Source organism: Peromyscus maniculatus, chromosome 8 (genome assembly GCF_049852395.1).
Source record: "Peromyscus maniculatus bairdii isolate BWxNUB_F1_BW_parent chromosome 8, HU_Pman_BW_mat_3.1, whole genome shotgun sequence".
In the NCBI taxonomy this organism is placed as follows: Eukaryota; Metazoa; Chordata; class Mammalia; order Rodentia; family Cricetidae; genus Peromyscus; species Peromyscus maniculatus.
This window is the reverse complement of record NC_134859.1, coordinates 59,288,807-59,431,958: the sequence shown is the minus strand read 5'-3', so window position 1 is coordinate 59,431,958 and position 143,152 is coordinate 59,288,807. Positions and strand designations below refer to the sequence as shown.

Below are 143,152 nucleotides of genomic sequence, written 5' to 3'. Positions count from 1 at the left end.
TGAATAAAGAAAACTTTGAAACTTTGTTTCAGTTTATGACCACCTGTTTATGTCAGGCGCCTGAGATAGAGAGACAGACACTTAAGAAGGCTTTTAAGACACATGAGAAGTTCCTCCCTTGAAGAAACACAACTGAACCCATTTGCTACATTTTAACCTTATAAAGAGTATTTACTCTAGCCATAATAACAGTTTTTACATTTAGACTTCACCTTCCAGTGTTGAGGTTGGAAAAGCATCAGTGAAATTTTATATTATAACACCTAACTCATAATGGAGTTTCCTGAGAAATGAACAGGATACTCCTCTGATATCAAGGCAGTTAGGAAGAACCACAAAGCACAAGGACATTGCTTGCATAAAGTCCCACTGATCAACACCTGAGTTCCAGGGGTTCAATAATGGTGTCTCGTTTTCCTCATATGGTACCTGTTCAGTCCTCAGTCTGAACTACACATAAGAGTGACAAAAGGTTTAGAGTTAGTCATGGAACTAAATTTAATTTAGATGGGAAATACCTCTCTATCCTCATGAATTCTGATTCTGATCAGTAAGTCTTGTATGGTCTCAAAACTCCACATTTTAAACATTCTAACTTTGTATTTGATGATGCTAATTCTGATGGTCTGTGGACCCCAACAACATAGCTCACTTTTTAAAATACATTTTTTAACACTGTCTCCCAATAATTGTGATTATAATCTCTTCAATGGGGTTATCTGATGCTTTTTAAATTCCTTGAATATTTCTACTCTGAGAACCAGCCTCCAGCAGCTCAGGGATTTGGGGTGGAATTCATGGAGTCAATGAGCTAATCAGTCAATTAACTTTTCTATCTGAGGAAGTAAAACTTAATTCTCTGGGGCCAGCAAAGGGGGACTAAACTTAACTCTCTGAGGCTGGTGAAAAAGGGAAACGCACACACACACACACACACACACACACACACACACACACACACACAACTCCAACATGTAAGGATCACACCTAGCATGCTGATGAATGACAAGCCTTCAGCAGGTCAGAGAAACTGAAGAGGAGATATATGGCAGATATAGAGCAGGCAAACTACAGGACAGACAGACAGACACATGAGGACTTTTCAGAGGGTCGAAACTGAGTTCTTCATTGTATTATTCTTGCTCCTGCTTGTTCTACTTTATTTTTTCCTCTTTTTCCACCTTGGTGTTTCCCTTCTGTCTCTCTTGATGTCTTCCTTCTAATTCTGTTTTTCTCTTAGAGCTTACATATCTCAGCAAAATCTTTCAAGCAGGATAAAAATTATAATGTGGTTACAATCTATTTTTCAAGCAAATCATTACAATGAATACAAGTAAAAAACAGCATGTTTTCCATATCACTTACTTGATTAAATATTTTATGTATTACCAATGAAAAATAAGTTGTTCCAAGAACCCATATACATACATTCATACCCAAGCAACTTGTTATATAAACAGAGAGTAAGCAAGCAAGATATTTTTCACAGTCCGTTCTTTTGCTGACAGACTGCATTTTGTCATTACAAAGAAAGGAGCAATCATTTTATTATTTACTTCAAAATGAAATCTTATAAGAAATCTTAAAAGAATTAAAAATCTAAACTTTTATATATGGAAAAGAACCAGTCATCTCTATTAAAATCCTCAGGATGCATACTTGTTCATCAATAGCTTTTTTTTATATCAGAAATTTGAGGGCAGAAATGGTAACAAGGAATTATTCATCACCCTTGATGACCAACCCATCTTATCAAGAAAGGTACATCAGCCAGCAATAGCCAGGCTGCCATTGTTCCTGCTCCCTGACCTCAACAAGTCATCTATAAGCTACTAAAACTATGTTCTTCTAAACTTTAAATTGTTTTCAAAGATTTTCTACTTCAAAAACACTAGCAAAAACATCTTAACCAAACCTTGAGTCATATTTAAAGCTTTGTTTTAGCTATGATTCACATGAAAAACCCATGAACACATCTTGAGCTAACTTAGCTTCTGGGACTCAATTGTTTTTCTGAATCATTAACCTAATCCACATCTTATAAAGCTCCTCAAGAGAAGCTAGCTGTGTGACATTTCCTTGTTCTTATTTTTTATCCTCTGCAGCCTCTGATTTATCAGGGCCAGGGGCAACAGCATATCTTGCTTTTATATGTATTAGTTTTCACACTGAGTAACCTCTATCATAATCCCTTAGTATATTTACTAAAGACCCTCAATCATCAAAATTCTATTTAACCTAACACTATAATTGTATAAAATTATTGCTTCAGGTAAACAGTACAGCTTAGAAGGAAATCATCTTCATAATAATACACAGGTAAAAATGTCAAGTAGGATGGGACATTTCCAGGAGATAATCACACAACATTAAAGGCAATGGGGATCTCCCCACACCCATTCATACCGTGCCAGATACAAGACACAAATGGCAACAGCTAACATGCAAAGACACAGCAGTGGTAAGTGACATACTGGGGCCAAGGGTCTCTGAGCCTTGCCTATCTGAGATTCACCCATCAGTGCCTGGCATGTTGGTGGGCCGATCCCCTGAAGTCAATTGCTGCTCCTCTGACATAGTCACCAACTCTTGAATAATCCAACATATAACAAGAACATCTGTACAAAATGCCGACCTCACAGAGATGTCACTATGTTAAAATGATATAATCTTGTGATAATATATTGCATACTAATACTAATGAATACTATACTAAAAATATATGTTGCAACATCTAATCAGAACAATTCTACAATGTGGAAAATGCCTGGGAGGTACAGAGATTAAAAATATATCTGGAAAAAAAAAGTCTTGCAGAATATAACAAGACCTGGGAGATTAAGACCTTTCAGTTAGGGACATGACGGCCCCAGCTAATTCACCTTCCTCACAACTTACCCAGAATGTCTCAGGGTGACTCCAGGGCTCTGGTCCAAGATCCCGTTCCCATTTATTCAGTATTGACAAAGGAAAAACAGCCTCTGTAGTCATCACCTGTCTCTCTACTGTCCCTGCTCACATGTCTCATTCTGCTCATCCCTGGGACTAAGGGGCTCTGCATCCCAGAGGAGTCTAGATCCTGGAGGAACTCATTAAATAAGACAAAATAATTATCCAAGACAAATAATAGGACAAATTATTAGGAAAAATTCTCTTGGAGTCCTGTAGCAGTGACTGATTAGTCACTGATCATGTGTTATTATACTTTGGGGGCCATGGGGATAGTGAGCACCTCAGAGAGATGCTTACTCTTTGTCTGTCTAGGAAATCAGCAGTGGTCCTTTATGCTGGATTCTGTATTTGGGGAGAATAGTTTGAGAGGCCTAAGAAGAAACATGGACATTATTGTGCAGAAGACTCTAAAATACCTTAGGAGCATTAAAGCTTGGACTCTTATCATGTGAACAAAAATCTATCCCTGGTCTTTGAATACCACTGTGAAAGAGACATATTTCAGAAATAATTCAAGGGTGGCAAAATATTTCACTACAACCAAATTACCCAAAAAACATATTCCAGCTAAGAGAGAAACCTTCAACTACAATGACCCATGCATACGAAGACACACAGGAAAGACAGGCATTAGAGAAAAGAGAGGACTCTACTACAACCTCTTCAATTTTTCCTCCAGCTAAAGAGAAAGGAAAACGGATTTGTATCTTATTCAGTTACTTCTAGCTTCTAACTTCTCCAGGAAAATCTTAATAGTGCCCTCCACCATCATCCTAACCAGTCTTCTTAGATCTTAGATACCTTCCCAGTGTCAGCTTTTTTCTTTGATCATGAGATTACAGTTGATATTTGTAATGTCCTATTCTATACTACCTGGGTCACCTTTTCATCATTTCAACTAGATTTGGCTTCAGTCTTCAAGAATATGAATCTTCAGTGGTATTGCCTTCATTGCTAGAATAGCTGCTATTAATTTGTTGACACAACAAAAGATTCTATGTTTGACTTTATTCTCTTAGTAATATACAACCATGTATTTACAATATTCAAGCCTTCATATAACAGTAGTTTTCAGGTGGAAATATTGTGAAGACTTTTGCTTATTTCTTTATATTTTGGAATATTATATATTATATATTTGGAATAATATATATTTTGGAATTTTCTACAAAGTGAAAAAAGCAACAACTTCCCTAAAAAGTTATTTAATATTTTGTGCTTTCAAAAGCCCTACTAAACAACTTATTTTAGCATTTATTTACCACATTAATCTAAATGACTTGTAAAGGCTAGTCAGTGTAGGATGTTAATAGGACCCAAACAAAAGATTTTCCAAAGCAGGCCAGTTAAGAGTTATATGGGAAGGAGAAACTTGTCCAACTCACAAATTCTTATTTGTGAATAATGCAAGCATTACAAGGTAATCAATACAAACCACTCTTTGTTTTAAAAAGGATGTGTAGAATCTAGTGATCAGCAAAATGTCTATGTTTTGTGGGGCATAAGGCTTACACAGTTTGAGAAATACTGTTAAAAAATTAAGTATAAATTCAAGAATAAATAGGATGAAAAAATAAATCACATACCGGGCGGTGGTGGCACATGCCTTTAGTCCCAGCACTCGAAAGGCAGAGCCAGGTAGAACTCTGTGATTTCAAGGCCAGCCTGATCTACAGAGCAAGTTCCAGGAATGGCACAAAGCAATATAGAGAAACCCTGTCTCAAAATACAAAAAACAAATAAACAAAAAAGATAGAGAGAAATCACAATTATGAATCTTTAGGTTATAAACAACATAAACATCATTAGTATACAGAAAAAAATACTAGAATTATTGCTATTCATTCAGGGTTTGGTACACTCTGTTGTGCAACTATTTCCTCTGAATTGAAACATTCCTTCCTAGATGGGAGAGGAGGCTCAAAAGATTCAGGCAGCTAATCAAATTCACAAGACTCAGAAAATCACATGATTCAGGCCCTTCCCACAGTTACACAAGCAGCAAAAAACTGTTGCAGAGCTGACACTCTTTGGCTAAGGTACCCAATAAATGTGCAGGGAACTCCAGAGATGAGCCTCTGTGAGTCATCAGCTATGCTGGGTAAGCTTTTCCATGATGCAGCTGCTCCTGACCCCTCCACACTCCTATATGTAACTTCACACACATGCTCTTTATATTATAAAAAATCACTAAGAATCATTATAAAACATGCTATCTTAGTCATATTTCCAGAAAACAAAAACAGAATCCATCCTGGTTCCTAAAAACAATGACTTTTAGATTTCTGAGTAAAATAAAACCAGAGCACTTCAGCACCCAATTAAAGAACTAGCAAATAAAAAAAGAAACAGCTCTATTAATTCAGCTACTCAATTCTCCTACAAGAAGGAAGATGGCCATGTGAGAGTGGATGGCTAGATACTAGGGGATCATGATATTTTCCACAGGTACTTTAGAAAATGGGATTTAAATGGTCACACAGTACTCACAAAACTGTACACTTAAACAAATTTAAAATAATAACTTGATGCAATGCAACCAAGCAAGGAAATAATCAAAATAAAAACTCAAACACTAGAAAGTCATGTGAAAAGATTGATGTAAAAACTTATTTTGATGTAAGAAATACTAATATAAAAATGTTATACTAGCAAATGAAAATAAGTAATAAATACAGGCAGAATGCCTTATGTAAAAACAAAGTTGAATTTAAGGACACTAGCAAAAACTCCCAATATGTATTACAGTAAAGGAGATAAAAGGTGGCCTCATAGGAGTAGATTAGCATCATGGTTGCCAGATGTCAGGAAGGATGAGGGGAAGGGAGGATGGGAGGAGATGATAAATAGGTACAGATGTGCTTCTGGGTAAGAGGACACTTTTCAGACACTGTATTAGCACAGTTGGAGGACTACCATTGGAGGCAATTCATTGCTTATTTTAAAATATCCAGAACAGAGGCATTTGAATGTTACCTATACAAAGATGCTTAACACCTGTGATAAAGGATGCAACAGCTATACTGACTTGATCATTACACAGTGTATGCTTGTACTGAAACCTCATACTCTGCCCCAACACTGTGAGGTTATTCTGTGGATCTTCAAAAAAGATGCTTTTAAGTAAGGACAGGTTAGAAGATTATGTTGATATGCTAATACATTTAGAAAAAGAATGTGAATTATGGGAACATTTGATGTAAGAGGCATAGGTCAATGTAATAACATCTTCTCAGAAAGACTTGTAAAATGGAAATGTTAAGACACTGAAAAAAGAAATTGACAGTACCAAAAGACAGAAAGACCTCCAATGCTCATGGATTGGTAGGGTTAATATGAACATGGCTGTATTATCAAAAGCAATATGTAGACTCAATGCAACAACCACAAAATTATAACACAATTCTCCACAGAAACTGAAAAAAAATATTAAATTTTATATAGAAACGCAAAAGCTAAGATGATCCCAAACAACAAAGAAATGGATGAAGGTATCCATTTCTGGATTTCAAGTTATGCTATAAAGCTATAGTAGTAAAAATAGTATAGTACTTGCATAAGAACACATACATTGATTAACGAAATAGAATTGAGGACATAAACTCCTACAGACACCTGCTTTTTAATGAAGAGGCCAATAGTACACATTGGAGAAAAGACAGCATCTTAAACAAATGATGCTGATCAAAATGGATAGCTACATGTAGAAGAATGAAACTAGACCCTTATCTCTCAAACTGCATAAATTCTACTCCAAATGGATCAAAGACCTCAAGGTAAGAGCAAAATATGAAACAGATGAGTAGTGTGTTTAAAAATAGAACTTGTGTCAGCCACTAGCTTATTTCCATGGTCCTAGAGAAATCAAATCTGGGATCTCTGTCTATTAATTAATTCTAGGCAAAGGCAGAACTTTACAAATAACACTGTTATTAAAAAAATTTCAGGAAGGTTCACAAATCCACTTGGAAGGGGAGGAATTATAAGAGTTAAGGAGACCCATCCCCCAAGACGGCAGAATCATTCCCTGAGACACAGACTCCTCTAGCTCCGATTGGACAAAAGGTGAGTGTTGGTTCTCCTAGCCGATCACCCCAGGCTCTAGGCTTTAGGCCCAGGGGCATAACACCTGCCCATACCCCACCCACTACAGCCCCAGTTGTGGGCCAGCAGGCAGGACTCCTGCAGCCAGGCCTGACTACCACCACCCACCGCCAGACGCTATAACCAACAAGCCCCACTCCACTGCCCAAACCTACCCATCCTCTGAGACCTGAGCTGCTCCCTGAGACACAGACTCTGCCAGCTCCAATTGGACCAAGAGTGGCTCCCTGAGACATAGACACCATTTGCACTGATTGGAGGGAGAGATGGGTAGATGGCGGTGCAAGAATACATTCAACAACATAAAGAGCAATATGGCACCACTAGAACCTTGTGGTTCTACATCAGCAAGACCTGAACATTCCAACATAGAAGAAACAGAAGTAAACAACCTTAAAAATGACTTCCTGCCTGGACTGAATCTACCAAGTTGAACTCAATCCCCAGGGGAGTCTTTGCCCTGGAGGAGATGGGAATGTGGGGTGGCTGGGGGGGAGGCAGAGGGGGGGAGGCAGAGGGGGGGAGGGGGGAGAACAAGGGAATCCATGACTGATATGTAAAATTAAATTAAATTATAAAATTAAAATAAAGAAAAAAATTTTAAAAAAGAAGATGATAGAGGCTTTTACAGAGAAAATGAAAATTTCCCTTAAAGAAATCAAGGGAAAGACAAACAAAAAATTGGAAGAAATCAATAAATCCCTTAAAGAGAGCCAAGAAAACCAAGAAAAAGCAATCAAATAAGTGAAGGAAACAGTTCAAGACTTGAAAACTGAGGGAATGCTGGAAATGGAAAATCTAAGTAAATGAACAGGAACTACAGATGCAAGCATAAACAACAGAATACAAGAGATAGAAGAGAGAATCTCTGGCGTTGAGGATACGATAGAGGAAATAGATTCATCAGTCAAAGAAAACATTAAAGCCAACAAAGTCATAACACAAAACATCCAGGAAATCTGGGACACCATGAAAAGATGAAATCTAAGATAATGGGGATAGAAGAAGGAGAAGAATATCAGCTCAAAGGCACAGAGAATATCTTCAACAAAATCACAGAAGAAAATTTTCCCAACCTAAAGAAGGAAATGCCTATAAAAAAATACAAGAAGCTTACAGAACACCAAATAGACTGAACCCAAAAAGTCCCCTAAACACATAATAATAAAGCCACTAAACATACATAATAAAGAAAAAATATTAAGAGCTGCAAAGGAAAAGGCCAAGTAAAGGCAGATATAAGGGCAGACCCATAAGAATAACATTTGACTTCTCAACGGAGACTCTGAAAGCCAGGAGGTCCTGAACAGACATTATGCAGACACTAAGACCATGGATGTCAGCCCAGACAATTATATCCAGCAAAACTCTCAATCACCATAGACAGAGTAAACAAGATATTCCATGATAAAATCAGATTTAGACATACCTATCTACAAATCCAGCCCTACAGAAAGCACTAGAAGGAAAAATCGAACCTAAGGAAGGTAGATGCACCCATGAAAACACAGGCAATAGATAATCCCACACCAACAAACCCCAAAGAAGGGAAGCACACAATACTGCCACCAAAAAAATAACAGGAATTAGCAATCACTGGTTGTTAATATCCCTTAATATCAATGGACTCAATTCACCTATAAAAAGACACAAGCTAACATATTGGATATGAAAACAAAATCCATCCTTCTGCTACATACAAGAAACACACCTCAACCTCAAAGACAGACACTACCTCAGAGTAAGGGCTGGGAAAAATCTTCCCAGTCAAATGGACTTAAGAAGCAAGCTGGTATAGTTATCCTAATGTCTAACAAAATAGACTTCAAACTAAAATTAATCAAAAGAGATCGAGAAGGACATTACATATCCATCACAGGAAAAGTCCATCAAGATGAAGTCTCAATTCTGAACATTTATGCCCCAAATACAAGGGCACCCACATAGGTAAAAGAAACATTACTGAAGCTTAAATAGCAAATGAAACTCCACATATTAATAGTGGGAGGCTTCAACACCCCACTCTCACCAATGGACAGGTCTGCCAGATAGAAACTTAACAGAGAAATAAGAGAACTAACAGATGTTATAACTCAAATGGACTTAATAGACATCTATGGAACATTCCACTCAAACACAAAAGAATACACCTTCTTCTCAGCACCCCATGGAACTTTCTCTAAAACTGACCACATACTTGGTCACAAAGCAAATATCAACAGATACAAAATAAGTTGGAATAAACCGCTTGTATATTATCAGACTACCATGGCTGAAAGTTAGAATTCAACAACAACACAAATAACACAAAGCTTACAAACTCATGGAAACTGAATAATGCTCAATTGAATCACCAAAGGGTCAAGGGAAAAATAAAAAAAAAAAGAAATTAAAGACTTCCTAGAATTCAATGAAATGAATGTACAACATACCCAAACTTATGGGACACTATGAAAGCAGTACTAAGAGGAAAGTTCATAGCTCTAAATGCCTACACAAAGAAGTTGGAGAAGTTTCACACTAGCAACTTAACAGCACACCTGAAAACTCACCCAGCAGGAGTAGATGCCAGGAAATAGTGAAATTGAGGACTGAAATCAATAAAATAGAAACAAAGAGACCAGTACAAAGAATCAACAAAGCAAAGAGTTGGTTCTTTGAGAAAATCAACAAGATAGAAAAACCCTTATTCAAACTAATCAAAAGGCAGAGAGAGAATACCCAAATTAACAAAATCAGAAATGAAAAGGGAGACATAACAGCTGACAACAAGGAAATCCAGGGAATCATCAGGTCATACTCAAAAACCCATACTCCACAAAATTGGAAAATCTAAAAGAAATGGACAATTTTCTGGATAGGTACCACATACCCAAATTAAATCAAGACCAGATAAACAATTTAAATAAATCTATAACTCCTATGGAAATAGAAGCAGTCATTAAAAGTCTTCCATCCGGTGCCTGTGGTATGACACCATGTGCAGCCTTGGTGGAGTGGGAAGGAGCTTGGACCTGCCTAGGCTCAGTGTGCCGGGCTCTGCTAACTCTCCTTGGGAAACCTTGATTTGGGGGATGTGGAGGTGTGGGGTGGCTTGGGAGAGAGGGCTGGGGGGTGGGAGGAGGAAAGAGGTGGGATCTGTGGGTGGTATGTAGAGTGAGTAGAAAATTTCTTAATAAAAAAAATGAAAAAAAAAATGTCTCCCAACCAAAAAAAAAAGCCCAGGGTTAGATGGTTTCAGTGTAGAATTCTACCAGAATTTCAAAGAAGAGCTAATACCAATACTCCTCAAACTGTTCCACTGTGGGAGCCCGTTCTCGGGTTCCTCGTGGCTTTACCCAGTAGGTCCGAATAGAGGATGATCAGGACCACAGGCCTGAGTGCAGGTGTCTGAGATGGTCTGCACTTGGCTGTGCTGGGGGAGGAGGTCTTTTGCTCCACCCCTTGGTGTCTCTATAAAAACCCTGGGCCAGAGACAGTCGGGGCCCATTGGAATAGGTTCCAGGCCCTCTCGAGGCTATCCTTTATTTTCTATCTGTGTATCTCCGCAAGATGCTCTGCTATAAATCCTTCTATCTAATATTTCCTGCTGATCGCACTCAAGAAAACTCTGGGAAGCTGTGGGGGTGGTGGGTAAACGTCCCATATTCCACACAATAGAAAAAGAAGGAATATTGCCAAATTCTTTCTATGAGTTTACAGTTACCCTGATATCCAAACTACACAAAGATGCAACAAAGAAAGAGAATACATACAGACCAATCTCCCTCATAAACTTTGATGCAAAAATACACAATAAAATACTGGCAAACAGAATCCAAGAACACATCAAAAAAAATCATCCATCATGATCAAATAGGCTTCATCCCAGAGATGCAGGGATGGTTCAACATATGAAAATCTATCAATGAAATTCATCATATAAACAAACTAAAAGAAAAAACGCATGATCATCTCATTAGATGCTAAAAAAAAGCCTTTGACAGAATCCAAAATCCCTTCATAATAAAGGTCTTGGAGAGATCAGGAATACAAGGAACATACCTAAACATAATAAAGGCAATACACAGCAAGCCAATAGCCAACATCAAACTAAATGGTGAGAAACAAAGTGATTCCACTAAAATCAGGAACAAGACAAGGCTGTCCACTCTCCCCATACTTATTCAATATAATACTCAAAGTTCTGGCTAGAGTAATAAGACAATAAAAGGAGATCAGCAGAATACAAACTGGAAAGGAAGAAAGCAAACTTCCATTATTTGCAGACAATATGATAGTCTACGCAAGCAACCCAAAAAAAAAAAATCTATCAGGGAACTCCTACAACTGATAAACACCTTCAATAATGTAGCAGGATACAAGATAAACTCAAAAAAATCAGTAGCCCTCCTATACACAAATGAACATACCAAGAACGAAATCAGAGGAACATCACCCTTTACAATAGCCACAAATGATATAAAATACCTTGGGGTAATTCTAACCAAACAAATGAAAGACCTGTATGACAAGAACTTTAAGTCCTTGAAGAAATTAAAGAAGATATCAGAAAATGGAAAGATCTCCCATGCTCATGGATAGGTAGAACCAACATAATAAAAATGGCAATCTTACCAAAAGCAATCTACAGATTCAATGCAATCCCCATCAAAATCCCAACACAATTCTTCACAGACCTGGAAAGAAAAATACTCAACTTTGTATGGAAAAGCAGAAAACCTAGGACATCTAAAAAAATCTTTTACAATAAAACAATTTCTAGAGGCATCAATATTCCTGACTTCAAGCTCTACAATAGAGCTATAATAATAAAAATACCTTGGTATTGGGCCGGGCGGTGGTGGCGCACGCCTTTAATCCCAGCACTCGGGAGGCAGAGCCAGGCGGATCTCTGTGAGTTCGAGGCCAGCCTGGGCTACCAAGTGAGTTCCAGGAAAGGCGCAAAACTACACAGAGAAACCCTGTCTCGAAAAAACCAAAAAAAAAAAAAAAATACCTTGGTATTGACATGAAAAACGACATGTGGACCAATGAAATCAAATTGAAGATCCTGACATTAATCCACACACCTATGAATACATAATTTTTTACAAAGAAGCCAAAACTGTACCATGGAAAAAAGAAAGCATCTTCAACAAATGTTCCTGGCATAACTGGATGTCTACATGTAGAGACTGCAAATAGATCTATATCTATTGCCATACACAAAACTCAAATCCAAGTGGATCAAAGACTTCAACATAAATCCAGAGGAGGAAGTAGAAAGTAGTCTTGAAAGCATTGGTACAGGAGATCACTTCCTAAATATAACACCAGTAGCACAGACACTGAGAGCAACAATTAATAAAAGGGACCTCCTGAAACTGAGAAGCTTCTGTAAGGCAAAGGACACGGTAAATAAAACAAAAATGATAGCTTACTGAATGGGAAAAGATCTTCACCAACCCCATACGTGACAGAGAGCTGATCTCCAAAATATATAAAGAACTCAAGAAACTAGACATCAAAATACCGAACAATCCAATTTAAAAAAAAATGGGCTACAGATCTAAATAGAGAATTCTCAACAGAAGAATCCCAAATGGCCAAAAGACATTTAAGGAATTGCTCAACATCCTTAGTTATCAGAAAAATGCAAATCAAAACAACTCTGAGATACATCTTATACCTGTCAGAATGGCTAAGATCAATAACACTGATGGTAGCTTATGTTGTTGGAGAGGATATGGAACAGGGGAACACTCCTCCACTGTTGGTGGGAGTGCAAACTTGTACAGCCACTCTGGAAATCAGTATGACAACTCAGAAAATTAGGAATCATTCTACCTCAAGATCCAGTGAATACCACTCTTGGGTATATACCCAAGGGATGCTCAATCATACCACAAGGATAGATGCTCAACTATGTTCACAGAACCATTATTCATAATAGCCAGAACCTGGAAGCAACCTAGATGCCCCTCAACCAAAGAATGGATAAAGAAAATGTGTTACATATACATAATGGAGTATTATTCAGCTGTAGAAAACAATGATATCATGAAATTTGCAGTCAAATGAGTGGAACTAGAAAATATCATCCTGAGTGAGGTAACCCAGAGTCAGAAGACTAACATGGTATGTACTCACTCATAATTGGATACTAGATTTAAAGCAAAGGATAATCAGACTACAACCCACAGCTCCAGAGAAGCTAGGAAACAAGAAGGACACTAAGAGTGATGTAAGGATCACCTTGGGAAGGGGAAACAGAGGAGATCTCTATGAGTAAACTGGGGGTTGGGGGAAATAAAGGGGAGGGCATGAGGAATGATAACATGAGGGAGTTGAATGGTCAAGCTGGGGGAGGGATGGAGTAGGAGAGCAATGAAAGAGACATCTTGATAGAGGGAGACATTATGGGTTAAGGGAGAAAACTGGTGCTGGGAAAATTCCAGGAACCCACAAGGAGGATCCCAGCTTAGACTACTAGCAATAGTGGAGAGGGTGCCTCAACTGGCCTACCCTGGCAATAAGATTGGTGAACACCCTGTCATTATAGAGCCTTCATCTAATAACTGATAGAAGCAGGTAAGAAGATTCACAACCAAGCACCAGGCTGAGGTCCAAGAGTCCAGTAAAAGAGAGAGAAGGGAGATTATATGAGCAAGGGGGTCAAGATTATGATGGGGAAATCTATAGAGACAACTGAACCAAGCTCATAGGAACACATGAACAGCTGTGGAACCTGCATAGGATCAGACTAGACCCTCTGCATATGGGAGACAGTTGTGTAGCTGGGTCTGTTTGAGGGGGGGGGCCTGGCAGTGTGATCAAGATCTATCCTTGGTACATGAGCTGGTTTTCTGGATCCCATTACCTATGTTCAGACACCTTGCTCACACTTGAGGCAGGGGGAGGGGCTTGGTCCTGCCTCAAATGAATGTATCATGCATGCTTTGCTTCCCACCCCCATGGGAGAACTTACCCTTTTGGAGAAGGTAGTGGGTTGGGGGAGGGCTAGGCAAGGGGGGAAGTGGGAAGAGGGATGAGAGGGGGATCGTTGGTTGGTATGTAAAATGAATAAAACCATTTTTTAAATAAAAAAGTATTAGAGGATGTGGATGATTCCAAGGACACAGCATCTTCTGTAGCTGAAGGTTTTTCTGTGACCCACCTGGTCCCACAGCTGCTCGGACCCAAGTAAACAAACAGCAGCTTATATTAATTACCAACTGTATGTCCTATTGGCTCAGGCTTCTCACTACCTAGAACTTACACCTTAAATTAACCCATGTTTATACATCTATACTTTGCCACGTGTTCCAGGGCTTTACCTGTGTACTGTTACATGCTGCTCCCTGGACAGCAGGCTGGTGTCTCCTGACTCAGCCTTCCACTTCCCAGAATTCTCCTTTCTGCTTATCCCACCCTATACTTCCTGCCTGGCTATTGGCCAATCAGCGTTTTAATTATCAACCAAATCAGAGCAACATGCATTCACAGCATACAGAATGACATTCCCATCATTTCCCCTTTCTTTCTATTTAAAAGGAAGATTTTAACTTCAACATAGTAAAATTATATATAACAAAACAGTTATCAAGAAAGAATTACAGTTATAAAATCTAGTCTATTTGTATTTGGCAAAATTAAAGAAAATATTCTAGCTATCCTATATTCGTGAGTCTAAAGTTTTATGTCTAATTTATTTTTTATCATAACCATGGAAAATTATATCTAGTCTTCAACTACATCAAAGACCTCAGAAGGATATACTATTACCTAAGTAAATAGGAAGTACATTGTAAGCAACTTCCAAAAATCTAGAATGACACAGACAGCTGGCTACCTAGACAGTTACCCAAAATTCTTCTGCAATGTTGGGGCATCCATCTTCAGCCCATAGGTCTAGTCTCTCCGTCACTTCTCTCTGTAACCTATAGAATGTCTGGCAGTTTCTTCTCTGAAACAGGAACCTGAAGGACCATTTCATCTTGCAAAGTTCAGTGGTCACCTTCCTATGGTCCTGTATGCCCATTTTATATAGCGTTTAGAACTTACATCTTAAATTAACCCATGTTTATAAATCTATACTTAGCCACGTGTTCCAGGGCTTTACCTGTGTACTGTTACATGCTGCTCCCTGGACGGCAGGCTGGTGTCTCCTGACTCAGCCTTCCACTTCCCAGAATTCTCCTTTCTGCTTATCCCACCTATACTTCCTGCCTGGCTACTTGCCAATAAGCATTTTATTTATCAACCAAATCAGAGCAACACACATTCATAGTGCACAGAATGACATTCCCATCATCTTCCAGACAAAACAGGACTGATACACACATGAACTCACAGAGACTGTGACAGCATGCACAATACTAGCACAAGTTCAAACCACACAAACTTCCAGTACTGAGAAGGGGCAGTGCACAATCATGTGTAACTACAGTTTCAGGGGATCAGACGCCCTCTTCTGTCCTCCACTGGACTGCATGCACAGTGCACAGACAAAACATCCATATACACAAAATAATAGTAAAGGTTAAAAAAAATTAAGCATGAATAAAAGGCAAGATTTGTTCAGAAACAGCACATAGAAGACATTAGGAGATAGAACTAGAGAGTTCTCAGGCTCTATAACAGTGATCAGGTAGATGTTTGACTCTAGAGGCTAATAATCACTCAACAGTCACAGGCTCAGAGCTCTCGCACACAAGGTTTATCCTCAAGTGCTGAGATCTGCTCCCACCACAGAAAGTAGGGCCCTTTTTCCTGTGTGCACTTGCCTGCCTGAGCTTAGCCCATACACCTGATCCCTTCAGCTTGCCCATTTCTGGCTCTCTGGCTCTCCGTGATTGACTTACTGGCCTTCTTCTCATCCTAGAGCCACAGAAGGTGGACGAGATCCCCTAACCTGTGGTTATTACCTGATCCCAAGCCCTGGAAGACCCCCAAATTCTTTTAAAAACAACAGACTCTCAATATAGTGTCCAATCACATGTCTCTGCGTCTACAAGGGGAATAACTGTCTCCTCACAGCACACGGTTGTGTTTGAGACTTGAGAGGACTGTGGACTTGTCCTAAGGACAGATCTTCCAGCGTCTCTCCTGGCTTACTATTGGGCTCCATTTCTGATTTGCCTGACTCCTCTATCAGGGGGCTATATGGCTGAAGATGTATTTGGCCAACTTCTCTGCATTATCCATCTCTTTCTCTGTACTTTTCAGGCATCTTTTCACTTTTGTGGATTTCCAAACCTTTTCACTCTCTTTCTCTTTGGAATAGGGTCTGTTTACTTTCCTATTCTGCAGCATTTAGCCCACCATCTGATACTCTTAATGAGTTCTTGAATTGGTTTGCAAGTGTTGTATTAAGATTTTGGAAGGATTCTCTATGCCTCCCACCTCTTGTTCCCTCTCCTCACTGCTGACTCCTGCCATGAATTCCAAGTGTTTGTAGTTCCCAGGGGGGATTTCCTTGCAGCTCTCCAATCATAAACCACATGTCAAAACTTTCATTTCCTCTTCCCTTTTACCTAAAAGCCCTGCTGGCTCAGGAGGCTAACAAAGAAGACACTACTTGGAGCATTGGCTGGCTTAAGGGCAAGTGAACTCACAGAAGAAGTTGCCCTCAGCATCCATCCTAAAATGGCATTTTATAGATGCCTCGGTTTATGAAATGTCCAGCAGAGGGCAGAAGCAAACAAAACCTAGAGAGAAACCACATGCTGGGGTCCACTCTCTTGTTCTCATCAGAAATTGTGGTGGTCTAAGGAAACAGCCAGGCTGTGGGAAGGGTGGTCTGGCACACAGCCCCAGGGCAATGATCAACTAAGAGGTAACTGAAGAGTGGCGTTTATCTTATTAGAAGGCAGGGACCATTCTCCTGCCTGGCTATTTCACATTCAGACCACCACAGTCTCTTCATTTGAGATTTTATTTCCTTGCTTATTTCTCTTCCTTCCATCAGCCTACCTAACAGACTTGATTTTTGTTTTTTAAAACCAATCACTTAGTTGTCAGTTTCACTGATATTTCCCACTTTTTCTAGTCTCTCACTAATTTTAATCTCATCTGTATTGTTCTTTCCTTCTGCTACCATGGCCTGATTGTTCTTTTTCTATTTCCTTGAAGAATAACATTAAGTTGTTGCTGATCTTACTTCTTGGCTGAAGGTGTCTCTTGGTAGAAATTTTGCTATTAGAAGATGTAGTCTCACTAAGTCCCACTATTTTGAATGGTGTGCTTCTGTTTTTATTTGCCTTTAGATACATCACTGTTTCCCTTTTAATTTATTTGTCAATCCATTGGCTGTCCAGAAACATGCTTAATTTCACATATTTGGGGATTTTCTGAAGTCCCTTCTGTTACTGAATCCTAGTTGTACGTCCTTGGGTTCAGAAAATGCATTTGATATTATTTAAACCTTCTTAAAGGACTGGCCCAGCATATCACCCAAACCAGAGAATGTCCTGTGTACACTTAAATACATACTCTGTTGCTGTTAGACTCAGATTCCCCACATGTCTGTTAGCTCCTGATGTATTAAGTCCATTTTCCTCATTTCTTTTCTGTCTAATAATCTGTCTGACATGGGAAATGCTATGCTAAGGCATTTCATTCTCATCGTCTCACAGTCCATTGCTTATTTTCAGGACCTTTACTATTTGCTTTAGATGATTAGATGCCCCACAATTAAAAAGAATTAACCCTCTTCTTGTTATGTAATGCTCTTGTCTTTTGTAGTTCTCATTTAATGTCTGCTGTGACAGATACATGCTGATACCACTCTCTTTTATTTTTTAGTTACCATTTATGTGGAAGATGTTTCCCATCACTTCACACTCAGTCTCTGTATGGGGGTTTGTTAGTCTGTGTTGTCCATTGGTTGGTTGGTTGCTCAGTCATCGAGTTTTTGTATGGAAATATTTTTTTCATTTTTAAGATTATAATAAAATTGTATCATTTCCCCCTTCCCTTCCCTCCCTCTCAACCCTTCCATATTTACCCCTCCTTGCTCTCTTGCAAAATCATGGCCCCTTTTTTTCTTGTTATTACATGAATGTGTGTGTGTTCTAAAATGTATATTTACATTTGTGGTGGTATTGTGCTCCCCAAAACATCGTGCACCCTAGTAAACTTATCTGGGGTCAGAGAACAGAACAGCCACTAGACAGACATAGAGGCCAGAAATCCATGGCACTCACACCTTTAATCCTAGCATTCCAGAGGCAGAAATCCATCTGGATCTCTGTGAGTTCAAGGCCACACTGGAAACAGCCAGGCATAGTGACACATGCCTTTAATCCCAGGAAGTGATGGCAGAAGGCAGAAAGACATATAAGGCGTGAAAACCAGGAACTAGCTGGTTAAACTTTTAGGCTTTGGAGCAGCACATTTCAGCTAAGAGGCATCCAGTCTGAGGAAACAGGATCAGCTGAGGAATTGTCGAGGTGAGGAAGCTGTGGCTTATTCTGCTTCTCTGATCTTCCAGCATTCACCCCAATACTTGGCTCCAGGTTTGATCTTATTAATAAGACTCTTTAAGATTCATGCTACATACATTTTGTATATACATCTCTATACACATGTATATTCCTAAATATAACCTACTCAGCCTATGTTATGTTACTATGTATATTTTCAGGGCTGACCATTTGGTATTGGTGTGCTCCTCCCTGGGGAAGACTCTTTCTCCCACTCATGATTCTTCAGTTAACAGTAGTTCTTTGCATACAATTAAGGCCTTGTGCATTTTCTCCTGTCCACATTGGCATGTTTATTGTTGCTGTCTTTCTTCAGCTCATGTTTAGGCAGTCATGTTGATTAGACTTGATGTAGCTTCTAAGATTTGCTGGGAGACACAATCTCACAGCAATCTCCCTAATCCTCTGACTCTTAGAATACACACACACACACACACACACACACACACACACACACACACACACACAAAAAAATGTTCCCTGAGCCTTAAGTGTGGAAATTGTTTTGTAGATGTATCCATTGGTACTAGGCTCCACAACTCTATATTTTGTTTGGTTGCAATAGTCTCTGTCTATTGCAAAGAGACGTTTTCCTTGATGAAGGGTGAAGACTGTGCTTATCTGCAGGTATAAGGACAAACATTTTGAGGGTAGTTGGGTTTTGTGCTAGTTTAGTAATGTGGTGGTTTTAGGTTGGAATATAACAATGGGGCCTACCCTCCCCTAAGTGCTGGGATCACTGTTGTGCACCACCATGCTCAGCTTGAGGCTTAGGCTTGGTTTTTCTGCATTACTCACTCTATTAGTTTCTTTTCTATTGCTGTGATAAAACACCATGACTAGCAGCAGTTTATAAAAGGAAGATTGCATTTGAGCTAACAGTTCCAAAGAGCTAAGAGTCCATTCTGGCAGGAAGGCAACAGGGGCAGGAAACTGAGAGCTCTTATCCTCAAACACATGCAAGAGGGGTTAGATGGAAGTGCTGTGTGGCTTTACATCTCAAAGGTTATCTCTAGTGACATATTCCTCCAGCAAGGGCACACCAACCTCCCCAAACAGCATCACTAACTGAGGAACAAGTGGTTAAATATATAAGCCTATGAGGGATATTTTTTCATTCAAACCACCACATTCCACTCTCTGGCATCTGGAGGCTCATCACCTTATGATAATGCAAACTTAATTTAATCCAATTTCAAAAGTCCCCATAGTCTTTCACAGTCTCAACATTATGTAAAAGTCTAAAGTCTCTATTGATAGTCAAGGTAATCTCTTAATTGTAACCCTCTGTAAAATCAAAATTACGTATTTCTAACATACAACAGAACAGATATATATATTATCATTCCAAACAGGGGGAAATTGGGCATAGTAGGGAAATATTGGACCAAAGCAAGATTGCAGCTCAGTGGGGCAAACTCCAAATCCTGTAACTCCATGTCTGGTGTCAAAAGCTTATATGGCACCATCCCTCCAACTTTGCTGCCTGATATATCTCAATATCAATATCTATCTTTCCCTCTATCTCCCTCAATATCTGTCTCTCTCCCTCTTCTCCCCCTCCCTCCTCCCCTCCCTTCTCTCTTTCCTGTCTTCCTCCCTCCCTCCCCTATCTCTCCCTCCTTCCCCACTCTCTTCATGACTGATTCTACTCCCAGTATGCCCCTCTCCTTCAAAGATGTCTCAGGGCTCTGACATATCCAACTTCTTGTTGTATCCACTACAACCCACTTGTCATTTTCACAGCTTCATGCAATGGACTCTCACAGTCCTCACACAGAGACTCCTCTGCCACATGCTGCCTGACCTCATCAACTCTGAAACTGTTACTGTCTAGTGGTCTTGAATGGGTTTGTCTTCTCTGCCAACTGAAAACTAAAAGACGGGGGAGGGGAGGAAAACTTCAAGCTCTATGGGTAACAGCAGAGAACTCTCAAACCCCAGAGACACAGCAGACAGAATCAGCAGTTGAAGAAAGGCTTTTATTGGAGGTGAGGAAACATAAATATACAGCAGACACATAGAGAAAAAGACCCTCAACAAAGGAGAAGGGATACTCTGGAAGCCAAAATCCAGTTATTTCTCTAGGGCTGGGTTTTTTTAAGTATCTGAAGGGTCTTCCTCCCCTAACTTGGGGTAGGTCAGTTTGAAGAAAGGCAGGATGGCCCATTGGTCCACAACTGTTGTGCAAACATGCCCTGATTCTGCCTTGAACTTGTTAAGCCAATCCATCAGCAGGAGGCCTACTCACAAGAGAAATATACCACAAGGCCTTTGTTTTAAGTTGTCAGGATTTGTCCCAGGTCAGGAGAGTGAGGAAGAAGCCAGCAGTCTTGGAAGTTCACAATCTTTATTACCTAGGCATGACCCTTTCCTGTCTGCCTATCAGGGAACGTGTCTAATCTTATCCCTAGACCCTCATGGCCATCTGCATAATATAACATACACCAAAACATCACATTGTAGTCTACAAATATGTAAAATTATTTGTTGGTAGAGGCCAGAGGGGGTAGGAGGAAGGAGAAATGGGGAAAAGTTGATTGATGACCTCTATATTGTAATTAAATGGATATAATGCCAGTTTGAAGTTGCATCATCAGGTGCCCATACCAGAATGTATTATATATTTCTGTCTTAATTAGGGTTTCCATGTCTGTGAAGGTACACCATGACCACAGCAACTCTTATAAAGAAAACATTTCATTGGGGTGGCTTGCTTACACTTTCAGAGGTTCAGTCTATTATCATCATGGTGGGAAGCATGGCAGCGTGCAGGCAGACATGGTACTGGAGAGGTAACTGTGAGTCCTACATCTTGCAGGCAAGAGGAAGTCAACTGAGACACTGGGTGGTATCCTGAGCATGGGAAACCTCAAAGCCTGCTTCCACAGTGACTCATTTACTCCAACAAGGCCATTCTGGGATCTCACCCAACTTGTCAAACAGTTCTGAATAGGGGAGTGAGGATTGAGAAATAATAGATAGGAAAAATAGAGATGTAGATGTAAAAGAAAAAGACAGAGACACAGGATAGGTTTGGGAGGGCTCTGAGTCAGTACTGCAGTAACCTTGAGTTTATTTCTCACAGCCTTTTTATAACCAAAGCATGGGAGGCAAAAGACCCCCCCACTCTCAAGGACACCATGGTTCAAGGTACAAACAAGTGTAAACACCTCCTTAATTCTCAAGACATCTAGTGGTTGGGGATTTAGCTCAGTGGTAGAGTGCTTGCCTAGCAAGCACAAGGCCCTGGGTTCGGTCCTCAGCTCCAGAAAAAAAAAAAAAAAAGATATCTGGTAACCACGTCTTTGGTCAAACATCCTGTTATCCAGCCTAAGAGAGCAAAGACAAGCTTGAACTCTCTGACCTTGAGTCAAGACGGAATCAAGGAACAAACTGGAGTCACTATGGGCTCCCACAGGCCATACCTACTCCAACAAAGCCACACCTCCTGGTAGTACCACTCCCTGTGAGATTATGGGGACCAATTACATTCAACTACCACAAATTCCAAAAGCACACGGTTTTGAATGTTTCACCATAAAGAAATGATAAATGTAGAATTGGAAATATGGCTCAGTGGGTAGGAGTTTTTGGTGCATGAAAATTAGACCTGAATTTAGATCCCCAACACTCAAATAAAAAAAGGCATAGTCATGTGCCTGTAACTCCAGCACCATGTGGAGTAGAAACAGAAGGATCACTTGTTTCCCGTCTTAACCAACTGCACACTTCTACTTCTACTATTTTAATTACTGGGCAATTATATAATATTTCATTTTAACAAAAATTTCCCTAGTGAAAAAAGAGATCAATAATAATATTGATATTACCTACTACATAAATAATCTCAATCATTACCAACATGTACAATTATACCATCATTTTCCTCTTACAAAATACTCTGCCTAGAGCCCCCTTCATGTCTCTGTTCCTCAGGCTGTAGATGAAGGGATTCAGCATGGGAGTCACCACTGTGTACATCATAGCCATGACAGTATCCTTCACAGTAGAATTATTAGCTGATGGACATAAGTACAGACCAATGAGTGTCCCATAGAACAGTGACACCACAGAGAGGTGGGAACCACAGGTGGAGAAGGCTTTTCGGATACCTCGAGCAGAAGGAACCTTGAGAATGGAGGAGACAATTCGTGCATAGGACACAATGATGAGCACAAATGGAATGACAAGAATGATGCCTCCAGTGATAAATATCACTAACTCATTAACATGGGTGTCAGAGCAGGACAGCTTCAGCAGAGCAGACATGTCACAGAAAAAGTGAGGAATCACATTGTCCTCACAGAATGACAATCTGGCCATGAGTAGGGTGTGCAGCATGGCATGGAATGTGGTCAGCACCCAGGACAGTAACACCAGACTCACACAGAGCTTAGGACTCATGATGCTGGTGTAATGAAGGGGGAAGCAGATGGCCACATAGCGGTCATAGGCCATGGCCACTAGGAGGAAGCTCTCAAGATCTCCAAAAAGCAAGAAAAAGTACATTTGTGTCAGACAACCTGCATAAGGGATGGAAGGGACTTGACTCTGCATGTTCTGCAGCAATTTGGGCATTGTGACAGAGGAGAAGCAGAGGTCAGAGAAGGACAAGTTGCTGAGTAAAGAATACATAGGTGTATGGAGATGGGAGTCCAGTTGAATGAGGATGATGATGAGGCAGTTCCCGAGGACAGTGGTGAGGTACATGGCCAGGAACAGGGCATAGCACAGGTACTGGTGCTCTGGGGGGATGGGCAGGCCCAGGAGGAGGAACTGGGAGGTGAAGGTTTGGTTCCCTTCTGTCATGCTGTGCCACCAGAATCTTTAAGAGAAAATTTACAAAGTCCCTTAAATCCAGATAAAACTAAATTCATTTCTATGATATGCAGTCTGCTAAGTGTTCTTCAATAATTGATTGCATCTTCATAAACTGAAAGAAAGTAAGTAAATTTCTTTTGTTTGTGTCTTCTTGACACACAGAGTCTCTACTTAGCCTTGGCTGGCCTGGAACTCACTGTATAGACTAGGTGGGCCTGGAACTTGGAGATCTACCTACCTCTGATTCCTAAGTGCTGGGACTTCAGGCATGCACCACCACACCTGCATTAAATTTCTTAAACTTAGCCCTATGACTAAGTCTAAGCCATTTGTCAGATATTTTCACTGGTAATTAGATACAGTGAGATTGCCTGTTATTTCCTATCTAAAACACACTCACAGGTGAGCCTATCTCCTGCTAATCCAATGGCCATTGGTTCTCAGTATTTGGAGTTGGGTTTGTTTGTTTTTCCTAACAGTAGCAACTGTTTCCTGAGACTCTGTACTAAAATATCCCCTCTTAGAATTCTATGGCTATATACTACAAAAGCTTGCCTATTTCCACTGCATCATTTTATTTATTTTACATCCCAGCCACAATTTCCCCTCCCTCCTCTCCTCCAAGTCCCTCCCTCTGACCCCACTCCTCTGTTCCTACCCCCCAATCCACTCCTCCTCTGTTCTGTTCAGGAAAGGGAAGATTCTCCCATGGATATCAACAAAACATAGCATACCAAGTTGCCATAAGACTAAGCACCTCCCCATGTATTAAAGCTAGGCAAGGTGACCCAGTTTGAGGAGTAGGGTCCCAAAATCCAGTAAAAGTCAGAGACAGCCCCTGCTCCCACTGTTAGGAGTCCCACAAGAGGACCAAGTTCCACAACTATAAAATATATGCAGAGTGCCTAGGTCAGTCTCATGCAGGCTTGCTGGTTGTGAGTTCAGGCTCTGTGAGCCCCTATGAGCCCAGGTTAGCTGATTCTGTGGGTTTTCTTTGTTGTCCTTGACCCCTCTGACTCCTACAATCTTTTCTCCTACCCTTCTGCAGGATTCCCTGAGCCTCACCTAATGTTTGGCTGTGGGTCTACATCTGTTTCCAACAATTGTTGGATGAAGCCTCTCTGATGACAATTGGGCTAGGCACCAATCTGGTCACATGAGATGGCCAGTTAAGACTATGTATCTGCTATTGCTAGGAGTCTTACTGGGGTCATCCTTGTAGATGACTAGGAGACTCCCTTCCATCAGGTTTTAGCTGACACTGAAATGCCCCTCTTTCCAGTAGTTTCTTTCAGTACTCTTCCCCTCAGGACCCCCCAGCTTGATCTCTCATGTTCCCATCCACACTTTGAAGTCCACTCACAAAATTTCTATTTCCCCTTCCCAGGGAGATACCGGCAACCCTATTGAACACTCTTTGTTACCTAGTCTCTCTGGGTCTGTGTTTTGTAGTATAGTTACCCTTTATTTCACAGTGAAAATCCACTAACAAGAGAGTACATACCAGGTTTGTCTTTCTGGGTCTGGGTTACCTCACTCAGAATGATTTTTTTTCTACTTCCATCCATTTGCTATAGCATCAATTATCACCTAAAATTCTTAGCTAAACCACTGTTACCTTTAGTACTCCACCACCAACTGCTTATTGATTCTCTCCCTAGAGGTATAACAGGACCATCTTCAGGACAATAGAGCTCAAATGCCATGTACAACTCACCATGTGCTTTCCCAGGCTTCTCATCCAGTTTCTCATATCTCAGGGGAAGAAATCTTGTGTCACATAGAGATGTAAGAGTTTTCATTCATCCACTCATTCCCATCACCATCAAAACCTAATCCAGCAAATCCCAGAGTCTGTCATTTCATTTCTTTCTAAGTCATCCATGCTCATTTCAATTGCCACACTGAAGCTGCCATTGTATCTCATCTAGATGGTTTGACTGCCCTGTTAGACTATTTCATCTCTTTTCTTCCATACTCTTTCAATCTTCTCACATTATAGCTCTCTGAAATGAAAGTGAGCATCATTCTACTAAAAGTTCTTTTGGTTTCTCCTCCTTCTCAATGTAAAGACAAAAAATCCTTCTAAAGACAGTAAAGAAACCACTATCATCACAACTGATCCTTTCTTGCCCCCACAGTGTTGTCTGCTCCCATAGTAACTCTCATATTCCAATGTTATCAACACTGGACTAGAAGGTCATAGTGACTTGATTCTGGCCTACCACAGTTGCTGTTCCTGCTGCCTAGTGTCCTCTCTGCTCCCATTTCACTGGGCTTACTCTTTAAGTACAGTATATGTGGCTTGATCCACTAAATCTTTGGTTCCTTTTGAGGTAGACTAGATATCATGTTCCCACTGCACCCCCTTTCCATGACACAGCCAACAATGCCCTGATCCAGTGACTTCTCACCATACTGTGTCCATGCAGGAAGGTTGTGTCTGCCTTCATCTTGCAGGAGGGCTATCTGGCATGCTGCCTGGATGCGAGCAGAGTTTCTTAATACTTGTTGTGTGTGCTTGGGGCTAAGGCATATGTGGAAGCCTGTATACATCTTCTCAGACTCACTTGCTTGGAACCATGTAACTTTTGTCACTGTTACAGAATTCCCAGTGTAACTTCAGGCCCACAACAACATTAGCCCACCCTATACACTATGACTTATTCTCAACAGACAACCAGACAACCTGATATGTGTGGCTGCACTGGTGTTTTGTTCATTGGGTAATAATATCCATATGATGCACTGATACTGAGATGAGAACTACTAATTTGATAGGTGATTTGGGGGGAGAGAAATGAATAAAGGAAATTTTGAAACTCCGTTCCAGTTTGTGACCACCTGTTTAGGTCAGGTGCCTCAGAGAGAGAGACACTTAAGAAGGCTTTTAAGACACGTGAGAAGTTCCTCCCTTGAAGAAACACAACTGAACCCAGTTGCTGCATTTTAACCTTATAAAGAGTATTTACTCTAGCCACACTTTGATAGGTTAATCATACAGCTCACTTTTAAAAATACAAATTTTCACACTGTCCCCCAGTAATTGTAATTGTAACCTCTTTGAGGGGGTAATGTGAGCCTTTTTAAGTTCCTTGAATATCGCTGCTGTGAAAACAGCCTCCAGCAGCTCAGGGACTGAGGGGATCAAGCAGAGTTGGTAGACTAATCACTCAACTGACTTTTCCATCTGAGGGAGTAAAACATAATTCTCTAGGGCCAGCAAGAAAGTGGTCTAAACTTAACTCTCTGGGGCTGGCAAAAACAGGAAACACACACACACACACACACACACACACACACACACACACACACACACACCTCCAACATGTCAGGATCTCACCAAGGGTGCTGATGAATGATAAGCCTTCAGCAGGTCAGAGAAACTGAAGAGAAGATGCAGAGCAGGTGAACTACTGGACAAACAGACACATGAGGACTTTTCTGAGGACCAAAGCTCAGTCCTTCATTTTATTATTCTTACTGTTAATTGTTCTACTCTGATTTTTTTCTGTTTCTCTGCCCTGATGTTTCCCTTCTGTGTCTCGTAATGTCTTCCTTCTAACTAACTTTATTTTTTCCCTTACAGTTTACATATCTCAGCAAAATCTTTCAAGCAGTATAAAAATTACAATGCAATTACAATCTATTTTTGAGAGAATGATTACAATGAATACAAATAAAACACAACATGTTCTCCATATCTCTTATATGATTAAACATTTTGTGTATTACATGTGAAAAACAAGATGTTTCAAAAACCCATACGTTTATATCGAAGCAATTTGTCATAGATTAACAGAGTATAAGCAAGCAAAGTATTTTTTCATGCCCAGTTCTTTTGCCAGCAAGCTGCATTTTGCCATTACAAAGAAAGGACCAATCATTTCATTATTTATCTCAAAATGTAACCTTATAAGAAATCTCAAAAGACACACAAACCCAAACTTTTATATATAAAAAGGAATCAGTCATCTCTACTAAGGTCCTCAGGGTACATACCTATTACTCAACAGTTTTTTCCATCAGAAAGCTGGGGACAGAAATGGGCATAAGGAATTAATCTTCACCCTTGATCACCAAGGCACCTTAGCAAGAAAGGTACATCAGCAAGCAATAGCCAGGCTACCATTGTTCCTGCCTCTGACCTCAACAAGTCCCTCACTCAGCTATTAAAAGTATGCCCTTCTAAACTTTAAATTGTTTTCAAAGATTTTCTACTTCAAAGGCACTAACAAAAACATCTTAACCAAACCTTAAGTCATACTTAAAGCTTTGTTTTAGCTATGATGCACCAAAACCTGTGAACACATCTCTCAATATTAAAAGAACTTAAGCTAACTTAGCTTCTGGGACTCAATTGTTTTTCTGAATCATGACCCAAAACCTCAGTCTACACAGCTCCTCCAGAGAAACTAGCTATGTGGCATTTCCTTGTTCTTATTTTCTATCCTCTGCAGCCCCTACTCTATCAGGGGCGGGGGGTGGGAGGGACACCATGCCTTTACCTATACTAGTTCTCCCACTAAAGTAATCTCTATCATAATCCCTTACTATATTCATTAAAGAACCTCAATCATCAAAACCTTATTTAAACTAACACTATTATTGTATAAAATCATTGCTTCAGTTAAACAGTACAGCTTAGGAGGAAATCATGTTCATAATAATCCACAGGTAAAAATGTCAAGTAGAATGGGATATTTCCAGGAGATGATCACACAACATTAAAAGCAATGGGGATCTCCCCACACCCATTCATACCATGCCAGATACAAAACACAAATGGCAGCAGCTAACATGCAAAGACACAGCAGTGGTAAGTGACATACTGGGGCCAAGGGTCTCTGAGCCTTGCCTATCTGAGATTCACCCATCAGTGCCTGGCATGTTGGTGGGCCGATCCCCTGAAGTCAATTGCAGCTCCTCTGACATAGTCACCAACTCTTGAATAATCCAACATATAACAAGAACATCTGTACAAAATGCCGACCTCACAGAGATGTCACTATGTTAAAATGATATAATCTTGTGATAATATATTGCATACTAATACTAATGAATACTATACTAAAATATATGTTGCAACATCTAATCAGAACAATTCTACAATGTGGAAAATGCCTGGGAGGTACAGAGATGAAAAATATATCTGGAAAAAAAAAGTCTTGCAGAATATCACAAGACCTGGGAGATTAAGACCTTTCAGTTAAGGACATGACAGTCCCAGCTCATTCACCTTCCTCCCAACTTACCCAGAATGTCTCAGGGTGACTCCAGGGCTCTGGTCCAAGATCCTGTTCCCATTTATTCAGTATTGACAAAGGAAAAACAGCCTCAGTGGTCATCACCTGTCTCTCTACCATCTCTGCTCACATGTCTCATTCTGCTCATCCCTGGGACTAAGGGGCTCTGCATCCCAGAGGAGTCTAGATCCTGGAGGAACTCATTAAATAAGACAAAATAATTATTCAAGACCTCTCTAGGACAAATTCTCTAGGAGTCCTGTAGCAGTGACTGATTAGTCACTGATCATGTGTTATTGTACTTTGGGGGCCATGGGGATAGTGAGCACCTCAGAGAGATGCTTACTCTTTGTCTGTCTAGGGAATCAGCAGTGGTCCTTTATGCTGGATCCTGTATTTGGGGAGAATAGTTTTAGAGACCTATAAATAAACAAGGACCTTGCTGTGAAGACTCTTAAATATCTTAGAAGCATTAAAGCTTAGGTTCTAGCCGGGTGGTGGTGGTGCACACCTTTAATTCCAGCACTTGGGAGGCAGAGGCAGTTGGATCTCTGTGACTTTGAGGCCAGCCTGGTCTCCAAAGTGAGTTCCAGGAAAGGCACAAAGCTACACAGAGAAACCCTGTCTTGAAAAAAAAAAGTTGAAAAAAAAAAAGCTTAGGCTCTATCATAAGAACAAAAATCTATCTATGGTCTTTGAATACCACTGTGAAAGAGACATATTTCAGAAATATTTCAAGGGTAGCAGAATATTTCACTACAACCAAATTCCCCAAAAATATATTCCAGCTAAGAGAGAAACCTTCAACTACAAGGATCCAAGCATATGAAGACACACAAGAAGGACAGGAATAAGCGAAAAGAGAGACTCTACCACATCCTGTTCAATTCTTCCTCCAGCCAAAAGAGAAAGGAAAACGGATTTGTATCTTATTCAGTTACTTCTAGCTTCTAACTTCTCTAGGAATAATCTTAATAGTGCCCTCCACCATCATCCTAACCAGTCTTCTTAGATCTTAGATACCTTCCCAGTGTCAGCTTTTCCATTTGATCACTGTGATAGTTTGAATGTATTTGGCCCCATAAACTCAGGGAGTGGCACTATTGGGAGGTGTGCCCTTGTTGGAGAAAATGTGGTCTTGGCAGAGGAGGCTGGATGACATACCCCTTCAATCCAGACCTTGAGGATGGAGAGCACACCTTTAATCTGGGCCACACCTTCTGTTGGAAGTGTATCACTGTGGGGTCAGGCTTTAAAGTCTTTTTCTCAAGCTTCACTCAGTGTGACAGTCAGTGGACTTCCTGTTGCCTCTGAGTCAAAATGTAAGACTCTCAGTTCCAGCACCACATCTGCCTGCATGCCACCATGCTCCCTGCCATGATGGACTGAACCTCTGAACTGTAAGCGAGCCCCCTCAATTAAATGTTTCCTTTATTAGAGCTGTCGTGGTCATGGTGCCTCTTCACAGCAATAAAAACCCAAACTAGGACAATCATAAGATTATAGTTGATACTTTTAATGTCCCATTCATTCTATACTTATCCTGTGTTCTCTTTTCATCATTCTTCAGGAATATGAATCTTCAATAGTACTGCCTTCATTGAATTGCTAGAATAGCTGTCTTTGACTTGTTGACATAAAAAAGATCCTATGGTTTACTTTATTCTCTTAGTAATATACACTTACATTTCTGATTCTTTTAGTTGTGAATTGACATTTCACTGTCTGTAGTACCATAGTTTACCCATTAACCTGACAAAGAACGTCTTAGTTGCTCCCAGTTGGGGCAATTATGAATGAAGCTCATATAAATAAAATTCCTGGAAATTAGACATGATCTTTATCCTCATTGTATACAAGAAGTATTTTATTCCTTGTTAGCTATGATTAAATTACCTCAGACAGTATAGCAATTCCTTCTTTACTTTTGGTTCAGAAACATAAAGAGCCCCCACTTGTTGACTAGCAGTCTCACTGTCTAATAGAATAGAGCCAGTGAGTAATGTTTATACATGTTCTTTTTTTCAAATGTTATCAAATATATCTTATATAGTGTCCGATTCTCATCTGTCCTCTCTTAATCCAGACATAGCTATGGCAAGAAATTCTGCAGACTTCAACCTGCTCCACATAGAGCAGTGGTTCTCAACCTTCCTAATGCTATGACCCTTTAATAGAGTTCCTCATGTTGTAGTGACCCCCAACCATAAAATTATTTTCATTACTATTTCATAACTAATTTTGCTACTGCTTCGGATCATAATGTAAGTATTTTTGGAGACAGAGGTTTGTCAAGAGGGTCACAACCCAAAAGGTTGAGAACCACTGATGTAGAGTCTTGGCAGGGTTACCTCAGACCTGTTTTGCCTGTTTTTTTGTACCCTAGCATTGGGTTCCTATGGTTTCATGAACTGACACTCACACATTCAGAACCTGAAACTGTAGGGGAATCAATGCCTATGGGTCTACCCTTAAATGTGGGTGCTAGATGCTAATGTCTAAGTAACTCTTAGTAGTGGCCAAATAAGCTACCCTATAATTTGGCCTCCCTTTTCCCTATTTAATGCATCCTATCTCTCACTTCTCCACACTGGATAAAGCTCTCAGATAATGCAACTGGAAATAAGACTTTTCTCAATATATGCTTTTAAGTTTCACAGACTAGACAGCATGAATCATTTCAGACTGAAAAATAACTCATGAGTTATTATGGCATTTGTGGAGAAAATAAAGCTCTTAGAGTTTGGACATTTTTCCTGTTGTTAAAACATTTTAGGAGGCATCAGACCACATCACTTTGTCTAACTTCCATCCTGTAAATCAAGGAAAGAGATCAGCTGAAATATGACTAAGAGTCCACCCAAAAGCAAGGACAGCAAAGAAGAAAAATGGAGTGACATAACACACAGATGAGAAGGTAATGCAATGAATCAAAAGAGAGAAGCCCAGAGTGGTTTGAGGCATCATTGTTGAATGGTAATTATAACTTAAAGTTATATATAGGCAAACGGCTTTTAAATCCTAGTTAAATTTTTCCTGAATTTTAACAAAAAAAAAAACAGAAAGAATACAGTAGGTTCAATTCTTTAAGTCAACCCATAATTACATGGACAACACAAATTGGAGTCCATGGGTTTTTAAAAGAGGACACCAAGTTGGGTGGATATGAAAGTGGGGAATCTCAGAGAAATTGGGGAAAGGAGTGAATTTGATCAAAATACAATGTATGAAATTCTCAACAAATCAAAATATTTTCTAAATAATTGAAGTAACTAAATGACCTGCATAAATTAACAGTTGCAAAATAACACTTAAAATAATACTCATCTCTCTCTTGTCACTGATAGTGAGATGCCTCCAGTAGTGTCCTTTGAAGTCTGATGGTTTGGGAGCTAACTCAAATATATTATCTAATGTGAAAGAATCACCTACACCTAAGATACAGTTTTCAGTCCTTTGGCTAAAATCAAATAGATGAAGTATCTATTTCTTTTTTTTTTTAAAGATATTGTTTTATTGTTCATTAGATTATTGGTCATTTTTACTCCTTAACTGTCAGTTCTTCCTAGAAAAAATACAACAAAAGAAAACATCTACAATCTCATCATTCCATGTATCATTCCAGTTTTACTTTTACTACTCTATTTGCCTTTCCTCTACAAAACTGTTACATTTTAGATATTTTGTAATCCAACTTTTTTTTTCTTTTATTTATTTTACAATACTATTCAGTTCTACATAACAGCCACAGATTCCCTTGTTCTCCCCCTTCCTGCTCCCCTCCCCTTCCCCCCAGCCCACCTCCCATTCCCACCACCTCCAGATCAAGGCCACCCCCGAGGACTGAGATCGACCTGATAGACTCAGTCCAGGCAGGTCCAGTCCCCTCCTCCCAGACTGAGCCAAGCGTCCCTGTATAAGTCCCAGGTTTTTCTGTCTATTGCAGTGAGTATTTTTATTTGAAGTGGTTCTTCAAATTTAGCAAATATAAAGCATAGCTCAATAAAACTTCAAAATTAGAAAAAAATCTAGCTGCGCTGTTTGGGTCAAATCTATAAGAAAAGTTTTATTTTTATAAAAAGATGTGAAATACAGAAAAACAAGAGTGATAAAGCCATGCAAGAGATAAATTAATAAGAGCAAATACTTCAATCTATATTTATGACTCCCTTTGTCACTTTACATTTCATTCATTATTTTAGTATGATACTTCATCTCAGCATCAGCAATGGTAACAAATGCTTGGAAAGTCTTTTGTTCAGAAGCAGATGCTGGTCTAACAGACACACACTTGAAAATGTTCTTGTCTGGGTCATAGTGCCCAACACACCTGTGAACTCGGCCTCTGATCAGTCTTGGAAGTTCACGATCCTGTTGTTCAAAAGATAAAAATCAAAAATTATTTATTACTTCATCTAAACGTCAATTGTCTAATTTATAATGTGATCAATTAAATGTTAAACACCCCAATGACATGATTCTCTGTGTTACTTACAAGATAGCTAGGTATACACATATAACTTGTCACAGATGAATGGCCCTAACCTGGATAAGGCTTCTTATAAACTAGAAAGAAGTTGATTGCAGGAAACTTTAATAATCTCCCATAATGGCTCATGAATTATATAGTCCTTTTGCTAAAAGAATTTTGCTGGGTGGTGGTGGCGCACGCCTTTAATCCCAGCACTTGGGGGGCAGAAACAGGAGGATCTCTGTGAGTTCAAGGCCAGCCTGGTCTACAAAGTGAGTTCCAGGAAAGGTGAAAAGCTACACAGAGAAACCCTGTCTCAAAAAAACCAAAAAAAAAAAAAAAAAAGATTTTCAACTGTGATGGGACTGTGGCCTGTATTTTCATGTGGTCTTTTGGTGGTGGTGGTGGTAGTAGCCATAGACATTGAAAATGAACACTTTAAAATACTCACAATTTCATAAAATACACATGGAAGAGTATTTTTCCCATCTCTCATGAGAAAAGTCTTTGAATAATGTGGGCCAGGCGTGACAGCTGAATCTAGGACAGCTAAGCAACATTGAAGTGTGGAAATTAATACTGATAAATATAAATAAAATTTAACAAAGAAAATGTTATATTTAAGCATTATCCCATAACAGCCTCCTCCAGTTCTACTTATATACAGTGGTATTTTACAGAGGAATTGGATCCTTTTGGTGTGTTCTGTAGGCTCGCTGAATTCCAGAGCTCTCATAACAATAAAATGCACTATAACAACAAATAAGCCTTATAGTCTAATGAAAACAACATTGAATCAGAATTCTAGTGTCAGGTCTTCAGCTTCATACTATGTTGTGACATTGTTCAATTTGATTTATTTCATTTTCTAAAATGTAATATATTCATGTAAGATGTACATGTACAAGAACAGAGAAAAAAGAACAAATAGATCACAAATGTTTTCATTACTTCTGGCAATCAAGCTGACATGTCTATCCCCTTCCACAGTTACATTTTGGGGTATGGTAAAAGCATGTAAGATATGCCTTTGAGATAATTTTTAATGCATATTTACTATAGTTTTATGAAACACACTAGCTCTCTAGGCTGATTCATCCTACATAATTGCAAGTTTATATTTTTTAATCTACATCTTCTTATCTCCTTCTCCTTGATAAAATTGTTCATTTCTCAAAGCTGTTTCTTCATCAATAAATAGAAGTCTTAATTCACGTTTAGCACCAGAAATTTTTATCAAAGGGTGTTATTCAATCACTTAATAAAAATTTCCTGAGTACTGGTAGTAGACACCTGTTATTTTGAAGCCAGCCTACGTTTCCCCGAATAAACATAATCTCCTTATCCAATTTGTGTTATTCTTCATGATACCCTAGGTATTCCTAATTGTATTAAAAACATCCAAATACATTACTGAAGTATTCTTGAAATATTATACCTACCCAATATTTCAAAAAGAAGTACAGTTTTCTGCACTTGTGCACGCCAATACCTCATGCTTTCAATGACTGCAGAAATAATTCTTAAAGAATTATCCTTTTCCTTTAACTGACGCAAGGGAGCTTCCTTTGGGGGAAAAAGCATTGCATTATAAAAGTGTTTCATTTTATTCATTATATTTTTTGAACTATGTAGAGTCTAGGTCCTTATAATAAATAAATGTGTATAATGTGTAAAAAGAACTATTAAAAGTTTCAATGCAATTAAATTCCCAAATTAAAGCCAGCATTACACTGCATTGCGTTATAGTGTGAAAACCAGAATGTACTTAAATAAGAAGAGAAATATTTGGCAAGAGAGATGGCCCACTGGGTAAAGCACTTGCCATGTAAGCCTGATGACCTGAGTTTGATCCCCAGAACGTATGAAAAGATAAAAAGAGAAAAACAATTCTACAAAGTTGTCCTCTGACCTCCACACGTATGCCCTCTGACCTTCTGACCTCCACACAAATGCCCTCTGACTTCCACATGTTTTGCTTATGTGTACATATGGGTATTCCTGGTACCCACAGAAGTCAGAAAACAGAGTCAGATCCCCCAGAACTGGAGTTTCAGAAGGTTGTGAGCCATCATACGGGTGCTGGGAACAGAACCCAAGTCCTTCAGAAGCGTGGCCAGTGCTCTTATGTGCTCTGATGTGTGTGTGTGTGTGTGTGTGTGTGTGTGTGTGTGTGTGTGTGTGTGTGTGTGTGTGTTTGAAGATCTGAAAATACAGATTTTAATCCGAGTACTTAGGCGGCAGAGACAGGAGGAGCTCTGTGAGTTTTAGGCCAGCTTAATGTACATAGTGAGTTCAGGGTAACATAGTGAGACTCTGTCTTAAAACAAAGAAATAACAAGCAAAAAAGATGCTAACTTTCAAGGGTAGGGGCACAATTTCCTTTCTGGGGGTGAGGGTTGTAAAGAACACTATTGAAACTTTTTTCAAAGTGTCCCAATCTTCACCATCCTAAACAGGATTTAAATATGCCTCCTTCAAGTTGACTGCCACAGTGAGCAACTATTACTAGGGTGACAATGACATATCATCCTGTGTACAAGGTAGCATTAACACTGAGAGTCACTAAAAAACATGCTATCTTCGTCATATTTCCAGAAAATAAAGGAAAACAGAATTGACCCTAATTGCTTGCTAAACACCAAGATGTTCAGATTATGATCAAAACAAATATAGAGCACTTAAGCATCCAAACACTAACAACAGTAAAATGTTGAAAAGGCAAAGGGAGAAAAATAAAATGACCAAGACCATGAAAACTAGACTCATGGAGGGACACAGACATTGCTAGTGATAAGATATTGTAGTAAGGAGAAAACAAAACTTCCACCTCTCCCCCATCCTCCCAGTAACCACCCATTGACTGATCTCTAGTTGAAGCCAGCAAAGAAAGGATCCCAGGGTGAGGCACCAGGTAGGGAAATGCAGCCCTCCAGAACACCAAGATGCACACGGGAACAATCTATTGGGCCACGGGAAAAGGAGTGAGAGAGAAGATAACCTACACATAAAAAGAAAACATTTCAAAGATCAATTAGAAGTGCAGCTGAGGAAAAGGTGCATGTTCTCTAGAAGAACACAATTCAAAGCTGAGAGGTATCATAATATACACCATATTTATTCCAGTGTGAAGAGTTCAGGATGAACAGCACTTTGTAATATGGTGCAGAAGGCAGGAAAGGCAGAACAGGTCCAGACTGTAAAGCAGAAGTCAGTGAACTATGGCCTACACTCCAAATCTAACCCACTGTTTTTGTCAACTTTTATTGGACCACAGCCATGCTCATTCATTAATGAAGTCTGTGGCTGCTTCCAAGTTATAATGGCAGAGTTCAGTCATGAAGTAAAATAACTACAACAAAGACAGTAAGGTTCATAAAGCCAAAAACTGGCTATTTATGTGAATCTGTATACACCATGTATGTATACTTACTACACATGTTTAAACATGTAAATAAGCCATTCATTAATATTTAACGGTTTACCTTCAGAGTGTTTTCTCCTGGAGTGTCTCCCAACACTGTTTTTTTAAACTGGTTTTGTTGAAAACGGGGCTTAAATGCCTGCAATGCACTGGCTCTGTCCGGGCCTTTCACTGTAGAGCCAGGCACTTTGGAGAAACATGTTTGTCTGAGTACTTCAGTTTCCCTGTTTCCATGAAAATCAGAAAATTCAGGTGTTCCTGACTGTTTCTGTCGTTGAGCTCCCAGATTCACTGCATAAGAACTGAATTCACTATTTGCTGCTGGGCTTGCTGTTTTACACTGAGGTCGGAAATCATTTTTATCCCAAGTTCTCAAGCTGGTATTTCTGTTGTCACCTCTGTAGCTGTAAAAGTAAACATACTTCTCTGTCTTTTTATTTAGGAACAACTGATGATTTTTTTTTTCATTTTTAAGACAATTAGTGGTTTACAACTACTAAGTAGTGAGAAATTTCAAACACATCATTCATTACACAATGGTACAATATATTAGTACTTCTCTTTCCAGATGAAGAGACACCCTTAGGGAAGAAGTGACTCATACAAAGTTATACAGCAGCAGGTCACTGCTAAGTTCAGAACTCAGAGAACTCCAGTCTCCCAACTCAGAGTACAGTGCTACAACCATGTGTTTACAATAGTCAAACCTTCATATAACAATAGTTTCCAAGTGGAAATATTGAGAGGAATTTTGCTTAATTCTTTATACTATTTTGAAATTTTCTACAAAGTAAAAAAAAAAAAAAAAAAAAAAAAAAAAAACGTACAGCTTGCCTGTAAGGTTATTTAATATTTTGTGCTTTGAAAAGCCCTACTAACCAACCTATTTTAGCATTTATTTACCACATTAATCTAAATGACTTATAAAAGCTTGTCAGTGTAGGATGTTAATAAGACCCATACAAAATTATTTCCTAAGCAGGCCAGTTAAGAGTTCTAGGGAAAGGAGAAACTAGTCCAATTCACAAGTTCTTAATTATGAATACTGTAAGCATTGCAAGATAATCAATACAACCCATCCTCTGTTTTAAAGAGGACTGAGGAAAATCTAGTGATCAGCAAAAAGCCTAGGTTTTATGGGGCATAAGGCTTGAACAGTTTGAGAAACACTTAATAAATTACGTATAAATTTAAGAATAAATAGGATGAAAAGAGAAATCACAATTATGAATCTTTAGGTTATAAACAATATAAACATCATTAGTATACAGAAAAATACTAGAATTACTGCTATTCATTCAGGGTTTGATACACTCTGTTGTGCAACTATTTTCTCTGAATTGAAACATTCCTTCCTAGATGGGAGAGGAGGCTCAAAAGATTTAGGCAGCTAATGAAATTCACAAGACTCAGAAAATCACAAGATTCAGGCCCTTCCCACAGTTACATAAGCAGCAAAAAACTGTTGCAGAGCTGACACTCTTTGGCTAAGGTACCCACTAATGTGCAGGGAACTCCAGAGATGAGCCTCTGTGAGTCATCAGCTATGCTGGGTAAGCTTTTCCATGATGCAGCTGCCCCTGACCCCTCCACGCTCCTATATGTAACTTTGCACACATGCTCTTTATATTATAAAAACAAATCACTGAGAATCACTATAAAACATGCTATCTTAGTCATATTCCCAGAAAACAAAAACAGAATTTATCCTGGTTCTTAAAATCAATGATTTTAAGATTTTTAGATTTCTGAGTAAAACAAACACAGAACACTTAAGCGCCCAATTAAAGAATTAGAAAATTAAAAAAAAAAGCTATATTAATTCAGCTACTCAAACAAGCACATGCCTAGACCCAAAGTCCATACATCTCAGTGAACCTCTATGTAATTAGAAGAGTTATTCTGAAGGCATGGAGCTTTGCTTGGGATTGGTATACTTTCACTATTAGACTTTCATGCACTATCCACCACAAAAAAAAAAAAAAAAAAACCCACAGGTCCTTATCTCTTACCCTGACCAAAAAAAAAAAAAAGAAAGAAAGAAAAGAAACAAAAAATAAATAAATAAATAAATAAATAAATAAATAAATAAATAAATAAAACCTCCAAATGGATTAAAAATCTCAAAACAAAACCTGGATGTACTAGAGGGAAAAGTAAGGAAAACTCTACAAGATAAAGGCACAGTTAAGGACTTTCTAAATAAATGTAGTTGCACAGGCCATAAGGCTAACAATTAACAAATGAAACCTCATGAAATTAAAAAACTTCTGTACAGCAAAGGGCATGATGGTCAGTCAAGTGAAGAGGCAGTCTTCATTATGGCAGAAAATCTCTGCCAGATATATTTCTGTCAGGGAATTAATGTCTAGAATATACAAAGAACTCAAAAACCTAAACACCAAGAAAACAACCAACCTAATCAAAAGAAAGTGGGTTGTAAATTTAAACAGAGAGCTCTCAAAAAAAAATACAAATAGTTAATGAACATTTTTTAAAGTGTCCATTAGCCACCAGGGAAATGCAAATAAAACTACTTTGAGATTCATCTCATCACAGTCAGAAGAGTTACTATGAAGAAATAAAATGATAATAAATACTGATGAGGATGTGGGAAAGAGGAACTCTAATTTACTGTTGGTAAGGGTGCAATCTGGTACAACCACTATGGAAATTAAGTGTGGAAGGTCTCAAAAACACTAGAAATATAAGAACCTGGGGAAGGTAGGTAGGGTTGCTATGAAATGTTGTCTTCTGGACATGATATGGCAATTGCGCTCATGAACTCACAGGAGCTGGGGTTACCTGCACAAAATCTGCACAAAATCAAGCCAGTCGAACTTCCAGCATAGAGGCAATAGATAATCTCTAGCCTCACCCCCTACAAGGAAATACTGGCAGCTGATAGTTGATGGAGAAGAATTATTGTTTTTTGATGATGTGCCACCGACAAGATTCCCATGCTTCAGTGGTAGCCTCACACCCATGCACATATGGACAACACTAATTGAATTTAGTGGATTATTTAAGGGAGGGTGGCACACATCTTTAATCCCAGCACTCAGAAGGCAGAGGCAAGGGGAATCCTGTGTGTTCAAGGCCATCCTGGTGTATATAGTGAGCTCCAGGATAGGCAGGACTACATAAAGATATCCTGTATCAAAAAACAAAACAAGGGGGACTGGACCTGGCTGGACTGAGTCTACCAGGTCGATCCCGGTCCTCGGGGGAGACCTTGATCTGGAGGTGGGAATGGGGGGTGGGGTGGGGGGAGGGGGAGGGGGGCGAGAGTGGGAGAACAGGGGAATCTGTGGCTATTATGTTGAACTAAATGATGTTGTAAAATAAATTTACTAAAAAAAAAAAAAAAAAAACAAGGCCGGGCGATGGTGGCACACACCTTTAATCCCAGCACTCGGGAGGCAGAGCAGGCAGATCTCTGTGAGTTCGAGGCCAGCCTGGGCTACAGAGTGAGTTCCAGGACAGGCTCCAAAGCTACACAGAGAAACCCTGTCTCGAAAAACCAAAAAAAAAAAAAAAAAACAAGACATGAAGTTGAAAAGGGGACATGTTGAAATACATGGAAGAGTTGGAGTAGGAAATAAGTGTTATATATAGTCATATTTCATTGTATATGTGTATGAAATTCTTGAATCTAGTAACAGAACTACTATATGACCAAGCTATATACCCAAAGGACTTTATATCCTACTACAGAGATACTTCTTTATCCACATTCATTGCAGGTCTAATTACAATAGCAAAGAAAGGTAATTAGCCTAGATGTCCATTAGCAATGAAGAGATAATAAAAATATGATTCATATATACAGTAGAATCTTATTCTGTTGTAAAGAAAACTTGTGAAATTTTCCAATAAATTGATGAAACTAGAAAATATTATACTAAGTGAGGAAACACAGGCTCATATCAACAAAGGCCATGTTCTCATATGTGACTTCTGGCTTCAATTTTTTTAGATGCCTATGTTTAACTTAGAGTACCTATAGAGGCCAAGAAGCTAGAAAGGGGACACTGAGGAAGTACCTTAATGGAAGCATAACAGAATATAGGCGATATGAAAGTAGAAATAGGTAATACTGGGGGTGTGAGAGTTTGTGTAGGAATGAGGATAGGTATACAGGGAAGATCAGGGACATAAAACAAAAAGTATATGAAAAAAGCTGTATGAAAACCTACTATTTTTAAGTCAGTTTAAGACTTCCATATATATCCACAAGTTTTACTTCCACAGATCAAAGTAAACCACAGATAAAAATATTTGGAAAAAAATTACAGCTATAACCAACATATACTTTGTCATTATTACTTATGTACACCATGACAACTACATAATATTTACAATGTATTACACTGTGTAATTTAAAGTACACAGGAATGTGGACATAGATTATATTCAACTATCAGTTATTTATTAATGTAGAAACTGCCTAAATGTATTTCTAAGAAAGAAAAAGGTTTTTATAAGGAAAGAAGAGGAGAAAGCATAGGCAGACTTACCCCCAACCACTTTGGCTTCCTTCAGCATTTGACTGAATAGATTTAGACACAGAATCTTGACTTTTCAGGGGATAAGACGCAGATGCTGGTATTTGCCTTTCAAGGAAATATCTTGTTAAATACAGTTTGTTTTCAAATTGAGAAATGTAAAATGTATCCAGAAAAGTAACATCAGTCAGTAACAGACACACATTTATTGGTTCTTATTTTTATACATACCTTGTATTCATTGTTTTCTTTAGAGGAGTCACCTCTGGATTCACAGCTTCCCATGCCCAATCTCAAAAGTATAAGAACAGATTAAAAATAAGATAATTTTTTTCAAAATAATTCCTTAAATTTAATTAATTTGGGAGCTCTAACAAGTGAAAGATATAGACACAGTCTTCAGCAGCAATTGGTTGTGGGATTTGTCATAGCCTGCCTAATTTTATAAATGTCTTTCTTCCCCATTGTAAAGATAGTAGTTTAATCTGTCTTTTTCACAATCAATCCTAATATAATGCCTTGTAATTGGCAACATAAATTTAGTCGAATCCAATGTTTCTTAAACTTTATTCTACCCAACATCAAGAAATGCATCATAACTGGTAACTAAATAGCTAGTATATGAGACTAACAGAGACACAGAATCAGAGGGTAAGAACAAAAATTTAACATCAAATCTAATCTCTAATATGCATGATATACACTGACATTTTCTACTCTGTTCTAGTTACTCTCTTATGTTTTAAAGATTTCTATTTTGTGTTTTAATTATGGGGCACAGTGTACATGAGTACAGGTACTCATGGAGGCCAGAGGATCCCCTGGAGCTGGAGTTATAAGGAAGTTGGAAGATACCTGACATGGGTGCTAGGAACCAAACTCAGATCCCCTGAAAAACCAATAATCCCTCTTAACCACTCAACCATCTCTCTATTCTCTTACTCTCTTCTTTTTTTATTATTACTAATAAATTTTTTATTCTATATGTTTTTCACATCATGTATCTTGATACCATTCATTCCTCATCCTTCTGCCCCTGCCCCTCCCCTCAAATAAAACAAAATTCAAGAGAAAAAAATGAAGAAAATAAAATGAGGAAAAAATTTTAAAGGGAAGGAATTAAAAATCTCATCATGGAAGCTGCAGTGTGACCCAACAAATCACGCCGTATACCCCTTTGTCCATACATCTCTACTTGCAAGTGTTCATTGCAAAGAGTCATTGGTCTGGTTCGAGGCCCCTGGTCTCCACTACCTGTTCGATGCTGGGGCCCTACTACCACTAGGACTCTTCCTGGACATCCCACTGCTGCCCTGTGTTGTGGAGATCCTGCAGCTTTGGGTCTGCATGTCAGGTTCCTTCACATGCTCCAGCAAATCATAGATGGGGTGGATGTTGGAGCAGGCCAAGTCATACCCTGGGTCCACCAGATGGGAAATGGGAACAGCTGTCTCATGTTCACGATTTCAGGGGTGGCTCACCCACACTTCTGCTAACAGGGTTGGATCGGCTGTGGTGCCCTGACGGGGTGCAGGGCCTATTCTCCGAGTGTTGCAGCTGGTGGGGGTCAAGAACAGCTCTTCCACTCTTATGACCACAGGGCCAGCTCTCCCACCTGCCCCAGGCATTGACTGGGGGGACATCTTTGCCCTGCCCATTATGCCACAAGACAGATGTTATTCTCTTCTTTTAAAAGTTGACTGTACCCCAAACTAATAGGTCAAGATAAAAATTCATATTTCCTCATGGAATAGTTCACACTTGTAATTTCTCAAAATCAGTATGCACACTACTTACTAAACATTTTAAATGGTGAGGAAGATTTTAAGTGGTAAAGAATGATAAGATAAATGCTGACTTATGCATGTCCATTTTCTACTTTTTATCCATAAAAAAGAAATGAGGGCCAAAGATAGCTCTCTGTGTGGGTAAAGGTATGTGCCATGCAAGTCTCATATTCTGAGTTTGATACCAGAATCCACAGTGAAATGGGAGAACTGACTCCCAAAAGTTGTCCTCTGACCTACATACACATACCATCATGATATGCATACAAGTGCACTCATTCACACATACTAATAATAAAATTCAAATTTTGAAAATGGGAATGTTATATGTTAACTTTATACTTTTAAATTCCTAGTAAAACAATTTAATGACTAAATCAAAGTATATGGAAGTACACTAAATGAAATTTAAAATGAGTATTGTTATACATTAAAAAATCTTAGGCCGGGCGGTGGTGGTGCACACCTTTAATCCCAGCACTCGGGAGGCAGAGGCAGTCGGATCTCTGTGAGTTTGAGGCCAGCCTGGGCTACCAAGTGAGTTCCAGGAAAGGTGCAAAGCTACACAGAGAAACCCTGTCTCGAAAAACCAAAAAAAAAAATCTTAATATTTTATTCACATATGATTCCATTAATAATTTTAAAGTCTGTCCACAAAATTTAAATACATATGTAACATAATGTACCAAATACATTTCAGAATGTCTGCCTATCAGTGCAGAGGTAGGTAAAAAGTCAGTGAACACTGAGCCAATGAACAAGATGGCTTAGTGGGAAGGCTTGCCATCAAGCATGGTGACCTGCGTCTCATCTCTGGAACATACATGCACACACATACACAAATAAATAAAGTGAAAAATGAAGTCGACAAACATTTAAGATCTCCCAACACTCACCACTATAGCTTACTGGTTCACAGGGTGACAAGCTTTCAGTGGTCTCACTTAAAAGGTGACACATATTGGAAGCTTCCTGACTCCAAAACTTAATCAAGAGTTACCGAAGGCTGTCAATCTCTAAGAAGTAAAGCTAGAATATGTAAACTCCCAGCAACGGCAACTTATATAATGTGCTAGTTGAAGCTTTATAAGGGTACACTAGATGAGTGTATCTTAGAACAAAATATCTTAAATTGGGTAATTTACACATAGGAACTTTCGACAGTGCTGGAGACTACAACATCTTAGATTGAGGTGACAACAAACCAGGTTTGGTGAAAGCATGCTCTCTGCTTCAGAGAGCTCCTCTTAGTGTATCCTCACATGACAAAAGCAGCAAACATACTTCTCCTTCATCCTTCTCTTATATGGTCACTAATCCTGTACGTAGTGGTAGAGTCCTCACAACTATTAGCACCTCCTAAAGGCCCGTCTCCTACTCAGTGGTTAAGTTTCAACTTAAGAATTTTCAGACAAAGAAAGACAGGCAAAAATGCCCCTAGAAAGCAATGACTAGAACCAAGCTCCAGAAATTCCTGGGCTTATGCCTTTTCTACAGTCTATTTTTTCCCTTTTTTCTCATACTCTATATACACTTTTCCCTGTTTGTGATGTAATTCAAATCCTTTCATTCTTTCCTACCAAGTACATAAGTCACAGTAATCTATGTTTTGAGAAATAAAAATAATCTTTTCAATGTAGGTTTATACTTTATTAGAACAAAGGCTCCAGACATAAAGATACTCTATTTAAATGCTAAGCCACCCTCGTAGACAAGGCAACTCAAACTCCCATGCTGGAATGCTCAGAAGGAGCCAAGTCTTCTCTATATCTGGGCAGTGAAAAGCAGCAGGGACTAGCTGCAATGAGAGACCCAGTAACTTTCTGCAATCTCAATTCATACCTCTTGAAATTTTCACCTTATTCATTTTCTTACCTGTGGGTAGAGGAGGGGAACCGTAACTGTCAGAAACAGTACTGATACCTGGATCATTCTGAAGTGGATTAGAAGTTAATGGCTGTCTGTTCCTCTTTTTCTGATTGAACAATGGCACAGGCAAACAGCCTACATTGAATGTACCAATAAATTAGTATAAAACAAGTAAATAAGTATATCTACTTCTAGACTAATTACCATTAATAATATGTAATGATGCATAGTTTGTCTACTTCTATTTGCTAATATACCAGATATATTTATATGCCCTTGAAATGATTTTTATAATCTTTTAGAAGTCCTAAATAGCTCACTGGCATCTCTAAAGTCCTTTCTTCTTCTATCTTACCATTTTAATTCTTACTTGTAAGCAATCCCTGTCTCTGTTTTTCCCCCCAAACACTTCCCAAATCTACTTCTTTTCCTTATTTCCCTCTTCTTCTTGTCTTTTCCTTATCAGCTGCAGAGTACCTATAGAATATATCCAAGCTAAGAAAGATCAATCATGCTTGCCAAAAATCTAACCATGCTTTAGTGTGTGACAGACAGCCTCTAGGGCCAAAGTTATCAAATTTCAGTTTGACTAAGATTTATCCTGGAATTCTGATTAACATGTGGGTTCCAAGGTCACAATCTCCAATGTTGAAATTTTTAATTTCAATATATTTAGTCTGGAACCCAAAATTATAATTTTAACAAATGTCCTAGCTATCTATAATGATATTTTTCTATGGATCATTTTGAGAATGTCTTAAAACAATGATTCTCAACTTTCCTAATGCTATGACCCTTTAATACAGCATGTTGTGGTGACCCAAACCATAAAATTTATTTCCTTGCTACATCATAACTGTAGTTTTGCTACTGTTATAAATTGTAATGTAAATATCTGATATACAGGATATCTGATATGCAAACCCCCTACAGGTTAAGAACCACTGTCTTAAAGGAATGACAATACCCAATCCAAGTGAAAATAAATACTATCACCACTTCCTCCAGATTGAAGAAACAGGATCTCCAGTCAAATAAATAAATAAATAAATAAATAAATTTTAAAAGCTACAAAGGAACTCAGGGTCAAAAGAAGTCTTCAAAGAAAGAACTAGGAAAACCTAAATAGGACCCAAGTTCCTAAATCTCAGTTCAGAAACTTTTGACACATTACCATTGTCTCACTGACCCATTCTCACGGTACTGCAGAATACTAACTCTGGACACTTTCTAATGAAAAACTAGATCTTGTAGGCCCTTGAGTTTTAACTGTGCCTTCAAAGTGAATCTGAAATACAACTTCAAAGTTAAATGTGTGCAGTTTCCTTAAACTCTTTGTGCCCATGATACATACAGAGGAGTGTAACATAATTATTAAGAGTATGGACTCTAAAATCAGAAATTTCTAGGTTCCAGTCCTGTTTCTACCACTCAGTAATTATTTAAGGTCTTTGTGCCTTGGTTTCTTATCCAGAAAACAGAAGTGATGATAAGGATTAAATAATACCTCAAATTAAATGTCTAGAATATGGTGTGCCCACCATAAATTATTATGATGCTCTTCCCTGTACATTATAATCATTTCCCTGGCTCTCATCATTCTTGACTGCTATCCTTACATTACCTAATAATTGAGAAAATATAAACACAAAATATTAGAAAACAGAAATGTGTCTGAAAGCATTTGAACAAGTCAATCACAAAAACACAAAAATGTATTTCTTTGTTTCTGGCTTACAAGCATAAGTAAATCAATCAGTCAAGTTTTGTAGAAAAAAAGCATGAGAGTAAATCTCAGTAAGGTTAACTTGACTCTCATCTCTCTAGTACTAAATAATTCGCCTTGACAAACTTACTTTACCTCTTTTGGATATAAAAAGAAAAGAGGCTAGACTAAATGTTTAATCTCTTTAAAAAGTTCCTTCTAAATGTTCCTAGAAACTATACATGGTTTATGTGGTATCTGAAAAATACCTAAAAATTTAAAAGTTGTTCGATACCTGCTGTACTTCGAGTTGAACTTTCATTTAGGTTTCTCTTCATTTTCTTCAGTATCAAAGCTTTTTTTTACTTAGCACTTGACATTTACAAAATGAAGCTGACTAAACCTTCAAAGGAAAAAACTTGTAACTCATATTTATCAACAAGATCAACTTTTCAGCCTACTAAATATGGACATTATGGTTTAAAACTTTCAAATGTGATCACTTCAGGAATTGCTTTATGACTAAGAATTTGAAACCTAGCCCATTTTTCCAGCTATGTTCAAATAAGTTACGATGGGGTGGGTGTAATCTTGTTTTCTAAATATATACAGATTTTCACACAAAGTAAGGGAAAGGGACTAAAGGCACTGGCAGACTTAAGAGAAACAAGTAAAACATTATTTTCATTGTATTTTGTCTGCTTTTAGCTTCATAATATACTTGTATCTTAATTTAATTTGTTTAACAAATACTTGCCCATGAAAAGGCCAGACACAAACCCAAATAATTTCTGCTTCAAATTCACTGCCCAATGAGACAGACTGATGTGAACACAACTAAAATGAAAATCAAACAGGTCAACATTAATGTCCAAATACCATTTGAAAAGGTAAAACTCAAAAACAAGAGGCCTAAGACTGCCTCTTTGTGTGTCTTGAACTTGAAAGCAGAATACAGGAAACTTAGATATTTTTGTGCCACTCTAGGAATCACAACAAGAGATTGGGCCACTTTTTTTTTTCTCAACACAGAAACATCAACTCATCCTAAGCCTATGAGGGCTTATAAGGGCTATTACAATTCTGAATACCTTAAATATCCTAAAACTATGGCATGTAAGACTGGGTCTCATACAGCCCAGACTTGCCTCAAACTACTGGTCTCGGGGGCTGGAGAGATGACTCAGAGGTTAAGAACACTGGCTGTTCTTCCAGAGGTCCTGAGTTCAATTCCCAGCACCCATATGGTGGCTTACAGCCATCTGTAATGAGATCTGGCGCCCTCTTCTGGCCTGCAAGGACACATGCAGGCAGAACACTGTATACATAATAAATAAATAAATGTTTAAAAAAAAAAAAAAAAAAAAAAAAAAACTACTGGTCTCTGAGTCTCTATCATCCAAGTGCAGGGTCTACAGGTGTAGACCAGTATGCTAGGCTCAAATAAATACATGGAAGAAGTGCACATTATCCTCGGTGACTACCAAGTGAACCTGCTTCAAGTGAACCTGCTTCAACTGGGGTGTGTGTGTGTGTGTGTGTGTGTGTGTGTGTGTGTGTGTGTGTGTAAGGGGAAGGTCTACCCAACTCATGGACACACCCTCCCTAAGACCTTGGCCTCAAGAGGCGGCCACAGGGCCTGTTTGGGGCCCTCCTTGAAGGATGGGGGACATTTTCCAGTCAGAATTCACGTTCTCTTCCAGCTCCCCGCCCCTGGCCTAACACACCCAGTCCCGGGGCCATTTTGGGTCAACAAACGGGATTTCCCTTTCTGGAACCCCCTGCCAACACCATGTACAAACGGAGCCCTCGAGTTAACCTCGCCTCCCTCCGCGGCCGCGTGGAGAGGAAACAGGAAACACACAGGACGCGGCACTGCCGTCGCCGGTTTTGGGAAAACCGCGGGGAGCCAGTGCGCAGGCGTGACAATCCACGCAGGCGCGCTCCGAAGCACCCGTGCTGCTGACTGCGCAAGCGCAGAGGGCGGCCCGTGCATGAAGGCCTCGCGAGAGTTTACAGGGCAGCTGGCGTTTCTCTGCCGGGAAAGTCAAAAGCGCAGCCCTTGTCGTTCTCGCTCGTGAGGTACGCAGCCGACACAGGCATGGCTCTGCCTCTTTGGCTGTTCTGTCCACAGAGAGAAACATGTTCTGGTTGTGGATGAGGCAGAGGGAGAGCCCCCAGCACAGCCATGCTCTGCCCCAGCAGTCAGATAATCATGGCCTCTCTTACGCCTTGCCCGTTTCCCAGACGCTAGATATTTTCTAAGCTGCTGCTGGCATCCTGGACCATGCCTAGAAGAGAATGACTCCCAAGGCGTCAAAACAAGGTGTGTCTTGCCTCATCTGATGCCATGGATCAGGCAAGGAATTTAGCCTCCAGGAGGCCGGTGGGAAGCTGAGACCGGATTTGAACTGAGCCCCTCCAAAGCAAAGAAGAGTAAGGCAGAACCAGTGCAGTTGTTGAGGAGAGCAAAGGAGCACGTGGACCACAGAGGGACTCTCCAAAGGAAGCCAGTGGTATGGCAACCTGAGCTCCGAGCTCCGAGCCTCCTGCCTGGAAAAACTGGGAGTTCTTGGCTGTGACTTTGGCAAACTTAACCTTTCTGTCTACATTGCTTTCCTCAATAAAATAGCAATAACAATATTTACTTAGTTGCCTTAAAATATTAAAAGATATTAATCTGTCCTGGGACATAGTAAGTGCTCAATAAAGGTTAAGTCTTGTTTCAAACAGTAGCTGCCATTTTTGGGGTACTTATCGTAATATAGCCCAGGAATTTAGTGTAGATGTCTGAGCTCAAAGACCATGTCCTCTTACTGCCCTGTCTTCTGGCCATGTAACATAGATGAAGGGAAGAAGTGGGAAGGGCACCTATGGAGGGATGGTTATTAGTAAAGGTCTACAACTACAAGATAATAAAAACATATTTGAAAGTCAGTAAATAAGAATGGTAGTAGATGGAAGATTGCTGAATTATAGCAGACCTTGGATGGCAGGGTAAGGAATAAACTTTGAGCATTTTTAATTTGGGAAAAGATTTCAATAAAATGTCTGGAAAAGTTCAGCGGTGCTGGCATAGGCCTTTAACCCCAGCACTTGGAAGGCAGAGGCAGGTGGATCTTTGTGAGTTTGAGGCCAGTCTGGTCTATATAGTGAATTCCAGGACAGCCAGGGCTACACAGAGAAACCCTGCCTCAAAAATTTAAAAAAAAAAAAAGGAAAAAAGAAAAGTATCCATCGTGATTCCAGATAAAAGACTTAAAAACTTGAGTATCATAAGCTTCAAGGAAATGGATTTTGACTTGATATATGCATACATAAATATAAGTACAATACGTATTCAAAATAATAGATTTCTCATTCTTAAAAGGGACAAGAGATCAGGTATGGCTCAGTGGTAGAGTGGTTGCCTAGAATGTATGAAACCCTGGATTGGATCCTCAGCACCGGGAAAAAAAAAAATCACAACTTGAACTCTAGTGAGAGCTAAATCATCTAAGGGAGTCTCAGTTGGGGGATTGCTCAGATCAGTTTGGCCTGTGTCTATGTCTTCAAAAGGTGACATTGATTGATACTTGATGTGAGAGGTCCCACCCACTGTGAGTGGTACCAGCTCTTGGTACCAGTGATTGGATCTGGGTGACATAAGAAAGCTAGTTGAAGCCAGGAGGTGGTAAGGCAGAGGCAGGCAGATCTCTTGAGTTCGAGGCCAGCCTGCTCTATCTACAGAGTGAGTTCCAGGACACTGAGGACTGTTACATAGAGAAACTCTGTCTTGGGGCAGGGGGGAGAGAGAGAGAAAGAAAAAGAAAGCTGAACAGAGGCAGAGAGTGAGTCAGCACGCCTTCTTCCAGGGGTTCTGCTTCAAGTTCCTGCTTAAGTTCCTGTCCTGACTTCCCAAAAGGATGGATTGTGACCCGGAAGTCACTTTCTTCCCCTAATTTTGGCCAGAGTGAGTATTCCATCACAGCAACAGAAAGCAAGCCAGAGCATCTTCTGACACGGTTTCAGAGCAGTCTCAGCTAAAATTTCCTTCCTACGAAATTTCTGGCATTACTCTAATTGGCTAGCCATGCTATGAATTCAAACTCTGTTGTCCCTTTGACTTATTTAAACTACATAATTTCATTAAGAAATTAGTAATCTTGCCAGGTGGTGCTGGTGCCTTTAATCCCAGCACTCGGGAGGCAGAGCCAGGTGGATCTCTGTGAGTTCAAGGCCAACCTGGTCTACAGAGTGAGATCCAGGACAGACACCAAAACTACACAGAGAAACCCTGTCTCGAAAAACCAAAACAAGAAAAAGAAATTAATGATCTTATCATCCAGGAGGCTGAGGCTGGAGACTCACAAATTCAAGGCCAGTCTGAGCTACATGAGGAGTTTGAAGCCAGGCTAGACTATGTGGCAAGACCTGTCCAAAAAATAAAAAATCATAGTGCTGCAAGTAACATTTTTTTAATCAATAGATGATGACAACTAGTAATGATTTCACTCAGTATTCTATCAGTTCTCTGAGCTCTCAAAAAATAACTAATAAAAAGAGTAAGTTTTTTGCCAGGTGCTATGGGCAGCAGAGTTAGTGCTTTGGGAAACCGGGAGTTAAAACCCTCTTGGAAGTTAACTTGGTGTAAGAGAGTGGAAGCCTGTGTTGCTCCAGTTCTAAGCAAATGCTTTCGTTTTCTAATAAGGGCTTTCTGCAGGAGACAAACGGTACTCAATAAACAAGGTAAGTATAAGAATTGCTGCCGTTCATTAATTGCCCAGGAAGTTACTCGTTTGGACACAACAGAAACTTTAGGAATGTGAAAGTACTCCAAAACGCTGACCTGCTAAAATGCCATAAAACAAGCCTCAAAGTTCGAGTCACTGGTGCCTGCCATGAGTAAGCTACTGAAGCGGCATTTCCAGAGAGACTAGGGCAAAGGGCAGAACAAACCACGGGTCGGCAGGAAAGAAACAGCCGTGCAGAGTGGGACCGATTCCCCGCAGTTCATTCAAGCCACAGGGGCAAGAGAATGTCCTCTCTTTACACTGGCCAGTTTTCATCATCAAGTGTTTAGTGTATGCTGAGGCAGAGAGAAAACCAGTGGCTACAGGGACTTTGCCTTAGATTACAGCAGTCATTTTGAAGTGTAAGCAGATTGACTTGGCTTTATAACAGCATTATCATCTCTTAAAAGAAGAACTGAGGCATTGGCTTATTAAATACTATGGAGTATTTTGTATTTCCATCGTGTGTTTTGTTTGTGGGTTTTGGGATTCTACACTGTGTTGGCTGTCTATGTGAACTCTGAAAGAGCAAAATTAGAAGTTCAGAGGAGTCCACAAATAACAGAGGCACCCTGTTGTCTGTGGCAAACACTGGCCTTAATGAGAAACATGGCTCCCCAGGCCTGGCTTTCTTTTATGGAAGTGTGGAAACTTAATCGGGTGCTTAGTGTTTCTTTCTTTATCCTTGCAATGAGGATGTCAGCCCAACCCGTTACATTTTATAAAGTGGATTTCTGAATAGTTTAAGCAAATGTCTGTGGGGAAACATTATAGATTAACATATCTACCCTGTGTGGTGATGATGACTTTATTGTGTCCAAACAACCTAATGTTGCTAATATATAATATTTCCTGTACTTGATTTAACATTCTTGGCTTTCTGAGTGATTGAGCACTCAGAGTCATTTCTCCAAAGCTATATAATCATCTTATAATCATCTGGATAAGTTCCCCTAATAAGACCTCCTATAGAACAACGCATTCTAGAAGACAGTCTTTGATGCTAGTAAATGAGACTGCATCTGTATAGCTCAAATGATGTAGATAAAATATATGTGTGATATATGCTTATATGTTATTTTGTATATATTATGTTGCAAGATATTTTCAGGCATTAAAAGGACTTGAGAATTACTAACAGTTGCTTTTTGTTTGGTATTTAGACAAAATTTTAAAAAAACAGAATTAGCAAAAAGCTCTTGAGAAAGAAGTTAAAGATGTTTCAAAATCACTTTTCAAAAATAATTTTTATTTTATTCATTATTTGTGTGTGTATGACAGAGAGAGAGAAGGGAGACACACAAGTGTGGTCAGAGGACAGCTCTTAGAAGCTGGTTCCCTTCCTAAGACAGAACTCCTCGAGGTTTCGCCTGCTCCACTCGTCTACCCAGTGTGCTGTGTCACCGACCCCATCACTAACTGGATTTTTGTGTCTCTGATTGCAGAAAGGCATGCTGGGAGAAAGCATGCTGTTTGAGAGGAGGTCTGAGCACCTGTCCTTGACTGTTTATAAAGAGAGACTCAAGTGTTTTCAGATCAGGAAAAGTTCCTTACTCATTCAGAAATATTTTTAAATGTCAGTGGAAACACAAACACTGAATAAGCCACATTATTGTGTTTGGGAGGATTGGGATTTATGTGGTATTATTATTATTATTATAAATAATCATCCTGAACAGAAAACAAAATTTTTGTAGCAGGAGATGCTAACACAGTTGTGCTTAGATCTGCTGACCATCTGAGGGAGTTGGAAGTTAACAGCTGCATCTCTGGTTGATCTTTGCATATTTTAATCCAAACATGGTAAAGGGAGGGGCTACAGAAGGGAGTGTCCATAGAATAAACAGACTCAGAAGTTGTCACAGAAACAATTGTTAAATACTCGAGAGAACTCTGTACTTTGCACCTCTCACTTAGTTCTACACTTGGAAACTTTTCTGAGGAGTTAAGCGTCCTTTGACCTCCTCTCTTGTGAATTGCAGAAATCAGACCAGACTACTTGGTAAAATGACCTCTTGTGTTGCTGAAGAACCTATTAAAAAGATTGCTGTCTTTGGAGGGACTCACGGAAATGAGCTGACAGGAGTGTTTCTAGTTACTCACTGGCTAAAGAATGGTGCTGAAATTCAGAGAGAAGGGCTGGAAGTGAAACCATTCATTACCAACCCAAGAGCAGTGGAGAAGTGCACCAGATACATTGACTGTGACCTGAATCGGGTTTTTAACCTTGAAAACCTTAGGTAAGACTGTGTTCTGTACTCTGTGAGAGCATGTATGTGTAAAAAGCGGTGGTTACTGGGAGAGAGAACATGTGAATACTTCTAGTCAGTGGTCAGATCCATACGTAGAGCGTCCTTACCGGGTGAGATCACTTTCACTTTTCATCATGCTGCATTGTGAATTATGCAACTGCCCAAACTGGGCATTCATGTGCTCTGCTGTAAACTTTTTACAGCTCCAGGCTTAGCTGATTATTCTTTTATTTGCTGTATGTCATACAGTATATAACAACAAGTAGGGAAGATCTTTGTATTTGAAAGACAGAAATATAATAACCCTCTGCATTAAATATGTATTTGGGTAAGCTTGGATAATGTGTGAAAATAAAAATAAATATCTAAATTATTCTCAAAAAATAAAAATAAATTAATGCTTGGTCATTATACTTGTAATGTATACTGTTTTGTGGGAAATTCACCACTGTGCTTTCTTGTAGGATGTGTTTATGATAAAGTTCTAGCTGAGAAAATTATGACATTTTGATTGATGTTTGTTGAGTGAAAGAGTGAGTAAGTGTCCACTGCCTGAGAGCATCGGGACAGTCTGTGGCCCGAGGGACAGATGGGTGCCTCTCTAGTGGTGGGTTATCATCCTTGAGGTAAATGAGGGCTGGAGACACTCCCTTCGACCTTTCTGAATTTGGGTTTCAGCTGATTTAGATAGCTCCATGTAGTGTGTGTGGTCACCATACTCAAGGTTGGCAATTACCAGTTGTTATTGCCCTTATCATATCATAATGTTTGCGATTGTATATGCCTCTACGTGTTTTTCTTAGCATCATTTTTTTTATTTAACCTAAAAATATTGTTAAGCATCTGCCAGGTGTTGTGGATATACAAAGCTGTGTAAACAATGGTTTTTGCCTTCAGGTGGTTGGTAGACTGTTCGCTAAGGTGTAAGGCACCCAGAGGAGCACCTAACAGATGTATGGCTTGCTCTCTTGTTTTAATGTGCTTGGTTATATGAGGCCATGTTCATGAAAGTATCTGAACTCCTTTTATTTTTTTATTTTGAGACAGGGTCTTACTAAACGAACCAGGTTGGCCCTGCGCTTACTCCGTAGCCTAGGCAGGCCTGAACTTTTGACCCTCCTTCCTCACACTGCCAAGTAGTTGGGGTTACAGGCCTGTGCCAGCAGGACTGGCCATGTACTTGTTTGCTGATAAATGCTAGGTTGAATTCCTGGGTCCAGTCTTACCATAAAACAGAAGAAATGTAAATAAAACAAAATTTGCCTTTACAAAATATTTGTTTTCCAAGGAAATTACACAGCAGTGATACTTTGTGCATCGAGTAATTTTATTAGCATACTTTAAATTTCAGAAACACTTTTATATTCACAATTGAGGTATATCAGGACAACTAGTGTTTATTCACCTAAAATAGCTATTAACTATCTCATATATTATAAGTAAGATTTGTTAAAGAATGAATCTTTTAATCTGTGTATTAACTTTCCAGGTAGCTCTGAAGTGAACTGAGGCAAGTTTTCTTACTAGGAATAGCCAATATTAATCTCTCAGTGACTATGGCACTTTAAATTGGGTTCACATTCTGTTTCTTAGTCTTAACAGTCTTCAGAGGCTAGACAGCTCTAGGGTTATGAAAATCATGAGATAAATGAACCAATGAACCTCTCCTATGTGCTGTCTTCTAAGTTGCTGCCTTTTCCACATTCCTCATTTCAATGATGGCACCATTACCCACAAGTCCCTTCCAGAGGCAACATTAAAGCCATCTCTACTCTCCAGCCCCCTTGTCTGGTGTGGTAAGTCCTCCCACATACTCTTTACAAGAACTCCACAGAGCAGTCAGGCCTTGCATTCACAGGTCTGTAATCTCTGCTACCAGGGGAAGCCTGGACAACTTATCAAGATCCTGCCTTAAAATAGATTATTCAAAAAGTGGACTGAGGTTGCATCTCAGATGGGAGAATACTTGCCTAACTTGGATAAGGCCCTGGGTTCTCCCTAATGCTGTAAAAATAAAAAATATAAAGACACTCCACAAAGCCAACCTTCCTCTGTGGACAGATAGTATAGCCTCTCACAGGATCTGCATGCATCCAGATTAACCCAGGCTTGTTCCCATGCGTTCGTCATGTGAGGTCCGCAAGCCTGGCCCTAGTGTAGAAATCTTCTGCCTTTCCCCTGCTGGAAGTTCTCTTTAAATCTCCTGTCTAGAATAGATCTAAGCAACCTGCTGTGATAACACAGTCATTATACCAGTGTGGCTGCTAGTGCCACCCAAGGTCTGCCCCTGTCTATTCTTGCAGACTGGTCCCATGGGACTCTTCTAATGGTCACTGAACTCCAAGCATGATAATTCAGAGTGTCCACTGTCTTTCAAAACTTAAAGCCTTGACTCTGAGCATCAGAGTGGGTAATGGTGCCATTTACACAAATGGAAATAAATAGGTTCTAGAATGACCTTGTGAGAGAATATGAATTAATCACGAGTTTACTTTGTAAATGCCTGTGGGATGTGCGCGTGCATGTGTGCGTGTGTGTGTGCGTGCGTGCGTGCGTGCGTGCATGTGTGTGTGTGTGTGTGTGTGTGTTTTGTGTGATATCACATTAGGGACTGTATTTGATTGCAAATAAAAACTCAAGAATAGTAATCTAAACTTAAGAGTTTCTTGTTCATAAACATTATGTCCAAATGTGGGTGGCCCAGGTGAGCAGCTCCCTAATGTCAAATGCCTTTGGCTTGTCTATCTTCCCGCTGTACCGTTCCTCACATGCACTTTTTCCTTCCTTATGGTTTTTGCTCCATCATCACAAAAGGGCTGATACACCTTCCTAGTTGCAGATGTGATTTCCAAGCAGGAAAGACTCTGATACAAATTATTTAAAAATAGCCAGGTAATAGAAATATATGGAATTATGTAAGGAATATATGCTTGAGAAGCTTCATAGAGAAGTAAAAGTTTAACCCATTATCACATATAGAACACCCTCCTAGTTCTATTCCATGGCCAAACTGAGAGGCTGGATGAAGTACGCCAACACAGGCTGGAGAGGAGGAGAAGAAACAAGTGAAATTTTAAAAAAAGCAGTAAATTAAGTAATAAAAACCTTTGTGAATTCTTGCATCTATAAAATTGTAAATTTTGTTCAGACAGCTGCAGGCCTGTAATTCTAGCTACTTGGGAGGCTGAGGCAGGAGGCAACCCCCATCCTTGGCTACAGAATAAATTCAAAGCTAGCCTGAGAAAATGAGCAAGACTGTCTCAAAATTAAAAAGAAGAAGGAGGGGGTTCTGGAGCTGGAGTTCAGTGACAGAGCTCTTGCCTAGCTAGATGAGGTCTAAAATTCAATCTTCAGCACTGTAAAAAAAAAAAAAAAAAAAAAATGGTGTAACAATTGCAAGTGGTAAGGAGGTAAGAGGGTGGAGAAAGACCCATCTGAGAATAGAGTGATCACATATCCACTTTTGTTCCAGAAAAATACATGTAAGTATGTCTGTAAGTTTTGTACTTTGAGAGGGTTTGTGGATTGTCGTTTGTAAACTGTGCCCCTGAATCATTCCCAGTCTTCAATTTAAAATACCCAATAAAGACATAAGCACCTGAGTTTCACTACTTCTTTGCACTAGAACCACAGTGGTGGGCGTAATGGTCTTGCCCTGTAATAAATAAACAGTACACTTTAACTCCAAGGAAGTGCTTATCAAATTAAATGATATATTTTTTCAAGGTTGAAGTCACATGGTAAATTCTATTTGCGAAGCCCTACCTAAGACCAGCCACAGAAGGAAACCTAACATTTTTATAAGCACATCAACGCAGCACTGGATATGTGGGATCAGCTGGGGGAAAGGAGCACTTTTTCATTTGCAGAGGTTTCAGATATGCTTTCATGTCCTGCGTGGATTTTTAATATGTAAGGTTTACAGCTGGTTCTTTGTGTGCTGTTCCTGTTGTGTATTTATGTTGTTGTATCTTAGTGATGACATTAATCTTTTTCTTTCTGCTAAAACAGCAAGGAGACGTCTGAGGATTTGCCATATGAAGTGAGAAGGGCTCAAGAAATATATCACCTATTTGGTCCAAAAAATAGTGACAATTCCTACGATGTTGTTTTTGACCTTCACAACACCACTTCTAATATGGGTTGCACTCTTATTCTTGAAGATTCCAGGAGTGACTTTTTAATCCAGATGTTTCACTATATTAAGGTAATCTTGATGTTATTAATGGGCGTTAGCTTGGGATTCTTTCTTTTGAAGTCCCTGAAAGATGTCAGGAAGCCGGGGCAAAGAGAAATGGATTGTATTCCACAGTCAAACAGAAGGCTTGGTGAAGTGCTGTACAAAGGTACAGGGGCAGTGGTGACAGAGAAGAGAAAGTGAAGTAAAACAATAAACACAATGAGCAAAATAAAACATCTGTGAATACTTAAATTTACAAAGTTATCAATTTTATCCAGATGGCCACCAAATGTCATATTTGGTAAAACCAAATAAAATTAGTATCAAAATTTTAAATGGTGCAGTTTAATGAAGTTTAAATGAAGCATCTCAATTATACAGCTTTAGGAAACTCAAGAAATCAATGTTGACTGAAGTCTAAGGATAAAGAGACTTGGCTTCCTAGCATCTTGCCCTTGGGCCCATCTGGTATCTATGCACTGAAACACTTCTGCTCTTCAGGGTGTGTTTCATGAGTCCATCAAGACTTCAACCCAGGCAGCTGGGTGCAGCCTTGCACTCACTGGAGATGCAGATGAATGCTGAGTGTAATGACTTATACTCAGCTACGAAATGAGGCTCAGAAATCTGCAGAATGAAAAATCCCACCATCCAATGTCTACAACTAGAGAAAAATTTGCTAGAATAACAGCAATATCACAAATACTGAATTCTGTGTTTATTTCTATGTAATAAATATTCTTCCTCCCTGAGAGCTGAGGTGACTTAATAGAAAGACTTTGACATGGGTATCCAGGAGAACCTGAGTTCAAATCCTGACTTTCTTATTCATTAATCTTGGATAAGACCCTCATCTCCCAAAGCCTTGCTTCCCTTATTTTCTAAAATGAGCATAGTAACACTTAACCCCATGTAAATGCTAAAAGTCTTCAATGAGATAGAATAGTTAAAGCACTTAGCTTAAGATGTAGCTTATAGCCCCTTCCCATGGCTGGCAGCATGGGGGCCACAACATGCCTGGAGTTACTGTAAAAGGTAATAACCACAGGAATTCGTCAGAGCTCTGGCAGCCTTCCTCAAGAAGTCCGGGAAGCTGAGAGTCCCTAGAAGGAGGAACACAGTCAAACTGGCCAAAAAAAAAAAAAATTGCCCCCTGTGAGGAGAACTGGTTCTACACATGAGCTGCTTCCACAGCATGGCACCTGTACCTCCACAGTGGGATAGGGTTGGCTCCATGGCCAAGATCTATGAAGGACAGCAGAGAAATGGTGTCAGGCCCAGACAATTCAGCAGAGGCTCCAAAAGTGTGGCCCAAACACTAAAGGGGTCAGAAATGGTGGAAAGGGACCAAGATGGGGGCCCAGATCTCAGGGACATGGAGATCTGGAGAGGATACCTGGACAGGTGGCAACTGCCAGCAAGAAGCATTAGAAGAAAGAATGCTGGGCTAATAAACTGCCTCATTCATTTTATGCCCTATAGTCAAGGTTAGCTATTTCTTTCTTTTCTCTTCGGTTTTAACAGTATCTACCTAGTGCTTCTGGGTCAGGATGGGGGTGGGGTGAGAGAGACCATAATGTAGCCATCTTTTTTGCTCACTGAAGAGAAAGTTGAATGCTTTAGTTAGCATATATGGAACCACATGGCTAATAATTAGGTATGAAAACCTAGAGGCTAGTCCAGGTGTGGTGGCACAAACTTTTAATCCCAGAATTCAAGAGGCAGAGGCAGGAGAATCTCTGTGCATATGAGATAAGCTCAGTCCACATAGTAAGTTCCTGGCCAGCCAGGGCTACATAGGGAAACTCTGTCTCAAATTGAGACCTGGCTCAAATTCTCATCAAAATAAGCAGAAGTTGTGGGGGGAGTCACCCAATATCTGTAGAGATCTGGACCATAGGAAGTTATGCAATTTAAGGCCAATAGTCTGCTAAACAGTAAGTGTAAACAAAACTGTAAGCAGAATGTGTTCAGAAGGAATATTTATTACTTATTTTTGGTTTGCATCCTGGAGTATTGCTTTATGTACATTTTGCCCAGAAAGCTAATATAGTTTGATTTTATGTGTAATTCATTTGTATGTTTTCAAAGCTAAAACATTGGGTTTTAAAGAATGTTTCATAAGGCTGCCTGGCTAATTTTAATTATTATGTAAGGCGTATTGAAGGGACTATTGACTGTAACAGTCAAGAGAACCAAAGATCCTTTGCGTACTAAGACAGATGTTTTCAATTCTGCTCAGACTTCCTTGGCTCCAGTACCCTGCTATGTTTATCTTATTGAGCATCCTTCCCTCAAATATGCAACCACTCGGTCCATTGCCAAGTACCCTGTTGGTAAGTCAGACTTCCTACTGGCACAGGTAAAGAAAATATGGCCAACTGAAACATAAAGAACATAATCTGAGCCGGGCGTTGGTGGCGCACACCTTTAATCCCAGCACTCGGGAGGCGGAGGCAGGCGGATCTCTGTGAGTTCGAGGCCAGCCTGGGCTACCAAGTGAGCTCCAGGAAAGGCACAAAGCTATACAGAGAAACCCTGTCTTGAAAAACCAAAAAAAAAAAAAAAAAAAAAAAAAAAAGAACATAATCTGATACCTCACATATCACTAATCTTATAATGATCAGGTGAGCTGATTAACTATAGGTGACATCATACCTAATTTCCTGAGTTTCTCTGAGCATATCTCTGGACTTATTCATATTATTTTATTTGCTGTAACATTCAGCCTTTCAAATTAGTCTGACATTCTCCACATTCCCAAAACTCAAGTGGAATAGAACCTTCTCTGGCTCCACCAAATTGTATTGCAAGAATGTGTATATTCCATAGGTATTTGTGTGTCTTTTGGAGATCAGTACTGTGCTAGGTCCTGAGGATGCAGCAGTAAACAAGACACAGTCTTACCTCAAGGAGCTCAGGTCTAATGAGAAGATGGGACCATAATCAGATAATTACTCCATAGTGGTAAACTGCTGGGGTAGGGGTAACTCCATTCTGTTTCCTGGGAAACCTGTTAGTATAATTAATTATCTACAAACTACACTGTAGATAAAACTATTACTACAACTTAAATCTATTTTGTTAGATCTCAGATGTTTTAAACAAGAGTAATTTGAGAGAGACTTGACAAATTATAGAAGCAAATAATTTTTTAAAAAATAGCTCTGATTATTCAAATAGTTGGGGGGGTGTTGCATGGTTAAAGTAATTTATTATCATTATTATTATTATTATTATTATAGAACTGTATTCATATATATATACATATATATATGAACATAATATAGGCTAAATATCCAATATCATTACACAGTTGAAATAAACCAAAGCTTTGGCCAGAGGTTATAGCTCAGTGATAGAGTCCTTGACTAGTATTCTAATACTTCAAAATAGAGTGACAGACAGACAGGCAGAAAGACCAAAAATAAAAGCAAACCAGAGCCTAAATGTTACAGGATAAGGCTTGAGTGTAGCTAGTAGAAAAGTGCGTGTATAGCATGCATGAGGGCTTTCTTCAACCTCCAGCCCTCAATGATAATAATAATAATAACACAGGATTGATAGCATGGTTCTATCTGACACTGAATGAAAGGATGAGACTTCTGCAGGCTGACAGATCAGTCTTGGTCTGTGGTATTTATGGTTGGTACTTTTTTCCTAATTAGAACAAATATCTACTGATATGTTGGTCCCTTGCCAATAGAGCTAAATTTTAAAACATTTTAACCTGAGGAAATATAAGTACATTATAAATTATAAATGCTAGTGTGTTCTCCTTCTGATTTCAAAACTTTCTGTGGAGTTTATTTATTAATTAATGAATAAGAACACTGAAGATCAAGAGGGAAAACCCTTTTGGTTCAACATTTTATAGTCACAGAGGCTGTCCATGCAAACTTACTTTAGTTGCCACTAACAGGACCATTCCAGGGCCAAGGTACCTCAAGCCTAAAAGGATTTCATTCCAGGAAAACCGAATCCCAAAAGGTGGGTTGTAGTTTGCTACAGCCAGCGTCATGATCAAACCCAAGCATTCATTCACACTCCCCACCCTCAACATGGGTGAGTAACTAGACACAATCTTCTTAGATCCTAGGCATAATCTCATTTCAAACTCAGCACTCTTTATGACCATCGTTTCTTCCTTTCCATCCCGATGTGTCATGGTCATATCCTATGGATTTGACTATTCTGCACTGATAGGAGATCTTGTGTCAAAGTTAATTTTTGGTTTGAAAAATATTCTCAACTTGGGAAAACAAACTGAAAAAGAAAAAAATTGATTCTTCTGCATGGTGTCCACCCCTACCACTCTATAGCCCTTGCTGTCCACGTAGATCTACTATGCCACATCTTCTGTCTCCCTGACAACATCATGAGGGACCATAATCTTGAATGTGTCTTTATTATAGTCACAAGATATCCACTGTAGTTCTAAATATCATACAACAACAGTTCACTAAATAAAGAGGCTCTCAGGTATCCCCTACGCATCCTTTACTTTGGGCCTTCAGTCACTAGAGTTTGGGACTGCTATAAGTGACTTAAGTTACTCAACACTTACTCTTGAGCTGAAAACAAAGTACTTTTACCTTGAACTATGGATTCTCAACCAAAATTCTGATTCTGTTAGAATGAAGAAAGATAACTTTGAGGAGGACAAATAGCCTCTCCTACAATACACAGACATATCCAGAAACATATTTTTGCAGAGTTGTATAAATTATTTATGCATAGACAAATACCTTACCAAGACCTATGATACCTCACATGTAAAGAAAGGTCTATTTGTACATATAAGAAAATTAAACACAATGAAAATTATAAAATATGGTAAGTTTTAATAGACTAGAAAATAGTACAAATGGGTGAAAATAAGATGAGATGGGCACAGTTTTAATGGGATAGAAGAAATGAATATAATTTTATAGAAAATTAAAAAAATCACACCATCTAATCAGTATGATACAGTTAGATGTTGTTATAATAAAGGCAAGAATGTTTCTCCAAAACCACATGAACTGAACCCAAAGCTTAGTTAGATAGATTTCTGACTACACAGATGTATTTCTTCCTGCTAAGGTGACTATGAAGTCTATGACAGTTTCCCTTTGTGGTCACCTATTACTTGTCAGCCTCACTTGGTCTACATCTTTGACTGAGTAGTAAGTTTTTAATGTTTTGGCAGTACTGAAGGACACATAAAAGAAAAAGGTAACCCTGAGTTCCTACTTCAGCCCAGTTCTGTGGGTTTCCATGTTCTATATTTACTCTGGCTTTATCTCTATTATTTTCCATGATATTAAGCAGTCATAACACTGGGATTCTAGATCTTTATATTTTAAATGTTTGATCTTTCAATGTATTCTACTACTGACATGAAAGTGATTGTGTCTCCATCTGTACGTAGGTATAGAAGTTGGTCCTCAACCTCAGGGTGTTCTGAGAGCTGATATTTTGGACCAAATGAGAAGGATGGTTAAACATGCTCTTGATTTTATACACCATTTCAATAAAGGTGAGTGGTGGGTGGCAGCTGTTTCCTTATGTTTATGTATGTGGCTTAACCATGAGGGGGTGTCTCTGTGTAAAACTTAACCACTAAACAGTGAAATGTGAAGGGAATCTAGGTCATATTTGTCACATTTATAATCTTAGCTCTCTCACTCTCTCATGTGTGTCTGTCTGTCTATCTCTGTCTCTGTCTCTGTGTGTATTTTGCCTCCCCCCACCCAATGTCTCACTATATAGACTGGCCTTGAACTCTCAGTCTTCCAAGGGTTGACATTACAGATGTGTGCCGTAGTCAGTTCCTAGATGATTTGTGAAGACTGTCTTTTCAATTTAACAGTTCCTCAGGGGATGACCAATAGAAACACTCAAGAAAAGCAGCTGTCAAAATAAAGGTCCCAAATCAAGTCATTTTCCTTTTCACATCAATTTCCATTTTAAACAGCAAAGACAGATGAGGCCCACCCTACTGCGAGGATCTAGAAGACTAATGGATACCGGGGAGGGAGAGACGTTTTCTTCAGTGGGGTAGCCACTAGTAAATTATCCCTCACCATCCTCCTGTAAGCAACCCTAAGGAAACTCACTGGGTTAGAAGAAAGACACAAAAGTAAAAAGGACTGGTTAAGGGCTCAGGGGTAAGAGAGAGTAATGGAGGGTCAATATAATCAAAATGTATCACATACACATTTGAAAATAAAATGGATCATTGTGTATGGCTAGTAAGTATATGCTGGCTAAGAACATAGAAAAGACTAGAAAGTTCACAAGTCCAGTAAACATAAGATGTTCAGGATCATGAGTAATCAAAGAAGTACAAATTCGAGTGACAAAATGTTTTCACTCCTTAGATTAAGAATATATTCAGCCGGGCGGTGGTGGCGCACGCCTTTAATCCCAGCACTCGGGAGGCAGAGCCAGGCGGATCTCTGTGAGTTCGAGGCCAGCCTGGGCTACCAAGTGAGTTCCAGGAAAGGCGCAAAGCTACACAGAGAAACCCTGTCTCGAAAAAACCAAAAAAAAAAAAAAAAAAAAAAAAGAATATATTCAAATCTGATGATGTTTCTGTTATTAAGTTTTGGCAAGGCATAGGAAAAGAAAATATTCTCATTACTTTCTGGTGAATATGTAAATTGGTAAAGACACTTTAGGGTATAATTTTATACTATTTGCTTCTTTTTTAATTTTACTTATCTATTGTTTGTATGGGAAAGAGAGTGTGGCCTATGTATATGGTATATGAGCACATGTGTGTGAGTGTGTGTGCTAGGCCATGTGAGGACTTTGAGTGTCCTGTTCTACTCTTTGCCTCACTCTCTAGGACAGGATATCTCCCTGACCCTGAAGCTCGACTGGCATCCACAAACTGGGCAATCTTTCTGATTCCTTCCTTTCAGTGTTTTGGGTTACAGGCACACATGGTCACACCTGGCTTTTTACCTGGGTGCTAGTGTCCACGCTCAGGTCCTCATGCTTGCCCAGCAAGCATCTTACTGAGCTATCTCTGCATCCTCAGTAGATCCTTCTTAAAATGCACAAACCACATGACCTAGCAACTCTGTGTCTCCAAGAAGCACAACTGCATGCACATCCAGTGTGTTACACAAGGGTTGGCTACCGAAGCTTTGTCTCCAAAAAAAAAAAAAAGGAAATAACCCAAATGTTCAATGTCTGTGAAGAATTAAATAAACTAAAATTGGACAAGTCTTCAAAAGTGTTAATTTTTAAAAATTAATCAAGCTCTTAATTTTTTAAAAAACAAGATAGCTCAGTGAGTTCCATCACTTGATCTGCAAGCAGAGCACCTGAGCTTGAATATTTAACACCCACATAAAAAGCCAGATGCAGCTGACCATTCCTGCAACCCCAGCACTGTGGGGCAAAGACCAGTGAATCCTGAATTCTCACTGACCAGCCAGTCTAGCCCAAATACCAAGCTTCCAGTTCTGTGAGAAAACCTGTCTCAAAGTCAAAGCAATAAGGTGGAACATGACAAAGGACAGCACTCAACACCCTGCTATGACTTACACATGCATGCACATGGGTGCACACAACCACACACTCACATGCAATACACACACACACACACACACACACACACACACACACACACACTGCAAACCAAAGCATACAGTAAACAAATTGACTTTGAGATAATAATAGTAAGTAAGTGTGATGGTGCGTGTCTGTAATCTAAGTTCTGGGGAGGCTGAAGTAGGACATGAATGAATCCAAGGTTCAAGACCAACCTAGGCTACACAATGAAACCCTGTCTTTACAATAATTAATTTATTATCACTTGCCAGAGAGGCGTGTGTGTGTGTGTGTGTGTGTGTGTGTGTGTGTGTGTGTGTGTGTGTGTGTGATTATATAGGAAAACCTCTAGAAAAAGACATACTAAGCTGTAACAGTGACTACTGAGGAGAGGGCTAAGCAAGGCTAACATTTAGTTATAGTCAGCAAGAATGATGTGTTTATGTATTATGTCTATAATTAACAACTGGATGGTGACTGGTAGAAAAGTGAGTGAGCAGATCTTCTATACATCTTCTCACTTATTCAATAAATCTAAAAATATTCTAAGAAGTACAACAACTATATGACAGTTTACTTTAAAATTTAAGAAAATTTTAAAAGTACCAGAGACATCCTATGTAAATAATAATTCCACTAGGCTGCATGGAGGAATTTGTAGTTCTGGCGATGTAACTAATGTGCAGCTCAGGGCCTGTGGTAGGTATTGTCCCTTAGCCTCAGAGGAGCATCTCCTTCTGTACTTGGGAGTCCTTTGACCTCCAGAAGGTCATAGGACTGAAAATCCGTTCTTACCACCCTTGTCCGAGGACAGGTCTACTTCCTACCTCTGCCTCACGCATTTGTGGGGAGTGTACTGACATGAATAACTCCAGAACGTGTTTGGCTTCTTGGCATCTACGAGCCTCCGTAACGGTTCGCCTGGCAGCACTCTTGACTCCCTGTTGTTCTTCTTCCTTCCCTAAAGTGTCAGCTTCCCTTTTTCTAGGACATTTCTTTCTGGCTGTGATTAACACACCCCATTTCTTACCATAGGAAAAGAATTTCCTCCCTGTACTATTGAAGTCTATAAAATAATGGAGAAAGTTGATTACCCAAGGAATGACAGCGGGGAAGTGGCCGCCGTCATCCATCCCAATCTGCAGGTAACATTTGTTTCTTGGAAATACTGAAAATTATAGTGTTCTATTTTGGGGTGTAATTTTACCATTCATACAGCATTTTGTGCACATTAGCTAATTTATTAGTATTTAAAGTATTGCTTCAGTCGGTTTTCCATCATTATAATGAAATAACTCACATACACACACACACACACACACAAAAAAAAAAAAAAAAAAAAAAAAAAAAAAAAAAACACCTAATAAAGAGAAAAAAGTGTTATTCTGCTCACCATTCTGGAGGCTCCAGAGTGGCTGCAGTACACTGGGGCTACGACAGGAGCGCATGGTAAAGCAAACTGTGCAGGCAAGGATGTGAAGTGTTTGCAGGACAGGACCACGGCCCCCTCCAGAATCCTCAGTGACCTAAGGGCTTCTCTCAAGGAACCGCTTCCTAAAGATCCACATCTCTTCCTGATAGGACTACTCTAGGGACCAAGCCTTCAATGGCTGGACCACTGGGAGACGCTACCCATCCCAAACTATAGCAGGGAGGGACCCAGACCTTCTCTGGGTATTCGCCATGTATGTGTGCTGGCACTAGGGGTACATCTGTGAGTGTGGCCTATGGTCACATGTAATTGATAGTCTGGAAACACTAGAAATGATGATAACCAGATACCATAACCTCATACTAAGGAGAGAGAGGTATTCAAACAAGACTTCTAGAATAGAAAATGCCTATCCATGTGAAAATGGGGAGGAAAATTATATACGTTTTATTTAGGTTTTAATTTTGTGTTTTTGTTTTGTTTGGGGATTTTTTTCTGTTTTGTTTTGGGTTTTTTTTGGTTTTGGTTTTGGTTTTTCAAGACAGAGTTTCAAGGTTCCTACCTCAAGACAGAGGTAGGAACAGCTTTGGAACCTGTCCTGGAACTCACTCTGTAGTCCAGGCTGGGTTCGAACTCACAGAGATCGGCCTGCCTCTGCCTCCTGAGTGCTGGGATTAAAGGTATGTGCCACCACCGCCTGGCTTATTTGGTTATTTTTTGAGACAAAGTTTCCCATTGTTGCTGAGGCTGGCTCAAAGTTGTGATTCTCCTATCTCGGCCTCCCAAAGTTTAGATTACACTAGTGTGCCACCACACCTCAATCTAGCTTTTAATTTCTGAGCTCTTATATTCTTACATTAGAATAGACATTGAGCATGACATTGTGGTACATGCTGATAATTCCAATGCTTCTAGCACTTGGGAAGCCGAGGCAGCAAGATTACAGCTTTAAGGCCACCCTGGCTACAGTGGGAAACCTTGTCTCCAAAAGAGAGGAGATGGGAGGGTAGGGTGAAGGGGTGCCATAAAAGGGAAGGAAACATCAGAACTGTCCTATGGAGACACAGCTAGGAGTGACAGATCTCCAACCAGTGTTCTCCGTAGCTGGCCACACAGTTGACACCTCCCTGAACTCGTTCTTTCTGGGGACATTCCTGACATGGTCCCATAACTCTCCTCAGAATCCCGGTATCACACCTTGTCTGGTTTAATCAATAATGACAGAGTGAAGGAGCTCCCAGGGGGATTAGGATGCTGAAGTCTGGAGAGGCCAAAGGAAAAGGAAAGATCCCAAACAGCTACAAAACCCACTCGGGGAAGACCTCGGAGCCCAGAGGTGAAAGAGACCAGGAAGGCTTTTCAACCATGAAGACACATTACCTAAATAGCTCTCTTTGTTTAATATATATATATATATATATATATATATATATATATATATATATATATATATATATTCTTTTATCATATAATACATCCCAACCACAATTTCCCCTCCGTTCATTTCTCCCAAAACCCCCACCACCACCCCTCTCCCCCAGAAGTTTCCCTTCAGAAAAGAGAGATTTCTAAACACTAACAGTGCCAAGAATCTCAGCTAATCTGACATTATTGGCTTGAGTATCTGTGGTTGAAAACCACTGATCCAATTCAGATCCCTACTTAATGATTCTAATAGCCATCAGGCAACCTCATAAAGCATCCTGCCCACAAATTCAGACCAGTAGAGCACATCCTGCCTGTAGTTTTGAGGAAGCCGAGTAGAAACCAGAAGGAGCCATGAGCAATGGTTTTAAAAGACTGTGTGTGTGTGTGTGTGTGTGTGTGTGTGTGTGTGTGTGTGTGTGTGTGGTAGAGAGGGAGAAAACAAGCTCAGGAAAGATGGCTGACAGTGCCACAGCGGCCTCTTACACAGGCCTGTTCAAGTGTGTTCTCCTCAGTGACGTCCTTCAAAGATACAGAAGCCGTCCTGGGGAGGCCGAGAAGGCAGGACGAGGGCAGTAACCAACAGGATTGGTGCTGGGTCCCAAAATGGAAATGCTAAACCACAAAGAATGGCTCTAGCAGCACAAACCTGTAATCCCAGCCACTTGGGGAGGCTGAGGCAGGAGGAGGACAAGTTAAAGGCCTTCCTTGGCCACAGAGTGAGTTCAAGGCCAGCCTGAGCAAACTAAGGAGACCCTGTCTCAAAGTAAAAGATAGAAAGGCTTGGAGTATAGCCCAGTGGTAGAGGTAGCATGCACGGTACTCTGAAGTCAGTTCTCAATCCTACACACACACACACACACACACACACACACACACACACACACACACACACACACACACGTTCAGTTATCTATAAGAGAGATTGGTAGGTTGTTATCTCAGTAAATACATTTGAATGTCTTCTAATCCTCTTCTCCCTGAGATGGAAGATTCTAGTTTTGTGTTTCTGAGATGAGGCCAGCTCCTCTCACTGGTCCAAGAGTATGTTAGCCTCTCGAGTGATTCTGAAGTGCAACTAGAGCTGAGAAAACGTACTGTGGGCAGCTCTTCCCAATTTCAGTCAATTTACTCACATGAAGATTGTTATTCAGTGTGTCTCAGCAGGGGGTGAAATTCTACTTTTCTAACAGTCTCCCAGATGCCGACGATGCTGGGAAAGGTTAAGAATGCAGAGACCCAGGCCCTGCCCTGGCCTAGGGAATCAGCCACCTCTCCAGGCCCTTGACAAGCACAGCAAAGCTGCAGATGTCCTAGGGCTCCTGTGGTCTGAAGCATTAGTGTTAGAAGGCTCACATACGTCTCAGGGCATCCCTCTTGTATCTCTTTTTAGTAGAATGTCTTTTTTAATAGACAATGTTAGTCTATTTAAAACAGGAGAAAAAGCTAAATGTAATTTATGTATTTTGATGTCTCCTGAGAGGATCAAGACTGGAAACCGTTATACCCTGAAGATCCCGTGTTTGTGTCTCTTGATGGCAAGATTATTACGCTGGGTGGAGACTGTACCGTGTACCCGGTGTTTGTGAATGAAGCTGCGTATTATGAAAAAAAAGAAGCATTCGCAAAGACAACTAAACTAACACTCAGCGCAAAAGGCATCCGCTCCACTTTGCACTAAAAGTCACCACAAGCTCACAGTTCTAGGGAGTCTTGCAAACCTCGAGGACTCTGTGAGCGCTCCAAGAGCAGGGCTGTGCCTTATTCTCATTCTTTTCCTCAGCACTTGGCCCCATGCCTCACGCAGTAAGCATCCAGGCCAGTTTCTGAAAGGAAAGAATAAATTAATAAACGCCTTTCAAATATATTTTGAATGAGTTACTTATAGCTCATTCCGGCAAGTGTGTTTCTGTGTTAGTAACGACATAGTTAACAACCTTCACATTCAAAACATAACATTGAAATCAATGCTACATGCAACTTAGCATGTAGCAAGACAGTAAGATAGACTGAATGTGTGCTTTTAAGTAATTCATAAGCACTACTAAAAACTAATAGTACAAACTTGGTATTTTTAAGTTTTGACATCTGAATTAATGACAGTGTATTAAATGTCCATTCTGTAAACTCTAGCAATAACTGCTGTCTGTAGGCAACTTCACATCTTTCTGCAGATGAGCTGTGAAAGGAAGTGAAAGCTGGATGTAAAGGTGATGCGTGAATGCATCAAGAAGCACTCCCCTCAAGGACCTAATCGTTGTCTTTGATGTGAAAAGTTTGAAAAAGATACATGTTTGCAGCTGTCATTCTGAAAGAACACAGTCACCCAGATTCACAATCAGCAGGGTATATGTGTCTGGTCTTTGGTCTCCAGAAGCCACCACCAGAGATGGTGAAGATGGGTGACAGAAGGCAGTGGGCACTCGTGGAAATGTGGCCCAATCTTGTGACTGCATCACCAATACATGTTTTCAAGAAGTTCCTCCATGTCTCAAGTGACAAAAATCCCTTCCCTCTCATGAGCCTCTTTATTTTTTTTTCTGGAGCTGAGGACCAAACCCAGGGCCTTGTGCTTACTAGGCAAGCACTCTACCACTGAGCTAAATCCCCAGCCCCAAGCCTCTTTAAAAGAGCCCTGCTGAGCTGCCTTCCTCCCTTTGCTCCCTACGTGACCCTCGCCTCCCTTCATTCCTCTCTGAAGCCAAAGCAATCATGTAAGAAGCATATTTATCCCATGATTTGGAACCCACATTTATGGATGCAATATCCTTATCAACAATACTAACACTGATGCTGGAGAGATGGCTTAGTTGGTCAAGTGCTCAGCATGCAAGTATGAGGACCTGAGTTCAATTCCTAGCACCCAGATAAGAAGCCTGGCACAGTGGAGTGCAGCTGAAATCCCAGTTCAGGGGAGGTGAAGACAAGAAGGTCCCTGGGGCTTGCCAGCCAGCCAGTCTAGCCAAATCAATGAGCTCAAAAGTCTCAAAAAATAAAGTGGGGAGTAACTGGGGAAGGTACTTAACATGGACCTCTGGCCTCCACAAATGCACACACACAAATGAATGAATACACACATACACACAAAATAATACATTATCTGGAATAGATACATAGATAATAGATACAACTATAGATTGATATACCAGCCACTGTCAATAAGTGTCCAGTACACACACACACACACACACACACACACACACACACACACACACACACACACACTTCATCCAGAGAAGTCCCAGTAAGCCAATTTCACCCCATATTCAATTTATGCAACATCTGTCTTGTACCTTGCTAAAATTAGTCCTTGAAATCTATTCTTCCTGCTGAATGTCATAGTTAAAATATAACATGTCAATCAGCTTCTACATGCAGGTGTTGCCAAGCTCCTTGTCTCACTGATCTATTTTTTTATTTCCACTTTCTCTGAGCCAGTTTTTTTTACAGCTGTAAGCTACAGCAAGCAGACTATATTCTTCCACCATAATTTAATTACAAAAGTTAAAATGCATAGTTTAGAGTGCCATGGTTTCAGTTTCCAGATCGGCTGTTTCTATCAAGTCTGTTTTTTCTTGACTCAATCTTTATAGTCTTCAGAATTTCTAATTATATGTGATTATGTCTATGCCCATGATATCCTGAATGGGTGCTATCTAATTAAATGTGATTTTTTATTTTACATGTATGCATTTATTTAGTGTGTGTGTCTGTTCATGTACATGCAAGCTACAAAATACATGTGAAGGTCAGAGAACAATGGTCAGAAGTGGATTCTCTCCTTCCACTATGTGGATCCCAGGAATCAAACTCAGGTTGTCAGTCATGGCTATAAGCACCTTTACCTTCATAAAGGTCTGTACATTTTTTGTGTGTATGGGTGTTTTGCCTGAATGTATGCCTGTGCACCACACTGTGTTCCTGATGCCCTCTGAGGCAAGAAGAGCTCTCACCCAAGCTAGTTCTTCCTCTAGAATTTTCTCACCTTCCAGCACTTCCCCCCTCCCCAGACTGATCTTGCCCTAGCCTATGGTTCAGAACACAACTCAGCTCTCATTGTGTGTGCAGAGCCTTCTGAAACTCCCTTTATCTCACTCAGTTACACCTTTGCCCTCCCCCCCTTTCATCCCACCTTGACGACATCAACACTGTCTTCATCACTATCGAAAACCCAGAATGTGCCAAGAAAGGCTGGTAGAATAAATGTGTGCATCAAACACACGTTTCTCTACCCAGACACATTTGCATGTTCTTTCCCAGTCACTTCTTATGCCGCGTCCATTACTCCCAGGTGAAACTCATTCTCTTCCACACTTCAGGCTTACTAAGGACGGCAGAAAGGTGGAAAAGCCCCTTCCTTCTAAGAATGCTGCCCCAGAAAAATTCACACTCAATAATTCCCCTATATAACTTTGCCATGGCTTTTCCTTGAGGCAAAACCTCAAAGCCTCACGGTAGCCGGACCAGTCCTGCATGCTCTGGCTTCTGCCACCCTTCCAGCTCCGTGTCACTTGGCCCCTTGCTCCAAGCAATTGGGGCCCAGTCTGGGTTCTTCGGTTCTCAGATACAAGGTCCCTGCTGCCCTGGGCTTTCCCATGTTGTTCCTCCCTTTAGGAGTTCATCCCCGTATCTGAGGTAGGTTTTCTATTACTGTGGTAAAACATTATGTCTAAAGCAACTTGAGGAAAAAATAGTTTATTTCACCTTATAGTTCCGTATTACAGTCCATCATCAAAGAACGTCAGGGCAGGAACTGAAGGCAGGAACTGTAACAACTGCCAGCGAGAAACTCTGCTTACTGGCTTGCTCGTGGCTTGCTCAGCTGCTTTCTTACATCATCTAAGACACATGGCACTGCCCACAGTGAACTGGGACTCCAACATCAACCATGAATCAAAAAACTCTCCCTCAGGTTTGCCTACCGGCCAATATTATGGAGGCATTTTCTCAACCGAGGTTCTCTCTACCCGATGACTCTAGCCTGTGTCAAGTTGACATTAAAAACTAGCCAGCATACATGCCAACTCTTCCTGGATCTGGTGATGCTTGTTCTTAATGTGACTTGGTTTAGGTAAGACCACTGTGTCTAACAAGTACACTACCAGCCTATCACTTCACAAAACTCCAGAACAATAGTTAATAAAATTTAAGCAGGAGACAGTGTCTCTGCCTTTGATTAAACTGGAACACAGAGAGCTGGGATAGCTCATCTTGTTCCTTGTAGTATCCATAGCACTTAACACAGAGCAGGAGCCTGGCAAGTTTCGTCAGACAAGTGAGAACTAATCCTGCAAGTGTGATACCATCTGGAAGGCCTTCTCTGGAAGATATGGGTTGTTGAGTCTCCTGGGTGATGCTGAGACCACAGGGGACCACTGGGACAGGAATAGGGAGCCATGGGGAGCTGCAGATAGTCACCAAGTCAGGAGGAGGAGCCAATGAGCAGAGGCAGTGAGAGGAACTCTAGAAACTGCTGTGATCAAAGCCTTGGTGCTGGGAGGTGCAAGTCAGAAACATACCAGGACCACTGGACCAAAGCATGTCTGAAGGCCTTGTGCACATCCCCCACAAAAAGCCTGAAGGAGAATGGCTTCTTAGGGGACTCCCAAAGCTTTTTGGTATCTACATTCCCTCCTACACTGTCTTCGGGAGACTTGTTACTTAACCTGCAGAGATAGATGCCTCTAATACCTTCCACCCCAACACAACCGCATGAAGCTGGTACAGTTTTTGGCAGGTGGTGGTTCCTCAGCAGGTATCCAGTCCGTGATAAGTGAACTCCTGTCCAGGATGGCCCAGGATGCTCCGCACTCCCCCCTTGTGGTTTCACAGTTCTCAGCACTCCTGTGAGGGATTTTACAGTGCTTGGCACTAAAAGGAACACCTGTAGAAGATTTCAACCATGGCTGCCACACAAGCTTACTGGGTTTCACAGTTATGCACACGCTCCATTCAGATATTCACAAAGTAAAGGGCACTGACCAAAATGTTACATCTTACCAAGCCAGAAAAAGAAGATTGACATTTCCTGAATTTGTGCCCTCCCCCGCAAAAAAACTAGAGATTTGATTCAAAAACCAAGTCAATCAAAACCTGGAGTCTATAGGAGATTGTTATATTACAAATTGGGGAGGGGGGTTACTAGAACCATGGTAACTATTGATAGGCTAATTTAGTTCAATGCAAGTATCCTATTTTAGTAATAAATCTATCAAGTGGAAAAATTAACTTTTGCCACACGAAATGACCTAAGAACTCACAAGAAAGTGGTGGATACAAGTGAAATGATAGGTTTGATGGTCAAAAGCTGAAGGTGTCCCTATCCGATGGTCTCCATTTCCACTGCCAGCTAGGAGACTAAACCAACTACAGGCATGGAAAGGGAAGTGACAGAGTCAGTGACAGTTTTGAGGTAGCTACTAGAAAACAGAACCAGACAACTGATGGAGGAAATGGAGAAGCCACCAGGAGTGTGGCAAAAGTTACTGAAGACAAGGGATGCAAAAATGTATGGCACGTGACATATAATAAATACTCATTCTCCCCCTTTTCTAGCACCTTCTGATTATTCACACTTGTATTCTCTGTTAATGCACATCATGAGTGTCCAATTTTAGTAGAGTTGGGACTAAGTCCTCACACTCAGTAGGTGAGGCACATGTCTAGAGAACTGGGCTGGATTCCTTCCTTTCTGCAGAACTTTGCGATCCTGGTTGGAGAGGTGATGAAGGCAGCATCTCTGGATACTGGTCTGACTAAACTTCAGAGAACCTGGATCTTTGGGCCAGAAAAAAAGCATTACAACTTTTCCACACTGTTCCACCTGCCTCCAGATCTTGATTTCCCCACCCACTAAACTGTGACCTATATCCAGCAACTCAGAAAACTACGTTGTTAAGGTAATCAACCTTATTAAGTGCTTTGGAATGTAGCTGACCAAAAAGACAGTGATCCTTTAAGCAGGTAATTTTTCACAGTATCGGCAACCATAAAAATGGACATGCCTAATGACCTAGGCATTCCAGCCACAAAAGTATGTAGTGGGTAGCTATTCCAGCTTTGACCTGGAAGTACTACCCCCATTGAGGCTTCAGTAACTGTCATGGCTACAAGGCAGGGCTGAGAGAGGAGCCTTAAGACCCGAGATCCGGACATGACAGCTCTCTTGGTTCCTAGATCCTGAATGCTGGAGGTAGATTGAGCAGAGTTTTCCAGAGAACACTGCTGAACTGCGCTATACCTCTCCCAGACCCTGTAACCTATCCCTTTACTTGTAAGTTACCCCACAAAATAAACCTCCTTTTAACTACGTGGAGTGGCCTTAATACTACAACCCATAGAAGTAGGTCCTACAACAGGTATTTCACCCTTTTTCTATCAGCCCACCCAGACTATCATCATTCGAAGATCATTCCCAGATTATGGACAAAATCTGTTTAACCTGGGATGTGACTGTGTGCAATTCCCACTTCTTTGCCTTTCAACCAGAGATAGAAAGAAAGAAATTATTCTGAATTAAGTTATTCAGTAAAGTAAGTAAATAAATCATCAAAGGTAGTATTCCACCTGATAATAAATCAGTTGCAATTTTTGAAATCCAAAATTCCCATCCTATGAGGTAACCCAAAAGAATGGAAAACACCCAAATGTACGAGTTAGTCTGATGGCAACTCTCATTGCCTCATCACGGAAATCCTGGATGTGAGAGAGCAGGGGGTGATGCCTTCTTGTCTCCAGGAGAAGCCACCAGTTTACATGCATGCAAGACAGGTGGAGAATCAGCAAAACATGGATAGAGTTGGGGAGTCGGAAGGCCTGAACTGCTAACATCATCTGGCTGTGGTTTCCTATAACTTCAAAAGTTACTGAATCAGGCTGGAGAGTTGGCTTGGTAGTTAAAAGAACGTGCTGATCTTGCAGATAACCTTAAATGGATTCCCAACACAGCTCACAACCACCTGTAACTCCAGCTCCAGAACTGGTGCCCTCTTCTGGCCTCCATGAGCAAAATGCATATGCATGTATATACACAGACACACACAGACACATAAATTAAGATAAATCTTTTTTTAATTTTTAATGATTTATTTTGTTGTTTTATGTGCATTGGTGTTTTGTCTGCCTGTATGGCTGTGTGATGGTATCAGATCCCTTGCAATTGGAATTACAGACAGTTGTGAGCTGCCATGTGGGTGCTGGGAATTGAACTTGGGTCCTCTGGAAAAGCAGACAGTGCTCTTAACCACTGAGCCATCTCTCCAGCCCCAAGGTAAATCTTTTTTAAAATTAAAATAAAGTTGACAAATACCTCAAATAGGATGCCAGTTGTGGATGCACTTTGAGATGTAGACACTGCACGAAGGTGACGTGTAATGCAGCATGCTGGCTCTGCCGCTGAATGGGATACAGCAGCAATGCTTTAGATCCAAACACCAATCTTACTTTTACCCATTCCTGTTAAGAAACACTCTAGGATTTCTAGCTGGTCTTCATATTTACACATACAAGGCAAAGACAAAATCATGGCCATGGCATGACAAAATAAATATTTATTAGAAATCAAAACTATTTCCTCAATGAGACCAAAGCAGTCTTCCTTTTTATGATTTCTTGAACATGTAGTTTCACACATACAACCCTAAGAACAGTCTATAAATTAATTTTTACAAGAATCAGGCACATCCAGTGAGAACAAGATGATAATTCTGTATCTGGAACTAAGGTCACAGTAACTATAAAATAAGATTAAAAACATCTAAGTCAATGCAGAAGTCAAGTATGGCTTACAGACTCTGGTGAGGGCCTGTCTCCCTGAGCCTCACCCAGAGCTAAAGGAGACAGTCACCAGGCCCTGAGAAAGGAAAGGAACCTCAATAATACTGTACTCTCTTGGGCAGGTGCCTAAGAGCTCAATGACTTCACAGTACAACTTATTACTCCTTCCCCCGGCACCGGGAAGGAAGGTAAGCACCTGTGTTATTCCAGACACACAACCTAATGTCTAGAATACAGATCTCTTCCTGGGGAAATGTTCAGCCAAAACAGGGTTTGCCACTACTGTCTGAGTATTTTCGATCCTATCCCTGGAAAACCTCTTCCCCCTACATTACTGAAATGTAAATCATGGAGTTTTAAGGATGTCCTGATAGGCCCATGGAGTCAGTGGTGTGTATTGTTTTGTTGTTATTATGTTGTTATTGTGTGGCTTTAGGCACATTTGATGTGTAGACTTGTCATTGGGGTTGTAAGGACAATGCTAACTTCCAAGTCATGTGAGGGGAAAAAAACCTAGCCCCTGAATGTGCCAACTACAAAAAGACCCAATGATAAAAGCTGTGCAGAAGGATACCTGTGGCCCAGATATGAGGACATCCTAGCCTCACCTGCTCTGACATGACTTTGAACAAGTCTATGTTCATTCCAGAGCCTGAGTGTCCAGGCATACGGTGAGGAATTTGGTCCTTTTGAGCAGGACAGTTTTTGTCAAGCTTCCCTTCCTTGGTTTGATGAACCCTCTTAGCTTGACCCTCCGGGCTGAAAGCCTTTGGGGAATCTCACATTTAGATGAATATCCAGTTCAGAAATGGTTTTGTCAACAAATTCCATCTGGATCCACAGAAAGCAGATCTCTACAACACGTAAGAAGACGAAGGTCCAGCTCGTTGTTTCTATCTTCCCAATTGCCCACCTTCCATCCCAGTGGGAAATGCAAAGCTAAGTGGTTTTATCTACCAACTTCAAGTCAAAGCAAAGCTAGAGTCCTAGCTCCCTAGAGCCAATGGTTACACTTCAAACAAGGACATCTGTTCAAGATAACTCAGAGGGGCTCCAGCTGTATAATACTGGTTTGTAGAATGTCTAGGAACCTTAAATTCACCTGATTGCTTTTGTCAACATCTTCCCCCATAAATGCTCATTTCTTGAACACCTCCAAAAGCTGAGGCAGCTGTTTCCTGAATGGAACCACAATCTTAATCTATTTCTGTCCCCATTTCTGCCCGTTGGGAGCATATCTGGGCAGTCTGGGCAGTCTCCAGTGTTCCACCTGGCCATGCAGGACGGAATGGCCAACTTTTCACCTGCCCAGTTAAGCTGGCACACAGAACATTGCAGAATGGAGAAGACTGCCAGAATGGACTGCATTACCTGGTCTCCAGTCAGATTAGCTCACCAAATGCCAAGTTTTCTAAAGACCCAACTTATTTCTGATCCATTTAACATTTTTTTAAAAAAATTGTAAACATCTATAATTTCATCTCACACCTTTCCATGTGAATCCTTTTAGTAAATAACAGAAGAGTAGGAAGGGACATTATTGCATTTCTAGTCACTGGAAAAATTCTTCTATCTCCAAACTGACTCTGAAATTTCAAGGAGAAGAAAAATCTGAGGCTGAGGATATGAAAATAAGCCCCAAGTCTGGCAGACCTTCTTTCTTCAGAAGGCTTCTGCTACAGATTCAAAATTCACAGTTAACAAAAACGTATGCTAGCAGTGCGTTTCAGGTATCTTGCTGAATTCCCCCAATGTGAAACAGTGCGTGTGCTCGTCACCTCCGAGTTTTAAGACCCTGTAAACAGATCACTGTCTCAGATAAAGTAAGGCCAGCACTGGGTGAGACTGGAAGAGGACAGGCCCCAAACCCTTCCCCCAGATCACAGCCTGTCTCCCTCAGGCTTCGTGTATGTGAAGAAAAGCTTATTGTCCTGACTCTGGCTACCCTGAGACCTAGTATATAATACTTACATCTAGTCCAAAAGCCTAAAATCTAGTTCTCAGCTTTTAAAGTTGCTTACTTCATCTGAAGTAATTTTCATTCAAAACTGAAATGGCTTTTCTGAACTAAAAATAAAAACCTTGTGCCAATTCATTATTAAAAACGTCTCTCGGTTGGAGACAGTTTTAGCCTTGGATTTCATCCCAAGGATGGAGTCCAGTTTCCTGTTTGCTGGAGGCTCTGGAAGGGCATTTCCATAGCTCACGCCCCTCCTTCCCCAGAAGATCTGGCTTAGCTCAGGCCCTCTGCACATTCTGGGACAGGATCAAAAGTCTCCCACAAATTCAGGAGATGTGGTCATAGCTGGGGAGGTAGAGGAGGAACCTGTGAGCTGCAGCTGGCCCCAACAATAGGGCCAGAGCAGGAGGGGAGGCTGCTCCCCACTCCTCAGACCCCATCTCCTTCCTTCCTTCCCCAGCACATGTGTCTTGGAGCCGAGCCAACCTGCAGGTGCCTCCTCACCCTGGACTTCAGGAGACTTCCAGACTCAGGGCCGCTGGTCACGAGGTTGTACTCACCTCCCTCAAGTCACAAAACCCAAGGTGCTTTCCTTTCAGATCCTGACAGCTGCTCCTCAGCAGCCACCAATCAGTGTGAGGAGCATTTTGCTTCTAATTCAGCACTCTGCACAGTACCTCAGCATCAGACCACGGTGTTCATACCAGCTCTAAGCCAGGCTTCTACACCGATGTTTCTGGAAATTCATCTAGTTCATCAAATGCATAGAGGGTGGTTTTACTATTGCACCTGGAAGAATCTTGAATTTTGCTCAAATCTGCTGTGGGAAAGGGGCAGAAAGAGAGAGAGAGACAGAGGACAGTTAGAAGTACATCACTCTGCCCTGTTCCTATGTGTTAGTACAGTCCTTTTTCCTGGTGGTGCTGAGGATTGACCCCAAGGCTTGAGCTACACCCCAGCCCCCAACCACTTAGTTTTCAAAAGCTGTTCTGAATAGTGCTACAGAGAGTCAGAGCTGAGGAGGACCTCCAGCTTCACAGGTAGGAAAACCAGGGCTCTTGGTCTTGATTCACATAAAGTCACATGGTCTACATAGAGGATCTCACACCACCTCCCAGCAATAGTACCTGTCCGTCTTATGGGCCCTGGGTCTTCATTAAGGAAGGACACGTGTGTTTTCCATTCCGTCCACTTCACCTCGTTGATCCTGCATGTGTGGCCATGGTAATCACTACTTCACGATCGCATCTCAGTAAACAAGCACATTTGGGGTGTCCCAGTTTCTACATAGCTCCTCTTCTGACTGTCACAGATTTGCGGCTGCTCCAACCTCCCGTTTGCTGACCCTACCTACCTCAAAGACTACTGCCCCACAGCCCTTCCCTCGTGGTTACCGCAGACACAGCCGGAAGTCCTCATCTGCTACTTTGCACAGCTCTCCCATGCGGAATCTGCTTCTCAGCCATTCTGGTAACATTTTCTCAAACTCCAAGATGGTCCTGGCTCTCTGGGGAGATAAAGAAACCTAAACTGGTTTCTCCAAGCCTGCTCCAAGAGCCCTGCTCCAGAGGAGGGTATGCCCACAGGTACCCCATCTAACAGCTCACTCCAGCCTCTCTGGTGCTTAATGCATAGGTCCTGATGGTTGAGGTAGTCTACAGAATTCAAACATGAGAAAGGAGAAACTTGGGGACAGATGGCTAAATTGCTTTAAGCTTGACATAAAGAGTATATCTAGACATCAGGAGCCTCCTAACTGAAATGTTGAGGTCCTGGAACTGCAAGTGTTCAGAAGTCAAACATTCCCACACTCTCCCCGAGGCTTGGGCTCCATGGAAGTTTTCCCATTTATGTGTCCAGTTTTAACAATCTAGTTAAAAAGGTTCTGGTAACTGGAACCCTCTGTGCTGAATGGAAGCTTCTCTCCCTGTGTGTCCCTTTCTTGCAGGCAGCTCTGCAGGTATCTGAAGGGATGCTCCCCTCCTACACCCCTACTTCCAACAACCAATTCCTAAGCAGAATCATTTCTAGTCAGCTCACAAATCTGGTCATCACCACAGGACCCACACTGTGAGCTGTTCCCAGGAATGAGAAATGAGAAGTCCAGGATAGAACAGAGCAGAAATGTCACTTTCATGTCCCAGACTCTTACTTCCCCTACTTCAACCTGAGGTCACCTTTCTTTTTTTTACTATTATTAATTTAATTAACTCATTTATTTTACAATCCGACTGCAGTTTCCCTCCCTACTCTCCTTCTGTTCCCTCCCACCACCTCCCCTCTCCCTCCCCATCCACTCCTCCTCTATTTCTGTTCAGAAAGGGGCAGGCCTCCCATAGGTGTCAACAAAGCATGGCACATCAAGTTGAGGTCGGACTAAGCTCTGAGGTCACCTTTCAATGTCCACCTGTCACAGGTAACAGTGAATAAAGCATCCCCAAAGTCTGCATTTCCCTGTGTGTGCTGTTGTTCAAAACCTTGTTCTCGAAGAACCTACAGTAAGGCTTAAGAAGATTCTCAGGATGCACCCCAGATCCACTGGTGCTGATGGCCGTGCAAGACCTCAAGATGAAGTGCTGAGCCAAGTCCCTATAGAGGCCTCTGCTCAGCTCACCTGCAAGCGCCAGATCCGCTCACTCTCTTTGGAGACATTCTCCACCGTCTCCCCCATCAGAGCAATGAGCATGTTGAGGAGGAGGACGAAGGTGAGGATGACGTAGGTGATGAGGAGGAAGAGGAAGAGGATGGGGTAGGTGGAGTTCTGCTGGATGTTCAGGTCGCCCAGGCCTATGGTGAGCTTGAAGAGCTCCAGCACTGCGTCGCTGAAGCTGCCATAAGAGCTGCAGTCCTTTTTGTCTTTGGCGCACTTCTCAATCAGCGAGGCCAGCGCTGGGGGCACAAAACGGGTGGTCTTGGGCTCTCTGTTGGCTGTCTGTTCAGAGAGCTCTCGTGTTCACATGTGTGCACTGCTGTCTCCTCCTTCTGACCTCTCAACACCCTTCTCTCCTCCTCGCCATCCCATCTCAGGTCTCCCAGAAGCCTGATGAGGCTGGTTTTCCCATCCAGCCTGCAGAAAGCCCTTCCTGTCCACAAAAGCCCACCCTCTTCTCCCCTCCTGTACCCCAGCTTGGCCCTCACTCATCCACAGTCAATCAGGGTTACCACTTACCCTGCGTGTGACCCTGGCTCCCTATAGACAAAGGTTCTGGCTGTATGTAGCCTGAGCAGTCTCTCCCAAGACCCGCACCCCCTCTTAATGCTGTATTGTGAGTTCCCTGTGAACAAGATCTGGGCTTGCTTTTCTCTTCTCTCCAACACGCCACAGCAGTTTTTTGTTGCTGGGTGAGTGAATGGGTGGACTCAGGTGTGAGTGCATGGGTGGGCTTATGTGTGAGTGAATGGGCGGCCTCGTGTGTGTGTGTGTGTGTGTGTGTGTGTGTGTGTGTGTGTGTGTGTGTGTGCGCGCGCGCGTGTAAATGTATGGAGGGAAAAGCAAACAGGTGAAGGGTCAAATAAGCAACATCTGTCCCAGAAAAGGCATCAGACAGATGAGAGCAGCTGCCTAATTTGAGTCAACAGTCACTGAATGAAGAAAAAAAACTCACAAAATTGATATAGAGAAAAACATGCCATCTGTCTGTGCAGCGGTTAGAAATAAAATTGGGTTATGCTGCTCCCACTGGATTTTTAAAAAGCGCCTCCGTATCTCTGATCCCTCACAAACTGTAAGCTCTCACAGAGATATCTGAAGCAAACTATGAGAGTCACAAGCTGTGGAGGCCCAGAGGAAGCTACCGCAGTGCACTAGGTTGCTCCTAGATGTTGAGGACAACCCATCAAGTTTCTGTGAGCTCTCGTTTCCCCATCTGTAGAATGGGTGGGAATATCTACTGAGCCTATCTCAAACGGTGTCAGATGTGAAAGTCTGGGGAAACCACAGGCTGGATGGGTAAGAGTGACAGCCATGAATTAATCCATGGAGTCAAGGGTGATGACACCAACTTGGTCAAGTTGCTGAGAGAAAGGGGGAAAAAAAGATTCTGCTTGGCAAACACCAATGTGGCAAGTACTGTAATGGACGCTGCTGAGGCTGCTGTGTGTTCTGTCATTCTGCCCTCCGGGTGAAGTGCTGTACAAGCACAGGAGTGACTGTTGGATGTGAAGCAATTACCTACTCCAAATCCAAGTAAGAACAGGATGTAAACAAACAAGAACTTCAGAACATCGTGCAAAATGACCTGCAAAGAAACAGACATGATTCCAATGTGAGCACACAGTCTCTGTGCACCAGCTCCCTGCCACCCACTCTAACCTGCCTTCACTCTGGCCCTCCTCCATCCCCTCCTCATCCCTTGAGGCTCCCAGGCTCCGCTGAGGCCCCACCTCTACCAGGAAGCCCTCTTTCCTGTTTTGTTCCCAAGGCCTCTCTTTGCTCAACCTCACCTCCCAGGACAGGGTCTGAGTCACCCTATGCCTTTCTCTAGGGAGTCTCACATCTGGGCCTCCCCAGGGGCAGTGGCATGTCAGAGCCATCCCATATCAACTTCTAAAAGCTGATGGTTGAATTTGCATGAGTGTTGTGACCATGGCCATTAGGACAAAGTGAGCCAAACATTCAGTTGTAAGATAAATAAGTTCTGGGACTGTCATAAAAAAAATACCAGATTGTGTGGTTGAATTTGCCCAAAGCAGAGGTCTGCAATATTCTAACACATATAAATGGTAGCTATGGGACCTGACGGCTTTGTTAACTAAGTTGAAATTGTTTATCATTTCACAGTATATAGCTATACCTAGTTCTACACTTTAAATGAACACAAATTTTCAATTGCAGCTCAATAAAAAATAAGAAAAATGTACTGCAAAAATATTCGATCATGTAAGTCAAACATAATGGAGCATGCCTATAATCCAAGCATGCTAAAGGTTGAGGCATGAAGCTCATGAGCGTCTAACCAACCTGAGTGCTATATTAAGAACCTGTCTCAAAAATTTAGTCACATAAATTTATAATTAAGCTACATTATAAGATCATAAATATTCAAAATTGAGAATTATCTGGTTATTTTGCTACACTATGCAATTATCTATGGTCTGGGGGATTATTTATAGCTATTGTAACCAGATAGTGGAAATACTATGTAATAATATGCAACTGCGCATCTCTTCCCACTGTGTTAACTGACATCATGTCAGCAACTGCAAGTCCTCCACAGTAGGACTATTTATGCCATGAAAACTGGCAGTGCTACAAATATTTAAATCCTACCAACAAAATGTTCTTTGTTTTCTGGATGTCTACATCTAGATTCAAGACAGTGACCCAGAAAATGTCAAGGCAGATTAAACTTTAAAACGTGGGCTGTCGGAAACTCACAACTGGACAAAGTGCAAGGAATGAGTGTCTGTGGAAGCTCAGCCACAAGTGGGACATCTATATCATATCCCTCCCCTCAAGACTCAGGGACCACTGTGGGATAACGGGCAAAAAGACTGTAAGAGCAAAGGTCAGGGAAGAGCAGATGGAAACAGTGTCTTCTGGACATGCCAGGACCACTGTGCCAATGAACTGCAACTGTTGCCTGTAGAACAAAAGCCAATCAACATTCTAGCATGGAGTGGGGCGGGGCTCACCATCCCCCACCCCAGCTGAGGAGCTATGGACAGTTGATGGCTTCTGGGGGAGAAAGGGTCAGTTTTTCTTTAAGAGTGGAGCCTTGTTAAGTTGACCACATTGCAGTGGATGACTCCATACCCAAGAGCATATGCTCAGCACAAATTGGAATCATTAGGGGGGGTATGGGGTGTGTATATATATTATATACATATGTGGATATATAAATATATATATATATTTGTGGATATATAAATATATATATATGTGTGGGTTTTTTAAAGAAAAGAGAACTTGAAGTTAAGAGGGGTGGGTGAGGGAAGGAGAAGTTAGGCAGAGGAGTCAGGTAAATATGATCAAAATACATTGTATGCATGTATGAAATTTTCAAAACATTAGTTAAAATAGGATACTTTTAAGAATAGGCTGTCTCTCGCTGTTGCATCATGACTAGCACAGGAATATTATCAACCCTTCCGGTGCCTGCTAACAGTTACCCAGTTCAACAAAGCAGTTGCTCTCAGCTTGACTAACAAGCTCGAGGCTAGGTCTCCAGTGCTTCATCTCACATCACTGCTTACAAAGTAAAACATCAACCAGCCTTCAGGTCAGACAGGAGCAGCGCTCACTTGTCAGCTGCAACCGCAGGCTGGTGACATCCTTCAGAGAATAAAATGTATGACTATTGTATGTATGTACCTATGCAATGTATATACACTTGTCTATGTATTCATGTAGGCATGCACATGCACATATATCGCAAAGGGCAATTGTTAGATATTTTCCCAGATGCTCAAGGGTCAGAACATTTCCTTCATAAAGTATGCTCCTATCCAATGCCCAACAAGCCCAGTTAAGGGCTGGACATTTAACATCTGACCAAAACCAAATGAAGATTGTAGCGTTTTGGAGAAAGTGCTGGATTACTGATTATCACTCCAGATCTTAGTTTCTGCATCTGAAAAGGGGATGCTCTGCTCTCAAAGGGCTCTCTGCACAGTTCCCAGCATACCTTCTGGATCATGACGCTGTACATGCCCATGGACTGGAAGCCTCTTGTGTAGTACAGCATGTTCGCCCAGCCCAGGGCCATGGCCAGCACGAGGCAGGCGAGGTATACTTTGTAGGCAAACAAGTACAAGAAGACAGACAGTATCACAAGCACAGCTTGGACAAAACTGTTCAGGAGACACAGGAGACAAGGGCCTTACTTCTCAGCAGCAGGCAGAAACATTCAACCCCCAAACCTTAACCGCTCAAGGGGGTCACCCTGGAGGTTGGTGCTGATGAGACAAATAAGGCTGATTGACATCCACTCAGCTGGGTCTGAATGCAGTGTAAACCGCATCACTAGCTGTAAGGCAGGACCAGTGTGGGCTGGTTGAACCTGACAGGGACTTAAAACAGATATATACAAACCCAGGATGCCAACAGACTCTGGCATACAGCCCACAGGCCGGATGGCTTGGAAATCATCTACATGGTTACGATTCCCACATAGATGTGAGAAACACTAGGGTAGAGTAATGATTTAGTAAAAAAAAAAAAAAAAAAAAAAAAAAAAAAAAAAAAAAAAAAGTGTATTTTTAATAAAAATTACAAATCTTCCAACATTCATACTCAGAAATTAATTATAATTTTAAAGTCTCCCAAAGCTTACTACTCCTATACCATGTTAAGGTATGATGTATGCTCAATGAAGCAACACAGTTATAAAATGACAGTTACCATCTTTCAACTTATGTGAAAAGTACCCAGAGTGCTCAAAATCAGAGACCAAAAATAGAAGGGTGGTTGCCAGAGAGGAAGACGGATGGGGGTTGTGATTCACTTGGTACAGGGTTTCAGTTTTATAAGAAGAAAAGCAACCTGGAGGCTGGGTGCACAACCGCGTATCCGCCACAGCTTTGAGCTGTGCTTGAAAATGGTTAAGATGGAGGCTTCGGGGGTAGTGAGATGGCTGAAGCGGTAAAGGTGTTTCCTGCCAAGCCTGATGACCTGAGTCTGATTCCTGGAACTCACAGAACAGAAGATGTCCTCTGGCTTCCATATATGGCATGACTTCAATGATGGCATGTGCCCTCCACCCTGCCTGCACACACACACACACACACACACACACACACACACACACACTCACACGCACGCACGCACGCACGCACGCACGCACGCATACACACACGTAATTAAATAAATATTTTTAAAGTATTTTAAAGATGTTAGTTTTATGTGATACATCATTGTGGAAGGAAGAGGTGGCAGAATGATTACAAGAGCCAGAGGTTGGGGAGGCCTGCTGCAAAGCAGTGTTAGATTCTGAGTATGACGGGGCTGGTATATATCAGAATCACAGCGGCTCTGGCAGCGTGTACAAGAGCTGCACAAGATCAAGCCAACCAAACTTCCCAGCATGAGTAGGGGAGGGGCCCACGAAGCCCCACCCACAGCTGAGGAGATACTGGCAGTTGATGGCTGCTGGGGGTGGGGAGTATTTTCTTTGGCGATATAGCCCCGGAGGGGGGGGGGGGTTGCCAGCTTTGTCTATATAGTGAGTTCTGAGCCAACTACATAGTGAAACCCTGTCTCCAAAAACACAAAAGGAGCACATGGAATCGGGAGGGAGAAGTGGTAGAGGAATATGAGAGGTGGTGGAGGGGTGAGGGTAAAAGTTGGATTTGGTGAAAATGTATTATATATAAAACTTTTCCAAACAATAAATATAGCATACAACAAACATACATGATGAAAACATCCTCCTAAATACTGCCCACCCTTGCAGTTTTGCAGACACCTAGTTGAAAATACTCGCGCTTCTAGTGTTTGCACAGTTACAAAGTATCTAACCAAGTTTAGGCGGCAGCAAGCTTGCTTTTCCCGCAAGTGAGACACAAAGGCCTGATGAACCGCACTAAGGACTGCGGTGAGGAAGGCTGGCCCTACCTTCCTCCACCGTAAGGAAACAAAGGAGAAGCAGAAGAGCAGGACATAATGCGCTGAGGCTGTGTAAACATGTCTTCTGGAGCTATCAAACTTTCTCAACAGTGGCAGGCACACGTGTGCCCTGCAGCCTGGGGCAGTGTCTATCTGGCCTGTCCACTTACTGAACCTGTCCTTGGTGGGTGAAGAACTCACTTCATACCTCTAGATCAGTGGTTCTCAACCTCCCTAATATTGCAGCCCTTAATACAATTCCTCATCTTGTGGTGACCCCAACCACAAAATTATTTTCACTGTTATTTCATAACTGTAATTTTGCTACTGTAATGAATTGTAATGTAAATATCTGATATTCAGGATGGTCTTAGGTGAACCCTGTGAAAGGGTCGTTTGACTCCCCAAAGGGGTCGTGACTCTCAGGTTGAGAACCACTACTCTAGAGCCAGTACGCACTTCATAAAACTCCTAGGTGGGTGCTGGAGATGGCTTGGCTGGCATAAACCTTCCTGCATGAGCATGAAGACCTGAGTTCAGATCCCCAGCACCCATGTGAAAAAGCCAGGTGTGGGAGTGAGTGCTCACCATCCCAGCCCAGGGGGAGGCAGAAATAGGAGGCTCGGATCCCTGGGGCTTGTTGACTAGCCAGTCTAGACAATCCGGGAACTCCAGATTCAGTGAAAGACCATGTCTCAAAAAGTAAAGGGTCTCAAAAAACAAGGCAGAGAATGAGGAAGATACCTAACATCAAACTCTGACCTACATACAAACACATGCACTCCTGTACACGTGCAGGGACACACACACACACACACACACACACACACACACACACACACACAGTTAGATACATCCACCTCCTACATATTCAAAAGAGAGACATCAATAGTGTGCCACAGCTGTAGAACCAGCATGCTTCATCCTCAGCTGTGGCCTCCATGGCATTACCACAGAGCCAGGCTGGGTCTGCCTGTGCTCATTAAGGGTGGTGGTGGGGCGGGGTGGGGGTGGGATGTCAGAGGATTCTTTAGTGTCAGCTGCATATGACTTCATGCAGAGAGGCTGCTAAGCTGGGCTTTCTCGCTGGGGCCCAGGGCCATCAACACAGCAACAGCTGGGGTTCTCACACTGCTGGGGCACTGCATCATGGTGTGTAACTTACTACCCTGCTCCAAGAACTTGAAGGGTGGCTCTAGATGAGCCTGATTTCTCAGGAGCCTTCTAGGACCAACCTCGGTCTCGGGTGGCAACTTTGAGGTATCATTGAGGCTGGAAGGGATCGCCCTCACACACTGCTGTGTGCAAACACCAATAGGATGGCCCAAGCTTCTACTTCTCTGGGGTGCCTGCCATTTGGGACTCTGAGAGATGGAGTTAGCCTTCCCCCGCCATTAGAACAGGCTCTGTCCTAAGGGCTCCTGATCCTCTTCACAGGTATCTCCATGCATCTCTATCTAGAAGAGGCAGAGGGGGTCTCTGGACCATATAATGATAGCAGGATGCTTAGACATGGTGGCACAGCTGGAGGCCTATTCCAGAGTCTTCAGCCCTTCCTATGAGTTGTGACCAAAGGGACCTACTTACAAGACAAAATGAAACCAGGCATCTGACAGGATAGACTGCAGATCGGAGGGTCTCAGCAGGAAAATGGCAATGCCCTGGAGTCAACAGAAAAGACAAGCTTAACCCCCTTCCTGCCCTCACTCCTGGCTCTAGGAAGTACTGCCCCAGTGGGGATTCTGGGAGGACTCTGTATCTGTATCCCACAGAGAGGTGGGATATGGAAGCTGGCCTGTGCCTGGAGAACATCACTGACCCCTCCCACAGGCTTCTCACTCTTATCCTATCCTCAGCCCACAAACCACAAAGCCACACAGCTACTATCTATAACTACCCACCAAATGTGGCCTAATTTTCCAGCCTCTGAGCCTTTGTGCCTGCTGCTTCTCCTGGCCTCCCTGTCCTGTCCTACTGTACTGACAAAGGTTCCACCCTGCTCCCACTCCCAGACAAGTCATCTCCCTCCCTCTAAACACTGCTCTGACCCACCTTACAGTCTAAATGCTTGTGCCCATTAGTGAACTGAGCTAAAGAAAGGCCAACTCCCTCCATCCTGTCACACACACTTTCCAGGCTCCCAGGTACAAAGGGCTCAAAGTCTACAGGTTGATTCATCAGCTGGTTGAAAGGGTAATCAGGAAGGTACATGAGTGAGCAAGTGGGTAGTGGATGGATGGATGGACCAACAGATGTGAAAATGATTGGCTAAAGACCAGAAGTATGATGCTGGGGTTGTGTCGGATTTGGAATGAATGAGTGACTGGGTAGATGATAAAAGGCAGGTGACAAGATGGTAGAATCAAGAAGGAAGAATGAGAGCCAGGCGGTGGTGGCCCACGCCTTTAATCCCAGCACTCGGGAGGCAGAGCCAAGTGGCTCTCTGTGAGTTCGAGGCCAGCCTGGTCTACAGAGTGAGATCCAGGACAGGCACCAAAACTGCACAGAGAAACCCTGTCTCGAAAAATTAAAAAAAAAAAAGAAGGAAGAATGATAGACACAGAGTGGCATGAAGGATATATACATGGTGAACAACTCCACAGATGAACAGAGGAGGGGATGGAGCAGATAGAATAAACCTGTTTTATTCATTATTCTCTGTACTATAACTTAGGAATCTAAGGCCTAGAAAGGAAATACCTTCCTGAAACCCCTACAGTAGTAGCAATACAGGCTGCAGCAGAAGCCAGCCCTGCTCCCACCCTACTGGCCTCAAGGGCAGTCTAGAAGGGTATATAGAAATGCACTCACCTCTTTCACGGAGATGCACGTGGCCCAGATAAGAACAAACATCCTCCCTAGCAGTTGCAGCCAACTCATCTTGTGTGCCAGGGCCAAGGGGTGTGGGAGGTCCTGGGGAAGAAAGGAAGAGAATGGTAAAGATGAGGAATGGGAAGGGAAGGGCAACGCCAGCTCTGGAGGAACCAGGCTGTATATGCATGCTGGGCCTTCAAGATGGACCAGAGGCCCCTCTCCTGGCCCTTCCTGCCCCACCCTCAGTGAGAACCCAGAACCTTGCAGTGAGAGGGACAATGCTCTATTTGCTAACAACCCAGTGCATGGTTCTTTCTAAGCATACCCACTACCAGACACTCAATGTGACCTCCTTCCACAGTTCAGTGAAGCTGAGACTGCACTCCACTAACAGATGGGAAACCCAGGCCCAGAGTAGCAGGGAAGTTTGGCAAAGTAACTTCTCCTCCACCCACTTCCTGTGGGCCTCACGGCAGATACAGTGTATTCTAGACCCACATAGAAAGCCTGAAAAGACCTGGAGCTCCTTATTCCCCATACTGTCTCCCAGTATGCATCACCCTAGATCTGTTCACCTCCAGCTTGGCTAACTGTTCTGTTCACTGAGAACTTTGGAGAATAATTGAACGACCCCATGAAAATCCCTTAGCCTCTCTGGGCCTCAGTTTCTCCATCCCCACATGAGACAGTTCCAAGATCCTCCACCTCAGACCTTTCCACCCACCACCCCATCCCTAGGACTCCCGTACCTCATCATCCCGGGGACGGTAGTAAGAGACGAGGGTCAAGGTGATGTTGTAGAAGAAATAGAAGCAGAAGGACAAGAAGAACATGTACTTGGCAAATTTCTTCCACTTCATGTGCAGCAGCGTGTGCAGGGGCTCCAGGGTCAGCATCTCATGCCGGTTCTGGGGATAGAACACCCCGTGGAGATGAGGCAGGCAGAAAAGGACCATTTTCAAAGGGCCCATCAGGAGCCCAGAGTCAGCAGGGCCAGTGGCAGAATGCTCCAGTCATCGGGAGCAATGGACTGACTTGATGGAAATGTTGGAAAGGTAACTTCCAGCTCCCATGGCTCTTTTTGGGGCAGTCAATGCTCAGGGGTGGGGGAGGGGGGCACTGAGGCTTCTGGCAGGAAGAGCTGCTGCACACTGGACTGGAGACTAGAAAGGGTTCCAGTATCCATCCCTGTGACCTTAGGACGTCTCCTGAGCCTTTCTCGGCTTCACCTCTTCATCTCTTCATCTATACCATAACCCTTACCCACCCTGCCAAACGGGCTGCTGTGAGGGTCCAGGGAGCGTCTGGGGAGTAGGGTTGTTGATAAAAATACAAAAGGATGGAGCCCAGCCCACTGCCTCACTCACCCCAAGGACTGAAAACTGTCTGAGCTGATCCTCTGTTTTCGCCTCCAGTTTCACTAGCCTTTCCTCTCCCACCTCCTCCTCAAAGGGTCCAGATTGCTCCAGCTAGTGAGCACTCTCTGGCTTCATGTGTATTCAAGTTTAGAGGAATAAAGAATTCTAAGTCAGACCATATAGATGAGTTAGGGTGTACAAGATCAATACTACACACCTCTTCATTGCCTCCAAACTGCCCAGGATGCTGAAGCCAGCCCCTCACCCTTGGCTCTATTATTCATTGTGGGCCAGAAACAAAAGAGCTAGCTCCTGCTTGGACCATGCCCTCAACGCCAGACTCCACCAAGACAAGTCACCAATATGGGGCCTAGGGGACCCTGGCACGACTCCTCCCAGGGCCCCTAAGCCCTGACCTGGGGTCCACCCCTCACTCCTTGTCCCTGCCAATCTGCTTGGGAGACCCACGTCAATGTTGGTGTTGTAGACAATGATCTCCAGCACCGAGTTATCTGTCGTGGTGTCTACGTTGGTGAGGTCATAGAGCGAGGATGACACAGGCCCATATGCCCAGTCCGTGAACTTCCTGGACAGGCTCCGGAGAGGCTTCTCCTTGATCTCACGACTGAGGATGTACTTCAGGATCTGGAATGGAAAGAAGGACAATGGGGCTTGGGGACAACAGGGCTGGACCAGCCAGAGGCAGGTCAACCCCGAAAATGTTCCTACCATAAATAGCATGAGTGCCACCTCTGCCTGGAGCCATGGCTCTGGGTTCCAGCTGTGTCTGCGACATGGGAGTGAAGTTCACAGTTCTTGCCTTCTCATGGGGAACCAGAGTACGAGAGCCCTTTGCACACTGCAGAGAGCCAAACCATCGGCTAGTAGGTCCCCAAAGCCGGGCTCCAGTTCAGGAAATAATCCAAGAACTGACCATTTTTAGAAGTAATCTCCTGAACTTGAAGCTCTCGGTTTCTCTGCTCTCCAGTCTACCCTCAGTCTAGACTCTACAGCCAGGCTCACCACTCTAGCTGAACAAGCTATGACATCAGGCACCAGCCTTCACAAAGAGGCCCGTGGAACCCACTCTGTAGGTCAGTGGTCCTCAAACTCGACTGTATGTTAGGGTCTCGGGGGAGTTTTTAAAACACAAAGCCAATTGCTAACACTCCAGATGCAGGAAGAAACCTGGAGACCATTTTGTGAAGCTCTCTGGGTAGGTCCCCTGTGCAGGAGGGCCACTGCTCTCCATGGTACCACTTTCTGAAAGCTAAGCCATTGATCGCCCTAAATTGGGGATAGAGCACCAAGGGGTATGAACCCACAGCCCAACAAGAGGGACCTGTTAGGAGGACAGCATCAGTGTGTGAATCTCACTCGGCTCCACACATTCCCACTGCATCTCCCGTCACAGCCAGGCAGACAGCTCCTAGACCCCATGGGTAAAAGCCCCAAGGGCAGTTCTGTGGCTTCAGCATTGCTGTGTCCTCCACTCCCAGTCTGGCAGCCACCTTGGGTGACATCCAGGAAAGTTTTCCACAAGCACTGAATAAAGGAGAGGACTCAGGAACCTCCCTGGTGGGTACCTCCCTGAGACTGGCCTGGATGAGAGCAGGATCCCCTAGAGCAGCAGTTCTCAACCTGTGGGTCAAGGCCCCTTTGGAGTTGCATATCAGATAGATACCTTGCGATTCATAACAGTAGCAAAATCACAGTTATGAAATAGCAACGAAATAATTTTATGATTGAGGGTCATCAAAACATGAGGAACTATATTAAAAGGCTGCAGCATTAGGAAGGTTGAGAACCACAGCCTTAGAGCATCTCTTCAAGATGTATCTACCCAGCCAGGCGGTGATGGCGCACACCTTTAATCCCAGCCCTCGAGAGGCAGAGCCGTGCAGATCTCTGTGAGTTTGAGACCAGCCTGGTCTACAGAGCAAGATCCAGGACAGGCACCAGAACTAAGACAGAGAAGCCCTGTCTCGAAAAACAAAACAGAAAACAAAAACAAAAGATGTCTCTTCCCTGGGCTGGGTAGCAGGGAGCACAAATGAGACAGTGGCATGCAGGGAAAAGCTCATGGAAGAAACGAGACTACACAAATACCCTCTGGCTCTCCTTAGAGCCCCTGCAAGCTATGACCCTGGGTAGCAGGACAGGGGCGTCAGACATACAATTCTCCCTTTGTTAAAGCCGTTTCCATCTCCTCCCCCACAAGGGAAAAAAAAGGTCCCTTGTGAGCTCCAGCCCTGGCCTGACCTCAGGGCAGCTGACTAGGAGAGGTAGAGGGTACACAGCTGGAATTGTTCAATAAGTGCCAACCATCCAGTGTCCTCCCACAGCCTCCCAGGAACCACAGTCCCCTCCCAAGATCCGTCCCCTCAGAAGAAACTTGATCTCAGCCAAGCCACAGCTCCAGCCACAGATAAACAAAACGTATCAGCCTGGCCCAGCCTAGGTCTTCCCAAGATGCACAGATGAGCCTAGAGTTCTTTGACCACATCACACAGGCAAAGGGCTCTGCTGGAGAAGAGGCCTGACCAACAGACTAAGGTCCTTCTGTTGTCAGGGAGCAGAAACCCCTTGGCTGTGGACCCAGAGCAGTCATTCTGGAACCACAGAAAAGGCAAGCCTGAAGGACAGACACACAGCCTGTGGTTGAGCATCACCACTCAGGAATGCTCAACCACAAAGCACCTGAGATATTGCATCACCTCGGCCTTAGGGATTCCCCATCTGGCCCCACCGAGGAAGTCCCAGGAAGAGAGACTGAGCTGCTCCAGAGTACAGGACTGATGTCCTAAGCATGGAGCACATGCTGGATTTCCCTGAGCAATCACTGCATTTCCAGACCTAAGCTGGGGCCTCTCCGGGGTTGAAGCTGGAACCTGTGGGATCCTCAGACGGGCCCCAGGCTGACAGAGTGGCAGCTGTGCCTCCCCAGTCCCCACCCTTGCTGCAGGGCCCCACCTCGGCCTTGCCCATCTTGGCAGCCAGCTGCAGTGGCGTGAGTCCGTCATTGTTGCGCATGGTCTCCAGCTCCCAATTGCCGCTCCTCAGCAGGATCATATCATACATGCGCTTAACAAAGTCATTCTGGGTCTTGAAGTCCTCAGCCACTGTCACCAGCGCGTGCAGGATGTTGTTTCCCCGAGAGTCCTGGGAGGTGATGTCCGTCTGCTCATTCTCCATCAGCAGCTGCACAATCTCGGGCTGGTTGGTACATGCTGCCAAGGCCAGGGGTGTCTCACCTGGGGAAAGGAGGCTCAGAGTTCAGTCCTTTCACAGGCCCAAAGCAATACCCTCCAGGCCCCAGGCCCAGAGTCCCGGATGCTGACCTTCACAGCAGCACTGATCCCCGAGGTTCCCTGACCACCTCCCACCTCCCTTTGCTCAGTAAAGACTGAAGCAAGATCACACCGGTAGCCAGGTGCTCTCCCGGCTCCCCACTAACTTTCCAACACTCTGCTCAGCAGAGGAGCAGAACAATCCAGTTAGGTCCCCACTTACCCAGGATGAAGACGCTAATTCGGGTACAACCTGGAAAGCCTTACATGTTTTGTCCTCTCATCCTCTCAGCCACACCCACACCTCTCCAGGCACAACAGCCTCCTTTCCTCCAACATGGGACATTCTCTAACCTCAGGGCCTTTGCATAAGCTGTTCTTGCGTCCTGTGGATACTCTGCATGGCTTATTCCACCTTTGTTCAGATCCCACTTTTCACTGACTCACTTTAACCACCCTGTTTACAATTTAGAAACCCTCCCGCCCACCGGTACAAAACTCCTGCTTCCTCTTCCTCTGCTCTACTCCCGCCTCTGTCCTCTCTTATTCCACCCAACAAATGTTTCTCAACCCTGGCTGTAATTAGGTCCTGTGCTGGGCAATGAGGACACAAGAATGACTGAGTAAGAAGTTGACCTCAAAGATGCCCAGACTCATCTAGTCCTGCTGATTAAAAAGCCAGAGGTGGGGGGTTGAGGAGATAGCCCAGTGGATAAGAGTGTTTGCTGTACAAGCATGAAGAACTCAGTTCAAATCCTCAACCCCCACAGAAAGCTGGGCATGGTTGCTATGGGGGCAGAGACCAGCAGTTTGCAGGGGCTCACTGGCCACCAGCCTAGCTGGTATCTCAAGGGGAAAAGATGAAAAGTAATACAGGAGGACACTAGATGGCCTCTGACCTCTGCACACACATGCACTTACACCACACGCATACACCTGGCATGTAAACCACACATACACACTCCAAAAAAAAGAGAGGGAAAAAAGAAAGGCAGGCAGTAGTGACACACGCCTTTAATCCCAGCACTGGGGAGGCAGAGGCAGGAGGATCTCTGTGAGTTCGAGGCCAGCCTGGGCTACAGAGGGAGTTAAAAAAAAAACAAACCAGAGCAGAGCAGTGACAGTCAGGCCAGTGGAGCTTCCTCTTGCCTCTCCTTACTGTGATGGTGGTAATAAATATGTTTATAAAAATAGAAAGGCGCAAAGCTACACAGAGAAACCCTGTCTCGAAAAAAAAAAACCAAAAAAAAAATAAATAAAAAATAAAAATAACAGAATTGTGCACTAAAATGGGTGGGTTCCACTATACCTAAGTTACATGTCTCTTTTTTTCTAAACCCAGAGAATCTGTAAAGGCAATGCGAACATTGTCAGAAGAGGGGGAAAGGCATTTGTGTCTTTCCTCCCACTAACACCAGCACACACATGCACACACACACACAGACACACACACCATACATACACACACATGCACAGTCTCACACACAGAGAGACATACACATACAAACACACATGCAAACACCAAGAAAAACAAAACACTAAATTAAGCCAGGAGGTTGTGAAGGAAGGACATTATAGGCATCATAGCCGAGAGTTTCTACCAGAAAGTTCCAGAACCTCAAGTTTGCAGAGGTCACAACCTAACCAAGCAGCATCTCTCTAAGGACATCTCTTGAGCACACACAACACAACTGCAACTGCTTTTGGGTTTCTGACGGGACAGGGGTTCTCCCCACTCACGCTACCAGTCTGGACAAATGTCACCCATCTCTGCCTTTCTGCTCTAGGGCAGGTCACTTTACTCCTCAGTCCAATGTCCTCACCTGTATAACGGCTATGTCCTTCACACCCTTTTACACACACACACACACACACACACACACACACACACACACACACAGTATTTGTTCCCTGCAGATGTGACCCCTTCCGCTACAGGATCTCACTGTCAAGCAGGCTCTTCCACCCTAGTGGGCCTCTCTGGAGGTGTCACCGGTGATCCCTCTGGGATGGGTCAACACCAGTCCGGTCTCTGATCCGCAGAAGAGGACTCCGTCTTTCAGTGCCCACCTCCACCACCACCCCCCACCCCGCCCCGTCTTTCAGTGCGGGGCCGGTTGCAACGGACCTCAGGGCAGGAAGCCCCTTCTCCTCTCCCCCAACCCTGGCGGTGTCACCTACCGAAATAGAAGCCTTCGTGCTGGTATTTGGGGTTGAAGAAGACACCCTTGGCATGCGCGTTGACGTCAGCGCCCGCTGCTATGAGCACCGCTGTGATGTCTCCCTGGCGCCGCTCGATGGCGATGTTCAGCGCCGTCTGCCCTGAGAACAGAAAGGGCACGTGCACTCAAAGGCCTGGAGCAACCTAAGCTGATCCTGGAGCCCCTCTCCCCAGGTAGCAGTAGCTGACTGAAAACACTAAGGGTGCAGATACTGTGTGGCCGACACCATGTTGGTGGCCATTGGGGTCTGGGAAAGCAAGGACGAGCGGCACCCCACCGTGGAGAAAACCAGGAAGGGCAAAGATGCCCACGACCTTCTGCAAGTCTAACAGCAAGGGGTTGGCGGAGAAATCAAAAGACTAGGAGAGGCTGAGAAGGAAGAGGATTTGTGGCCAAATCAGTCAAACCCATGCCCATCTTGGGGCTCTTCCTCTGAGCTTGCTCTGGATTCTTCCCATCAGGTAGACTCTGGGTCAAAACACAATTGCTCACCCCAGTCACTCCCTGTTGCCATTATTTCCATTCCTAGTAGAGTCTGTCTAAAGTTTCCTTTTTAGAGTATTGCCGTTTCCTGACTTGTCCACCCCTGCTCAGCATTATTCTGCCTATCTGACTTCATGGCCAAAGTGCCTTGGTGTAGCAAGACTGGCATGGCTCTGTAGCCACACTCACCTCGGGAAATCCCAACCTCTGTCTCTTGCCCTTAGTTTGCCTCTGCCTACAGGTACCTTCATAGGCCTCTTCCGTGTACTCGGCATTGATGAACCTGTCCAGGATGCCGTTCTCCTCAGCGAAGGCAAGCAGGATCCGCACGATCTCTTTGGTGTTGGGGTTGATGTTGAGCAAAGCTTTCATCAGGCAGGTCTTCCCGGTGTCTGAGGCTGTCAGCTTGTGCATGAGGAAGTCTGCAGATGGAGTCAAGGATAAAGGCGGGGGCAGGAAAGGCTGGTTGCCCTGGGCCTCCCAGACAGAACACGGTGTGAGAGCTGCAACCTCACACCTCGAAAGCGTGTCCTCTACCCTGCACTGGGGGGTCCCTGTACTACCTGGCACTCTCCCTTCCTCTCCCCAGCCCCTCCTCCAGCTCCCTTCCGGGTTTGTTGTTCACAGCTCTCTGCCACCTATGAAAGCCTCGTCCAGCACCCGCTGCGCTTTGACCTTTCCACCTTCTCTCTGGAGGGGAGACCATGTCACCTGCTGCCTGGCTTCCCACAGCCCATGTTTGTGCTGAAATCTCCATCCTACCCCTCCTCATAGCCTAAAAGTTATCTCATCACCTCCCCATCAACCCGCTCCTCACCTTGATCCCCACACAGCTATGAACCTCCTCCAAATCCTTCAATTCCTGCCAATGCCTGAGGAACTCTCCAGAACTCTTCCCCCCTCTCCCAGGCCTGCTTCAGGGTCCCGACAATGTTTGAATAGCAACTCTCTCCAGATTTACTCCACCCTACAGCCAGACCATGCCCTCTGCCTGCCTAAACCCATCCATACTCCCCCACGGCTCTCTCTGTCAAGCTCAAGGCTGCTATGCCAATATCCAAGATGCCTCACCCTCCAGCCCCACAGGAGATGGAGCAGGGGCCGAGCCGAACCAACCAGGGTGCCCGGGACCTGCACCACCCTGTACCAGGGCTGGGCACTGACCAGACACGTCCAGGCCGCGGCGCCGCTTGCAGAGCTCTTGCAGCTCCTGCAGCAGTCCCCACAGCTCCTCCACGCAGCCCTCAGACACGGCCGTGAAGATGCGCTTCTTCAGCCGCTTCTTCTTCTGCCTCTGTTCTTCTTTGGCCAGGTTTGCGCTAAGACCAGAAGGCACTGGTGAATTCACCCCACATGAGATAACTTCGACTCCTACCCTCTTCTCCTCCACCACCAGAGCTGCTGGCCTCCGGGCCACCGCTCCAACTCCTGTGCCTTTCGTGTCTTGGGGGATGCCCATGTTTGTGCCCCGTGTCACCTGATCAGGCTCCCATTCCAGTCTCTATGCAATCACATTGATCAAAATACGCCTGCATGCGCACGGGGATGATCAAGAAGGACGTATACCTATCGGAGCCATTACTTTGGAATACGAAACTAAGGGAAGGGAATACTCCGGTTCATCTCCCTATCTGAACATTTCCGTCTATCCCTCTCTGCCTCCACAGTCCATTGGCATAGACCATCGCTGGAATGTAGATGTACTTCAGTTTGTATGTGCCCTTGCAAAAATGCATTCTTTGTGAATGGATTCTAAGTTTATATAATTAAAAAACTTGTGCTAAAGCCCTTATTCTCCTGTGCATTGTTTGGATGTTTATGATGAACAAATAGCATTTTATAATTTACTGATATTTCACCCTTCTCCACAGAATGTCACATGCTGCAACCATGGCCCAGACTTCCAGCTGTTTGTCCCAACTCCCCAGGGATGATGGTTTCTGTCTCTTTCCTGTGCAGCCCCTCCCTGTGACACCTCCCCTTGCTGAGAACAGGGAGATAAGGGGGAGGGCCACACAGACCTTGGGCTGTTGGGATTGGATGGGGTCTCTGTCACATCATCCTGAGGAGACTGAGGGGAGTCCATGTCATCACAATTGCCTGAGTGGCTGGAGAGGGAGGAAAGAGAGGGAGAAGAGCAGGACAAATTTAGAAATGTGCAATGCTACCATGCCACAGCCAGGCCCAGCCATGTGTCCAGGCCAGCAGCCAGTACTCACCACTGCCGGATGTTGGAGTCCATTGGCTTGGAGAAGATGGGAGGAGAGGTCTTGGTGACTGTAGGGTTGGGGTCAAAACCTTCTATCTCCAGGAAGAAGTGTGCACTGAGGGGACATCCAATCAAGACCATTAGAGCTAGGGCAGGGCCTATGTGTCCTGCAGCCTTGCCACAGATGACCCACCCATACTAAGCCCTCAGCCTGTGTGCTGTGTGTCCTAGCCTCGCCCTCAGGGATGGAGTAGACTCTGGGTTCTAAGCTGAGTCTGAACAACTCTTGTCTCTAGAAGTACCATATGGATGAACCCAAGAGGCTCAGTGAGGATGGCGCAGCACCTGAGGACCTGCAGCTGTACCCAGGTATAAGGTCTTTCAAACATGGGAACATGGCAGGAGCTGGGTTTCCCATTGCCATCCAGTTTCTCCTAAAACCTAGGCCCGAAGGCAAAGCCTTTTAGAAGGGGTCCTAGACTCAAATCCAGGCAGACCTTGCAGCAACTCAAGGGGGAGGGCCGGAGTCACCCTGGCTGCTCTCGTTACCCATCAGTCCCTTTGCCAGAACAGAAAATGGGCTGAGAAAGCCAGTCTAGGGCAGGGAGAACTCAAGGGGCCGGCAGCCTAGGTATCCCCCACCAAGAAGAAAACCCCAGACAAGACATGGTGATATATGCCCTTAATCTCATCACTCAGGATGCTGAGTCAAGAAGATCATAGGTTCAAGGCTAGCCTGTGCTACATAGCAGGACTATCTCTAAGTAAAATAAAATATATCATGTGAGAATGGCTATCAAGATGGCAGGCAACACTAAAGGGTGGCAGGAATGGGGGTGGGTGAGAAAAGAGCCCTTCCACGCCGCTATAAGGAGTGTAAAATAGTAAAGCCGCTCTGAGAATCAGTATGGCAGCACCTCAAAAACAGAACTTTGTGTGACCCAGCTATACGATCTACATAGGCCTATAGCAAAAAGAACCCTACAAGGACACCTGCATGTTCCTGTTTAAGGCATCACTATTCACAACAGTCAAGTCACAATATCAGCCAAGCTGCCCACCCACAGATGAACAAATGAACTATGGTATTTTATAAGATGGTATTCTATTCAGCCACAAAGAATGAGATTCTGTACCATTTTCAGGAAAATGTATGGAACTGGAGGTCAGCCTGCTAAGTGAAATAAGCCAGACTTAGGAACACAAAATACCATCTTTTCTCTCCTAGGTGGAAGATAGAAAGGGACCCAAAACTACAGGTGAAAACGCTGGGGGCCGAGAAGGATAATGATAAAAGGAGAAGGGATAAGAAAGAATAAGAAAGGTGACTCAGCAGTTGGGAGCACCAGCTGCTCTTCCAGAAGGCCCAGGTTCAATTCCCAGCATGCACACAGCGGCTCACAACCATCTGTAACTCCAGGCCTATGAGATCCCATACCTTCCCTCTTCTGGCTTCTGTGGGCATTTCACACACATAGCGTACAGACATACATGTAGGCAAAACACCCATACACATAATAATATATATTCACATACAAATAAATGGATGCTCAAAACTATTTTTTAGAAAAAGAAAAGGTAACGAGAGGGGAGAATATGGTCAAAGCACATTGTGTGCGTTGCATGAATGTCATAATGAAGCCCTAACTTTGTGCAATTGATATATACTAGCAAAAAAAAGTGAATTTTAAAAAGGAAAAAGAAAGGAGGGGAGGCCCAGAAAACACTAGAGGCAGTGAAAGAGAGACGAAGCCACGGCCAGCTTTCTCCTCAGGCTTCAAGGGAATGGAAGACACACATTACCAGACACTCTACCCAAGACACACCAGCACAGTCAGCCACACCCACAAATGCAGATACACGTGACCTTGGACACCACAGTCACACACTGGGAGATGAGTCTTCTGGTAACATTAAGGTGAGGATCAGCTGAGGGTGAGCTCAGTTGCAGTACATCCAACCAACCCTGCAGCTGCTGCAGCACAGGCCATCCAGAACGACCCTCCTGACAGCAGGCACACAGCATTCCTAAACACCTTTGCTGCCTGAGTCTTTCCAAGGCCCAGAATGGAGGATGTTCCAAAGTGCAGTTCCTCCCATCTCAAGTTTAGAAGGAAGAGTGGCAGGGTGTGATCAGAGAGAGCTCCAGTCTACAGGCAAGGCGTCTAAGGCTAAGGATGAGTAAGCACCTCCTTCCAGGGTAGACTCGAGTTGGCCATAGGACCTGCTTCCTGCAGTCCAAGCTAATGACTGACACAGTAATAATGCTCATTGCTCTGCTCTCAGCTCGGTCTTCCCAGCCTGCTTCCAGCTGAATCCACTGCAAGGGAGTTACCTAAAAGGGGGCTACCCAATCAGGGCAGGCAGGAGAATCCTGGCTGACCTGGGAAGTTCCCCTCCTCACTTTAGACACAGACAAGCCTAAAGCTCATAATAAATCCATAAAAGCGGCAGAGGACACATTGGCCTTCCCCCTCCTGACTTCTGACCATCACAGAGGAGCCTTCTGCCAGGCATGGTGGCTCACACTATGGAGCACTCAGGAGGCTGAGGCAGAAAGATTGTTCAAAGTCAGTCTGGGATACAGGGGATACCTGTTAAGAGGAACAGGGGAGAGAGAAAAAGGAAAAGGCAGGGAGGCTAGCCTTATCTAAAAGCAAATGCTTCTAACAACAACAAAAAAAAAATATCGAAAGAGAGAAGGCAAAGGGAAGAGAAAACCTTTGACTGGGACCCAAAGCTTGGGTTCTGGTCAAGCTCAGCATCTGCCTCCAGGTGGGTACTCTCCATCTTTGGACCAGGAATCCTCAGCTGATGGGATACTGGGTGAGATAATTCCCAGACAAGGCAACCTAAGACCATCCACTTATGGGATGTCCAGCTGAAGTAGACCTTAGAGGTTAACCAGTTAGGTTACCATAGCCTGAACCATCACTCCAAAGCTGCCCCCACTCCACTATGGCAGCCTGACTCAGAAGTTCTAAGTACATCTACTGGAGGTTCGGCCTCAAGATATCCTGATTAAGAATTGGCAGATTTTCTCCATACAGAGCCCCAAACTCACACATGTGGATTTTCTCCAAGAAAGTTTGGTCTGGTCCTCCATTGAGCCTACCCTGCCCCTGAGGCTGCTTCAACAAATACGTATCAAGTTCCTACAAGGTGACAGGCATTGGTCCTGTGGCTATGATGCAGGGAGAATCCCTTCTTTTCCAGATCTGCAACTTCAATGGGTTGATCAAAACTGGCTCCAAGGTAAGACCGATGCACAGCACAGATGGGTCATTTGGTCCTTTGCTCTGGACAATATGATCATTCAGCTGTAAGTTTCCCAACAGCAAGGACTATAATGACATTTTTGATTTTCCAGAATCAACTTTGATTTCCTAACAGTGGTCCTGGTACTCAGAAGACCCCACTGAATGGATGTATGAAAGGATAAGTGAGTAGTGAGACATATTTAAGTGGAAGGAATAATGGCTGGTCAGACAGAGAACAGATGAGTTAATAGGTGAATAGTGGGTAGACAACAGAATAATGGAAGAATGGGTAGATGGATGGATGGATGGATGGATGGATGGATGGATGGATGGATGGATGGATGGATGGATGGATGGACAGGTAATAAGTAATCAAGTAGGTAGATAAGGTGGAGAGGTATGTGGATATGATCAATGCTCAGACATTCAACATAATCTTAAACTGTCAATGGTGGAGGCTAAATCCTTCCTGGCTGTGCTCCCAGTTGCTGAAAGCTCTCACCCTTTCTTGCCCCTCCTCAGTCTCATACACAAAGCTGAAGTGGGGTCTTTTGTCACTCCTCCACAGAGTCCCCTCTTCTCAAGGGTTCCTCAAGATCAAGAATGACACAGAAAGCCATATCATGTAAGTGTTCAGCACCCAAGCCTAAAGCTGAGGGCCACACAGAAGAGGGAAAGCATCATCTCACCGATGCAATGATGTCACTGGTGCTGAGCCTCTGGACAGCTTCCTCATTGGCTCACACATTCTCTTCATTGTCTTCCTGATCCTTCGTCTCCTCCACTTACTCGAGACTAATCAGTTGTCTAGTGTATGGAACTGAGGGGATAGGACAGGGATAATGGCCCCTTCCAGAGACCCCATCCTCAGAAATGTCAACCAGGGCTAACACATGTGTCCCAGTGACCACAACAGTCTCTCCAGGGGGTTATAAGAGCACAAGAACAATGAAGGCCCTTATAATCGAGGACAGGAATTAGAAGCTCTGTGCTGTGCTAACTGGAGTACAGTCTGGATATTGAAATACGCCTCTGGTTCTAGAAAAGCCTTGAAGCAGAGAGAAGAATGAGAAATACCTCCTGGGCTGGAAAGGAAGTCTGTCTTGGAAAAGGAAAGCTTTGGAGCCCAGAGAACAAGATGTGGAGAGAGGAGTGATGACAGCTAGGCTGGGGAAGACCAGGCCATTGGGCAAGAGCCTAACTCACGAGGCAGGGCCTGACCTATCCCTGCCCTACTTGACACTACACAACCACGTCCCACCCACTATCATAAGCACATGGTAAGGTCTAGACCACGTGACATCCTGGCTCCTGCCTGCTGCAGATGCTCTTGTTTATTCCTTTGGTCCAGGCCAAAGGGTGCAACCTAGGTGTGGTTGACACAGGTGCACAGGCAGCTGTACATCATTTCTCCACCATTTCTGTCACTTTCGAGAGACAACTCCAAGACCAGGAAGCAACCTAGGGCTAGAGAGGAGCTTGCCTACCCATTGACTTTGCCCAAGAAATGTCCAAGCTCTAAAGTCTAAACTCCCCAAGGCCAACTCACTGACCCTGTATGTCCCCTTGCCTAGGACCCAATAAGGAGGCCAATGTGGCAACTATTCAAGGAATGGCATGGTGGCTCAGGAAAGCTCTCTCCCCTCTGTAGACCTGTAGGCCTCCTGCCTTGAATTCTCCCATTAGTTCATAGCCTAATAGTTCGTAATGACTGGCATTGTACTCTGTCTTCACATATAATTTATTCTCTTTCTTTTTTCTCTTTAGGCCCAGTCTTATACTCATTTCTGAGGGAAAGGCTCAAACCTTCACATGAGAATCCTCAGAGAGTCTGTGGGACCACCACTTCAAGAGACAAAAATCATACCTCATACCCTTGACTGGGCCAGGCAATCTTTGGCCACTAACTCTGAGCCTGTAACTAATTTCATGAACAGACATGGGCTTCAAAAAGAGCAGTTCAGCTGGGCCTGATGTGGAAGAACCCGGGGTTTTCTTGAGAGCCTGTCCACAACCCTATTCCTATTCCCAAACCTCCCCTGGGAGTAAGAAGGAAGGGGAGCCAGAAAGATGGGTCATATTGGCTTAGGTCAGTTGTGTTTCTGTTACTTCCTGGATTGGTCCATAAAGATCAGGCTGCCCCCATTCACATGCCACCTGCCTCACCCCTACTTCCTCGTAGCTTTCTCTCTTGGACTCCAGGGTAGAAGCTCTGCCTAGTCCTCTAGGCACCTCTTACTTGGTACTTCACACATGACCTTGGCTACCACTCCTGCCCTTGCTCCTTTGGTGGGCTCTTGATCAAGGTAACCCGCCATCCTTCTGAGTTACCCCAGAGGAAGGGTCTATCTTATGGCTCTTCCTTCTCCCTTCCTGCCCCTGGAAGATCCCATGACTAACTCCACTCTCATCCATCTCTTCCTCCATCCCTGACTCCCAGGCTCAGACCTTACCACCTATCACCTGCTTCCTGACAGCTTCCTCAAGGTCTCTTTGTCCCCAGTCTCCCTTCTTCCACATTGTCCACATGGGTCATCCAAAGCCACGTTTCCAAACTTCCTATCTCCCTATACCTCCTTCAGGAAATCACCCTGAGACTCCCCCACTCCTCCCAAGATCATCTGTATACTTTAACAGATCCCCAACACCTGGTCCTAATAGGATTTGTTTCTCTATGGCTCTTCTACCCTCATGGCACTTCAGCTACTAAAACTCCTTAGACCCTGCTCTCAGCCTTCACTCTCCTGTCCTACTACCCAGCATACCCTTCCTGTCAACTCCACCTACCAAAGCCCACTCTTATATCACCTCCCCTATGAAGTGCTCCAGACTGTCCACAGGCTCAGAATGACCTGTCCCCTCCTCAGCCCACCTCTGCCGTGACTTATTTTACTTACTTCACATACTTCTCACATTCTCCTTTGTTGCCCCCACTCCAGGCTATGAGCAAGAGGGGGTGTTCTTTATCTCGGTGTTAAGTTGTCTGTCTCCTGGTAGATAGGGAACCTCAATGACTCTGACTTTAACCAACAGGCCAGCAGAAGAAACCACGTTCTGCAGTGGCCCAAGAGGAAGGCTGGAGTTGGGGCAGAGGAGGCAGGGCAAATGAGCCATCCTAGACTGTGGACCACCCTGGGTCCAGGCAAAGCATAGCTGAACTATGTGTAGCTTGCCCCAACCGAGAAGTATCCAATCAACCAAAAAGATCAGCCATGGAGATCTAGAAGTCTGTTCTCTGTCCCAGCATCCTCAGCTTAGAAGTGAGACAGAACCACTCCAGCCTGCCCAGCTCCCAGGAGCCCCATACTATCATCAAAGTCAACACACACTGTGCACTGATCTCCCTGACTGTGCTAACCACTTTATCAACATAATGGCAATTAACTGTGTCTTATAAGTTGGTGTCCTTAGTAGTGTCTTCATATAGAGATCCAGCTTGACACAACTCTAGCCATCTCGACCACAATCTCCATTTTTCCCACCAGATGACTGTGCCATGCATTGGAAGCCCTACGAGACACATCATCATTACAATAACCAAAGCTGAATGTGGGGCTACACATCTGTAACCCCAGCACTTCGAAGGCAGGGGATCCTAAGTTCAAGACTCTCCTTGGCTATGTATCAAGTACCAGACAAGCCTGAGAAACATAGCAAGATCCTCTCTCAAGTGAAAATTGTCAGCCAAGGGTATTATGTGCTCAGCTTATTAACTGAGAATGGCCATGAGAAAAGCTGGGTATACTCTGGTTAGCTACAGCCACCTTTCTCCAGCTTAGCTCGAAACATCTACCTCCTTCCTTGCATGCCACAAGTCACCTGTTTTGCTGTCTCCCAAAGTACATTTTTTTCTGTGAGTTCCCAGTAATTTTACTTTGCACAATACTGAATCCATCTCATAGCACCTTCTTCCTCCCCAGTTTTTCCCAATACAATCCATTATACAGGCTTGATTTCACAGTAGATTGAAAGCTACTTGTATAGGTGAGAAAAACATGGCCAGCTGAGGATCCAGACTACCTAGAATGCCACCCACCTCTTACTCCTGTTCCCAAGAACTGCTTGGGCAACCCTTACCCCCCTCCCAAGAGCCTTCCTGAATGTTCTTACTTCAGTTCCTCCATCCCCTCCAAGGAGATGCCATCCCTGTGCCAGTCATGAAGACCTCAGCAAAGGCACCTGAATATGCAAAGTTGCGCCCCACCCCCAAGTTATACCCAGTCTGTCATCAGGCCACCCCAGATGACAGAGTCTTGAGTCTATGGGAAACAAGGGATCGCTGGAGTGGGTGCCTCCAGTGCCCCACACCGTACAAAGCTCAGGCCTAAGCCTTCAGTCTTACTTCTTCTTGGTGGGGGTGAGATCTGCCGGCCTCTTCTCAGTCAGCACAACGGAGTTCCCACTGGGCGCGGTGGTTCTTCTGCCCATGAGGGGCACCATCTCCTTGGAGTGGGCATTCATTGCTGTAGCACAAGACACACGCTGAGGTTGAGGAGGCAGGAGGTAACTTCTGGGGGCTTCAGACTCCCATGGGGTACCATCTACCTCCTGCCCATACCTCTCCAACAGGAAACTCATTCCCTCCCTTCCCAAACTGTCAGCCTTTCTTGGTCACAGGCAAACTGTTCCTGCAGTTTCCATACACCCCCGCTTCCGAAGCCCGACGAGAGCCCAGCATAGCACCCAGAGAGGAAGCACCCAGCCTCCGGCCTCCCATCACCATCTCTAGCCCTATCACTCTCTGATAGACCTCTGAGACTTAACTTGCCTTCTCAATGCCTCCCCTCAAGACTTTGTATCCAGATCTCAGTGTCAAGGTCACACTTCTTTGACCTTGACAGAACACCAATGTCACCTCCTTTTCTCCAGCCACTGCTCTAAATAACGCAGCTGGCAGAGTTAGGATTTCTTGGCACCGGCAGGTAGTCTCTACAGCAGTTCACCCACTGCTACATCTCTTGCCCGTCCCCACAAGCTAAGCACAGCCAGATCATGACTGGCACCCTGTCAGACTCCTTCTTGCTTAGAAGAAGCAGAGTCCCTTACCCTGGGATAGAGGAGGTCAACCCTTCAGTCCTCAAATATGCTTTACTAATGGTCAGTATGGGCTGAGTTAGAACAAGGTGCTGCTCACACCCTCCAAGGAGACTGGGGAATGTATCTCAGAAGGAGGTTTAAAGACTGGGATTTGCACTAATGCCATCTGGGCTGGGGGCACAGCCTGAACAATCACCAGGGCTCAAGACAGCTCAGTGAGAGGCAAGGAGCCGGTGGAGCTGGAGACCCTGGATGAGTTCATGGGGATCGCCGGCAGGGAAGGGCTTGGCAACAAGTCGAGCCACATTGTGAAGCCCTCAAACAACTTGAAAGCAGAGACTGATGTCAGGGAAGCAGGGAGCTAGGGAAGACTCCAGGTTATGTAGACAACATAGCCTGAAGGAGAACAGGCCGTGGATGCGGGAAAGACCAGTGTCCCCAGGAAGAAGTTGTCATGGAGATCATGAGGAGGGGGAAGAGGCTGCTAGCCATGCAGAATAGGATAGATATGGAAAGGTAGTGTGGACAAGAAGTCACTCGGCAGTCAGGGGACCAACTGCGATTGAAGTCACTTTAGATAACTTACTTAGATACAGAAGTAACCCCCAGCCCCTGCCTACATCCATCACAGCCAGAACCAGATGGGTGCCCTATAAGTGTGTCTCTACCCAAAGCAATCAGTGGACATATGGGGCTGGAAAGGCTTTGCTGGGCCAAGAGCAAAAGTGGACAGAGGTGTGTCTCACCCTCCCTCATCCCCTGGTTTCCCTCCGGAGAAATAGCTGAATGGTCCCCAATAAGCTTGTGCCCCTGACACCAATTGCTCCATCCTTCTTGTGCTAGTCCCATGAGCGTGGGCTATTCTGAACAGCTGGGGCAAGTGGGGGTCAGGACAATCTGGACTCGGGCTCCAGCAGCTATAATTAGCTCCTGAGTCATCCTGTATGCCTTGTATCCTCACCTGCTGGACTCTCTCCCTGCCCTGGGATCCAGATCCCTCACCCGGGAAGTATCATGTCACACCTGCCAAGGCCTTGACACTGATTGAAACGGCCTGTCCTAGGAACAGAGACCAGGCAGAGGCCACAGGGAGACCTCCATAGCTGCTACGTCCATGCCTGTAAGTGCCTGGGCCCTGTCCCTCTTCAGTGCTGAGATAGCTCATCCCATCTTGAACGCCCATCACATTCCTGCTATGGAGATTCACGGCCCTAAGCTAGCTGAGGGAGACAAGCTCTAGAGTTTCTCTTTCCTTGGGATTCCCTAACATCAGGGGAAAATTCCTGAGCCTCTCAGAGCCTACATTCTCTCCCCTGCCTGTTGTCAAAAGCTGGCGTGGCTTTTTACCCCTGCTAGAACCCAGCTCTCCCGCCCATCTTCCTGAGGCCCATGGGCCAAGGGCAGACAGCCCAGAGGATCCTAGGCCAATGCTCTACTCTTTCTGGGGAATACTAGCTTCCCTAGATGACAAGGACTTACTTGGAAGGTTCCAGGTGGTGGTGGCAGTCCTTGCTTTGAGATCACCGCATGTCTGGGGCCAAAAACCCACCGTCAGGAAGGTGGCTGGGGAGGTGAGAGGCTCTCATCATAGGCGCAGAGATAGCTGACAGCTGGAATGAAGCATCAGAGGCAGAACTGGCTGGGCCACCTGCCCTCGGCGCCAGGCAGGCCACACCCACCACCCACGTGCCCTACGTGAGTCACCCCCACACCCACAAAGCAGCCTCACCCCACAGGAGAAAAGGCAGGGAAGGCACTTGCTAGGGCACAAAGCTGAAGGTCTGGTCCCAACCCTGCCCTCTCTTACGTTTGATGCTCATCAGGCACCAATAGCCTCCGTTTCCCCACTTGGGAAATGGGACCCATTGCAGAGAACTTACTGGTCAAGGATGTCATGCACAGGCAAAGATGACGGAGGGAAAGAAGTTTCGTAGGTGCTCTGCTTTGATCCCTGGGAAGGAAGGTTGCCATCAAAGGCTATCCTGGGGTACCCAGGCCAGCTGTAAGACTCGATATCCATCTTTCAAAAATAGTTCCTGGGATCAAGTCCCTCAGAGACAGAGGAAGTCCAATGTTTCCCAATAGCTGCATATTATGCATCATGGACCTTCATGTGTGACAACCTCACCACGTCCTGCCTCTGTGATCTTGGGCGAGTCATTTCTCCCAAGCCTGGGTTTCCTCGCCTGTCAAGCATACATAACCCAGCTTGGAAGGTAAAGAATAAGCGAGGGAGCAAATGGAAAGGACTAGAAGAAGGACCTAGAATGCAGATGGAAGGCATGACCTGTGACAGCTGGGAGTGCTGTTGTCACACAGATCTGTTCTCCCAGCAACTGTCCATGTCACTGCTCCCCAGGGCCAGGGCACTACAGGAAGATTCTGTGCCCTCCCTGCTCATCCAGATGGCTTGCTTCTGGGGAAAGGGTGGAGCAGAGCCTGACTCAGGAGCCGCACACATGTCCTTCCGTCCTTCCAGTCCTTCCGCAGGGAAGATGGTTAGGCAAGGCATGACTGCGTTAGAATGGAAGTCCCTCCTCTGCGACAGTGCTATTGGCTGACGCAGCAGGGACTTTCCCGATTGTTCCCAAGAGGCGAGATCCTGGATCTCTGATAACTAGAACTCCCCTGTCTTGCCTGGGGAGGTGGAATGAGGCAGGGTCACCTCCGAGGCCCTGAGAGAGAAAGACCTGTGGCCAGAACAGGGCAGAGTGGGCTTCAGGTGTGGCTTCCATAGGGCGCTGCTCCTGCAGCTTAATCCATGGAAACCTACAGTTAGTACTCATGATTTCTCATTACTGTACCAGAAATGCCACCATCAAAGCCCTACCTTCGATGAAATGCAGGCTCTTTCGTCCTCACTTGCCCAGGCCTGACTCAGCCTTGGCTTGTCTTTGCTTCTGATGTCTCAGAATCCTGGGCATGAGGCCATTCCGGGCTCTGTGTTGAAACCTCCCTTGATTTCACACTTTCCTCCAGCAACCAACTGGAGACTAGCTTAAAAAGTCCTTTATCGCTCACCAAAGGCATGCTCTGTAGCAACAGTGATTAGGGGAAGCCCCCTCTGCTATAAGGATATGACTTCACAGAAACCCAGTGTAGCTCCAAGGGCTGGTCCACATTCAGTGTCATTGAATCCTGCCATCGTAAGACCCCTTACGTAGGAGGCCCCAGCAAGACACCAGTGAAGGATTCAGAACCTGAGAGTGTTATCCCTACCCTCAAGAAAATTATGGACCACCCAGAAGACCAGCTCCAACTGGGATAATCCCACCACAGGTGACAAGGACCAATTAAGGTGGGAGGAAGTCATCTAATGGGGAAATGGTCATGGGCTCAAATCAGAGGGAGCATTTCGGCTGGAAATGGAAGAAAAGAAGCTTCATCAGCAGAGCATCAGATTCCTGAGACTCTGACCTGTTTCAAGGAGTGGTGACATTCCCATGGCAATGTGTGGACTCAGCAAAGTGATCAGACATGGGGCTGAGATGCACTGAGTGACCCCAGGCTTCTAGGTCAATCCTGACCCCTTAGTCACCCAGAGCTAGGTTGGCCCCTGGCCAGTCATGGACACTGTCACCGCTGTAATCTAACAGGGGACTCACCCAGGAGGACTGAACCAGAAGCGCATGCTAAAGGCAATTGCTTCTGCTTACATTAACACGGCATCAAGTTTACCTTTGTGAGGTTTCTACCTTCGCTCTGAGGTCCACACAGCACAATCGCAGATCTGTGGGGCAGCTGGAAGCCCCACCTCTTTCTATATTCTTCTCCAGCCCTTGCAAACCCAGCATTGCTTGCCTGGTCCTGTCTGCCATGTGGATGACCTGTAGGGCTCATTCACAAAGTCCCAGCTCTTAGCAACTGTCCTCCACTACCAGGTTCCCAGTTCCCGCAAGAGCCATGAGCTACACCATGCTCACTTTTCTTTTTTGTCTTTAATTTTTTTTCTTTTTTTAATTTTATAATTTAATTTAATTTACATATCAGCCACGGATTCCCCTGTCCTCCTTCCTCCCACCCCCACTCCTGCCCTCCCCCCAATCCACCCCCCATTCCCATCTCCTCCAGGACAAGGACTCCCCTGGGGATTCAGCTCAGCCTGGTAGATTCAGTTGAGGCACATCATGCTCACTTCTCTTCAGCAATTTGAACTCTCCTTCCATGGTGGAAAGAACATACAGTAATCCTAGAAAAAGGCCTTTCAGTTTGGGTATGTATGTGCAGAGGAGGAGACAGGGCCAGAGCCTGGGGTAGGATGTAGACAGGGAGAAAGAAAAGGAAGATTCTGGTTATCCCTGCCCCAGCCTGCCTTCCAGAAACCTGAACTTCAGGCAACCTCTAGATCTCTGCCCCAAGATACACATGCGTACCCAAGATGCATACAACCTCCAAATACCTGCCAAGATACCCAAGATACCTCATCCTGCTAGCTGAGGTCAGAGCAGAAGCCCTAGTCAGAAGTCTATCTGCAAAAGCCATCCTCTGCCTGATGCCCTACACCCACAGAGAGCTCACAGGAGGCTCTCAGCAAACCCACCCTGCTCTCTGCTCCTTCTAAGACCCACAGACGCCAGATAACCAATCCACAGATTCCAGCTCTCCAGGGAGGCTGAACAGGAGTCTCTGTGGGGTGGGGGCCAGTGAAGAGGAGCAGATTCCTTCACATGTTCCAGAAAATACCCTATTTAGTGTGGTGAGGCAGAGCTCTGTCTCCCACTTCAGGCCTAAACAGAAGTCAGGCTAGGTTACATTTATAGCCATTTCAGGACTAAGAGCTGAGAGGCTGCTCACCAGGGATGCTGGGTGTGCTGGCATGGGGTGTCAGCAGCAGGGGAGGCTGTTGAGGGAGGGGTTAGAGAATTCAATTCATGGGAAGTCTACACTTCTGTCCAGTTTTGCTGTGAACTTAAAACTGCTCCAAGAGTAGTTTGTTAATTTAGGCCTGGGCTATATAGCTCAATGGTAGAGTACTTGGCTTGAATGTATGTGGCCCTAAGTTCAATCCTCATGACCAGCAAGGTGGGGGTGGGGGGAGGGAAGGAGGGTGGAAGAAGGGAGGGATGAGGAGAAGGAAGAAAGAGAAAACTGGAAAAACTGGAGTTGCATTAACAAACAGTATTTTAATTTGAAGAGAGAAGGAAGATTCAGACACGACCTTTAAAAACAAAAAAGGTTCACACGAGAGTTTTGTTTTTACTTTCAATTTTTCATTTATTTCAAAATCTTATCACAGCCAAAACAGTGGAACTCACCGCACATAATGAACTATATACACACATCCACATGTTAAGTTATGGGGAATAAAGTTTATTTTGGTAGGTAGTATTAATGAAAATTAAAATTGCATACATTATAACAAAACTCAACGTCCTTAATTTAGTACAAGTCTGACACATTTTCTTGCTTTCTTGGGTTCTGCCAAATTGCCGCACCTAAACTGTTTTTATATACTTATTTAATTTTACTGTCTTTGCCTATGCTCTGATTCCAAGCAAAATTTTGCATAAGCTTCCCTAATATCTGGTCTATTTCATTATCAATGTCATCCATATATGTATGACCAGCCCCTGATAAATCTGTTCCATTTTCTTCATAATCTGAATATAGATAGATGATAGGTGATGATGATGATGATGATGATGATGATGAAGATAGATAGATAGATAGATAGATAGATAGATAGATAGATAGATAGATAGATAGATGCCTTCTCTTTCAATTAACTCTTCATATATATCTTGGTGATCTGCAGCCACTGTTCCAGCCCCAGACTATCCCACTTCTAAGGGCCCAGAGCTAGACTCCTCTGACTCCAGGGAAAGTGGGATCCACTCCTAGAACAAACAAAGCTCCAAAGAGTTCCACCTAGTTCTCAGGATAAAAATCTCACAGCAGAACTCAGAGCCAGCATGGCTAAGCCTCAGACGATTGTGGCTCCTGTGCCTAGTGTCTAAGCCGTCTACAGACAGCTCTGAACTTTATCCATTAAGTCCCTCTTCTGAATAAACAGAATCCCATGGGGATGGTTGTGAGTCGTATCCCACACACCAGAACATGTTCAGGATTTTCTGAATTGTCTCACAGAGCAGCCTGGGAGATTTGAGGTAGAGCCTGAACAGCTTGCAGAAACCCTGACTGTATAGGTTACAACAGGAGATGCTTGGCAAGAACTGTACGACTCTGCCGGGCGGTGGTGGCACATGCCTTTAATCCCAGCACTCGGGAGGCAGAGCCAGGTGGATCTCTGTGAGTTCCAGGCCGGCCAGCCTGAGCTACAGAGTGAGTTCCAGGAAAGGCGCAAAACTACACAGAGAAACGCTGTCTCAAAAAAAAAGAAAGAAAGAAAGAAAGAAAGAAAGAAAGAAAGAAGGAAGGAAGGAAGGAAGGAAGGAAGGAAGGAAGGAAGAAAGAAAGAAAGAAAGAAAGAAAGAAAGAAAGAAAGAAAGAAAGAAAGAAAGAAAGAAAGAAAGAAAGAAAGAAAGAAAGAAAGAAAGAAAGAAAGAAAGAAAGAACTGCACGACTCCTCCACCAACAGGCAGAGTCTATCCCTGTTCTCTCTCCTATGGGAGCCTGTCTGTGTATCAGACTGGCCACTTCCTTCCACTAAGTGCTGCCTCAAAGACGTGGAGATGAATATGAACTTAAAGCTCAAGCTGCAAAGGAGATGGATCAGGCTGATCCCGCGCATCTGTGTTGTTTCTGGGAGAACATCATCTTAACCTCCATATCAAAGGAACCAGCAGACAGATACATGTTCCTCAGGTGGGTCTGTGGGAATTGCTGAGTACTCTCTTCTCTGTCCCTATGAAGGTCCACTTAATTCGTGGTAAAATTACTAAAGTTGGTGAGCTCAGTTTTAGAAAGCACTAAAGGAAGGAAAAGGGAAATTCTAATGCTGAAGAAATGATTCGGAAAATTGAAAATGTCCGAGATGCAAATCGTAGCCGAGATGTAAAACGCAAGTTCTTGAAGCTTATAGAACTGATCAAGCAGTTAGGGTAGCATCCACACAGCATCATCATACAGAGGAGGCGCACCTGAAAACGAACCTAACTGTGTCAAGGATGAACCAAAAGTTTATACATCTGATCCTGTCCCTTTAATAATTTGCAAAGGAACACCCACCAGCTCTACCCCAGCTCTGACTAAACCCAAAAGCTGGTCCAATTTATAAAAATCTGAGGCTGGGGAGATGACTGAGAGGTTAAAACACTTGCCACACAGATGTGAGGACCGGAGTTCGGATCCTCAGAATCCGTGGAAATACAGAGCTGCTGTGGCAGATCACCTGTAATCCCAGTGCTCAGAAGGCAAAGACACAGCATTCCCTGAGCAAGCCAGCACCATGACAGACTGTATTGGCTAGTTCTGGGGGTTCGATTCTGAGGCCTTGCCTCAATGAATAAGGTAGAGAGCAATCAAGGAAGATGACCAATATCAACCTCAGATCTAGAGAGAGAGACAGACAGACAGACAGACAGACAGACAGATCCACGCACGCGCGCGCACATGCACACACGCCTGAATACATACATGCACACAACACATGTAAACAAATGAAAATGAAATCTATAGCTATCAAACAATCAATGTTTTCTGAGACTACAAGAAAAACAAGAAGGCCAGGACCCACAGTTGGTAGTACCAAGCCTGCCCAGCTCCCTTTGAACAGGAATGGCCTGCATGCCCCAGGCCTGACTCAGCAGTAAAGATGGGTTTGAAGTCAGGCTGCCTGGGGTCAAACCCAGGTCATACACTTTGCTGGCTGTGTAACTTACTGTTGGAGCCTTGATTTTCTCATTTATAAAGTAGAGCTAATAACAGCTTCCTCATGAGCTGTTAGGAAGCTTAAAGGCTAATGCACATCAAGCCCTTTCATAAACACTCCAACCATCCTGGCGGTCTGTATTCTTCCTCCTCACTCACCTGCCCTATGGGCTGTGCACACCTCACTTTACCCATGAGCACCTCAGGGACAAGCCCTGAGCTCCCCCATCTTACATGTGAGATGGGCATAAGCCAAAGAACATGGAAAGGGGTCATGTTACTCTCTCCGGTTTGGAGGCTTGCATATTTAAACGCTTGGTCCCCATCTAGTGGCGTTGTGTTAGGAGGATGAAGGTCCCTCTGGACGTGGATCCCAGCTTATGGAGGCAGAAACTCCCACACTTTAACTATCAGACACTGCCTGCTTGGAGCCTGGCCCCAGCAAGTCCTCATGCCTAACACAAACATCGAGAGCCTGACTCCTGGTGCTGCATGAGCCCTTACACTACACCAGTGGTCCTCACCCTTCCTGATGCTGCGACCCTTTAATGCAGTTCCTCCCCAGCCATAAGAGTATTTTATCACTACTTCCTAACTGTGACTTTGCCACTGTTGTGAATTATAATGTAAATATCTGTGTATTCTGATGGTCTTAGGTGACCCCTGTGAAAGGGTCATTTGACCCCCAAAGGGGTCACCACCCACAGGTTAAGTGACTAAACAGTCTCAAGAAAGACCACTGAGCCTTCAAGATGGCTCACCAGGTAAAGTCTCTTGCCTCCAAGCCTGAAGATTTGAGTTCGATCCCCAGGGCCCACAAAGTAGGAAGGAAAGAACTGACTCCCACAAGTTGTCCTCTGACCTCCATACATATGCTGTGGCAAATAAATAATCTAGAATAGAAAAAAAAAGAAAGAGAGAGAGACATCTAATGCTATAAAACTTACTATTTAACAAGATAATGAGAAGCCTACTTAACCTTTCCTGATATGGGCCTTACACAAACAACACACAAGATAAGACCGTGTAGTTTCCTTCTAACTGTAAAAAAGAAAGAAGAAAAATTCCCATTTTCCACTGTCTCTTTCCCTCTCCTCACTGTACTGTCTTTAGTAAACCTTTGTGTCTGCTCTGGTCTGATAAATACTTTTACTCCTTCCCACCTGACTTGTCACTGCTGTTGCCTACACAACTCAGCAGCGTTCCTCTGGGGTTTCTGCTGCAAGCTCTCTGGCTTGGCTTCTCTTCATGATGGGCTGTAACCTGCAAGATGAAATAAACCCTCTCCTCCCCAAGTGGCTTTTGATCAGAGTGTTTTCTCACACATACACACACACACACACACACACACACACACACACACACAGAGAGAGAGAGAGAGAGAGACAGACAGACAGACAGACAGACAGACAGAGGCACAAACAGACTAAACAGAAAACCACCTAGCAATGCCAACCCAATTATTATCACCAAGTTCATACTTATTAAAAAGTAAGCGCATTTGCAGCCATACATAGTTTATTTTATGAATTACAAGACACACAGTGGTAGGCACACTGAGCACTGCATGAAGAGAGGCAGGATTGTGATTACAACAAATGAGAGATCATTGAAAACTTCCTGCTGTGTCCTTTGGATATGGTTCTGTATTTTTTTTTTTTAAACAGCAATGAAGCTAGTATTTTGTGAAGACTGACATTTTACATCAAAGGGGAAATAATCACTTTGGAGTAACTTGGTTCTGCTGGAATTGGGAATGAGACTGGCATCCCCCACCTTCTCTAGGTTTGTCAAATGACAGACTCCTCCAAAACCTCTCAGGGTAGGTAAAATGTTAACATAGTATAGAGAAGAAAGGTTTCAGCATTTTATATCAAAGCAAGTATTTAAAGGTTGTTTCCCTGGACTCCATTTGCTCATAGTCCCAGCAATCCAAAAATCAGGGCCTAACATGTGTCCAAGTGGAGATTTGCCATCCACTCTGTTTAACAAGGTCTGTAGAGAGCTGAAAGCCAAGTGTTTGAAGACTGGCCTGAAGACAGTGACGGCTGGATGCAGATCTCTTCCCACACACCCTCCCACTTTCCCACAGCATGCCCAGTGAAGTCCTGGGAACGTGCCTAGGCAGGCACAGAATGGACCCAGGCAATGACAGGGCTTTGCCGTTCCCTGAGAAGACCTTCCTGACGGCGCAATGGGCCATCCAAAGACCAGCATTGACCCCTACATGATGTCCTTCACTTCTCCCCTGGGCCCATGGAATCCTTGAAGACCTCAGCATCCTCTGGCTTAAGGGATCCTGCAAAATGCTTCAGATGAACTTCCTCAGGCTGGGTGGTATGCCTATCTCGAGTGCTTGCATCCCTCAGAAGAGGAACCAGGGCAAAGTTCTTCCAATTTCTCCCTGAAACTGAAAGGCAACACATCATTACCACGTTGGATACAACAAAAGAAACAGGAGTTTACTGGTAGGCCTCACATCTCAAGATGAAAGGAGACCTGGGTACCCCTCAGTCAAAGAAGCTTCTCTTTACAGCAGAGACCATGACAGACAACCACAACTGGACAGATGCAGAGATCAGCAGGTTGTGGGGAACCCAGCCCCAGTGGATACATCATCAACACAACTCCTACACCTAAAGCTCAGGGAACATTTTGGAAGAGAAGACAAAGATTGTAAGAGCCAGAGGACCAGGAAGTCTGCTGTGAGACTGTCTCCTAGAAATGGCTGTCTAAATAAGACCTAAACAATGACAGTATCAATAAACATGCAAAAGGAGGTATCTCACAGAGTCTCACCCCTAGACAAAGAACTACAGGCAACTAATGGCTGCTGAGAGAGGGAGAATTAGCCTCTCCAGGGACAAGCTCCCTAACTGGTTATCCAATACAAAGTGGTTAGCCTTGAAATCATATACACACAAACAACAAAAACAGACTCAACAAGTTATATTTATATATTTGTGTATGTATGTATATATATATAATATGTATGTATGCGTATATATACTATATATATGATATATATAAAATAACAAAAGAAAAAGAGGTAATGGGGGGACCTGAGAGTGGTTGGAAGGAAGTAACATGGGAGGGGATGGAAGGATGAAAATAATGTTATTATATTTTAATTTCAAAATATATTTTTTTTTAAAATTTAGCCAGGCATAGTGGCACACACCTTTAATCCCAACACTCAGGAGACCAAGAAAGGTGAATCTCTGTGTGTTCAAGACCAGCCTGGTCTACAGAATGAGTTCCAAGACAGCCAGGAGTACATAGTGAGATTCTCTGGGGGAAAAAAGTATCTTCAAGCTCTTGGATCCATGAAGTTTCCTCTTCCCTCATCGACCCAGGTAACATCTTAAAGTGCTCTTCCTCCAGGCCCTGGCAAACCTGTTACCTCAAGAGTCTATCACACACCTGCTTCCGGCTCCACTGCCTCACTGCCCAAATGGAAGGGTAAAGAGGTTTCTGCAATACAACCCCACAGTGGGCAGCTCTAAAGTGCCGCCAGGGCATAGGTGCTGAGTCAAGGTCCCGCCCGGGCATAGGTACTGAGGAAAACGCCAGGGAGACTTGACGACACTGGGCTTCAAGAACCATGGCATGATCGAAAGCCCCAGGGAACTCATAAGTAATCATTGTCATTGAGATACTGACTACTAACTGGCTGGGAAGAGGAAACACCCAGCTTGGGAGCTGTTGATCTCACCAGTCCCAGGGTCTCCAGAGGCATCTACAGTTCCCAGTACCATTCATCATGTTCTAAGACCAAGACTTTCCCACAGCCTCCCCAGTTCCTCCACTTAGCACCTCCCTCCCCTCTCCGGCGTTCTCCCACCTCTTCCTACCATATGCAGCTTGGTGGGGAGAGATCCTTGTTATCCAAATGACCTGACTAGGACCACTGGAGTGTGTACTGTCACAAAAGTGAGAAAGCAAACTCCTAAAGGAATGTTCCCTAAGAAATAAGCATAAAGTGTAAAATCTAATATTAAACTCCACAGCTTCTGTTCCAAATCACTGGTCTAACTGGATAAAGGGTCACTGAGATGTATAGTGTAGAGGACATGATCTCCTTGTGCTCAGAGATAAGCACCAGAAAAACCAGAAATGTTAAACACTCAGGGTTGTCTCCTCAGCAGAGGAGATATACACGTGTTTTATATCTCCTGGGAGTGGATGTAGTTAACAGCCTGGTGATCTGTGCTGTCTGTAGAGCTGGGCCTTGCCTGAATCCCCCAGACTATCACATTTATCCCAGACTCTTCCTCCCTAGACCTTTATCTTGAGCATTCTTTCTCTGTCAATAGAATCCATTCTTAGGGGAGATGTCACATGTACTTTGTAGCTTGGTGACCTCTACAACGACCTAGATCCTCCCCTAAGCCCTTAAGTTATAGAACCCATTCTTATAGAAGAGATCACATGTACTTTGCAAAAGAGTTCCAACGTAGTCATGCCTTAAGCTTTATTGTGATAATTCTCACCAGGAAACTTTTTCCCAACATAGTACCATACTTAAATACGTCTAAAATAAACTGCCCAGTGTCAGACTCTAGAAGTTTAGCCCTGGCAGCTAAGTCAGTGGGAGGATCATGGCAAGCACTCAGATCATACACAGCCATCTTTGAGTAGCTCTCTGACAATGCTGGCCTGTCTAACAAATGAAAGAACAGGTAATGAGCAAAGGTGACAATGTGGAGTCTTCCCAATTACATTCCCAGGGAAATCACAGAACTGCTGGGGACCTGTGTGAACATAATGAAGCCTCAGAGCAGGGAACTGCTTTCCAAAAATGAGCCTCTTCTTTCTGGACTAGAGATGGAATCCAGGGTGCTTCACGTGCTAGCCCAGTGCTCAACCACTGAGCTATATCACCAGGGCCTCAGTGAGCCTTTGAGGAAGTAGATCTCCATATCCAACTGTAATGGAGGATCTTGTATGGGACTGTTCTGCTCATGACAACCATAAGCTGAGCGACATGCAGTTCAGCAGATGTGCTTAGACTTGAGGTGACAGATGTGAGATACTACAAACCCTAAGAGAAGTGACATTCACAAAGGGGGCCCCATCAACACCCTGGCTCTCTGCTTAGGAACAATTTTGCCAGCTACAGTGCAGTGAACAGCCATCCTAGCAGAGCTAAGGAGGAAGCAGGTCACGGGGCAGCTAGAATCAGTAAAACAGAGCATTGGAGAACAGATACCGTGACGTTGGAGGTCTGGTGGGATTTGGGGCAGGGTGGTTACCCACAAGTCCTTGGCTGAGAACTAGATCCTGCTTGCCTGCTTGACGATGGTAAGATTTCAAGATGCTTGACAGAGAATGGTTACCATGGTGTTGGAAGCGGGGCAGACACACTTTAACTTGAATGTAAGGAAGGAACCTAGCCTATGTATGGAAACATCCTTACACTCACTTACACCTGCTCAAGGTGATTCCTGAACAACTGAAGTACCATCCACTACATAAGGTAATTATAAATAAAATAATCAAAAGTCAATGTTTTTAGGGGGAAAGTAATTGAATCCAGGCTTTCCACAGTATCTTGTCTACAATATCTACAATGTCCAGCACACAATCTGAAAATACTAGACCTAAAAGGGAAACCAAGGAAATGTGGTCCTCTGTCACAAAAAGAAAGAAAGGAAGAAAGAAAAAAAAATAGCAGTTAAGAGAAATGGGTGCCATGATGGCCCAGATGTTGGATTTAGCTAGGGACCACTGAACCCAGGGTCTTGTGCTTGGTAGGCCCACTACCTCTGAGCTAGTCTATCCCTTAGCAGATAGAAAGTGTAAAGTAACTCATTAATATGTTCAAAGAAGCAGAGGAAAATGTGCTCCTAATGAAGGAATGGCTAGAAGACCTCAACAAAGAAATAGAAACTTCAACACAGAAAAAACAGAAACTCTAAAACCAAAAGGCTTAAAACTTGAAGTAAGAAACTTTCCATATGGAATTAAGAACCATTTGGAACTGGCTAAAAAAAGGGGGAGCCAATGAATATGAAGACAGATCAAAAAACATTAAATTTGAGAAAAAAAATAATAAGGAAAAAATAAACAGAGCCCCCTGAGACTTCTGCAACAGTACTGTGTGGTCAACACCCAGCTTCTCAAACCCTGGGCTGTGACTCCATATGGGGGTCACATAGCTGAACGTGGGGGTCACGAAAATGTTGGCTACATCAAAAGTTTTCTGAACACGCAATGACCAAAAGTTAATTTGAAATCAGTGCATCCAAGGAGCTTCCGGCAGTGCTGCACAGGTGTGTCTGAGGACGCGTAGCAGTCACCAGCATGTGGATGGCTGGCATCTGCTGCTGCTACATAGCCCAGGTCTTACGTGAGGAAAGACAACACAGAGTAGGGAACCCACCTTCCCAGTGTCAGGCCCCACCCTGCCGTGGCACCACCCATCCCATCTCACCTCGGCCTGACCTCAGGGAGAAGCTCAGGGTGCGCTTGACGCCTTCACAGTTGCCTGGGTCCTCGTTAATGATGCCCACATTGGTGTTCCAGGTAGTCCAGTTCACCTCGTCCACCCTGTGGAGGAGGGGACAGGGTCTGGGAGGCCAGCTGTCTAAGGTTGAGCAGCCTTCATATCAGGATGAAGACATGGCAGGCAGACAGACAGACAGGGCTTGTTTCATGGATACCCGATCCTTCCCAACCACTCCACAAGGTCCAAGAATTTTAAACACTGGATTCCTGGGTTTGGCTCTGCTCACCAGGCAGTCATTTTTGGACACCTCAAGTTATTCAGTGCCTAGTGTTGGAAGTCCTCCCTCCTGAGATCTGAGGTGGGTGTCCTGTGCCCACAGCTGTGTCCTATGGTGGCCCTTGTACCTGCTGCTAGTCTTGAGGGTCCCCTATTCCTGTGATTAGTCCCAGGGAGTCCTGAGCCCAGTATCTAGACCCTCATCTGCTCCAGATGGGTCCCCCATGCCCTGGACTGAGAGCAGGTGTTCTCAGCTTCAACTCCTGCTTTGGCCTTACCTGAAACACCACCGGTAGTCATCCTTGCCATCAGGCGTGAACCCCACCTGCAGCAGCTTGCCAGAGCGGAAGGCTTTCCTCATGCACTTCAGGAAACTCTTCTCTGTGTCCAGAATGGTGATGGCTCTCTGAAGGAAAAGGGAACTAGGCCACCAGTCTGGATTACCCTCTCCAAAATCTCTCTCAGTCCCAGGAGCTTCAAGCTGGCCCTGCAGTACCTCCTCTAACAGGCCTGTTTCCAAAGCCTGGCAGGCACATGCTCTGTGAAGGAGACCAGCCAAGCCTGTCTATGCCTAGCTACAGCCTGCTGGGTCCAGGAAGGCAACCCTACGAATTGATAGAGCTCACAAAGGGACCACTTGGGGAGCTGGGTGAGATCAGAGTCCCAAAAGTGGGACTGACCAGTCTAACCCCTCGCTCTGCTACCTGCCAGCTGTGTGGCTTGAAACGCGGATAGATGGCATCTCTAGACCTCAGTGCTTCCTGCCCCCTACTCAATCCCACAGGGGCTCATGTACCCAACTATGTAACAGCACAGGGACCAGTCAGCACCTTCCAGGCCGCACTCCCTGCCCCGGTCTGCTGCCCACCTGCAGCTTCCAGATGTTCTTGCTCTCTTGGGCAATCTTGTTGACCGTCTCACCCATGAGGGCAATGAGCATGTTGAGCAGGAGGATGTAGGTGAGAATCACATAGGCCAGCAACAGGATGATGAAGACAGCCTTGAAGTCATAGTTCTCAGTGAACTCCAGGTCGCCCATGCCGATGGTGAACTTGAACAGCTCCAGACAGGTGGAGTACAGGCTGTTGTAGGAGTTGTCCGGTGGCCTGCAGGGAGGCCCCCGCCACCTGTGTGCTGTGGACTCCACAGGCACAGAGTTATTCTTCCCATCCTCAATCAGTGTCACCACAGCTATAGGTCACAGGAAAAAGGGGTGTAGGTGGATGGAAACCAAAACCTCAGACCCCCTGAAACATATCTCTCCTACCCCAGCACCCTGCAGCAGGAAGGCTGCTCAGTTATGTAGCACCTCCCTACTCCCAGACTATCAGAAAACTGTAATAATGCACTGCTTTTTTATAATAAGAGCTTTATCCTGATCTAGTAGGAAAGGTGTTTGAAGAAATATGCAAAGCTATGTGTACCGTATAAATATAGAGGCCTTTGTATAGCATACAACTTGTTCAACAAGACAGGCCTGGGTCCCTTTGCCAACCATACCATGTCTTTTAGAGGTCTACTCTGCAACCGTGGATGTCAAGCCACATCATGTCTTTTAGAGGTCCACTCTGTAACCGTGGATGTCAAGCCACACCATGTCTTTTAGGGGTCCACTCTGTAACCGTGGATGTCAAGTCACATCATGTCTTTTAGGAGTTCACTCTATAACCATGGATGTCAAGCAGCCCAGAGCAGAGTAGCCTCTGCTAACATTCTTTGGAAGTTTACTGAAGAGCCTGAGAGCTACTAAGCAGCTGTGTGCCCCGAGAACCCCCTAAACCCAATCCCTTCTTGTATTGATATGAAGAACTTCAGATCAGGTGCCGCAACCCATACCCATCAGCATTCCTAGTCACCAACATTCAACCCTCCTAGACAGGGGTTCTAAAATAAACTGCAGAGTGGGAGCAGAGATGGGCATGCCTCCCTCAGAAACCATGCAACCACAGAAATCAGATGAGAACTGAGGTGGAGGCATGTGCTCACAACAGAATGTGGATCAGGTAGAAGGGTTGAGGATCTGACTTGAAGGAGCTCCCAAGGACCACCAGATCTCAGCTTCAAGATAACTGATGATAGCAAGGATTATGACTCGTGTGACAGTGGGAATCTACAAGGAGTAAAAAGAACCCCAGGGCCATACATCCTTGTGTTTAAAAAGAATTGAATTGAGGAGAGGGAGAAAAAGCTCTTCCTTATGATAAAATGCCAGGGACTAAAGGTGGGAGGAAAGGCGGGGTTGAGGAATCTGAAGGCTGCAGCAGTGGGAGCCAGCCTGGCATGTATTAGAATGGAAGGGATGGGAAAGGGAGGGGAGGAGTGGGGGAGGGAAGGAAAAGAGAGACAGAGAGAAGGGAGAGAGAGAGACAGACAGAGACAGAGACAGAGACAGAGAGACAGAGAGATTTTTAAAGTGGTAAAATTGGGGAATCTGGTTAGAAGAAGAGAGGAGTCATTTGTACAACTCTTGGAAGTTTCCTGTGGGCCTGAAATAGTGTTGAAATAATTAAGCAAGTAGCACAGTATCTCTAAAACAACTGAGAACACTTCATAAGTCACAGTTTCAAGTTCTCGGGCTCATACAGATGTGTGTTCTCTCTACCCCTCTTTCACCCGCAAGCTTGCACCTGGCTCCTCCTCCCCCAGCCCTGCAGAGCCTGAAGAGGTCAGGTGAGCAACACACCTACCCGCCACCAGCTTTGACTCAGTGCATTACCTGTGGAGAATCCAAACAAGAACACGAGGTAGACGAACATAAATCGACACAGGTCTCTGAGGATCATCTGCAGGAAAGAGCAGCCTAGTAAAAAGACAAGTCCAGCCATGGGAGAAACACAGGAATGATCAGGGCTGCATCAGCCTGGAGTGACCAGAGGATGTGCAACAGGAACCTGCAGCAGGCCAGGTTCTATGGTTTTCAGCTCAGAGGTCGTGAGGAAATGATTCATACGTCTCCCATGGCTTTTGCTCCAGTTGGGAGATGGCAGTTTGAAACACAAAGGCAACAAGTTAGAAGAAAATGTCCATGCCAGGGTCAATGCCAGGTTGCTTGATTCTTGGGGAATAAATAGTCTAAGAGCTAAACAGATGGCTGGCTCCCTGGAGGATGCAGAAAGGCTGAACAGAATGCATAGGACAGTACCTCACATCCACGGAGCACACAGGGCTCTGTGGAAAGCACCCCTGGGGACCCACCTTCTCGATCATGACAGCATAGATGCCCATCTGCTGGAATCCTCGGGTATAGTAGAGCATGTTGGTCCAGCCCAGGGCCAGGGAGAACACCATGGAAGCCACATACTCCTTGCGTTGGCTGAAGTACAGTACCACAGACACCAGCATGAACAGCGACTGCACAAAGCTGAGGGCAGAGGCAAAGTCAGTCAGCTTAGGGGATGCCAAGAACACAAGACCTGGGGTGGGGGGAGTGCAAGAATCGGAAGAGTGAAAACGTAGCCATGCAGGGCTGGGGCTGTGCTGTCCTGCTACCTTTCGCCCACACAGTCTCAGCAAGCACAAGGAGGGAAATGTATAGCAGGCTGAGAGGCAAAATTTTATTCTTAGAAGCACAAGGTACATATAGTATAGATGCTCCTTGATTCATGATAGTTATATCCTGCACAATCCATTGCAGGCTGAAAATGTAAGTGAGGGATGTATTGAATACTCCAACCTACTGATGATGAGCATGTATGAACTCGACAGGTCCACTGCTTCCCCTCGGGGCGACCCCACTGAAAACACGGAAGGGTGTGCAGGAAAACAAGAAAGGTCAGGAAAGAGGAAGAAGTGAGGAAGAGATAGATGGCAGCCATGAGAGTCCTAAGGCTAGCAGCAGAGAGAAGCGCCAGGGTGAAAGAAGGGTCGGGCTGGGAAACAACCCAGTCACAAAGAGTAAACAGGAAACAAGGTACAGTGGTACACATCTGTCACCCCAGCACTCCAGATACAAAGGCAGGAGGGTTGCTGTGAGTTAGAAGAGAGGCCAGTTTGGGCTACATAGAGGACCCTGCCTCAAACAAAAGAAAGAAAAGAAAACTCTAGAAAGAAATCCCTCAAGGGGGAAAAAGGTGATCTGACCATGTGTTACAACTTAAAAGTTTGACTCTGAGGAAAACTGCACCTGCTTTAGGGTGTGTGGGAAGAATTAACATTGTGTACAAAGAAAACTAAACAAGTGACAATTAAGGGAACTATCAGCCAGAAGACACAAATAAAAAGAGTAATAGGACTATTACAAAGCTGTGCAACGTTTAGGAATATTTACAAAAGTATAAGAATGCAAATGGTGATTATTGACAAAGACAAAAACAGTATGTAATCACATCGGAATGACAAAAGAGGGGAAGCAGATGGGGGGGAGGAGGCTAAAACCTTCTCTGCAGCATGAGCAGGTGTCAGAAGAAAGAGCCCAAGGAAAGAGAGTTTCAGAGTACGGGAAGAGTTGGGGGCAATAAACCCTGGATTTGGGTGTAAGCATTTTTGCACTCTTATGAGTTATATCAGTAAGTCTGAGTAGTTTTGATAACATAAAAGTACTATATGTTAATAAGTATAATTGCATGAATGTACGTTCGTGTGTGTGTGTGTGTGTGTGTGTGTGTGTGTGTGTGTGTGTGTGTGTAAAACGTAACTACAATGAGCCTATAACTTCTAGGAATGGAATCTTGAGTCTACCATCACAATACTATGTCGGGGGACAATTCTTTTTTAGGCAAATCAGTATTGTGTTAACCAGTTGCTATAGACCCTAAAACTTGAGCTTGCCCTTTGGGACTAAAATAAAGGTGTCTGAAGATTACAATGGGAACATGAGGTTTATGAATCCTAGGAACAAACTAGTCACAATAGCACCAGAAATCAACTCGTTAATCATACCAGAAATGAGAAGAGAAGCCCCAGGACTGAGGGAGACCTGGGCATCAGAAGAGAGTTTAAGTCAGGATCCCGGGAGACCCAGCGTTGAAAGTCCTCTGTGAAGGATGAGGTTCACGGGTTCTAGTTTATTTTATGAACAGAGGCTCTGCAACACCTGTGCCTTCGCTTACCTGTCCCCTCGAAAAGCAGAGGCTCTCAGCCAGGAGCACACACCACCACCACCCACACCCACACCAGGGAAAGGACCTTTGGTGGCATCTATCTGCAGGTGTTTTTAATAGTCAAGCCTGGAAGATGGGGGAAAGCGACTGGAGAGAGGCCAGGGATGCTGCTCAGCATTCGGTGCACGGGACACTCCCTTTCCCGCCAACTATGAACTATCCAATCCAAACGTCCCAGAAGCTGGAATGAAAATAAAACGACCCTTTCTTAAAGACTAGAGACTCTTGAAGGTGAGAACCGGGCATGCCTCACCTCCATCTCCCAGGGTCAGCCCAGTGGAGGGCAGAGGGAGGCACACACCGAACAAAGTGAGGAAAGGGACACCTGACACCAACCGTAAGTCACGTGGCCCTGTGACACAGCCCGTCGAGCCCAGCACCTGACATTTACCTGGCAGAGTAAACAGTTGTTATTCATTCATCTGGTGACTATGGCTTGAGTGCCTCCCACCACTGCTTCAGTGTGCTCACTGAGGCCCTACTACGCGCCTGTTCAAGCACAGGTGAGACAGTGAGGGGGAACTAACTTCTGTTACCTCGGGATGCTAGATGGAGCACGAAGCATCACTTACAAAAGTATCTCACTGTAGCTGTCCACAAACAAACTCTTGAGGGATGGCCGCCTCTGCAGGAAATACTGAATCTGCGGGTGAACAGACAGAGTAAGTTTCTGGGAGGTGTTAGATGTGGATGAATGGCGTGCTTTCCAAGTATCACCATGTTGGAAACCCACCAGAGTGGGTTCCAGCAGAGAGTGTGAAGAACGGAGCAGCTAGTGAAGCCAACAGGGAGGGTGATGTTACCTGACTACAATTACAAGTGTATCTAGAAGGCAATTTAGGAAGGAAAAGATCACCAAAACGCTACAGCTGCTGCATCCCGTGGTAGAGCTGAGAAGCCTCTTCTAGCTTGTTCTCCCACGACCACCCTCCTTTTCTATAAATGAGCATAGCATAATAATAAATATATAATGTAATAAATATAATAAAAATCCCTTTACGCGTCCACAACTGAACTAACTCACCAGATCAACCTTTGGTGGCTGGAAATCCTCTCCAAAATGCCTACACATGTCTGCCCCCAGTTTAACCCTTTGTCTGCTAAGAGGTGCCCACTTGCTGCTGGGGCTTTGTACACTCTTAGATAACAGAAATTACCAGTATGAAAAGACAATGTTTCCATGAAGACAAAGTCCAGTGACTGGCAAAGAGAGATTCCCTTAAAGTAAGTATGGTGGTTGTATGAGAATGGCCCCCATAGGCTAATATGTTTGAATACTTCATCCTCAGGCAGTGGACCTGTTTGGGGAGGACTAGCAGGTGTAGCCCTGTTAGAGGAGGTGTGTCGCTGGGGATGGGCTTTGAGGTTTCAAAAACTACTTCCATTATCCCCAGGATTATGTTCTCTCTCTCTCTCTCTCTCTCTCTCTCTCTCTCTCTCTCTCTCTCTCTCTCTCTCTCTCTCTCTCGTTCTAGCTCTCTCTTGTTCTACTTCCTGTTTGCTGTTCAATACATGAGTTCTCAACTGCTGCTCCAGCCACCTGTCACCGGCAACCTCCATTCCTCCATCATGGATTCTCTCCCTCTGAAACCAGAAGGTCCGATAAACTTTCTCCTGTAAGTCACTTTGCTCATGGTGTCTCATCACAGCAATAGAAAAGTCACCAAGATAGTCAGTCACTGAAAAAAATTCATGTGACCCAAACCAAGAAGTTTAGAGGTTAAAAATCACAATCCTCAAACACACACCTGATATCCCAACACTCAAAAAGTTAAGGCAAAACGATCAAGAATTCAAAGACAGAATAAACTACATAGAGAAACCTCAAGTCTAATAATAATAATAATAATAATAATAATAATTTGCATTCTGATCTCTTTTCATGGACCTGGGTTCTCACCCCTCTTGAGTCTCACTCAAGGAAAATGAAACTAAAAAACACAAGTCCCCTGTATTCCCCTAAGCTCTAGTTTGTACAGAGCCCCCAAATTCAAAATTCTAAAAGGAGCCCCCCAAGTTCAAAGAAAAGACCCTGGGGCCTGAGGTGGTGCCTCAGGAAGGTGCCTGATGTGCGAGCCTGAGACCAGCACTCATGAAAAACAAAAGCCAGGTGCAGCAGCATCACACATCTGTGAGACTGGAGCTGGGTAAGGAGTGCGAGGCAGAAGGACACCCGGGGGCTTGCTGGCCAGGCAGTCAAAGGAAGACCCCTCCCATAAGACTCAGTGGTGGAGATCTGCCTGTGTTGCTTGACTGCCATGGGCCCTTAGGGACGCACTGGATGGTCCCTGCAACCCAGTCTTGAACACCCGAAGGATTCTCAGCCTCCCTCACTCATCTCTCAGTGGTTCTCTTGACCTTTGTCAGTGACAATAGATGCCCACAATTGGTGAAGGAATGCTTACCCCTCGAAAGAAGAAGTAGACTCCTCCCAACACTGACAGGATCTCTCCAGTGACTCGGAAATAGTCTCCAATGGTGTTCCTCAGCTTATAGGGGGGCTGTGAGGCACAGAGAAGCTAGCGACTCCGTTCACTCACTCATTCATCCATTCATTCAGCAAACATTCACAAAAGCCTTACAGTTAAGACTTGGCCCCTGCCTGGGAGACAAGCTTCCATTAAAAGAGAGAAACAGAGGCCTGGCAAAATGGTTCCATGCACGTTCCACGCAAACCTGGGAACTGATTTTGGTCCCTGGAACCCATTATGGAAGGACAGAGCTGACTCCAAATAGTTGTTGTCTTTTTTTTCCAATCCCAATCTCCACATGTTCACCATCACACAACAACAACAACAATAATTTTAAAGAAAGAAACACAAAGACAACGAGTTATTATTGGACATCTGCAAGAAGGTCCCTCTGTAAGACCTGCTTGCCTGAGTCTCTGGGTATCAGAGGATCCTTGCAGAGCTGTGCTGTCTCCCAAGCAATGTCCCTGCCCAGGTCTCTGAGGGGATGGAGCAGGTGACAGGGTAGGTGGAGGTGCCCTTACAGACCTGGTACATTGGGAATCCCATTCTTCCCACAGCCTGTGGTACCCAGCTGCTCTGCCAGGAGGTAAGGTCAAAGCTCCCCAGGATGAGTGGGAGAAGGACTGTCCTCCACACAGCCATTTTCTGGAGAGGATCACCTTGGTGTTCTGCTTGCTCACTCATCTTACTTATTAGCATGTTTCTCCTCTCTCTAACAAAACGTGTGTATCCTTTCTTTTTGTCATCTTGTTATGATGCTGGGGTGCTGGGAATCAAACCCAAGGCCTTGCACATCCTAGGCAGGCATTATGCCACTGAGCTACGCCCATTATCGTTTTTCTTTTCTTTCCAAATGGAGTCACTAAATGTCTTTTTATATAGAGATAGAACTCCAGTTTTTTAACTAAATTTACGGGTGAAATGTTCCAGAAATAGGGAGGAAAATTATTGCTCTGGGTATTAAATGAGAAGGATCTAATTCAGAAATATAAGGGAGTCCATGGCTCAGAAGAGGGTAAAGAGTCTCGTCCTAAGCTGAACTGGGAGGTGGAACACAGGCTAGCACGAAAGAAGTACTCAAGGGCATAATAGGTCTAAGGAGCAACTTTGTAACAAGCGGGTGAGCCAAACAGTGAAGGCCAGCCGGTGGCAATGGAATCCCGGCTTGCACCATCCTATAATCTCCAGATACCCAGCTCAGGGGGCAGCTGCCTCCCCAGTCCTCAGTCCTCATCCTCGGGAACTCAGTGCTCACATGCTCACCCTCCCAGAACCACAGACTTAAAAGACAAAGTCCAGGCACAGGAGAGCCTGCAAGAGGGGAAACTGAGGGCAAGGAGCAAGGCTCTCTATGCCGTCTTTCTACCTCTGGGTGAACTAGGAAAGGCAAGGACTGGACCTGGAGCGGACAGCATCTCAGGGGAGTGCCCCACCCCAACCCCCAAGGAGGGCCCATGCTCCCATCCGCACCAAGCCTTCCACAGGCCGATAGTAGGCAGCCGTGGTGAAGACCATCATATACAAGCAGTAGACGAAGAAGTTGAAGTAGAAGATGCGCTTGACGAATCTGTCCCACTTGTCCTGCAGGAGTCTGTTCAAGGGTTCCACCAGAAGCATGTCATGCCGGTTCTATGGGAGCAGAGGGAAGTGAGGCTCACTCTGGCACCAGCAACTCCCTGAATGGAGACACCAGCCCACGACACTCCTCACACCTATGTAGCCCACACAGTTAAGGAAGAACATCCCCTCAGCCTGCCAAGCAACCAAGAGTCACCAGCGGTCTGAACCGTTGGACAACCAGGGCAGGCCTTGGGCTGGTCCCAGCGCTGCTGTGGTTCCTTGAATGACCCGCCCTCTTAGCTTCAGTATCTCCATGAGTACCTTGACTGGGGAGAAACTGGACAAGCCCGAAGTCAGTGGTTCTCAACCCCGGGGCCGAACAACCCTTTCACAGCGGTGGCCTAGGGCCATCAGAAATCACAGGTATTTACATTACGATTCATAACAGTAACAAAATTACAGTTACGAAGTAGCAATGGAAATAATTTTATGGTTGGGGGGTCACCACAACATGAGGAACCCTATTAAAGGGTCACAGCATTAAGGAGGTTGAGAACCACTGATCTAAGTGCTCAGCTTAAGGACGTCAGTATTTCCCAACATTGTAATCCCATTATGTCTAACAATTGGCTCCCGAGTCTACTTCTGGAGCTTGGAGTATCACTTTAGGAAGAGAGGACAGACGAGGTGGCCTTTCATCCAATGAAAGTAGGATAAAGTATTCACTACGTCTCACTGAACCTTCACTTGAAGCCAAAAATATTAAATAAAATGCCATCCTCAGTACACAAAAGTAAATTCTAGATAAAGCACCCAAAATGAAACACCTACGAATGAGTGAAAAGGGAAGGCAGAAGGGTTGCTGTGTAACTCTGTAAAGAACAGGCCTTCAGGGCACAGCACACAATCCAGAAGCCGAAAAAGAAAAAGACCAACCAGCTTGACCCTGCCCAAATGAAACGCTTTTATACGTAAAGGGTGCTCTTTGTGAAATTAAAAGGCAAGAGACAGGCTGGGAAGGAAAACCCACTGCAGCATGAGCAATAGAGAAAAGATTGAGTCATTCAGAAGCAAGATGTCTATACACCGGAAGCAGCCAGCCAACAGTCCTGTAAACCTTAGGAGACCCACCAAAGAAGTACAAAAGGCCAGTAAATGCTCGATGATGTTCTACCTCACAGCAGGGTGTGGTGACCCAGGATTTACAATCCCAGCACTTTGGAGGGAGGAGGGTCAGGAGTCCAAGGCTGGCCTGGGCTGCATCGCAAGCCCCATCTCAAACAAGAAGAAACATGGTGGGCATACTTTTTGATTTGGAGATAGCAATTTCATGTATCTTTCACTGACAAATCCTCAGGCTTCTGTCAGTGGCCTGCAGCGTGGTGAGCAGCTGCCAATAGCTTGACTGTCCTGTGGGATGAACGCTGGGCAACAGCTTTTAAATGAGACAGACATCCGGGTGCTAAGGTAAAGCTAACTACCACACACGCCAATGAGTGAAAACAACTGCTTATCCTAGAGTGTGTGTAGTATGATCCCATTTACACAAATAAAAAACTCCATGAAGCTTTTTACGTGGTATAAAAGAGAGCTATCCTTATCTCTGTAAGTCTGAAATGTTCCCGTTTTTATGAGCTAACGACTATCATTCATTTGCTAAGGAAAACATAATGGAAAGGAGGTGGAACAAGCCTGCAGGACATGGGCTCTGGGCAGCAGCTTTTCATGTGAGACTAGATGGAGATTGAGCCTGGGCAGGGTGGAGCCAGGTGCACCACCCGCTAGTCTTGGCCACTCACAGGGGTCTCGCTGCTGCTGTAGGCGATCACCTCCAGAACCGAGTTCTTCTCACAGGTGTCGATGCAGGACAGGTCATAAAGTGAAGAATGCACCGGCCCATAGGCCCATTCAGTGAACTTCCTGGACAGATGCCGACACTCAGGTTCGTGGATCTCCCTCTGGAGAATGTAAGCCAGGACCTGTAGCAGGTAGGAGAGTCCTATCAGGCCAGACCAGGCCAGGCCAGAGGCTGCTTCCCCATGCAGGCTCTGAGCTCTTCTGGAAAAAAGGCACTCAGCTTCCCAGCTCCACCAGAGACCCAGCCCAAGCCCCAGCAACTAGCTAGATCCTTTAGCTTAGCTGCCTTTAACCTCAGCAGCAGCTGATCGGGTGCATTACACCAGGGCCCCAAGATTTACAGTCCTTCTGTGAAGGACACTGGTGGACCCCTTCTAGAAAACTTCAAGCCAGAAGGAAATAATCGAAGTCTAAGGAATAAGCCAGTCATGATGGTTCGTGGCTGTAATCCCAGCACTCAGAAGGCTGGGACAGGAGGATTGTTGCAACTTTGAGACCAGTCTAGTTAATCACATACCTGCCTCGGCTACAGAGTGAAATACAGAGAGAGAGAGAGAGAGAGAGAGAGAGAGAGAGAGAGAGAGAGAGAGAGAGAGAGAGAAGAGAGAGAGAGAGAGAGAGTAAAATCCAAGAAATACAATGAAAGCCATAGGGATGCTCACAGGGCTTCAATGGGCAAGGACAGCTTCCCGGTATCTCTATGATTGAGAAAGCCCCTCCCCTCTAATTCAAGCAGCCTCAGACACATCATCAGCCTTACCTGACATCACGCATAGGACCCTGATTTGGCTGGGGCCTGGTCTACTCCAAACTTCCCTCTGAGGACCCTCCTTGTCATTCCAAAAATCTTGCTCACCCAAGTAAAACACCAACAGCCTCTTTTTCTCTCAACCTGGACCACACACACACACACACACACACACACACACACACACACACACCACACCACACCTCAAGTCCCCTGTTGGACGATTTCTGCTCACAGCTCCTCGGACTCACATCAACAGCCCCATTCGCTGGTGGAATTAGAGTCCCGTACACACGGTCCTCTCTGCAGCCAGCCCCCCTGCCTGCCTGGTAACAGCAGCTCCAGGCCAGCGCCCCCACCCTACCCCAATCTTCCCGGTGCTAGCCGCCAGAGCCAGCGGTGTGAGCCCCTTCTTGTTGGTGAGCTCTTCCAGCTTCAGCGTCGGGTGGAGTTTGGCGCCCAGAATCAGGATCTCGTTGTACATGTTTGTCACGAACTTGGTGTTCTCGGCTGTGTTATCTGCCACCTCCACCAGGGCATGTAGCACCGTGTTGCCCACCGAATCCCGGGCACTGATGTCTGCTGGCTGCCAGGAGTTCTGCAGCAGGAACTTCACAATGGCCAGCTGGTTGGTACACGCAGCTAGGGACAGAGGCAACTCACCTGCAACCAACACAGGGTCCCCAGTGGGGCCCCAGGAATGAGACTGGCTAGTCCCTGAATGACTGGGCCTCCAGCTCCCTCACGTACCCCTCATGGCCTCCCTACCAAAGTAGAAGCCAGGCCGCCCTTTGGTTTTCTTGAAGAAGTCTCCATTGGCTGCAGCCTGGACGTCGGCTCCGTTCTCGACCAAGAGAGTCACCAGGGCCATGTTCCGCCTCTCAATGGCAATGTGCAGCGCTGTCTGGCCTACAGAGGGAAGCCCACTGTCAGCCTTGTGATGACAGTCCCCTGGGGCCCAGAGAGACCAGGGAAGGCCCCTGGCAGGCAGCAACTGTGGAAGAAACTCACAGAAAAATGTCAGCACAACCCCTCCCGGTAGGAGACCGGGATCCACAAAGGAGGCCAGGAAAGTTGGGAAGCAGGAACAAGAACAGAAAATACCAAAGCAGAGGAGGCAGAGGGAGACAGGAGGGAAGGAGGAGGAAAGAAGGCAGAGGTGAGCACAAGGGAGTCATCAGGAGAGCCGCAGAGATCCCAGGGAGGAGACTGCAGATGCGAAAGGGTAGGGAATCAGAACCAGAAAGCAGCACAGTGGCAGGGACTGGGGCAACCCCCTCAGGGGGTAGGTGTGCTGTAGCTGTATCAAGCCACCCCCTCCCACCTCACCCTTGTAGTAGCTGTCTGTGTAGCTGGCGTTGACAAACTGCTTCAGGCTGTCGGTCTGCCGCGCGATGTCCAGGAGCAGGGCGATGGTGTCGTTCTGCCCGTTGTGAAGGTTGAGCATCGCTTTTAGGAGACAGGTCTTTCCTGTCTCTGGGTCTGAAGGGCAGAGAGAGGGTCAAAACCAGGCCAGGACCGGCAAATGGCCCCTCCTGGGAAGCCAGCCCTCACAGGGCCACCTTTGAACTCGCTGTCCGTCAGGCGCTTCTTGCTCCTCTGCAGGAAGGGCAGCAGGCTCTCCAGCTCCTGGCAGTTACTCTGAGCCACGGCCTCGAAGATGCTCCTGCGGTCATAGAGCCTGGGGGGCTTCTCAACACCGGTGGAGACAGAGTCCTGGGATGCCTGCCTGGAAAACAAATCATACCTTCAACTCAGGCCCTGCTGTCCCCTGAAGCCTTTGGGGCTTGTCAAGGAATGTGACTAAGCCCCAAGGCAAACCAGCCAATTTAGGAAACCAATGTAAAGGGGACTTTGGGGCACAGGTGTCCCATCCTGCCCCTGGCCTGTCTGTAGACAGCTTGGAGGAAGTCTTTGCTACTGCCAACTCTTCTTCTACCTAGCCCACCTGCCTTCCTTCTGGGGCTCAGGAGACAGAGACTAGAGGGGCTAGGCAGGGTTGGCTTGGTCTCTGATGAGTGAAAAGACATCTTCACACTACCCAGAAGCCACCCTGAGTGACTCCCCACCCTGCCTCAGAGGAGGTAGGAAGACTGATATAGGCTTTTGTCTTCTTAGTCCACAAGATCCTAACCTTGAATTTGAAGTCTGAGTATTTGGGGCTGGTGAGCATCCGGGGCCTGGATATCTAGCATATGCTGGCAGCTGGGAGCAGTGTACACACTCCAGCATCTGTGACTGTGTGCTAGTGAGGGGACCACCTCTGAAGGCTCTGCAGCTCCCCAGTTCTGTGACTTTTAACCCAGAAGCAAGATCACTTTGAGGTGCTACCCCATGGCTGGGACTGCCACTGATGGAATTGGGTCTTGGCGGGGAAGGACCTCCAGATTTACCTGACACAGGCAGGTCCATCCCCAGGCCTCTGGATAGTGACAACAGAGCTGACCGTGATGAGAGGGCAGGAGACCAGCCCGCCTTCCTCATAAGGGCAATCCATAGGTGAGGCCTCCTCTGAGTCACCCTTCCCAAAAAGCCGGGTGCGACTCCTGGTAGTGAAGATGTGGGGCTTGGCTGGAGATGGCTTGGCGTTGAGGTCTCTGTCTGGAGGGTCCAGGCAGGAGTTCTCTTGGGGTGGGTGCTCAGACTCCCCAGAGTCTAAGCTATTCCATTTCTTCATCTTTGCCAGATCCTCTGTGGCCCAGTGTACAACCTGCAGGTAGCCACAAAGATGAGGTCTGTGCCCATCTTGAGGCCCACAGATTCCCATCTCCTCCCTGCTCTCCTTGTCAAGGCTCCTGGAAAGCAGGATGCTGCAAAAGCCCCAATTCATACAGCCCCGCAACACTGAAGCGTTCGGGGCTGTGCCTCCCACTCCAGCGGCCCTGGGGAGACAGAACTGCAGTGAACAGCGGGTCCCGTGGCCACAGTGGTCAAGCTCCCCAACTTAGAGCCAGCAAGCTCTGGGGCTGAGGTCAGAAGCTGCCCACCCTTGAGAGTCTCTGGGCCTCGGCTGCCTGGTTTGTTCTTCCTACCTCCTCCTACCACAGTAGAGAAATGACATGATGGAGGCCAACGAGGTTGACCAAGCTCCCAAGAGCCAGGCAGTTCATGTTCATAGAAGATGATGATGCCCCCCATCTGTGCTGTATAAATTCCTGTGCCAGGTGCCATGAGTCACACGTACCACCCACCTTTGTTTCCACACAGCTGCGGCAACCATGTCAGAACTGGTGTATATGCACACATGTGTGCAGCATATATGCATGTCTTGGGTCATTTTTGTGAAACTGGTATATTTCAAGCATCTCAGCCTATACTTTGTGGCATCGTTTGCTGTGGGGCTGGCAGGTGTTCTGAACCTCTAGGGACAAGCTGGTTCCTCAGGTGTGTGCCCTGCCCTTAAGCAGTGGCTGACACTCTTTCTTGCCTCATCTCCCATGTTCCCCCTACACCTGCTGGCCATCCTGCTCCCTGGTGCCGAGGTCTCTCCTGGATCAGGGACCTTTGCTCCCATGGTGCCTCCACCTGGAGTGTTTTTTCCTCCCCTCCCCTGGCCAAAACTTCCCACCCTTCAAATGCCTCCTCCCCTCAGAACCCAATGCCAGTATACCTATCTCCACAAAGGCCCCGCATCCCTGAACGTTCAGAGTAGCCAGGCTCCTGCCTATCCATCCTGACAGCCCTTTCAGCACAGTCCGCTTTGTGGTCCAACTGTCTCTGTCTACCTGCTGCTTCTTCCTGTGCCCTGTGACCTCTGCCCAGCAGAAACTTTGTCTGAAAAAGCCATGCTGTGTCCCTTCCCACCAAGGCTCAGGGACCATCATGGAAGAAGAGGCAGAAAGCTTGAAAGAGTCAAAGATCCCAGGAGGACACTATGAAACAATGCCTTCAGGACATGACAGGGCTGCTGCGTTGGTGGACTCACAGCAGCTGTGGTTTTCTGTACAAAACCAATCCAGTCCACACTCAGGATGGGGAGGGCTCAGGAGGCCCCATCCCTACCCATGAGTTATTGGTAGCTGGTGCCTGCTATGGAGGGGAAAGTCGGTTCTCTTCAGGAGTGTGGCCCCTGGCAGGTTGTCTGTACTCCAGTGGGTGATCCCATACCCGTGCACATCAGGTCTACACTCATTTCAGTTATTTAGAAGGAGGAGACATGAAGTTGGGCAGGTAACATGGGAGACAGTGAGGCTAAGAGGATGGATATGCTCAAAATACCTTGTATTTGTGCACGACATTCTCAAAGAATAAATTTTAAGACGTATTTTTAGAAAAGGAAAGGTTGTGCTGGACGCTGTGAGAGAAAGAAGAGTGAGCAGACACAGGCCGCCGTCCATCTCGGTTCGCAGCCGGTTAGGGAAATGAACATTCCAGCTGCGTCTACATTCTGGAAAGCAGCCACTGACAGGGGTTGAGGAGGTCCCTTGAGTCCTGAGTTTTCAAGGGGAAGTCCAGGCAGCACAAACCCCGAGCACATGGCCAGGCCAGGCCCATGAATCTGCTGTGGACTAATATTCACAGCCACAAAGAAACAAAATGAGGGCCCCTGACCAGCCCCAACCTGTGACTGGCAGAGCATAGCTACTTCTCCTGCTGGTCCGCTCTGGGGAGCACCTGTGGCTGTCCCACCTGTCTGAGCCACTTGGGCAGAGAGTGCTCCCCCCAGATGCAGAAATCCTCCTTCTAACCACTCTTCGTCTGCTCAGCTCACCATCCAGCCCCATCTACACTGTGCGGCAGTTCAGACAGGAGACAGGGGAACCTTATGGCCGGAAGCTGCAGGCCTTGGAGGCCAAGAAACAGAACGGGGAATGTGATTAGGCAGGCAGCAGGAAGCCAAGAGGAACTTACACAGAGACCAGTGCTGGGGTAGGCTTTCAAAAGGCAGCTTCCTGTCAAGGACTGTTGTTCACAGTCTGGGGAGGCTGTAGTCATTTTAAAAGCTCAGCAGAGCTGAGGGTGTGACTCAGTGGTAGAACGTGCTCAGCATGCATGAATTAAATTAGATCAATCAAAAACAAATAAAAGAAAGGCACAGGGGGCGAACGAGAATAAGAATGGCCAGCATGCTTGAGCACATCCTATGAACAACACCAACATTCGCCTACATTCACTTAACGCCCGCATCTCTAAGAGGTAAATCTTAGATGTGGAAACTGAAGCCCAGAGAGGTTACATTATTTCCCAGATGTCACACAGTGACCAGGAAGAAGCTGGGTTTAACTGAGAGCCTCTCTAGCACTCTGCCACCTCTCTGGAAGGCTCGGGGCTATTGATCACACGTTCAACAATGTCCTAAGCTCCACATCAAGCAAGGCCTGAGGGCTTGATCAGATCAGGCACTCCTGCCAGACAGGAGGCCCAAACCGAAAGCCACCTCCTGATCAAGCAAGCATCCCAAGAGACCCCAAACCCCAAACAAAGTACAGGTAAGGTACACGGCCCATACCTCACTCTCTCCAGAACATCCACCTTGGATAATGCTGACTGCAAACCCAGGAATAAAGGAATCCTGAGGAGCCAAGCCACTCGACAAGAGAGAAGCTGCCAGCAGGACTCTCCATGAACTTTGCTGCAAGGTTCTCGGTTGGGTCTTGCTTCTTCCTTGGACTGATCCCCACTCAAGCCAAACCAGGAACTGGGGATACAGCCTACAAGTTACTGTGAATCCTCACTGCTCTTTCCACAGCCAGTTCCCCTTGGAAACTAAGCTTCTCCCAGTATAAGGGTAAGATGACTACTGGGGCCATGTGGGGCAGGGGGTGGGGACATCTGCAATGGAAAGGAAGGGAATGGGGCAAGATAGTCTGTGATAGCCATGCCTGAAGTATGTCATGACCGTGAGCCCCATAGAGATGCCCCAGTCACAGAAGAAGTTGTCACAGTGATCCGGGGAATTCCAGCCACGTTTTACTCAGACACCTGTTGGTTTTCTGATAGAAGTGGGAGTTCTGGTTTATGCCAGGGCCGTGAACTCATGATGCACCCCAGGACTGTCTTGAAAACCCACCCACCAAGATGTACTTTAACTCTGAGTTGCCTTTCCTTGTCAATGGTAGTATTCAATCTGGCTTTGCAGGGGGAGGGTATCCCCCTTTCTCTCCAGACCATGGGTACATTCTAGGGCAGGGGGTACTTCCCCCACTTGCCCCTGTGCCCCAAACCTCCCTCCCACTAAGACCTTAAGAGCATCTTCCTCTGGCTGCCTGTGATTTTGAGAAGCATGGCCAGCCACATCACGCCCATTTCTACCAGGCACAAGCATCAACTCAGGGAAGACAAAGAACTAAGCCGGGCTTCCTATATGCCAGAAATGAAGGAGAGAGGGTCTCTGCTAAGAAGAGAGAGGAACTAGGGCAAGAAGCCAGGCTGGCTGCCCCCACCCTGCCCTGCACCTCTCTGCACAGAGAGGCCAGCACACTGAACCCATGCAGCGATGCACAAACCTCTGGCCTTTACAGCAGCTGCAGCCTCCTCATTCCTGTTGCAGGAACCAATGTAAGGATGCTGATGCTCACAGCCACCTCTTTCAGGGACCCACTGCCTACAGTCAGCCAAATTAAGTGTGTGGCACTGTTGCTTCAGCCTCCCAGCAGTCCCTAAGGCAGCCACGGTACTAACCAGTTTTCAGATGGGGTAACTGAGGCCCTCAGAGAGCCCAGCAGAACCACACACAGCCGGACAGTGGCAGGCCACCAAATGGAGAAAGGGACTTACCAGCTAGGTGCCGGCACACCTCCAATGGAGCAAGTGCCTTGGAGCTGTTCTTCGTGGAAGAGTCGGGCTGGTGTGTGGTTAGAGTGGCCCTCCTGCCTCTGCGAGGGTCCTCGCCCCTCCCCGGGTGCACGGCAGGGGTGGGCTCTGGGCATACTCTGGCACTCAAGGAAACATTTCCAGCAATGGCAGCAGCTGCTGCTGCCACGGCTCCGATTCCCAGAGGATCCCAAAGCTTTTCCCATCATTTTTGCCCTTTTTCAGAAACCACTTAGCCACCGCCCCGCCTCCACTCATGCCAGGGCTGAGGTGCACTTAGCCGCCTGCAGCCCAGTCCAGCCTGTACCAGGCCTTGGCTCTCAGGGCAGGAAGACTTGACTTTCCAAACCATCTCTCCTGTATGCCATGGTCTGGGGAGCAGCTCCCCCCAGTGACTGTCACCGCCCGCCAGAGAGTCAAAGCCCAGTGGCATTAAAGCTGCTGTATTTTCAAAGTGAAAAGGAGTGGGACCTCTGTGTCACCTGTCTTGTCTGGAGGCCCTGCCTCCTGTGGGCCTCTGGGTTCCTGTGTATCGAGCCCAGGATATAGAGTATAGTTTTGGGAGTCTCTAGGTCTTCCAGGACCCAGCCTTGCTCGACTGGGGTTCCTCGGTGAACCACAGAACAAGGAAGTATGTGTGTCAATGTCTTGTGTCAACCTAATTGCCAGGAGGCAGGTTGATCCATCTCACACAGTGGGTGATTGGGACAAGTTCATTCCTTCCCAGATCCTGCCCAGGAAAATCCGCCAGCTTTTAGGGAGTACATGCAGGCTGCACCCACAAACACCCTGCAGAAGCCGGGCCGGGGGCTGTAACTAAGCTGTAGCTCAGACACAGCTACAGCAGCCCCACCTGGAGCAGTACAAAAGCTGTGATCAGAGTGGAGGCCGGCAGAGTACAGCGACTCCCAGCCACTCTACAGAACTGTCACCCAAGGACTCCCCACACCCACCTCCTGGGTCCTACAACAACCCCGGGCAGTGGGTGGGTAGACACTGTCATACTTCAGTTGCAGAAGAGAAACCTGTGGCACCAAGGTCTTAGTCCAGGCATGAGAGCCAGGCTTAGCAAACCATTCCACACCACACCCCTTCTCTATTGCACCTGCCATTTTAGCTTCCATTAATAGGACCCCAAGGGCTTGCTCTCACTTTTGAATTGTGGTAAGATAGAGAGAGCCTAAACTTCACTCTCCTAACCAGTGAAAGCACATAGTCGGTGGCCTGCTGCCCATTCACACCATTGGCAACACCTCCATCCCTCCAGAGCTTCCTCACCTCCCAAACTGAAACTCTGTCTTCCATAGACAACCTCCCATCCCTCAGTCCCTCCAATCTGTGGCAGGCACCATTCTGCATTCTGTCTCTATAAGTCAGTGGTTCTCAGCCTTCCTAATGCTGTGACCCTTTAATACAGCTCCTCATGTTGTGGTGACCCCCAACCATAAAATTATTTCATTGCTGCTTCACAACTGTAATTTTGCTACTATTGTGAATTGTAATCTAAATGTCTGATATGCATGTATCTGATATGTGACCCCCCAAAAAGGTCACGACCCACAGGTTGAGAACCACTGCTGTAAGTGCACTCAAGTGTGGCAGAGGACCACACCATATTTGTCTGTTTATAACTAGCTTCTTTCACCCACATGATGTCCTCAAGGTGTCTGGTTTCCTTCCCTTCAGAGACAGTGATATTCCACTGTCTGCCTGTATGCCTGGACTTTGCTTGCCCATTCTTTGGTTGATGGACACCTAGGCTGCTTGACCCTGCCCTTTTTTTTTCCTTTTTTCCCCCTCACAATTCAGTGGTTTGTATATAGCCATAGGTTCATATGACCATTACCAAAATTTAGAAATATTTTATTAGCTTAGAAAGAAACCTCCACTTGGTATAGTAACACAGACACACACACACAGACACACAGACACACACACAGACACACAGACACACACACGTAACACCAGGACTGGGGGTGGAGGCAAGAGAACCAAAAGTTCAAGGTCATCTTCCACCACATAGTGAGCCCAAGACCAGCCTGAGATACAGAAGAGCCCCTCTCAAACAAACAAAAAAGGGGGAGAAAGAGGAGGAGGGAGAGGAGGAAAAGGAGGAGGAAAAGGAGGAGGGAGAGGAGGGAGAGGCAAGAGGGAGAGGAGGAGGGAGAGGAGGAAAAGGAGGAGGGAGAGGAGGAAAGGAGGAGACAGAGAAGAAAAAGGAGGAGGAAGAGGAGGAAAAGGAGG

The 143,152-nt window shown here is 44.2% G+C and overlaps 5 protein-coding genes and 2 pseudogenes across 15 annotated transcripts; 3 read left to right on the top strand and 4 right to left on the bottom strand.

Moving 5' to 3' along the window:
- Positions 1–22,397: 22,397 nt before the first annotated feature.
- On the bottom strand, positions 22,398–23,336 carry LOC102906050 (olfactory receptor 1468-like). The gene has a single exon (XM_006992237.4). It carries the CDS (start codon positions 23,334–23,336, stop codon positions 22,398–22,400), a length of 939 nt encoding a protein of 312 aa, XP_006992299.3.
- A 9,298-nt stretch (positions 23,337–32,634) lies between these two features.
- Spata22 (spermatogenesis associated 22) lies at positions 32,635–48,306 on the bottom strand. Of its 5 annotated transcripts, XM_076542865.1 has the most exons (10): positions 48,086–48,154; positions 47,116–47,195; positions 46,654–46,761; positions 44,660–44,788; positions 41,229–41,289; positions 41,010–41,105; positions 36,551–36,893; positions 34,508–34,631; positions 33,517–33,614; positions 32,635–32,965 (listed from the first exon to the last, which is right to left on the bottom strand). In XM_076542865.1, the coding sequence occupies exons 3-10, from the start codon at positions 46,694–46,696 to the stop codon at positions 32,774–32,776; spliced, it is 1,086 nt and encodes a 361-aa protein (XP_076398980.1). In that variant the 5' UTR covers positions 46,697–46,761; positions 47,116–47,195; positions 48,086–48,154; the 3' UTR covers positions 32,635–32,773. The 5 variants fall into 5 exon arrangements, with proteins under 5 accessions (XP_076398980.1, XP_015841336.1, XP_076398981.1 ...); XM_015985850.3 differs by lacking the exons at positions 47,116–47,195; positions 48,086–48,154 and adding an exon at positions 48,178–48,306; XM_076542866.1 differs by lacking the exon at positions 47,116–47,195 and having other exon boundaries at positions 44,708–44,788; positions 48,086–48,230.
- Positions 48,307–48,337: 31 nt separating this feature from the next.
- Positions 48,338–71,649, top strand: Aspa (aspartoacylase). 3 transcript variants are annotated; one of them, XM_042282359.2, is made up of 7 exons: positions 48,338–48,440; positions 53,113–53,370; positions 57,394–57,589; positions 59,805–59,898; positions 62,976–63,083; positions 66,146–66,255; positions 69,451–71,649. In XM_042282359.2, the coding sequence occupies exons 2-7, from the start codon at positions 53,138–53,140 to the stop codon at positions 69,646–69,648; spliced, it is 939 nt and encodes a 312-aa protein (XP_042138293.1). In that variant the 5' UTR covers positions 48,338–48,440; positions 53,113–53,137; the 3' UTR covers positions 69,649–71,649. The 3 variants fall into 3 exon arrangements, with proteins under 3 accessions (XP_042138293.1, XP_006992287.1, XP_076398983.1); XM_006992225.4 differs by lacking the exon at positions 48,338–48,440 and adding an exon at positions 50,945–51,086; XM_076542868.1 differs by lacking the exon at positions 48,338–48,440 and having other exon boundaries at positions 52,983–53,370; positions 69,458–71,649.
- On the top strand, positions 57,597–59,790 carry LOC121831354 (small ribosomal subunit protein eS19 pseudogene; annotated as a pseudogene).
- Positions 71,650–74,477: 2,828 nt separating the features above from the next.
- Positions 74,478–109,538, bottom strand: Trpv3 (transient receptor potential cation channel subfamily V member 3). Of its 5 annotated transcripts, none has more exons than XM_042282356.2 (18): positions 109,400–109,538; positions 107,226–107,346; positions 99,634–99,738; positions 99,436–99,522; positions 98,579–98,733; positions 97,660–97,836; positions 96,891–97,031; positions 94,393–94,673; positions 91,888–92,064; positions 90,811–90,969; positions 90,059–90,160; positions 88,835–88,908; positions 85,329–85,494; positions 82,874–82,940; positions 81,317–81,591; positions 80,097–80,209; positions 79,830–79,909; positions 76,493–79,522 (listed from the first exon to the last, which is right to left on the bottom strand). In XM_042282356.2, the coding sequence occupies exons 2-18, from the start codon at positions 107,342–107,344 to the stop codon at positions 79,425–79,427; spliced, it is 2,376 nt and encodes a 791-aa protein (XP_042138290.1). In that variant the 5' UTR covers positions 107,345–107,346; positions 109,400–109,538; the 3' UTR covers positions 76,493–79,424. The 5 variants fall into 5 exon arrangements, 3 of the variants coding, with proteins under 3 accessions (XP_042138290.1, XP_042138291.1, XP_076398978.1); XM_076542863.1 differs by having other exon boundaries at positions 76,495–79,519; XR_013041739.1 differs by lacking the exons at positions 99,436–99,522; positions 99,634–99,738; positions 107,226–107,346; positions 109,400–109,538 and adding exons at positions 74,478–74,744; positions 99,263–99,414 and having other exon boundaries at positions 76,276–77,596; positions 78,231–79,522.
- A 4,896-nt stretch (positions 109,539–114,434) lies between these two features.
- Positions 114,435–115,097, top strand: LOC121831586 (polyadenylate-binding protein-interacting protein 1 pseudogene; annotated as a pseudogene).
- A 1,919-nt stretch (positions 115,098–117,016) lies between these two features.
- On the bottom strand, positions 117,017–136,959 carry Trpv1 (transient receptor potential cation channel subfamily V member 1). Its single transcript, XM_015985859.3, has 15 exons — positions 136,549–136,959; positions 135,718–135,884; positions 135,485–135,637; positions 134,924–135,064; positions 134,520–134,818; positions 133,350–133,529; positions 131,461–131,619; positions 129,922–130,017; positions 128,089–128,159; positions 125,613–125,778; positions 125,134–125,200; positions 123,286–123,608; positions 122,696–122,823; positions 122,127–122,242; positions 117,017–118,100 (listed from the first exon to the last, which is right to left on the bottom strand). The coding sequence occupies exons 1-15, from the start codon at positions 136,920–136,922 to the stop codon at positions 117,928–117,930; spliced, it is 2,613 nt and encodes an 870-aa protein (XP_015841345.3). The 5' UTR covers positions 136,923–136,959; the 3' UTR covers positions 117,017–117,927.
- Between the last annotated feature and the right edge of the window lie 6,193 nt (positions 136,960–143,152).

Coding starts and splice junctions, on each gene's coding strand:
- Spata22 (XM_015985850.3), bottom strand. CDS start 46,696: ATGAAGAGAAACCTAAATGAAAGTTCAACTCGAAGTACAGCAG. Junction 34,632..36,550: donor CAGGAGAAAACACTCTGAAG/GTAAACCGTTAA, acceptor TTTCCCCCAAAG/GAAGCTCCCTTGCGTCAGTT. Junction 33,615..34,507: donor ACTTCTTTTTGAAATATTGG/GTAGGTATAATA, acceptor AATGTTGCTTAG/CTGTCCTAGATTCAGCTGTC.
- Trpv1 (XM_015985859.3), bottom strand. CDS start 136,922: ATGGGAATCTGTGGGCCTCAAGATGGGCACAGACCTCATCTTTGTGGC. Junction 135,065..135,484: donor CACAGACAGCTACTACAAGG/GTGAGGTGGGAG, acceptor TTCCCTCTGTAG/GCCAGACAGCGCTGCACATT. Junction 118,101..122,126: donor CTCCCTGAGGTCAGGCCGAG/GTGAGATGGGAT, acceptor GTTGCCTTTCAG/TTTCAGGGAGAAATTGGAAG.
- Trpv3 (XM_042282356.2), bottom strand. CDS start 107,344: ATGAATGCCCACTCCAAGGAGATGGTGCCCCTCATGGGCAGAAGAACC. Junction 92,065..94,392: donor CCAAGATGGGCAAGGCCGAG/GTGGGGCCCTGC, acceptor TTTCCATTCCAG/ATCCTGAAGTACATCCTCAG. Junction 90,970..91,887: donor TCTACAACACCAACATTGAC/GTGGGTCTCCCA, acceptor TTCTATCCCCAG/AACCGGCATGAGATGCTGAC.
- LOC102906050 (XM_006992237.4), bottom strand. CDS start 23,336: ATGACAGAAGGGAACCAAACCTTCACCTCCCAGTTCCTCCTCCTGGGC.
- Aspa (XM_042282359.2), top strand. CDS start 53,138: ATGACCTCTTGTGTTGCTGAAGAACCTATTAAAAAGATTGCTGTCTTT. Junction 53,371..57,393: donor TTTAACCTTGAAAACCTTAG/GTAAGACTGTGT, acceptor CTGCTAAAACAG/CAAGGAGACGTCTGAGGATT. Junction 63,084..66,145: donor TATACACCATTTCAATAAAG/GTGAGTGGTGGG, acceptor TTCTTACCATAG/GAAAAGAATTTCCTCCCTGT.